This window comes from Mesoplodon bidens (assembly GCF_964165515.1).
Source record: "Mesoplodon bidens genome assembly, chromosome: 14".
NCBI lineage: Eukaryota > Metazoa > Chordata > Mammalia > Artiodactyla > Ziphiidae > Mesoplodon > Mesoplodon bidens.
Window position 1 is genome coordinate 67,745,425 of NC_138170.1, and position 125,470 is coordinate 67,870,894.

At 48.8% G+C, this 125,470-nt stretch overlaps 10 protein-coding genes across 19 annotated transcripts; 7 read left to right on the top strand and 3 right to left on the bottom strand.

Annotated features, from left to right (window-relative positions):
* Nucleotides 1-1,626: 1,626 nt before the first annotated feature.
* Nucleotides 1,627-21,212, top strand: PPM1G (protein phosphatase, Mg2+/Mn2+ dependent 1G). The gene is made up of 10 exons (XM_081254758.1): nt 1,627-1,935; nt 15,875-15,944; nt 16,417-16,502; nt 16,853-16,985; nt 17,667-18,082; nt 18,665-18,802; nt 19,130-19,364; nt 19,752-19,881; nt 20,178-20,280; nt 20,599-21,212. The coding sequence occupies exons 1-10, from the start codon at nt 1,816-1,818 to the stop codon at nt 20,803-20,805; spliced, it is 1,638 nt and encodes a 545-aa protein (XP_081110884.1). The 5' UTR covers nt 1,627-1,815; the 3' UTR covers nt 20,806-21,212.
* A 712-nt stretch (nt 21,213-21,924) lies between these two features.
* ZNF513 (zinc finger protein 513) lies at nt 21,925-25,351 on the top strand. Its single transcript, XM_081254979.1, has 4 exons — nt 21,925-22,100; nt 22,351-22,506; nt 23,498-24,085; nt 24,176-25,351. Exons 1-4 carry the CDS (start codon nt 22,046-22,048, stop codon nt 25,000-25,002), a joined length of 1,626 nt encoding a protein of 541 aa, XP_081111105.1. The 5' UTR covers nt 21,925-22,045; the 3' UTR covers nt 25,003-25,351.
* Nucleotides 25,352-25,456: 105 nt separating this feature from the next.
* On the bottom strand, nt 25,457-31,243 carry SNX17 (sorting nexin 17). Of its 2 annotated transcripts, XM_081254980.1 has the most exons (15): nt 31,052-31,243; nt 30,484-30,558; nt 29,341-29,458; nt 28,755-28,819; nt 28,367-28,477; nt 28,165-28,255; nt 27,911-27,998; nt 27,593-27,662; nt 27,207-27,299; nt 26,907-27,110; nt 26,643-26,768; nt 26,402-26,479; nt 26,175-26,249; nt 26,042-26,083; nt 25,457-25,949 (listed from the first exon to the last, which is right to left on the bottom strand). In XM_081254980.1, the coding sequence occupies exons 1-15, from the start codon at nt 31,112-31,114 to the stop codon at nt 25,836-25,838; spliced, it is 1,413 nt and encodes a 470-aa protein (XP_081111106.1). In that variant the 5' UTR covers nt 31,115-31,243; the 3' UTR covers nt 25,457-25,835. The 2 variants fall into 2 exon arrangements, with proteins under 2 accessions (XP_081111106.1, XP_081111107.1); XM_081254981.1 differs by lacking the exon at nt 30,484-30,558.
* A 160-nt stretch (nt 31,244-31,403) lies between these two features.
* Nucleotides 31,404-37,207, top strand: EIF2B4 (eukaryotic translation initiation factor 2B subunit delta). Of its 6 annotated transcripts, none has more exons than XM_081254975.1 (13): nt 31,404-31,536; nt 31,915-31,958; nt 32,283-32,418; nt 32,616-32,822; nt 33,083-33,165; nt 33,352-33,443; nt 33,680-33,794; nt 33,994-34,070; nt 34,765-34,867; nt 35,107-35,234; nt 35,373-35,550; nt 35,948-36,128; nt 36,616-37,205. In XM_081254975.1, the coding sequence occupies exons 1-13, from the start codon at nt 31,503-31,505 to the stop codon at nt 36,813-36,815; spliced, it is 1,578 nt and encodes a 525-aa protein (XP_081111101.1). In that variant the 5' UTR covers nt 31,404-31,502; the 3' UTR covers nt 36,816-37,205. The 6 variants fall into 6 exon arrangements, with proteins under 6 accessions (XP_081111101.1, XP_081111102.1, XP_081111103.1 ...); XM_081254976.1 differs by having other exon boundaries at nt 32,619-32,822; XM_081254977.1 differs by having other exon boundaries at nt 31,493-31,564.
* Nucleotides 37,208-41,031: 3,824 nt separating this feature from the next.
* Nucleotides 41,032-62,359, top strand: GTF3C2 (general transcription factor IIIC subunit 2). The gene is made up of 19 exons (XM_081254759.1): nt 41,032-41,311; nt 48,876-49,146; nt 49,310-49,631; nt 50,224-50,509; nt 52,338-52,432; nt 53,233-53,310; nt 53,457-53,555; nt 54,632-54,859; nt 55,034-55,145; nt 55,362-55,470; nt 56,778-56,803; nt 56,988-57,117; nt 59,297-59,441; nt 59,549-59,710; nt 59,894-59,981; nt 60,641-60,769; nt 61,064-61,216; nt 61,367-61,474; nt 61,792-62,359. Exons 2-19 carry the CDS (start codon nt 48,900-48,902, stop codon nt 62,008-62,010), a joined length of 2,736 nt encoding a protein of 911 aa, XP_081110885.1. The 5' UTR covers nt 41,032-41,311; nt 48,876-48,899; the 3' UTR covers nt 62,011-62,359.
* Nucleotides 62,360-65,368: 3,009 nt separating this feature from the next.
* MPV17 (mitochondrial inner membrane protein MPV17) lies at nt 65,369-75,810 on the top strand. Of its 4 annotated transcripts, none has more exons than XM_081253534.1 (8): nt 65,369-65,453; nt 65,879-65,953; nt 72,639-72,754; nt 72,973-73,065; nt 73,160-73,255; nt 73,504-73,536; nt 73,795-73,847; nt 74,838-75,810. In XM_081253534.1, exons 2-8 carry the CDS (start codon nt 65,884-65,886, stop codon nt 74,905-74,907), a joined length of 531 nt encoding a protein of 176 aa, XP_081109660.1. In that variant the 5' UTR covers nt 65,369-65,453; nt 65,879-65,883; the 3' UTR covers nt 74,908-75,810. The 4 variants fall into 4 exon arrangements, with proteins under 4 accessions (XP_081109660.1, XP_081109663.1, XP_081109661.1 ...); XM_081253535.1 differs by having other exon boundaries at nt 65,420-65,500; XM_081253536.1 differs by lacking the exon at nt 65,369-65,453 and adding an exon at nt 65,584-65,602.
* A 106-nt stretch (nt 75,811-75,916) lies between these two features.
* UCN (urocortin) lies at nt 75,917-77,516 on the top strand. The gene is made up of 2 exons (XM_081253538.1): nt 75,917-76,706; nt 76,968-77,516. Exon 2 carries the CDS (start codon nt 76,981-76,983, stop codon nt 77,359-77,361), a length of 381 nt encoding a protein of 126 aa, XP_081109664.1. The 5' UTR covers nt 75,917-76,706; nt 76,968-76,980; the 3' UTR covers nt 77,362-77,516.
* TRIM54 (tripartite motif containing 54) lies at nt 77,454-94,057 on the bottom strand (the record flags this gene model as incomplete). Its single annotated transcript, XM_081253904.1, has 10 exons — nt 77,454-77,862; nt 77,982-78,040; nt 78,242-78,447; nt 78,586-78,710; nt 78,827-78,849; nt 79,109-79,342; nt 80,018-80,113; nt 81,876-82,047; nt 82,579-82,751; nt 93,890-94,057. The coding sequence occupies 10 exons, from the start codon at nt 94,055-94,057 to the stop codon at nt 77,454-77,456; spliced, it is 1,665 nt and encodes a 554-aa protein (XP_081110030.1).
* A 2,502-nt stretch (nt 94,058-96,559) lies between these two features.
* DNAJC5G (DnaJ heat shock protein family (Hsp40) member C5 gamma) lies at nt 96,560-98,301 on the bottom strand (the record flags this gene model as incomplete). The annotated part of the gene is made up of 4 exons (XM_081253905.1): nt 96,560-96,615; nt 97,330-97,474; nt 97,671-97,884; nt 98,189-98,301. The coding sequence occupies 4 exons, from the start codon at nt 98,299-98,301 to the stop codon at nt 96,560-96,562; spliced, it is 528 nt and encodes a 175-aa protein (XP_081110031.1).
* Nucleotides 98,302-109,598: 11,297 nt separating this feature from the next.
* On the top strand, nt 109,599-117,555 carry SLC30A3 (solute carrier family 30 member 3). Its single transcript, XM_081254309.1, has 8 exons — nt 109,599-109,805; nt 113,258-113,439; nt 114,002-114,148; nt 114,247-114,400; nt 114,985-115,183; nt 115,419-115,524; nt 115,762-115,896; nt 116,780-117,555. The coding sequence occupies exons 1-8, from the start codon at nt 109,711-109,713 to the stop codon at nt 116,926-116,928; spliced, it is 1,167 nt and encodes a 388-aa protein (XP_081110435.1). The 5' UTR covers nt 109,599-109,710; the 3' UTR covers nt 116,929-117,555.
* The last annotated feature ends 7,915 nt before the right edge of the window (nt 117,556-125,470 follow it).

Here is a 125,470-nt window from a genome sequence, read left to right on the forward strand (position 1 = left end):
TATTTAAATACTATTAAGCACAGATAAGAATTGTGCTGGGGGCTTCCCTGGTGGCGCAGTGGTTGAGAGTCCGCCTGCCGATGCAGGGGACATGGGTTCGTGCCCCGGTCCGGGAAGATCCCACATGCCGCGGAGCGGCTGGGCCCGTGAGCCATGGCCGCTGAGCCTGCACGTCCAGAACCTGTGCTCCGCAACGGGAGAGGCCACAACAGTGAGAGGCCCGCGTACCGCAAAAAAAAAAAAAAAAAAGAATTGTGCTAGGGATGCTGGGGTATACAACAGTAAGTTTGACAGAGTTTCTGACTTCCTAAAGGCTTATAGTCTGTCAGGAAAGACACACAAGTGGGGACCCAAACCTTGTAGGGATATTAGAAGACTTCCGGAAGGTATTAATGATGAGGGTGGGTGGGTGAGGAGGTATGTTCCATGCGTGAAAGCATAGGAAGAGAAAGCATGGAGGAACCCAAAGACATATTGCTGAAGCACTGGGTAGTGGAAATGGAGAGGAATGGGAGAGACATGGAAGAAGCTTTTCAAGCATGAAGGGTCTGGTAAACTATGTTAAGGAATTTGGACTATCTGAAGAGTAGGAGGAAGCCATGCTCTTTGTATTTTAAAAGAATTAATCTGCTTATCCTTTGAGAATTTTCCCTTTCTCTTCCACCTCCTGAATCCAATGTTACTAAATCCTGTCCATTTCTTATCGTCTAATTTGTTCCTTTATCTCTATTCCCATTGCCACCCACCTTAGTCCCTGCCCTTCTCGTCCCATGCTTAGATTAAGAGCCCTTTAACCAGTTAGTTTCCAGACTCTCCCTCCAATCTACACTGTACACGAAGACTAGACCAACAATCCCCAAGTGCTACACCAGGACAGCAGTGAAGTCCAAGTCACCCATTTTGGCGCTTGCGACCATCTCTATCCTATCTAATATTACCACTTAAAATCAATTTCCAACGAGGCCAGATAGTTTCCTCAAAAACCCTCACCAAAGCAGTTTACTTTCATTCTTCACCCCTGCAAGCCTGTAACATTATTCCCTTCTCCCCCTGGTATAACGCACGCCTGGGGCATCCTGAGGACCTCAAGTAACAGCTCTTCCACTCTCCTTTGATTTCTTCTCGACCAGTATAGACTGGGTCACAGATCGAGGTCTTCATTTTCTCTTGTCAGACTCTCTCACATCCTACTCGCATAGGCCTCACAACGCCTGGCCAGGGTACTTCTTGCGCTCAGAACACTAGTCAACTTTAATTGAACCGTACGGGGCGGGGTTTGAGGGAGTCTGAGGGCGCGGTGGAGAGTGAGCTGACACGCTGGAGGATGAACCGGAAGTGCCAGGTCCCGCACAAAAGACCTTCAGACAAAACGCGAGAGGCCGGCGTAGGGGAGCGGAGGCGGGGGACAGTGGGACACAGTTCGGGAGAGATACTGGCGAGGAACAACCTCCCGGTCTGCCCCAAGGAGGCCGCGGCCGTTGGTGGGCGTGGCCGCGCCAATCTCGCGGGAGGGCGGTTGGGCGGGCCGTTGTCCCCGCGGGCGGGGCGAGTTGCTAAGGAAATGACTGCCCGCAGCGCCGCGCCGCGCCGCGCCGGCCGGGCGGGGTCTGAAGCAGCGCCGTTTCCGCTTCCGCTCCCTCTCTGCTCCGGTCCCGTTACCGCCTCCTGGGCCGCCTCGCGCCTTTCACCGGCACCTTGCGTCGGCCGCGCAGCCGGGCCCACTCCTGCCACGCGCGCACCCGAGGCTCCGGCTCCGGCGCCGGCGCGGGTCGCGCTCCGTTCGCCTGCTCCTGAGGCCGCCGGTTAGCCGCCGCCATGGGTGCCTACCTCTCCCAGCCCAACACGGTGAAGTGCTCCGGGGACGGGGTCGGCGCCTCGCGGCTGCCGCTGCCCTACGGCTTCTCCGCCATGCAAGGCTGGCGCGTGTCCATGGAGGTGAGGCGGGAGGGGCCCATAGGCTGACGGCTGTAGGGCGGGAACCTGACGGAGAAAGGGAGCCGGGGGAATGGGGTCATCCCCGGGGAAGGGTCCGAATCGAGAGCCTGTGACCGCAGCGGCAAATTGGGGGGCGACAGCGAGAGCGGGGCCGGGGCCGAGAGGGAGCTGCCGGTGCTAGGAGACCGTGTGACGGTGGCCAGCTTGGCGGCGAGGGCTCGGCCATGTGGGGAGAGGCACCTTCCGCCCACTGACCGACCTCCCAGTGCCTTCGCGCCATCCTCTCGTGACAAACCAGCCCTCCAGGCTCGTAAACGGCGTGAGGTTTAATGTGGGAGTAAAGATGAAGAGAGGGACTATTTATCCATTGACTTTTGCTAGAGAGAGGCGGATAGATGTGAACGACTGTACTTAAAAAAAAAAATGTGATGTGTGAGGCGTCTTTGGACGAGGAGTTTGACAGGAAAGGAAGCCAGGCAAGTAGTCCGCTTCAAAATCTTAATACCTAGATGCCTGGCCCTGGGCACCACATGTTAATTTCAGAGGTTTGACTTGACCTCCAAGAATTGTCACTCGTTTGTATTCTTTCAGGGCCTTTCTTGGCCTTTGGAAGCCTTGAACTGTGTCAGTCACTATAATTTCTTTTAAAATTATGCCTGATGTTTTTTTGCCACTCGGAATTTCTCTAAAACTTAGTAATTGTCATTTTGCCTGTGCTTGTTGTAGCTTATAGTTTCCTTGATTTTCAATCATTTCATCAACTTTTTTTTTCTTAACCTACAGAGAACTGATTTTTTTTATAGAAAAATTTACTATCGATAAAAGGGAAAAATGGAAAAATTCTGGATAAAAAGGAGTAGTGTTGGGCAAATGGGTGTGAAACTAAACTACAAAGGAGAACAGAGAAAACTATGGTAGGAGGGAAAGGAAGAAAGACATGTGTAAGACGTGTTTTTGTGAAGAGTTTTGTGAGGTCTAGGCAGAGGAGCCAGGGAAATGCTCTAATTATGTCTGGGATCGAAGGTTTATCCACTACTAGGTGGGCTTCAGGTAACAGCCAAAAGTCTCCCTTGGGAATTTCTTCAAATCCCTCACTCCTCCCTGTGGTTAGCTCTGGAATGACAGTATAAACTTAAATGGTTTGTTCTCAGACTCAGATTTTATACCCACGGCAGACTTTATCATATGCTTAAAATCTCAGGAATGGAGAGGATCCTATATAGTTCATCTCACCACATTTTACAGCTCAAAAACCGACGCCCAGAGAGATTAGGTTGCTTGTGCCTTGGTGGAAAGAATCTGTAGGATGAAAATTGTTCAAGACCTTGTACTCACTGTTCTCATCTGTGTCAACCTGAAATAAAGCATTTATATTTCTCTATGGTGCACAGTATTGAGTTTACTGGGTGCTTGGTAAATGTAATTGTCTGGCTGGTAGAAATATCTGGATGTAGCTTCATTGTCAGTCTGAGGTTTGGGTTAGTTGGTAATTTGGAGGTTCCAGTTCTATGCCATTTTCTGTTAATATTGTAAGATTTGAGGTGACTATCTCATGTCACAGTAAGGCTTTTCCTTTGGGTTTCTCATTCCATATTTTCCACTTTCCTCTCTGCTGTGGTTGTTCCACTTCTTTGTTACTCTTTCTAGTTTCCTTTATGAATTGAGTTGCTTGGATAATCAATTTTCCAAGTCTTTTGCCCAGTGATTCTGTACTGTTTGCTTCTTCTCTGCAGGGCATTTCCCTTTATTTTTGGTTTCTCTTCTGGTAATTAGAACATAACTTTTCATCAGGGGCTGTTTGGTTTGTAGAGATCTTGCTAGACTATTCCTTAGATCCTAATCTTCCTCCTGAGAGATAACCACTTAGGGTTTTAAAATCTTATTATGAGGTTTCTGAATTTCCCTTTGTTTGAATAGTTAAGTATACCCCATCAAATCTTCTTGAAGTCCTGTTTGGGATCCTGTTCTGCTGCATTGATACTTTTGCTTCTGGCTTTGTTTCCTTTCTCCCTGAAGTATAACATAGTTTCTTTGCTATGGCAAGAAAAGAACTGACTTCTAGCCTCTTGAGTGAATCTTACCTTTTCAGAAAGTGTACTCCTGTCCCTCTTAACCTTTAGGGCTGAATTTCACCAGTTTATTAATTCTATTGACCTTATTTGCCTGGTCCTAATGATTTAGTTGAGGTAAGTTTATCACACCCATACACATTATAAAGGTTACTGAAATCCTGACTGGTGTATAGTCAGCCTTAGAGAGTACTGTTTTATCCCTTCTCTTGAGGCAAGAATGGCAACTATCAATAGCTGGCATTTTATACTTTCTGCCTCTCTCCAGCCCCTCTTCCTGTGGAACCAGGGTGTTTTGAGGAGGGGTAATCAAAATACCACAGTTGATGTTCCCTTCCCTTCTTCCTTCTCCATGGTTTGGAGGGACCCTCAAGCTGGTTGAGGTATGTATTTTGGGGGTTAACAGGTAGGTTGTGGAAGGGTGCCTGAGAAATATATATGGAAAGGCTCTGAGTTTCTGATGTCTAATGAGAAGTCCAATCTGAAAACAGTTTTAGTTGATGTAGTCTCAAAGAGACTAGACTACTTTTAGTTTTTGGTTATGAGGTTCTCTGGAAGTGACAAAATTGCTTCCTGTGGGGAATTAGGATATATATATATATAGACATATCTCTCTATATATATCTATATATATATATCTTATATTTGTCCCTTTTAAAGACAGCATCAATACCTAGAGTATAAATTTGAGTAGGCTAGCTGTTTATTGCCATATAGAAGCTGACTTATTAGTGGTCACAGAGGGTCATCTAGAATTGAATGTAGATAATGTTGAGCAGAAAGTTCTTAAAGATACATGCATGACAGTTTCAATCATTATATTAATAGGGGAAATATAAAATGAGATACCACAAGCATGCTGTGGGGTTCCACTTGAGAGAGGGCATCTGAGGCAGAAGAGCATTTATTGTTTGTACCTCAGATTAGTGTCTCATCTGTAGCTTAAAGCACTTTTTACTTACTGAACCAGATCAGAATTCCTTTGTCTAGGATACAGTTAAGCAACTTTCATAAAAGGGCATTCTTTTTGATCAGCATGCAGTTCCTATTCTTTACAATTCAAAATTAGCATGAAATGATATCAAATGTATGTCCATTAATATGGAGAAATTGTTTTCTACTATACTATTCCTTTATAAGTTTTCAAGCAACTGTAAGTTAAAGTCAGAACTCATTTCTCCAGATTTCAAGAATATTTTACATTATTTCTGTTGCCCAATCCCCTAGCAGTTAATACTGCTTCTGAACCCCTGACCCTCTATTGGGTTACCATCTTGGAATTATGCTTTGAGAGGTAAGGGCTTGAATTTGAGTGTAGAAATTTGACAGATCTGATCAGTAGTTCTTACCACCGTCAGCTGCCATTAAAATTGTGCTGTGTGTGGAAGCACACATCTTTAGAACTGAAAGCATCACTGATCTTTAATGACACGCTGTAAACTGAGTACCAGTTCCAGTGGGGTTGCTTTCTGTTTCCCTCTAAGGCTAGCTCAGAGACGGAGTGTGTCAACTTTTAATCATGCATAGTACTCGAAAATGTATATACAGGTCCCTTTTTAAACAACTGTGTCGAGATATAATTCAGGTACCATATCCATTTAAAGTCTACATTTCAATAGTTAATATACTCACAGAGTTGTGCAGCCATCACCACTATTAATTTTAGAACATTTTCATCACCCGAAAAAGAAATCTTGTAGCCATTATTAGTCGCTCCCTATCCCCCCTCCTCTAACCCCTGGCAACCACTAATTTACATTATGTCTTATGGATTTGTTTATTCTGAACATTTCATATAAATATGTCACCTTTTATGTCTGGTTGCTTTTTACTAAACAATATATATATATTTTTTTAAATTTTATTTATTTATTTATTAATTTTTGGCTGCGTTGGGTCTTCGTTGCTGCGTGCCGGCTTTCTCTAGTTGCGGTGAGCTGGGGCTACTCTTCATTGCAGTGCACAGGCTTCTCATTGCAGTGGCTTCTCTTGTTGCGGAGCACGGACTCTAGGCACGCGGGCTTCAGTAGTTGTGGCGTGCAGGCTCAATAGTTGTGGCTCGCAGGCTCTAGAGCACAGGCTCAGTAGTTGTGGCACATGGGCTTAGTTGCTCCGTGGCATGTGGGATCTTCCTGGACCAGGGCTCGAACCCATGTCCCCTGCATTGACAGGTGGATTCTTAACCACTGCACCGCCAGGGAAGCCCCTAAACAACATTTTTAAGGGTCATCCAGGTTGTATCATGAATCAATCAGTACGTCATTCCTTTTTATGGCTGAATAATCTTCCATTGTATGCACATTTTGTTTATTCATCCATCAGTTGATGGTGGTTTGGATTTCCACGTTTTGGCTATTATGAATAATGGTGCTATGAATATTCATGTTCAAATTTTTGTGTGGAAATAAGTTTTATTTCTCTCAAGTATATTCCTAGGAGTAGAATTGCTGGGTCATATAGTAACTGCACGTTTAACATTTTGAGGAACTGCCTAACTATTTTCCAAAGTGGTTGCGCCTTTTTACATTTCTACCAGCAGTATATGAGGGTGTCAGTTTCTTTACCTCCTCCCTACACCTGTTATCTTTTTTTTTTTCCTCCAATTGTAGCCATTCTGGTGGGTGTGAAATGGTGTTTCATTGTGGTTTTCTTGTATTTCCGTGATGGCTAATGATGTTTGAGCATTTTTCCTTGTGTTTATTGGCCGTTTCTGTACTCTTGGAGAAATGGCTGTTCAGATCCTTTGTCCTTTTTTTTTTTGGCCATGCCGAGCAGCAACTGGGCATGGGGGATCTTAGTTCCCCAACCAGGGATCGAACCTGTGCTCCCCTGCAGTAGAAGTGCAGACTCTTAACCACTGGACTGCCAGGGAAGCCCCTGTTGGTGTCCTTTGAAGCACAAAAGTTATTAATTTTGATGAAGTCCAGTTTATCTGTTAAGAATTTTATAGTTTTGGCTCTTACATTTAGGTCTGTGATCCATTTTGAGTTAATTTTTGTGTATGGCGTAAAGAAGGGGTCCAAGTTCAAACTTTTACATCTGGATATGTGTTTGTTCCAGTGTCGTTTGTTTTTGTTTTTTTAGGTATTTATTTATTTATTTGGCTGCATCGGGTCTTAGTTGCGGCACGCAGGATCTTCGTTGCAGCATGCGGGCTTCTCTTTAGTTGTGGCGCATGGGCTCTAGAGCGCGAGGGCGTTGCAGCTCAGGGCTTAGTTGCCCCGTGGCATGTGGGATCTTAGTTCCCTAACCAGGGATCGAACCTGCATCCCCTTCATTGGAAGGCAGATTCGTAACCACTGAACCACCAGGGAAGTCCCCATCATTTGTTAAGAAGCGTATTCTTTTCCCTATCTGAATTATCTTGGCATCATTGTTTAAGGTCAATTGACCATAAATATGAGGGTTTATTTCTGGACTCTTAATTCCATTCCATTGATCTATGTACCACACTGTCTTGGTTACTATAGCTTTGTGGTTTTGAAGTTGGGAAGTACGAGTCTTCCAGCTTTGTTCCTTTTCTTGTTTCCTCTTTTCTGGGTCCCTTGTATTTCCATATGAACTTTAGGATCAGCTTGTCAGTTTCAGTACAAAAGGCGTCTGGGATTTTGATAGGAATTGTTCTGAATTTGTAGATATATTGATGAGTATTACTATCTTAATGATATTAAGTCTATAGTTTTCTTGTGATGTCTGTCTCGTTTTGGTATCAGGATAATACTGGCTTCATAGAATGAGTTGGTAAGTGTCACCCCGTCTTCTGTATTTTGGAAGAGTTTGTGAAGAATTGCTATTAATTAGTCTTTAAATATTTGGTAGAACTCACCAGTGATGCCATCTGAGACTGGGCTTTTCTTTGTAGGAAGTTTGTTTGTTTGGTAAAATACACATAACATAAAATCTACCATCTTAACCATTTAAAACGTACAGTTCAGTAGCACTAAGTAAATTCACATTGTTGTGCGACCAGTCTCCGGAATTCTTTTCATCTTGCAAAACTGAAACTCTATACCTATTAAACCACTCCCCATTCCCCCTTCCCCCAGCCCCTGACAACCACTGTTCTACTTTCTGTCTCTATGAATTTGACTACTCTGGGTACCTCATATAAAGACAGATTTGTCTTTATGACTGGCTTATTTCACATAGCATAATGTCCTCAACGTTCATCCATGTTATAGCATGTGTCAGAATTTCCTTTCTTTTTAAGGCTTAATGATGTTCCTTTGTATGTATATATCACATTTTGTTTATCCATTCATCTGTTGATGAACACATGGGTTTTTCTACTTTTTGGCTCTTGTGAACAAAGCTGCTATGAACATGGGTGTGTAAATATCTCTTTGAGACCCTAATGGGAAGCTTAAGATCAAGGTGTCTGGAGAGGGCCCACTTCTTGGTTCATAGTGGCTGTGTTTTAGCTGTGTCCTCACAAGGCAGAGGACCTCTCTGGGGTCTTTTATAAGGGCACTGATTTCATTCATGAGGGCTCATCTGTCATGACTTAATTACCCCCAAAGGCCCTACCTCCAAATACCATCACTTTGGCCATGAAGTTTCAACATAGGAATGTTCGGGAGACACAAAACATTCAGTCTATAGCACAGTGGTAATACATGCATATAATTTTAAAAGTCAGACAGTAATACATGACTTTTTAAAACTAAAAATGTAGTTCCCTTTCCAACCACCTTCAAAAGTTTTATCTTGAATTGCAAAGATTTAGATAAATTTAAGTATCATAAACCTAAGTGGTTGATCAAGTGACACAGGAGCCTTTGTGGATGTATTTGTAACCTTAGGAAATTGACATCAGGAAAGATAACCAGGTCTTTATTAATAGCAGATCCACTGGTGTCTAGAAGGTCAGAAGGGGCTGTGTGATATATAATTTAGTAAAGCAAGACCTAAGAGCCTTCATTCAGGTGATCTGTGTATTCTGCATCATTTCTTTCTTACCATCTCAGTGGTTATTGTGTTATGATACAACTTTAGGTTTTGGGTAGTAAATGAAGGAGGAGATATCCCTAAGATATTTGTTCTGAGGCAGCTGGGAACTCACCATCATAAGCAAACATCCTGCTGTGTTACAGAACATACTGTTAGGCCCCAGCGCTGTAAAGAAATTTAAGACAGTCTGTTTTCATGCTGTTTTGGACCTAGGACTCCCTTTTCCCCTATGGAATGTTGGATAACAATACAAGATAGCATATGCTGGATGCCACATTATTGGTAGAAGCAATAAATATTGAAAGAGCTCGGGTGGGGAATGATCACAGAGTATTGGTGTGATGAAGAAAGATCTCTTGGAGGTGGTGAGACTAACTGGACCTTTAGGAAAGAGTATAAATGGTAACAAATGGGGAGGAGGAAAGTGGGAGAAGAAAAGTATTAGAAGAAAGGATAGGAGGAAAGACTGAAGCAGGGCATGCTTACTACTTTGCTGGGGTAGGGTATTCACTATCAAGAGTGTCAGGAGTAGTTTCTTTTGGGGAATGGTATGAGTTAAAGAGGTTAGGTTATGGAGATGGATAGGAATGATTACTGAGTGCCTTAAATTGCCAGTAACTTGTATGGAATTAATCTAATGCAGTAGAGTCCATTGAAGGGCCTAGCAATAAAATGTTATATTAGGGAGATTAATCGGGCAGCTGGATGTATGTAGGCTGGATTACAGGGGGCAGAGACTAGAGACAGGAGAGGAGTTAAAATACCATTAAGAATAAAGTAATCCAGGATCACAATTATGAGGGAAAAGTCAGCAGGACTCAGTAATGGTTGGTGGAAGACAGCCAGGAAGTCAAGGAGGACTGATATTAGGTGTTGCTAGGAGAGTTAAGATTCCATTGACAGAAATAAGACATGTAGGGGAAGCTCTGATTTTTGGGGGGACTGCTAAGTTCCTGTTTACATATATTAAGCTTGAGGTGGAGAAGGGATATCCTGTAGAAACAGGCAATTGGAGGTATAGAACTACAGTTCTTCACAGAACCCAAGAGAACTTTCGAGAAAGCTGACATGGTTTGTACTATTTAATTACATACAGCCGTTGGGGAGAATGAAGCCTGCAAAATGGCTATTTGGATCGCTGTTACAGTGATTGCCTGCTTCTTGAAGTATGATCTTGAAGGAGAAGGGTTTGAGTTTAAGAGGAAATGTTAATCTAGAAAGAGAGGAGAGGGACTTCCCTGGTGGCGCAGTGGTTAAGAACCCGCCTGCCAATGCAGGGGACACAGGTTCAAACCCTGAGCCGGGAAGATCCCACATGCCGCGGAGCAGCTAAGCCCATGTGCCACAACTACTGATCCTGCACTCTAGAGCTCGTGAGCCACAACTACTGAGCCCATGTGCCACAGCTCCTGAAGCCTGCACACATAGAGCCAGTGCTCCGCAGCAAGAGAAGCCACCGCAGTGAGCAGCCCACTTGACACAACTGGAGAAAGCCTGCGCACAGCAACGAGGACCTAACGTAGCCAAAAATAAATAAATAAATTTATTTTAAAACGATAGAGGAGAAATATTGCTTCTGAGGCAGAAGTGAAGGAGATGTTAGATACAGCTATGGAGAAATTTTGAGTTAGAATAGGGAAGATGAGGTAGATCTTGAAATAAGACCTTGATCTAAGTAAAGTAAGAGGTTAGCTCATCTGCTATGAGTGAAAGGAAAATAACATTGAGACCTTGGATAATGTGGGAAAGGTTTGTGCCTGACTGTGGTTAATATATTTAAGAGTCAATGCAGAATAGAGAAAAAAGTGCTAAATGGAAGTAGTCACCACAATCAACATGATTTCATGACATTTTATGACTGGCAATACTTAGTGGCTCTGATTCACGTGTGAAGAAAGCATTTGCTCGGGTTATACAAGGTTGGATGAGTTTTTCTAGATTGCTAAGAGACAGAGTTGAAATATGCAGTACTTAGTTCTGACTCAGAAAAGGACAGAGACAGACAAAGGTAAAGGTATGGAAGCTATGATTGAAGATATAAGGGGGAAATTGAAGTGCTTAGAGAAGGTAGAGCAGTTCCAAGTGATATAGATCCAACACCTCACCAAGAAGTTGAGGAGAAGGTAATGTGGAGTGATTCTAGGAACTGAGACCTCAAGGCATAAGATGAGTCTTTATTGTGGGCATTCCTCTTTGAGAAAAAGGATAGAGAAGACAAATGTGATAGAGAAAACTAAATTTCAGAGCAGAATATATATACTTATATATTACGTTCCAGTATACAAAGAATTTTTACATGTTTTACATCATCATCATGATAGTCCTGTGATGATATGAGTAATGTAGATATTCTTATTCCATACTATAGAGGGTAAAATTGAGGCACACCAATAGATAGCTGACCAGAGATCACACAGTATATGGTAGCTTGGCAGCTTAAGGACAACCATAGGTTTCTTTTGTTGTGGTCATTATTCAGAATGGAACGATATGGCTAACTGTATAAAAATAAAAATCTTGAAGAGTAGGATATAATTATTACTCAGATTTCACCCTCCACTAAGTTTGATGTGTGATCTTACAGACTTCTAACATATACATAGATACTTTATTTTTTGCTTTTTATCACAATATATTGTGAACTCATTTCTAAATGAATACATATTCATCATTTCTAACAGCTGCATATATTCCATTGGAGGGATGTACTGTTTGTCATCTAATCTATTCATGGAAATTTAGATGGTTATAATTGTTTTTTATTGTAAATAATGCTGTAATGAACATTCTTCATATCTTTGTTTCCTTGTGTCAGTAGCCCCATAAAATAAACTTTTAGAAGTCAAATTACTAGATCAAAAGACATGCACATTGTGGTACATATTACCAAATTGCCCTCCAGGAAAATGAGTAATTTATATTCCTGTTTGATCAGAGTACATGAGAATGTGTTTTCATCTTCACTCTTATTATTACTGGATACTATTAATCTTTTTCATCATTCTAATTTGCACAAAATGATAATTCCTTGTTTTTTTAATGTTCATTTCTTTGATTACTATTGAGGTTAAATATTTTTTCCTGTGTTCACTGTTGCTAGATCTGCTTCAAAGCCACATGATCTTGTGAGGAACAGATGAGAAGTCAAAAAGATTTTTTAAAATAGAGGTGTGGGTTCAAAAGAGATAGTACACCAACCTAAACATCCATCAACAGATGAATGGATAAAGAAGATGTGACACATATATACAATGGAATATTACTCAGCCATAAAAAGAAACGAAATTGAGTTATTGGTAGTGAGGTGGATGGACCTAGAGTCTGTCTTACAGAGTGAAGTAAGTCAGAAAGAGAAAAACAAATACCGTGTGCTAACGCATATATATGGAATCTAAAACAAAACAAAACAAAACAAAAAAACGGTACTGATGAACCTAGTTACAGGGCAGGAATAAAGAGGTGGACATAGAGAATGGACTTGGGAACATGGGGTGGGAGGGGGAAGCTGGGGCGAAGTGAGAGTGTCATCGACATATATACACGACCGAATGTAGAACAGGTGGCTGGTGGGAAGGAGCAGCATAGCACAGGGGGATTGGCTCGGTGCTTTGTGATGACCTAGAGGGGTGGGGATAGGGAGGGTGGGAGGGAGATGCAAGAGAGAGAGGATATGGGGACATGTGTATGCATATGGCTGATTCACTTTGTTGTGCAAAAGAAACTAACACAGTATTGTGAAGCAATTATACTCCAATAAAGATCTATTTTTAAAAAAAAGATGATACAGCTGTGATTTAGAGTACGTTGCAGGACAGAGAAAGACCAGTTGATTCTCTTGTCCACTGGGAAGCAGTGGACAGGAAGAGTGCTCCTCTCTCGTCTACCAAAAGAGTGAAATTAGTTGGACCAGCCTCTCAAATTTTAGCATATATTGAGTCTTTTTAAAAAGACATTTCATTTACTTTTGAAAAAGCTAAACATTCCCATGGTTAAGTCTTGCTCCCATCAGTCTGTCTGCACCCTCATGCCCTCCCACAGTTTACTTTTATTAGTTTTCTGAGTGTCCTTGTAGTATTAAAGTATGAGAAGACAAATGTCTATTCCTATGCTCCCTCCTATACAGAAAGCAGCGTACTAAATATATCATTATGCACTTTGTTTTATTTAACAAAATATCTTGGAGATCTTCCATGGATTTTTTTTGTTTGTGTTTTTTTTTTTTTAAGGAAAGCAATATTTGTGGATCTCCAGTATTCACTAAAATAAGTTTAATGTAATGTTACTTATATGTATACAAACATAGAACTGGACATAAATTACATGCCAACAAACCAAACTACAAAATCAACAGAATTAAAATCAACATAAATGTGACAAAACTGTTTTGCTGAAACTAATCAGACACTCACAGCATGACCAAGGTAGTGACAGCTGAGGTACAGTTTCTTATGGGTTTAGCATACCTGTGCTATACTGTGTCCCATGCCGATTCTCTCACTGCCTTTGTCAACCGATCCCTTCTCACTTCTTCTTTATTTCACAGCACTACCATCTTTCTATGTGAATAACGCCATCATTCTATATGATTTACCTATTTATTGTGTTTGTTGTCTATATCCCTCACTAGAATATAAGTGTTTTATGAAGTGTGGGTCTTTATTTTGTTCACTGATATATCCTGAGCACCCAGAACACATAGATCCTGGGGGTGAGGCTAAGAGGCAGTTGTGTCAGTGACCATAGATAGGCCATCAGAGGCCTTCTGTGGACGCCCATTAGCTTCTGGGGCACTTTCTCCTGGAGACAATCAGAGGGAAATACAAGAAAGAGTAGCTCCTTTTCAGTGCTCTCCTTCCCTACTTTAAAACCCTAAGTTTTTTTGGGGGGGGTTGTTTTTTTTTTAAGTGAGTTTTTTGTTGTTGTTGTTGTTGTTTTTTTGGCTGTGTTGGGTCTTCGTTTCTGTGCGAGGGCTTTCTCTAGTTGCAACGAGCGGGGGCCACTCTTCATCGCGGTGCACGGGCCTCTCACTGTCGCGGCCTCTCTTGTTGCGGAGCACAGGCTCCAGACGCGCAGGCTCAGTAGTTGTGGCTCACGGGCCCAGTTGCTCCGTGGCATTTGGGATCCTCCCAGACCAGGGCTCAAACCCGTGTCCCCTGCATTGGCAGGCAGACTCTCAACCACTGCGCCACCACGGAAGCCCCTTTTTTTAAATTTATTTTTGGCTGAGTTGGGTCTTCTTTGCTGCACGTGGGCTCTCTATAGTTGCGGTGCACGGGCTTCTCATTGTGGTGGCTTCCCTTGTTGCAGAGCACGGTCTCTAGGTGTGTGGGCTTCAGTAGTTGCGGCACACAATCTCAGTAGTTGTGGTGCACGGGCTTAGTTGCTCTGCGGCATGTGGAATCTTCCCGGCCCAGGGATCAAACCCGTGTCCCCTGCCTTGGCAGGCAGATTCTCAGCTACTGCACTACCAGGGAAGCCCCCTAAGTTTTATATTCTAGACTTGTATAATGAAGGAATAGTCTTACTTTAGTGACAACAGAACTACTACACTCAGGTCTCCTGACTATCAATATAATTAGAAATTTTAAAATACTAATACCTGAAAGACAAAGGAGAACTATTAACTTTACTAACTAATCAAAGTAAATAGCTAGGGGCTTCCCTGGTGGCGCAGTGGTTGAGAGTCCGCCTGCTGATGCAGGGGACACGGGTTCGTGCCCCGGTCCGGAAGATCCCACATGCCGCGGAGCCGCTGGGCCCGTGAGCCATGGCCGCTGAGCCTGTGCGTCCGGAGCCTGTGCTCCGCAACGGGAGAGGCCACAACAGTGAGAGGCCCGCGTACCGCAAAAAAAAAAAAAAAAAGTAAATAGCTATTTAAATCCTTTTTGTCTGTAGAGAATACCTGAAAGGAAGGTTGGGTTGTTTTCCAAGATGGGGCAGGGTAAGCGGCGGTACCCTTTTATCTAGGTCTGACAGTCTTGCCTGAACTTTGGCTTAGCCAGTAATATTAGTTTGGGTGGCAGTTTTATTAATAGAAGAATTTGATCAAGCCCAGCCTCCCAAATAAAATGTTCGTGTAGCAGGACCATTGCAAATTTCTCTTCAGGTGTGCTGTGCCTTCAGAGTTAAATGGTATCTCAGTTCCAGCTGGGGATAGGAGATGGGACGGCTGATTTAATGGGGCATTGTAAATTCCAGTTAACAAGTACTACACACAGTGTAGTTTAATAACTATTTGTTGAAAATAATAGTTATTCTTTTGTAAATATATCCTCTGCGTAGCCTTGGGGGTAACTTCTTAAGTGAGTTAAACTTTAAGAGAAAAGGGGAGTAATTTGTTTAGATGGTGGTTTTTGGGGGGTGGGGAGTAGTAAGTGTATATAGCTTTACCAATTTCTAGTGCTTTCACTCAGGCTGTCTTAGGATTCTCCTAGAAACTTTTTAGGTCAGTAATGCCCTCAAGTCGCTTTTTGCTATCTTCCCTAACATTTTCTTCCTTTAAGTTCACTGATTCATAGAATGGGCCTGGAAGTGACTTTAAAGATCCTTTATTCTGGTTCTTCCCATAGTTGCCACAAATCCAAAAGGGTCAGGTCTAGAGTTCCAACAGCCAAACATTCTGCCATCTGTACTGAGATCTCCTAGGCTGAGGCTGCTAGACTGCAGAGGTAGTGACCTGATTCATCTCTTTCCCTTCTTCCCTCCCTCCTTCCTTTCCTTTTTCCCCCTCCCTTCCTTCCTCCCTCCTGTGTACTGTTCTTATTTATCATCCCATCTTCCTTTCTTATTTCTAGGCCATGTAGGTCAGCCAGGGAAGGGTTAGTGAGGTTAAGGTGTGAAGGCAATCCTTAATGACCTGAGGTGCACAAGGAAGAATACCCTTTGACCGTAAGAAATGCTGATTATGCTCTTTTTCCTAGGATGCTCACAACTGTATTCCTGAGCTGGACAGTGAGACAGCTATGTTTTCTGTCTACGATGGACATGGAGGTAACTTTTAGCAGATCATATGGTAACATTCTAGGACCCCACTTCCAGGTCCTTCGTTCTTTTACTTTCCAGGGTTCTGGTCCTCAGATAAGATTTCCTGCCTAGTGCTGTTTTTCTCTATTCTGCCATTCTTCCTTCCCAGGAGGATAGTGTATTGGTTCTTAATCTCACCAGGCCTTGTTTTAATCCAAGAAGCCTCTTCCTACATTAGCATTTATCTCTTTTTCACTGAAAACTAAGTATACAGGCGAGAAAAGACATGGGATATATTAATATAGCCCTGACAGAGGTGATGGTGAAATCCATTTTCTTGGTCAGAACTTCCCAAAACATTGTCTTTTAAATAGGTTTCAGTTGTGCTAAGATAGTCATCTCCTCAATCCTTGGGATTCACTTTAGAATGGTGTGCTGATATTATATCACTTTCTGTGTGTGTGAAGCTATGCTCTGGGTGACTTTACCTTTGTTCTAGGGGAGGAAGTTGCCTTGTACTGTGCCAAATATCTTCCTGATATCATCAAAGATCAGAAGGCCTACAAAGAAGGCAAGCTACAGAAGGTCTGTCTTCCCACACTGTTCATTCTCCATTTCTGCAGACTTTCCCTTTTTTTCCAGTCCTTGGCTTTTCCTTTTTCATTGCCACCCAACTTCTTCTTACTGTTTTTAAAGAATTTTTTAAAGAATTCTGTACCTAAAATGAGCTTATTCCCACTTGATCCTTTTAGAGCTACCTTATTGATTCCTAAGTCTCTAAACTGTTTTTTATTTGTCTGTGAGTATCTCACAGCTTGGTGGATCACACTCTAATTTGCATCTCATCCTCGTGCCCAGGCTTGTGTATAGGCAGTTCATTTTGTACCCGCGTACTTCTTCCTACATTTGCCTCATACTAGTTTGATTATATTCAGGCTTTGGAAGATGCCTTCCTGGCTATCGATGCCAAACTGACCACTGAGGAAGTCATTAAGGAGCTGGCGCAGATTGCAGGGCGACCCACTGAGGATGAGGATGAAAAAGAAAAAGTAGCTGATGAAGATGATGGTGAGTGTGGCATCTTTTGCTTGAGAGGAAATCGGCATATTAAAGAACTGTTCTTTAATACATATTAGTTGTGTGTCAATTCTGAAAGATGGCTTCCTAGGGACCTGGGAAATGCTTATGTTAAAGAATCTCCTGTACTACAGGTGGTTATGAAAAGGAGAGAGAGGATTAACCTTTGTTGAGTTCATAGTGTTGTAGTTGTAAGCATTTTTATATACATCATCTTTTGTCATTGCGATTGGGTCTTTCTGGTTCATTTTAATGTTTATGTGATCTTTTTTTTAAGACTGGAGCTGCCTTTAGCCATAACAGCCAGTCATTAAGCCTGAGCCCTAGGCCTGGACTAGTAGCATTGTGGACTTTCTGGGTCCTCAGCCAGATTAGGGTTTCCAACTTACCAATAAAAAATGAGAGGTGATAGGGAACACATAGAGTAACTAGTATTCCTTTGACTAAGAAGGGAGTGCAAGACAAAGACCAAAGGAAGTCTCTGGAGGCTGATGTTACTTGAGGAAAAGGGAGCAAAGGGCTATTCTTCTGAGATTTGATAAGTGAGAAGAGCCTTAGGAGTGGGAGGTGGTGGGGAAGTTGGAACTCAGGTTGCAAGGGCTGTGGAGGTAGTAAGGGACTGATTCCCTGAGGAGTCTGGCATGGGGTGCTGATTTAGCCTCTCCCCTGCAGTGGACAATGAGGAGGCTGCACTGCTGCATGAAGAGGCTACCATGACTATTGAAGAGCTGCTGACACGCTACGGGCAGAACTGTCACAAGGGTGCTCCCCACAGCAAATCTGGAGCTGGGACAGGCGAGGAACCAGGGTCCCAGGGCCTCAATGGGGAGGCAGGACCTGGGGACCCATCTAGGGAAACTTCTTCAGAGGAAAATGGCCCCACAGCCAAGGCTCACACGGGCCTTTCCTCCAACTCGGAATGTGGGACTGAGGCAGGCCAAGGTGGGGAGCCTGGCACTCCCACTGGTGAGGCTGGGCCTTCTTGCTCTTCAGCCTCCGACAAGCTGCCTCGAGTTGCTAAGTCCAAGTTCTTTGAGGACAGTGAGGATGAGTCAGATGAGGCGGAGGAGGAGGAGGAAGACAGCGAGGTAAGGGCCCAGTGGGGGCAGGTAGACGTTGAAGTTGTAGAGAGGGCCTGGTTGGTCGCCGTGCATAGCTTTCTACTCTTTTCTGTCTCCTATTTTGACATCATCCCCCAACTACAGTCTAAGCTTTTTAAAAATTCATTATCTCCACCAACATGGGTACCATTAGCCCTCTTAACCTCTTTGTTGACATTATAACAAACAGATCTAGTTCTGGCCTTTCAGACTCTGTCTCCTAGAGAGAGAACAAGAAGTTGGTGGTTGTTACTTTGGATATTTGGGTGTTTCTTTTTCTGGGCAACTTATTTTCTGGTCATGTTGCCTGGAAGGTGCTTTTGGCTAGCAGCTCTGGCCTTCCCCGAGGTTTCCTGCTAGTGACCGCTGAACCTAGTTCAGGATATTAGTTATATCCATCCTAGTCCTCTCTCCCGTCCTCCACATTTTTCCATCATGATCATATATTTGCATCTTTCAGTGTTTAAGGATCTATGTTCAGTCAGGGCCTCTTGGTTCTGAGCGTGAGTTGAGGGGAGGGGGCAAGGAGGTCATCTCAGTCTCAGTAGCCTGGGATTGTCCCTCTGGCAGGAATGCAGTGAGGAAGAAGATGGCTACAGCAGTGAAGAGGCAGAGAATGAGGAAGACGAGGATGACACTGAGGAGGCTGAAGAGGATGAGGAAGAAGAAGAGGAGATGATGGTGCCTGGGATGGAAGGCAAAGAGGAGGTGTGTGGGGAAAGGAGGGCAATGAGTCTGGAAAGCCAAGAGGCCAAGTGTGAATTCTCTGATTTTGATTTTGGGAGAAGGGTCCCCTTCCTATCTTAGCACTGAAGTCATGGTCATGGAGGGATTTACTCTGCAAGGGGAATTAGGCCTTTCGGGTAGAATTATCTCAGAAAAGGGGGAGAGCATGCTCTATCTGGAAAGATTAAAGCTATGCTCCTCCTGTCTGTTAAAGTGCTCTTGGTGGTCCTAGTGAGATGAGAAGACATAGGGGAATGATTAGAGCTGGTGTCCAGAAGCTCCCATGATGGTCCCTTTCTTCCTTTTAAGCCTGGCTCTGACAGTGGTACAACAGCGGTGGTGGCTCTGATACGAGGGAAGCAGTTGATTGTAGCCAATGCAGGAGACTCCCGCTGTGTGGTGTCTGAGGCTGGCAAAGCTTTAGACATGTCCTATGACCACAAACCGGAGGATGAAGTGGAGCTAGCACGCATCAAGAATGCTGGTGGCAAGGTCACCATGGATGGGCGAGTCAATGGTGGCCTCAACCTCTCCAGAGCCATTGGTAAGGGCCAAGAAACTACGGGAAAAACTTCTGGGGTCTTGTTCTCTGTTCCAGACTACCTATAGCAAACTTTTATCTTCATGGCCTTTTTTATCTTTCCAAGTATTTTTGTATCTACTACCTATGTCCCTTAATCATCTCTATGAAATAGGTAAAATAGGTATCATTTCTAGATGATGGAAAAACAGGTTAGTGACTGACCTAAGGTTCAGTAACCCAAAGATAGGGCTGAAACCAGAAAAACTAGAACTCACTTCTCCATTCCACTAGATTATGGAACTTTGTAAAGAAGGGAAATAAATGGCAGGGTTTGACTGGCCTCAAACACAAATCTGTGCGATAGTGCTCAAACTACTTACTCATCATCCATGCATTCCTTTACTTCAGGAGACCACTTCTACAAGAGAAACAAGAACTTGCCACCTGAGGAACAGATGATTTCGGCCCTTCCTGACATCAAGGTGCTGACTCTCACTGACGATCACGAATTCATGGTCATTGCCTGTGATGGCATCTGGTAAGCACTGGCGAACACCCTAAAATTCCCTTTTTTCCCCTGCAGCATTACTTCTCTTCTAGGGCTCTGAGCTGCTTTATCTTCCTTTTAATGGCTGTAGTCAGCCCCTTTTCTCAGGCTGCTCTAGAATTAGAGCCTAGATAGGCAGCAGCTTGGTGTCAAGACCCCCAAGCCTAAGGCAAAGTTGAGAAAAATCTCTGTGGGTGTTTACGTTGGCCTGAGCCATCTGTGACCTCTATCCTCTACCCTGCCTTGCTGGGACTAAAGAAGATTCTTACTGTTGTTTTTGACCCCAGGAATGTGATGAGCAGCCAGGAAGTTATAGACTTTATTCAATCGAAGATCAGCCAGCGTGATGAAAATGGGGAGCTTCGGTTATTGTCATCTATCGTGGAAGAGGTAAGTCCCAGGGTAGAGGAGAGAGGGTGTCTGGTCTGTGTATCCAAGGTTTTCTCTTTTGGCCTGAGTTAAGACCAGAGCCTGGGAGTATCACTAATTACTGACAGATACTAAACTCTGACTAGAAAGTTTCACTTTCCCTCATTTCCCTGACTTATCCTTATGCCTCATGCACTAGCAAGTGGCCTGTTTTGGGACCCCTGTTGCCCGTTCCCCCCGCTCCTGCCACCCTGTCTCAGCAAGGCCAGCCCTTTGAGACTTTAGGTTCCCAGAAAGGTTTTCAAACCCTGAGGCTGAGCTACCCCATCCCTTTTGTAGCTGCTGGATCAGTGCCTGGCACCAGACACTTCTGGGGACGGTACAGGATGTGACAACATGACCTGCATCATCATTTGCTTCAAGCCCCGAAACACAGCAGCACTTCAGCCAGAGAGTGGCAAGCGGAAACTGGAGGAGGTGCTCTCTACTGAGGAGGCTGAAGAAAATGGCAACAGTGACAACAAGAAGAAGGCCAAGCGGGACTAGCGGTTGTCCAGACCCCTGCCCACCTAGACTGTTTTCTGAGCCCTCCAGACTGAGACTGAGTTTTGTCTTTTTCTTTAGCCTTAGCAGTGGTTATGAGGTGTGCAGGGGGAGCTGGGTGGCTTTGCTCAGCCCATTCCAAAGAGGGCTCTCCCTCCACACAGCAGCCTGGGAGCCTCTGCTGTCCTCCCCAGCCGCCTCCTTGCTCCTTGGGGCTCATCACCGGTTCTGTGCCTGTGCTCTGTTGTGTTGGAGGGAAGGACTGGTGGTTCTGGTTTTTACTCTGTGAACTTTATTTAAGGACATTCTTTTTTATTGGCGGCTCCATGGCCCCCAGCCGCTTGTACCCGCTCTCTGTTGTACACTTTCAGTCAACACTTTTTCAGACTAAAGGCCAAAACCTAATCGTGCCCATGGTGTCCTTTTTTCTCTGCTGCCATCCTGTTCACACCACCCACCCAGGATGCCCTGGCTCCATAGTTGGCCCCCACCAGTAGCATCGACCTAGCCCTTCCCTGTGTGTGGGTGGTGTGGTGTGGTGTGTGTGTGTGGTGTGGTGCGGTGCGTGGGTGTGTGTGTTGTGTGCGGTGTGTGTGTGGTGTGTGTGCGCGCACGGGCGCGCACCTGCCCACCTACCTGCCTGCCTGTGATGTGTGAGACTCAGGGAGAGGGGGGTCGGTTATGGTAACTCCCTGAGCCGCTGGCAGCCTGGCCTGGCGTCGCGGCTCATCCTCACCCCCTCCTAGGGTGGGGAACGATTTCCCTGTTCCTCCAGGGAGGGGTCAGGACCGGCCAGGCGACCCTTAAGACTAAAGCCAGGGTCACGGTTTGACCTGCCCTCCTTGCCGGCCAGTTTTCATCTGATCCCTGATTGGCTCGCCCGCTTGCTTCCGTCACAATCACTTCCTGGTCACGCTGTGGACGCTTTCGGGGCTTCTGCTTTCCACGGACTACGCGTCCCGTGTGGCTCTGCGACAGCGGAAGCGGAAGCGAGTACGGAGGTACCAGCTGGTCTCCGTAGGGCGGGGGTAGGGGGCTCCATGAATGGACGCGGCGGCGGCGGCGGCGGCGGCGGGAGCGGCCTGAGCTGGGCGCCGGGGCCAGGGCCGGGGGCTGCCCGGGGCCCGCGCCGCTGCATGGGGGCGGCCCGCGGGCCCTGAGAGGAAGGGCGGGCGGGCCGAATTGGGAGGGGCGGGGCCGGGCGGCCGCAGGCCGGAGGCGCGTCGGGCTGGAGCCGGTCACGATGCCCCGAAGGAAGCAAAGCCACCCGCAGCCCGTGAAATGCGAGGGGGTCAAAGGTCAGGGGTCAGGGGCTGCGAGCGGGGAGGAGCGGGGGTGGGGTCAGTGGTGTGGGTTCAGGTCTGGGTGGAGGGGGACTCTTGAGGGATGGGGTGGGCGATCTGGACTCCTAGCTTCCCATCGAGATACTAACGGAACCCGAGAGGGTCTACGAGTGCGGGAAGTACGGTCTGCGAGGGCTGGCTCCCCGGGTGCGAATGATGGGCCCGGTTCCTGAGGGAGGATCTACAAGCCTCTTCCCCTCTTCAGTGGATACCGAAGACTCCCTCGACGAAGGACCCGGGGCCCTGGTATTGGAGAGTGATTTGCTACTAGGCCAGGATCTGGAGTTTGAGGAAGAAGAGGAAGAGGAGGAAGGTGACGGCAACAGCGACCAGCTCATGGGCTTCGAGAGAGACTCTGAAGGTGGGTTTGGGGGACTTAAGGAAGTGACCGCTGGAACCCCAGCCTTTAGGAGGCGGGTTAGAGTATAGTGCCAGTGAGCAAAAACACCGTTTCCTGCCACTGGGGCTGGTTCAGTTTAGATTTGAGCTAGATTTCTTCATTTGCCTGATGGTCCATCACTTTGTTGAGGTCAAGTTCTGGGGCCTGGTTCAAAGGTGGTATGAATAGGACGGTAGAGAAATCATACGGAACAACTGGTTAAAAGTAAATGCCCTTTTAATAACTTCATCCCGCTCCCTAGCCCATTCCTTAGATGAGTTTATTTTTAAGAGGTTCTGGGAAGCAACCTCATTCAAGTTAGTACTTACATCTAATCTCCCTTTCACCTGCAGCATACACTCCTCCTGTATGGAGGTATTAGTCTTTGCCCTGAAATACCCTTCCACATTCCTCTTCCCTGTGATCTTAGCATCACCCCATCCTAGTTTGCTGTACTACCTATCCACTAATGCCACTTCTGAAGGATGATTTTGAAAGTCATTGAGAGAATCCACGTAAAAGAGAACCCATCCTTTAGGCTTAGAAGTGGTATTACATGCGTTACTTTGTTTCCTCTTCCCTCCAAATTTTGCCTCTTGAGATAGTATGGAGGTGATTGTAAAATAAAAACTAAGAGTCCTTACTGATAGAGGCACTAGAAAAAAGTATCAGGGCTCTGCCTTGTGTATTTTTACTTTCTTATCCCAAGAATCAGTTAATTATTTATTGATTCATTTCAGTATGTGCTCCACCGTGAGCCCTTGGTCTTTTTCCATTCACTGGTCCTATGTACAACTCTGTCATCACTAGGTTAGTCCAGACTTGGTGGTAGATGATTTGTGTTCAATTTTTAGGATCATTGAATTGAAGAAAAGGGTGGAGCCCAGCAAGTGGGGAGACCGCAAGTGAGAAAGGGAGTTTGGAGTCTGTTCCTAGCCTGTGTTGATGTCTCTTCTCATGTCTGTCTCACCAGGAGACTCTCTGGGGGCCAGGCCTGGGCTTCCCTATGGGCTGAGCGACGACGAGTCTGGGGGCGGCCGGGCACTAAGTGCGGAGAGTGAAGTTGAGGAGCCAGCCAGGGGTCCAGGGGAGGCCAGGGGTGAGAGGCCAGGCCCAGCCTGCCAGCTGTGTGGGGGGCCCACAGGTGAGGGGCCGTGTTGTGGGGCAGGAGGGCCGGGTGGGGGGCCCCCGCTGCCCCCACGGCTACTATACTCATGCCGCCTCTGCGCCTTCGTGTCCCACTACTCGAGCCACCTGAAGCGGCACATGCAGACACACAGCGGGGAGAAGCCGTTCCGCTGTGGCCGCTGCCCCTACGCCTCAGCCCAGCTCGTCAACCTGACGCGACATACTCGCACCCACACTGGCGAGAAGCCCTACCGCTGTCCCCACTGCCCCTTTGCCTGCAGCAGCCTGGGCAACCTGAGGCGGCATCAGCGCACCCATGCGGGGCCCCCCACTCCTCCCTGCCCGACCTGTGGCTTCCGCTGCTGTGCTCCACGTCCTGCCCGGCCTCCCAGTCCCACAGAGCAGGAGGGGGCAGTGCCCCGGCGACCTGAAGGTAAAAAGCCAGGGACCAAAGAACCTGGGACGTGGGTGGGTGGCCTTAGGGGTACTTGGATTCATAGCCCAGGTCTCACTGTCTCCACAGATGCCCTGCTGCTTCCAGATTTGAGCCTCCATGTGCCACCAGGTGGTGCCAGTTTCCTGCCGGACTGTGGGCAGCTGAGGGGAGAAGGGGAAGGCCTATGTGGGACTGGATCAGAACCACTGCCAGAGCTGCTGTTCCCTTGGACCTGCCGGAACTGTGGACAAGAGCTGGAAGAGGGGGAGGGTAGTCGGCTGGGAGCCGCCATGTGTGGGCGCTGCATGCGAGGAGAGACTGGAAGTGGCGCCAGTGGTGGACCCCAGGGCCCCAGTGACAAAGGCTTTGCCTGTAGCCTCTGCCCCTTTGCCACTCACTATCCCAACCACTTGGCTCGGCACATGAAGACGCACAGTGGTGAGAAGCCCTTCCGCTGTGCCCGCTGTCCTTACGCCTCTGCTCATCTGGATAACCTGAAACGGCACCAGCGCGTCCACACAGGAGAGAAGCCCTACAAGTGCCCCCTCTGCCCCTATGCCTGTGGCAACCTGGCTAACCTCAAGCGTCACGGTCGAATCCACTCTGGGGACAAACCTTTCCGGTGTAGTCTTTGCAACTACAGCTGCAACCAGAGCATGAACCTCAAACGCCACATGCTGCGGCACACAGGCGAGAAGCCCTTCCGCTGTGCCACCTGCGCCTATACCACGGGCCACTGGGACAACTACAAACGCCACCAGAAGGTGCACGGCCATGGTGGGGCAGGAGGGCCGGGCCTCTCTGCCTCTGAGGGCTGGGCGCCACCTCACAGTCCCCCCTCTGTTTTGAGCTCTCGGGGCCCAACAGCCCTGGGTGCCACTGGTAGCCGAGCTCTCCACACAGACTCACCCTGAACTAGGTCCTTCTCCCCTAGGGCTCTATGAATTAGCCCTGACCCTCCTGTATGTTTTATACAGATGGACCAGAAGCCACCTTTACCTTCCTCCCCCGCTGGCCAGGGGCTCCACACAGACTAACCTAGGCACTATACGGACCAGTCCAAACCCCATGGGCGGGAGGCCCATATGGACCAGGGGGGCCTTGCCTTGACTGATGCGACTTCATAAGCTCAGTGAGAAGGGCCCTGTATCCACCTCCACTGCTCCCAGGGGCGGTGGATGAACTGGCTGGGGGACTGTCCAGCCTCGCACCTGTTTATTTAACTTATTTCAGTGCTTTATAATAAAGGAAACACTAACAAAGCCACGTCTATGCTGAGTTGGCGGTGGCAAGCACGGCTTGGCCTCGCCCGTAGCACAGCAGTCCGTGCTGTGATGGGGGGAGCAGGGGCAGTGAGGGAACCAGAGGTAGGCAGCAGTCAGGCTGAGTTTAATGACGGGGAGCTGGGCCAGACCATACACAGACCTCTGCCCATCCCCTTGGCTCATGGCCCCGAGAAGCCAGAAGCAGCCTGGGGGGGAGTTGTGGTTCCTCCCCAGGCAGGTAGCCATGGTCCCGTGGACTTTGTGCAAAATACTAAATGCTAATTTGGCATTGAAGGCCAGCTCTGAGCGATCCTTTGTATAGCCAGCCCTGGGGAGGGGAAGGGAAGGCAGGTTAGGAGGCCCCTGGCCGAGGAGAAAAGGGGACAATACGAAGAAAAATACCCCAGTTTGGGGGATACAGGCACAGGGCAAGTTTCTGAACACTCCTCCAGGGTAGAGGGCAGACATCCGAGCTCTGGAGATCACAGATCCTCATCTCCAATGCCCTCAAAGGCGAAATTGCCGTGGACATCACTGGCACTGGCATCTGTACTGGGAGTGCCAATCCCCCGCAAGCTCACGGCACTCAGCTTGCTCTGTAATAAAGGCAGGGTTGGGGTCAGAGGGCTCAAGCCTCCCTAAGGTCCCCTACAAATACCAACCTCACCAACCCTCGTGGGAAACTCACTGAGAGTTTGACCATGGACTCCCGGCTGGCATCAGGTGACTCCTGGGGAGGAGGAGGCAGAGGCATCAGAGACCTCACTGGGGAGGTGACACAAGGCCTGGGGGCTGGGGACTGACCAGGGAGTAGTACTTACAAGCAGCGGTGGGGACTTCACTGCTTGCTGGCTGTCTGAGCGTCTCAGGGTGCCCCCCACCCGCCGGCGTAGCATCTGGGGATGGAGACATGAGGTGCTGATAAGGGCTGATCACTCCCTTTGGAATCCCAATCCCTTCCCCTCCCTCTCAGGAGAGGCATCACACCTAGGACAAACGGCAAGGAGAGCACAACCACTCGGCTGCTTGGTCTGTGCTTGCTGCTTACCTTCCTGATACTGCCGCCGGATTTCTTCACCATCAGTTCATCTACCATGGACTGCAAGCAGATGCTCATCATGATAGCCTGAGGGCAAGGAGAGAGCTCAGCCTGACTGGGTGGTCATCCTGAGCCCAGCACCCCTAAGACAAGGGCTCCCACTCACATGGAGTCCTGGAAGCCCTAGACTTGGGTATCTAAGAGAGACGGTGCAATGGGCTCCAGAGGAGGCCTGAGGGTGGGCTCACACCTGGGGGCTGGTGATGGTGACCCACTGTAGCCGGTCCTTGCTCATGAGGTATTCAAAAGCCAGTTCCAGGCGCACCTCACCCCGGCCGCGACCTGGGCTGCTTGTGCCTCCACTGGGCAGTGGCACCTGGGAGAGGAAGGGCAAGAATTAGGCTGAGCTCATTCTGACCGATGTGCCTCTCCCTGACCCACTCCAGCCCACTCCCGAAGCTCAAGGCTTGCCGGGCCTCCATCCCAAAGGGCTCCCCCTCCTACCCCAACTCACAGAGGAGGTGACCCGCCAGCACCGCATGCGGGTGACCCGGAAGGAGCCTTCACGGAGCTGCTGGCCAGGCAGGCGGAGCTGGAGGCTGAGCTCACTGTTGCCTGCGCTCACCACCACTGGACAGTCCTTCTCCGGGAAGTCAGCCACACAGGCATCAAAGCGCAAGTAGCCATAGTGCCGCAGCGTCTGGGCCAGCCGCAGGAACTGAAACCCAGTCAGCACGCGGGACGGGTCAGGAGGGGAAGTGGGACAGCCCAGAGGAGGCAACCCCTTGGAGGCAGACAGGGAGGCAGGGCTCACCTCCTTCTTGGAGACCTTCTCTTGCAGTGATTTGAGCTGCCGGTGCTGCTCCTTGGTGACTAGGATCCACCCACGCTCAATGTCTGATACTGTCTACAGCGGAGACAAGGGGTGGGGTGTTCGGGGCTCCCATTCAGAGACCCAGGGTGTCCAGTTACCTCTGTCCAGCCTGACCCCTAGCCCCACATTTGAGCAAGCTCTTCACAGTTGAGTCCTTGACCATATCAGCTTACAAAGCAGGGAGAGTAGAGGTTGTGCCGGATGCCCTGAGAGTATTCTAGAAACTTCCCCATGAACTGGCAGCAAAGATACGAAAGGAGTTTTCTTGGCAGAGGGACACCAGAGCCATTTTCAGGGGAAGGGTTCTGAGGCAGCTCCAAGCTCACCTGAGCATAAAGCAGGTTCAGGCCAACCCGGTTCTCCATGACATCGTCATCATAGGCAGAGTCCCAATAACTGTGAGGCCAAGGGGTGGAAAGGGGTAATGGGGCTAAGCTGGGGGAAGGCAAGAGGCAGAATGGAAAAGGGGCAAAACCGGAGCAATCTGGAACTATGTATGGGGCTAATGGTGATACAGTTGGAGGAAGCTTGGGAGGCCTGGTAGAAACACCCAGCACTACCTCCTTGTCCAGATTATTCTGTCTCAATACGTGGCCCCATAATCCAGTCCAGCACCCTCTCCCTCCTCCAAGCCCAGCCCTGACCTCTTCCTTAGCATAATCTTATACTCTTGACTCCGAAGACTGGCAACAGACACATAAGGCAGCTCAAATTCTTGCAACTTCCGTACAACTATGGGTTTAAAAAAAAAAAAAAAAAGAAAAGAAAAAGAAAATGTAATGAAACTCAGGAGAGGGAATTCAAGAGAGAAGCCCTGGGGAAATGCCACATTCTTGGGGGAGACAGGCAAATTCACTAGCGGAAACAGAGGGAAGCTGTAAAGTCCAGACAAACTCACACGAAAAGGCCCCATCCTCTTTTTCTCGAACAAGAAAGAGACTAAAGTATCCGATCAAGTCATCTGGAAGATCCAGCTTTGCAGCCACAGCCTAGGAATAGGGAAGGAAATACCGCTCATCATGCTGGATGGTTCCAATCACCCCAAGCCTGGGAACCTGGGGTGCAGGGGGAGGAGGGGCAGTGCAGAACAAGGGCCTCACCTCCAGGACATCCTCAGTCTGATCTGAAGTTAGCACATTGACCAGAACTTTCTGCCCGTTGCTAAGTAGCACTTCCAAGGAGACCTCTTCTGTTGGGACCTGCTGTGTCTCCTGGTTGTGAGCATACACGGGAATGGGAGGCGCCTTGTTAACAACATGCCCAGCATCCAGCTCTGACCCTTCCCAACTATGCTGTATTGTAGGTCCCTCTGGTGACTCTGTTCTCAGCTGTTTAATTATAGACTGGGTTTCCTTGATTTCACTGGTACAGCAGAAGCCCCATTCCATACGGAAAGGTGCCAGGATGGCTCCTCTGTACCCACCTCATTAAAATGATGTGGCCCTGAAGGAAGGTGCTTCCCTTAAAACTTGGCATCCAAAGCCTTACCTGTTGTGCCCGACGCAGGAAACTATTGAAGGTCTCACTGCTCCCAAGCAAGGGGTCTTGCCGAACTGTGGGGACAAGAGAATGATGTTCTAATAACTTATGATTCCCTCTTGGATCCCCCCAGTTCTCTTTTTGGCAGGCCCCCCAGGTCCCCTTTCCTGGGCTGATGGTGGCTTGTCACATCTCCCAACTGGCCTCACCTCACTCACTGTTTGCATAAATTCTTCACCTGCCCCACCCTTGGCTACCATCTAGTTGAGTCCAGTCTATAGAACTAGGGAAAAATAATGTTCATCTAAAGCACGTCAGATACAAATTAAGTTCTCCCCGCCGATCGAAACTGCTTTAAGACTAGTTAGTGCTATATTAGTATTTCTCATAGACGTCAGTGCCCAAATTGCTTTGCTGGCACCTAGATACCAGAGCATCCTTGCATGCTATTTACTTTTGCTAATTAAATAATAGATAAAACAATAGCCTTCCCAGATCCTCAGATTCCTTCAGGACCTTCTACAAAATCAGCTGTTTTGAGTCTCTGTCCACAGTCCTCAACAGAGTCAGCCTAAAGTTCCCTCCAACCACTCACCAGCTTGCATGTACTTCTCTAACTGCTCTCTCCTCTGTTCTACCTCAGCGGGTGTCAGAGAGAAAAGCTTCTTTGGGGGAAATGCAGGAAGCACATTGGCCCCATATTCCTTCCGAAGCTATTGGGAGAAAGAGATACAACTCTTCACATAAACATAGCAAATGAGAAGAGGCAATCCACATTCATAATGTTCTCTTGGGCTCCCCTTCCCTTTCCTTAGTCCCTGCTCCCCTGTCTACCCTGGTCATCCAGGAAATCATTCCTTTGGCAGGGGCAGCATCCCAAGGGAGCCGTTCCTGTCCTAGATATATGTTCTTTCCAATCTTACAGTGTACAAGTCGGTCCCTCCACAGTGTGGGAAGGGTTTGTATAGGGCCAGGGCCTAGGGAGACCCTTGCTTATCTAGCGAAGCTGTGTTCATTGAACCCTCACAGGAAGCAAAGGGCTGTGTAAGGAAAGTTTATGTGCACAGTTAAGTAATAGCTAAATATATTCACGCAGTATTTTAGGACTTAAAGGGACTTTGCAGATCAATGACTCCATTTTTCAGCTGCGGAAGCTAAGGCCCAAAGAAATCAGGTAACTTGCTCAGGGTTGCACAACTAGTTATCAGTAAAACCAGGACTCTGTACCGAGTTAAATACAGAGCTCAGAATCTGGTGAGGAGAACAGAGAAACGTTACATCACAGACACATAAGGATAACTGGAACAGCTACACCCGCTCAGGTGAGTCAAGGAACACAGACAGAAACTGGTGAATGGTTTGTATCAATATGAGCAGGGAAAAGAATTTCAAGTTGCAGCTCAGATAGATGACAGAAGGAAAGTGCTTTGGCAGCTTAGGGGGAAGGGTTTTCTCCATGCACAGGCACAGGCAGTGTACAGGCTGTGTAAGATGGGGACAGAGAAGAAAGGAGGGAGTATGTAGGTATAGGGAGGAGCAGTTACTGGCAGACATTAAGCTTCCTGGGAGTTACCCGGAAATGTAAGACGCTAAGATAAAGCACCAAATCCTTCCCTGTGGCAGTGATTATAGGGGAACTACAGCCTACGGGAAAGCGACGAGGAGGGAAATGGAGACACTGATGCCCAGGCGTAGAAAAGGGCTTGAAGCTGCCTCAAGGCAGGGGTGCTGGTCCCACCTGCTCGTGCAGCCCCAGGAGTTGGCTGTAGCGCACCCGACAGTGCAGGACTCCATTCACGTGAATGTTATAGGCCTGAGGACACAAAAGCAGGCAAGCAGTTTAGGGTCGCGGTCTTGTTTAGGGTCGCTCGCCTCGCTCGCCATTTTGGCGGGGCTTGAGAACCCTGGCCGGAAGTTGCCTGCCACAGCTCCGCCTGAGCAACGCGCCGAGATCTTCCAAAGGTGGCCAGTCGATTTTCCCCAGAGCCAGGTCCCAAAGCAGAAGGACCAGTCGGGGGAAACCCGGGCGCTCAGGCTGCAGTCTTCCTCCCCAAGAGGTCAGGGACGCCCACCAGAGTAGCCGCGGCCCAGCCGGGGGAGGCGATGCGGCCGAACAAAGGACCTACAGGAGCTGGGGAGACCTTTGGATGAATCTGAGACGTAATATAAGCTCCCAGCGAGGCCGTCGGGACTCGGCGGCCTGTGACCAGGCCCGAAAGGTGACGGCCGGACTTCGGAGGCCGCTCGGAGAGGTCTCCGGCCCGTTATCCCCGCCCCTGCCCGGCCGGGCTCCGGCCGCTCCTCACCACGTAGGCGGAGCCGCCGCTGTCCCCGCTGCGGGACTCGGTTTCAGGAATGGAAAAGTGCATGTTCCCTGCGGCAGGGCCCGGCCGGGTCCGGACTGTGAGGGCCACAGCGGCTTTGCACGCTCGCCTCCGCTCCTCAGCGCGTCCCCGCCGCCTCGCTCGCCATTTTGGTGGGGGGGGGACTTGCGATCAGAGGTGGGAAGGGCTGGGGAAGTCCGCTCTGGGGCGCAGCGCCCCCTGCATCCTGGGAACTGTAGTCTAAAGGGCAAGAGCCGACAGCCGGGATTGGGAGCCCAAAGCTGAGACGGCCCTTATCGCGACCCGTAGCCAGGGGCAGAGAGCCCCAGAGCACTTCGGGGCTTGTAGTCCGGTTGGGGCTGCGCGCCGAGGCTGTCGGCCCAGGGGGCGCTGTAGTCCCTGTGACCCAGGCGGGCGGAGCCTAGGACGGAGGATGATGGCTGCCGTGGCCGTGGCTGTTCGCGAGGGTGAGTGAAGGGCCGGGCGCACAAACAGGTACGCTAGCGGACGGGCCTCGGACGGCTGCTGATGGGCCCTGAGTACCTCTGGGCCCTGTCGTTCGGTTCCCGCGCCATGCCGGACTCTGGTCCGCACTGCCTCGGGCGCACTCCGTGCCGCGTACCGGCTTGTTCCTCCGGGAGGTGTGCGTGCTCCCGCCTTCCCCCGCCCCCCTTCCCTTTGATCCTGCCGCGCACTGCGTCCCCCACGCCGATCCCCGGCTCACCTCCCGCCTGGTGGCGGGCCCGTGGTCATGCAGACCCAGCAGCCAGCAGCGCCGAGTACGTGTCCCCGCAAACCCTCCTGGAGCCTCTCTGGTTCACTTTGTGCCCTGTTTTCTGATGCAGACTCGGGATCTGCGATGAAGGCGGAGCTTGTTCCTCGGCCTGGGGTAAGTGCGGATGCCCTCCCTAGCCGCCTGTCAGGCGGTACGCAGGAGGCCGTGTCAACTTCGTTCCGACCCAATCTTCATCCCCGTTTCACTTTATTTCTTGGTAAAGCCAAGAGATTTTACAGAGCTTTTTTTATCCCTAATGGTAATGTGACTGTGACCTGCAGGAGAAAGTTCGACCCCTGTGGGCTCTAAGCTCGTAACAGGTACCTGCTGAGACTTAGGAAGGATTAGGGATCCTGTGGGAGACTAGTAAGTATCCAGTAGTGTTTATTCATTTTTGGAATTGTTGGGGAAGATTAGTGTTCTATGTCTGTGTCTTAGGCAGGGGGGAGGGAGATGACCCAAGAAGAAAAGCTGCAGCTTCGGAAGGAAAAGAAACAGCAGAAGAAGAAACGGAAGGAGGAAAAGGGGGCAGAACCAGAAACTGGCTCTGCTGTGTCTGCAGCCCAATGCCAAGGTGCGGGGGCTTTTTTAAAGGGCCGGGGTGTGGAGCTGGTAAAGGGATGTGGTGGGAGAGAAGGGGCGGGGAGACAGGACAAAGTTGGTTTGAACAAGTGAAAAGTGAAAAAGTTTAGATAAACAGGAAAAGAAGCTTTGGTTGGGGCATAGCTATTACCTACCTAGGGCTTGGGCACCTCTTCCTTCTATCTTTAGCAGGCCCAACCAAAGACCTGCCTGGACTGGACAGTCAGTTGGGCAGTGCCAAGGACAAAGTTCCAGCAGGTCGGAGTAAGGCTGAACTTCGAGCTGAAAGGCGGGCCAAGCAGGAGGCTGAGCGGGCCCTGAAGCAGGCAAGAAAAGGGGACCAAGGAGGGCCACCTTCTCAGGCCTGCCCCAGCACAGCTGGAGAAACCCCCTCAGGTATCTTCAAGGCCTCTGTTGATTCAAATGCCTATGTTAGCTCAGGCTTCCCCACAGTAAAACAGCTCCCAATTTTCACCTTGGTTCCCAGAGGTCACAATTCTCTCCTTAACCTCATCCTACCCCTGTTTCTTTTTCTACTCTTTTCTCCTGTTTTTTTCCATCTCTCTCTCAAATCTTTCTTGATGTCCCTTATGCCCTGAAAGCAGATTTCTCATTATCACCTACAGTGTCTTGAAAACACGATTGTTATCTTCTAGGAGTGAAGCGTCTACCGGAGCATAGTCAGGTGGATGACCCCACGCTTCTGAGGAGGCTTGTTAAAAAACCAGAACGACAGCAGGTAGGAAGTGGGTTTGGTGTGTGGCCAGAAAGAGCCTAGGGAGATGGAATAGAGGGAGAAAAGGTGCACGGGGCGAAGGGAGACCCTGGAAAAGGGTGGGTATTGGGCTCACCATCTTCTTCCTTCCCAGCATTACCCCACAGTTTTAAACTCTGGGTTCTTGGTCCTGTTCCCTGTTTTGTCAAGGTTCCTACACGAAAGGATTATGGATCCAAAGTCAGTCTCTTCTCCCACCTACCCCAGTACAGCAGACAAAACTCTCTGACCCAGTTTATGAGGTAGGAGCTTATGAAATTGTCAATAACTTTTAAGCATGAGGAGTTTTAGTAATTCTGTTTTGAAAGTGACTGGAAACTTGAGGTTGGATCTGTGGAAAGAAGCATGAACATAAGGCAGAACTCTAGAGGAAATGGGGGTGTCTGTGCGAGTGAAGGAGGTTCCTTTTCATCAGGGGCAGGTGGGCGGTAGGTGCTCAAGTTCCCTTGCAAAGTGTGTGACACCACCATCCCATCAGCATCCCATCCTCTGTGATCCACCCAGCCATGGTGCGACTTGGCCTGCAGTACTCCCAGGGCCTGGTCAGTGGCTCCAATGCCCGGTGCATTGCTTTGCTTCGTGCCTTGCAGCAGGTATGTCCCATTTTGTTACCTCTTATGATCCAGCCTCACCTTCGCCAACACTACCCCAGCTTCTCTCACCCAGAGTAATCTCGGGGGGGAAGAGGGAATGACTCCACCCTCAGAAGACTTTCCTCAGAGAAGCTTACCCTATCCCCCTTTCAGAGACTTGTTAGGGCGCATTTTGCTGATCAACCTGTGTACCCTACAGGTGATTCAGGATTACACCACACCTCCCAATGAAGAGCTGTCAAGGGACCTAGTGAATAAACTAAAGCCCTACTTCAGGTAAGGATGACCACTGCACATCCACTCCCACCCCACCTTGCTCAGTCTTTTCCTTGGACCCTTTTTTTTTTCCCAAAGTGTAAAGGTTTTTTTTTTTTATTGTTATGTGTAACACAGACAAAGTTATTTAAGTCAATAAATTTTTAAGGAATTTCACACGTTCTGATTCTTTCCACTGCCAATCACCTTAGTTCCTCTAAACTCATGATCTTCAAGATAAAATAGCCCTTTCAAGAAGAAGTTATCATGTGAGTCAGCCACAATTCTTTTAGTTAGGCTTCTTTGATCTCCAGTGAAATATGGACACACTTCAAAATTCCCCTCCTGTAATCTTTGGGATCCAATTTCCTCAAGCGATTTACTTGAGGACCATGTTTAGGGTCAGGAGATGGATCTGCCTGGTTCTGAATTTGACACCCTAGAAAAATAGTATTAGTTACTATTGAAGACTGTCAAACTGAACAGTATGAGAAACTATAGAAATACTGTATCAGTAGAAATACCAGGTCTAACATGCACAAAGCCAAGAAAACCAACGATGCCAGATACTGAATTTATATTGCACTTGGACCCCTTTTCTTGCTCGTCTACCTCTATTTTCATTTTTCTGTCTTCTCTTTAAAAAAATGTTTTTAAGTGTGAAAGCTTTGTGAGCTGTGAAGAGTTGCACAGATGCAAGGTGTTGTTTTCATAGCTTCCTGACTCAGTGCCGTCCCCTGTCAGCGAGCATGTACAACGCCATCAAGTTCCTTAACAAGGAGATCACGGGTGTGAGCAGCTCCAAGCGGGAAGAGGAGGTGATGAGTATGAGGAATGAGCAAGGCATGCACCTGGGGGATAGAGCTGGAAACATGTTCGGGGCTCCCAGAAGGGGCAACTCTCTGGTCTGCCTGGTCAAGGGTTAAGGAGGTGGTGGGTCTGTCTGACCTGGGCCCCCTTTAGGCTTGTCATTATATGCATATTCAAGCATCCAGCATGATAATCAAAGGGAAAGTTGTGTCCAATTCTTGTTCCATAAGTATCTTGCTCCATTTAGGCCAAGTCAGAACTTCGAGCAGCCATCAATCTATACGTGAAAGAGAAGATTGTGCTTGCAGCTGAGGCAATCTCACGCTTTGCTTATGAGAAGATCAGTAATGGAGATGTGATCCTGGTATATGGATGGTATGGGCCAGACCCTATGACTGAGAAAAACGGGGAGTGAAATGATTTGAAGAAGGAACTGCCCCTTTGCCCTTTTGGAATGAGCTGACTATCAGTCAGTGACATTTATAACTGAATCCTCCTCTCCATTCACTCCAGCTCATCTCTGGTATCACGAATTCTTCAGGAGGCTTGGGCTAAGGGCCGGCGGTTTCGGGTGGTAGTGGTGGACAGCCGGCCACGGCTGGAGGGAAAGCACACGCTACGTTTTCTGGTCCGTGCTGGGGTCCCTGCCTCCTACCTGCTGATTCCTGCAGCTTCCTATGTGCTCCCAGAGGTGAGGGCAGAGGAAAAGGACTCCAAAGTTGGAGTAAAAGGGTATAGTAGTATAGACATAGTCTCGCCTTTCCAACGTTGTGATTGTCTAGAAATACTAGAATTATACAGCTGTGTTTATATTTAGTAGAAGCAGCATCCACAGTATGTTATATAGCATGTCTAGCTATTGTAAGAATCTTATATAAAACTAGTAGCCGCTGAGAGGGAACAGGACAAAAGAGTTTAGTTTTCCTGTGGGTGGTGCAGTGAGTCAATGGTCAGGTGTTTTCCAAGAGCCTTTATTAAGATTTGTTACCCATTGCCTTAATATTGCTGCCCTGGGTAAGAGTTGGGAACCTTATTCTGCATTGGTCACACATGACATTTTTTTTCCTCCTCTCTACTCTCCAAAATAGGTTTCTAAGGTGCTGTTGGGAGCTCATGCACTCCTGGCCAACGGGTCTGTGATGTCACGGGTAGGGACAGCACAGCTGGCCCTGGTGGCACGGGCCCATAATGTGCCAGTGCTGGTCTGCTGTGAAACATACAAGTTTTGTGAGCGTGTGCAGACTGATGCCTTTGTCTCTAATGAGCTAGGTAAGGAGGCCCAGGAGGGCAGGAGAGAAGGTTCCAGGGACCTGAGAAGATTTGGGAGGGAGAGGGGAGGTTGAAGTACAACTTATTTTTTATTTTTATTTTTTTATAAATTTATTTTATTTATTTATTTTTGGCTGCGTTGGGCGTGCGTTGCTGTGTGCGAGCTTTCTCTAGTTGCAGCGAGTGGGGGTTACTTTTCATTGTGGTGCGCGGGCTTCTCACTGCAGACACGGGCTCTAGGTGTGCGGACTTCAGTAGTTGTGGCTCACAGGCTCTAGAGCGCAGACGCAGTAGTTGTGGCTTGGTTGCTCCACAGCACGTGGGATCTTCCCGGACAAGGGCTCGAACCTGTGTCCCCTGCATTGGCAGGTGGATTCTTTTTTGGGGGGGCGGGGGGGGGGAAGGTGGATTCTTAACCACCGTGCCACAAGGGAAGCCCACAGCTTATTTTTTAAAAGTACGTAAAAGGGTACACCTCCCATTGCAGATGACCCTGACGATCTGCTGTGTGAGCGAGGAGAACATGTGGCCCTGGCTGACTGGCAGAACCACTCGTCCCTACGGTTGTTGAATCTGGTCTATGATGTGACCCCCCCAGAACTGGTGGATCTGGTGATCACGGAGCTGGGCATGATCCCTTGCAGTTCTGTACCTGTTGTGCTGCGAGTCAAGAGTAGTGACCAGTGAGTGGGGGAACACAGGGTCAATAAATGACATACTCCCTACACTTAGCAACTCTGCTGCCTTTTATCTCTTTTAGCATCGCCACCGCTTAGGTTAGGAGTCCAGACTCTCCAGCCCCTCTTAGCACCTGCTACCAACCTCCATGCCAGTGCTTTGGGGCCAAAGTGAAGGTCAGTATGGAGACCAGAAACTATCCAAGTCATCAACCATTTATTGAGCATCTATGTGCCAGACACTGAGCTAGATATGAGGAAAAGTATAATAAGGACAAATAAGAGTCCTATCCTTAGTATTTTAGTATTATTATTACATTAATATTTAAGTTAAACTAACATATTGATATTTATATTAAATAGTTACACAATATATTAATATTTTGTATCCTTAGTATTGAGTATTTACTGTGTGTCATAAACTGTTGTAGTCCCTTTCTTATCCATTTAGGAAGATTAATACCACTCAATGAAGTGCGATTTTATAGATGAGATAACTGGGGCACAGAGAGGTTAAGTTAGTTGCCCAAGGTAACACTAACTAAACCAGCATGTGATCTCTGGCATTCTGGATCTAGAGACTGTGCCCGTAATTTTTATGCTATCTGCCATTAAGGAGTACTCATCATGATGGAGGAAGACAGATGATAGCTACAGTATGAGATACATTCTACTAGTAGTATGAACAGAGTTCATTGGAAGCAACCCAGGATGTTGCCAGGAGATCTAGTGAGGTTGGAGAAGACTTCACAGGTAACATCTGACCTAGTCCTTGAAGGATAAGAAGTTTCCCAGTTGGAAAAGAATGAGAATGCAGATCAACAGAGGAAATAACTTAGACTACAGAATAGGCCTTAAAATGACTGGCCAATTCCAAAGTGTCAAGTAGTGTGGTAAAGCTAGAACCTCGGCTTATGTGGACAATTAGTGATACAGCTGCTAACTTAGGTTGGATTGGGTCCAGATTGTGAGAGTCTAACCATTGTGGTAAGCCTAAAAAAAATGTTAGAGTCATCCGTTTTGTGTGTGTGTGTGTATGTTTTACTGAAAAATTTCAAGCAGCATAGAGGTACAGTGAACTATACAAAGAATCCCCATCACCAAGTGTAGTAATTATCAAGATTCACCACATACGCTTTCTTTTTGTTTCCCTTTTTTTCCTTGCTGAAGTTGTATTAGAGCAAATCCCAGTCATTATATCATTTTACTCCTCCAAACGTCAGTATGTCTCTAAAAAATATGGAAGCTTACCATGTCATTACACTTATTAAACTCTTCCTTGGGCTTCCCTGGTGGTGCAGTGGTTGAGAGTCCGCCTGCCGATGCAGGGGACACGGGTTCGTGCCCCGGTCTGGGAAAATCCCACATGCCTCTTGGAGCGGCTGGGCCCGTGAGCCATGGCCGCTGAGCCTGCGTGTCCGGAGCCTGTGCTGCGCAACGGGAGAGGCCACAGCGGTGAGAGGCCCGCGTACCGCAAAAAAAAAAAACAAAACTCTTCCTTATTGTCCAATCCATAATCAAATTTCCTTGATTGTCTCAAAAGCAGCTTTTTATACTGTTGAATCAGGATCCAAACAAATCCATATATTACGTGTCGTTATTTTGTCTTAAATTTTTTGTAATCAAAAGCAGTCTCTCCAACCCCTCTTCTTTTCTCATGACATACTCGTGCCAGGAACCTGGTTGAGTATGCTTCATACTGCCTTGCCGTCAGGTTGGTCGGTCCATTTTTAGTGATGAATGGGTCCAGGTGTTTTAAAGTTTCCCAACAAACTTTCATTTAGTGGTTTCATCCACTTTTATTGTTGCCTGAATTATTTCATTAGAGGATGCAACATGGTAAATTTTTTTTTTCCTAATTACATCATTCCATATGTACTAGCTGATAATCTTCTATAAGGAACTCCCTGGGGCTTCCCTGGTGGCGCAGTGGTTGAGAGTCCTCCTGCCGATGCAGGGGACACAGGTTTGTACCCCGGTCCGGGAAGATGCCACATGCCGCGGAGCGGCTAGGCCTGTGAGCCATGGCCGCTGAGCCTGCGTGTCTGGAGCCTGTGCTCCACAACGGGAGAGGCCACAACAGTGAGAGGCCTGTATACTGCAAAAAAGAAAAAAAAAAGAACTCCCTGTTGTCAGTTACTATTCTGAATACAATTCATCCTGGAAAGGCAAGATACATGTTTAATTCTTTCCTTTTAATTGCCAGTTTTCAGGATTGATCACTGCTTACTTCCAGTGGCATACAATAAGTTGTTGAATTTTTGGCTTTCTCTCTATAAAGATCATGATGAATTCATTTTTTTTTACATATTGAGCATACCACTCAATCATCAAAATTAAGCAGAGGTTCAACAGGGTCAGCTCTGTGCTTTAGAAAGGTAGCTGGTAGAGATTAGAGGCAGAGAACCAGATCAATTAAAAAAAAAAAGATTACCTAGGGCTTCCCTGGTGGCGCAGTGGTTGAGAGTCCGCCTGCCGATGTAGGGGACACGGGTTCATGCCCCAGTCCGGGAGGATCCCACATGCTGCGGAGCGGCTGGGCCTGTGAGCCATGGCCGCTGAGCCTGCGTGTCCGGAGCCTGTGCTCCGCAATGGGAGAGGCCACAGCAGTGAGAGGCCCACGTGCCCCCCCCCAAAAAAAAATTGCCTATCAATCAAAATCACAAATGCACCTAAACTTTGGTCCAGCAATTCTGTTTCTAGGAACTTATGCTAGCCATATAGTTGCACATTTGAAGTAGCTTAGATACAGAGTTATTTATAGCAGCATTGTTTATAATAGCAAAAGACTGGAAACCACCTGGATATCCATTAATAATAAGGGCTAATTATACTACATTCATATAATTACATACTAAGCAGTCATAACAAAGAATAAGGAAGGTTTTTATATAGAGAAATGGAATAGTCTCCAAGGTACACTCAAAAGAAGTAAGGTGCAGGACAGTGTGTGTAGTTGCTGTTTGAATTAAAAAGGGGAAAGATTCCCTGGCTGGGGATCTAGATCCCACATGCGCAGCGCGGCCAAAAGGTTTTAAAAAAAGGTGTGCGTGGGGGAGATATATATGTATTTGCATGAAAATATCTTGGACCTGTAACAAGAAAACTGCCTGGGTGGATGTGGTCTGGGAGGCTGGAGACAGGTGAAAGGTACTCTTCACTTTATACCCTATGTATCTTGAATTTTCAGCCATATGAATGTCTTTTCCCCAAAATAAATACAATTATTAGTATAAAAAAGATTTTGCTTTAGTTGAAGTCAAAGATAGTCTAATGTGAGGCAACAGAAATGGAGAAGAGTCAGATTTGTTCATTACAGAAATAAATGCTTGAAAAAAAATCTTAATAGAAAAATAAATGCTTGAAGTTGTCAAGTTGAGAGCTGTCCATCGGACAAGCATTGTAGATACCCCGTATTAGAGGAACTGAAGCCTCGACTGCACCCGATTTTGCACTCAGAAAGGAGTCAGTCCTAAGCCACAGCGCAGCCTTAGCTTGTCTTTAGGCCACTTAGGGCAAATGGGATGGGAGTCCCCTTGCTCCAGATTTTAAATCTTAGCTAGCTTCTCCCATGCTTTTCTTAAATGTTTTGTGTAACCAAGGGATTTAATAGATGAGATTATCCGGGAAGAGAAAGATTGGTTTACCCCACCCTTTCCTGTTTGTTTATACATCCTGAACTCCACTATTCGGTGTGTGGAGACCTGTGAGATTTACACAGCTTTAAATGCCTCAGGAAAAGGCAGAAGTTTGTTACATTCTTTCTCCACCAGCATCCTACCTCCCAGGGAGGGAGTGGGGCAAGGCCTACGACCAAGGGGAGGGTCCAAGCCCGAGGATCACTTGAGTAGAGCGTCCCCATGCCAGGCTTTTCTACTGCTCTTCCCTTTCACGGTGTTTCTGTCTCGGGTCCATCCTTGACTTCACTAGTGGCTGGATCTGCTGGGGGCTGCCCTGAGGGGGAAGCCGGAGTCGTCCCCCGAGGCAAGGATTCCTTTGTCTCCCAGTCTTCGGCTCGACGGCGGGGCTGCAGGTCAATACTCCCACGCCAGCCCGGCCCTGCCAGCCACAGGCCGGTAGTCTCGACAGAAAGCCAGGATTCCGCGCTCGGGAGCGACACTCAGGCCTGGGTACTCGCACTCTCGAGGCTCGAGTAGAAGCCGTGTGGGAACCGGCGGGGGCGCGACGACTGTCCGCGCAGGCGTCAGTCTTCCCTTCAGGACACTGCAATTCCCATAAGGCCATGCAGCGGCGTCCCCTGCGCCGCTAAGGCCCGGGAGCTGCGCCCGCTGCGACAGGGCTCGGGGACGCTGGCCGCACTGCATTATGGAATACATAGTCTAATAGAAAACGTCCTGGGGCACAAACTCCCAACCAAGCCCACGTGTTTACCTTGTGCACTGGGGGGACGTCAATGAAGAGTAGCTACCAGATTTCGTCATAGAACGGCGACCAGACAGGCGGCGCCATCTTCGAACTTGGGCTTCCGGAAGGACTTTGGTGAGGGTGAGTGTACCACAGCGGGATGTGCGGGGCCCCAAGATTACTACCCCCCCACCCCACTTCTTTTTCGGTAGCACTAAGATATTGGGAACCAACTCCGGCTCCGCTTTTCCGCCTCTGCACAGCATCGCGACCTTCAGCCCCTGAACTCCGGAAACCGTCGTGGTCCCCACCTCCCTAACCCACGATGGCAACCGTGCATCCCCCATCTCTGCTCTCCTCGGGTCTCGCCTTCTTTCCCCACGCGGTGTCCGTAACACCTCATCCTGTGTCCCGGCCGCAGCGCTGCCTACATTGCAACCCTCGGACTCTGCGAACCTACCGTAGTCCTCAGCCTTACGAAACTCAGGGCTCGCTTCCCGAACAGGCTAGTGGTGAAAGCTACCCCTCGCCCAGGACTGAGAAAGGGCAGGCGGTCACCCCTAGAGAGGTAGCGGGTCGGTCTTCTCATTCTGCTGTGTTCTAGCCTCTTCCTCGGTGAGGCTCTTCTAACCCTGGGTGTTGTGCCCCGCGCGCTGCAACCTCATTGGCGCAGCCGGGGGCCAGTTATGTTTCCCAATCTAGTCCTTTTATCCCGCAGCAACTTGGCTTTCTGTTGGGGAAGGCAGAGGTGGTGACTTCAGCTTCACCCGTGGTAACTCACTTTGTTAGAGGGGTGCAGGGTATGGCCAAGGCTTATAGCCCCAGGGGCATATTGTTACACAAATCTGTCATTCCTGTGCCTTCGTCTCTTTTGGCCACCCTTTCTTATCAACTGTAGTATTGTTTTCTTAGTAATTTTCTCTAAATTGATTTAATTTTAAGATTTAAGTGCTTTAGTCTTGATCTAAACAATGTAGATGAAACCATGGGTTTCATGAACTAGTTATAGTTTTCTTTTTATATATACAAGTTAAAATAAAAACACAATTAGTCAAATAAAATCGTTCATTTTTGTATCTCAGAAATCATCTTGCATACCACCAGTTGTACCATAGGAACACTTTGGGAAACAATGTATTAGACCAAACAGTGTATGTAAAGTAACTCCATACTTGAGGAGCAGTGTTATCTAATCACTTTACACATCTGGGGAGATCAGGCTGGCAGCATTGGAGCAGCATGGGAACCAGACAAGTTGGGGTGCCAATGCAAAATTTTATAAACTCTGGTACACATTTACTAAACATCTTTTACTTGTGTCCAGAATTTGCATTGTGTAGTCAAAAATGGAAATTAACCACCAATGCCACGCCTTCTATGAGAAGTGAATCCTTATAGAGATTTTTGTACCTCGAGAAGTTAGTTGTTCAATCAACAGAGGTTAATTATTGCGCTTACCATGTACCAGGTTCTAGATACAATAGTGAGTCAGATAGACAAGATCTCTATCTCATGAAACTTTTAAGGAAGATAGATATGGAATAAGTAAATACCTGTATCTCTTATGATAAGAAAATTCCAGATGGACTAAAGAGCTACATGTAAAATCCAAAACTAGAAAAATTATTAGAAGAAAATAAAAGAAGATATTTTATATTCTGATATTATATCAGTGGGGTAGGAAATGCCTTTTTAAGACACAAACAGGGGAATTCCCTGGTGGTCCAGTGGTTAGGACTCTACACTTCCACGGCAGGGGGCACGGGTTCGATCCCTGGTCAGGGAACTAAGATCCCCGCATCATGCAACATGGCCAAAAAAAAAAAAAGACACAAACAGAAGCCATAAAGGAGAAGACTGAGAAATTTAACTCATAAAATTTAACTTCAGTTTAGCAAGAAACATAAGCAAAGTTTTTTTAACAGGGAGATACAGAGAGAAAATATTTGCAACATAAATAACTGCACAGATCAATAAGGAATGATCGATTTGTCCTGTAGAAATAAGGGCAAATTATGTGTATCGGCAATTCATAAAAGACATAGATGTCCAACATATAAAGAGAAGTTGCTAATCTCAATTATTATCAGGACAATGCAAACAAATACAGTAGGGAAGAATTCTTTCACCCATCAGACTGGCAAAAATCAAAGACTGACAAGGGATGGTAAAATGGGTATACCCATTTTTACAGTTAGTAAGAGTATAAATTGATTTTCACCTTGGTGACCTGTTTGGCAGTATCTATTAAATTTTGAAATGTGTCTACCCTTTAACCCAGTACAGTAATTCCACTTCAGATGATTATTCTAGAAAAATAATTTCTCATTAATGAAGAGATCTATACTAGAATACTCACTGCAATATTATTTGTAATAGTATTATAATCCAATTGTCCATTAAATGGGAAATACCCAAATAAACTATAATCCTATGGAACACCATATAGTAACTAAGAAGAATGAAAAAGATGTATGTGGAAAAATGATATGGAAAAATCTTTAAGACATGTAGAAATTCTCTTAACTGATTCCATTTAACTAGCTCCCTCTGTTAACTGACATTCTCCATTTCCTGTGTAAAGCATACTTTACTGACGCCCATGGCACGCTGAATTCTCGAAGCCTGTAGACTTTTTTCCTATAGGCCCGGTCACTCTAACTAGTTGAACTGAATGCTTGCCAAGAGTCATTGTATTGGTTCGAACATTTTTAATATCAGTTGATTTGTCACTATGTTTATATAGTTGTGACATATATTTAAATTTTAAGGACATTTGAGTATGTAAGAGTTACTGTTTCTATTAAAAGTAAGTTGAAACATGGCAGATATACAGGTGTTTTATTGTTATTCTTTATATTCTACACTTATTTATAAGTATTTTTTATCAACTAAAGATTTTATAAAAACAATTCTCAAAAAGAAAAGAAAGCAAACTAAACTGAATACTTTGGAGAGACAAAAGTGGTGAGTTTGCAAACAAGCAAAAAAGCTACCAAATAGGTGTAAGACAACTGTAAAAGACAGGAAATTTTGTAAACATCTGGAAGGTTACTGGACTTGAATTGCTTCTCAAGAAAAGAGAATGTTTCAAGAAACAAGTGGTCAGGAGCCTTGGTGCTGCTGAGAGGTCAAGTTAAACGAGACTGAGAAGAGTTTATTAGACTAATTGACACAACAGTTATTGATCACTTTAGCTTCAGTGATCAGCTGAGGGCAGTCTCCTAGTTAGGATGCAGCAGGGTGATTAAAACATCAAGGGCAGACAGCTCTTAAAGTTCGACTGTGAGGGGCAGGAGGATATCAGTTGGAGAACTGTGGGTTGAAGGATAGTTGTATTTGTGTTAAGTTGAAAATTAAAAAATAGTTAAATGTTTATTTTTTAACTTTTATATTATTTATTTATTTGGGGGAGGCATGTATTTTATTTATTTTGGCGGGAGGGAGGTGGCGCACCATACAGCATGCGGGATCTTAGTTCCTCCACTAGGGATTGAACCCGTGCCCCCTGCGGTGGAAGCGCAGAGCGCTAACCACTGGACCACTAGGGAATTCCCGTTAAATTCTGTTTAGAAGGAGCCAATGGAAAGGAAAAGGATAAATATCTTCAGTTTCTTTGGGTGGGGCAGGAGGGGGCATGGGGCTAGAACACAAGTGGCAAGTTTGGCTTTAGAAAGTGGATGAGGGGCTCAGAGGCAGGGAGTGTTAGGTTATCTGACAAGAAATTGAAGTTTGGTTTTTGATTGTTTCAGAAATCTGAGGCTAAGTCATCTGCTGAGGACTAGGGTATCAGACATTGGAGGAGAGAGGGTATGGGAGCTGATTAGAGAGAACGTGTGATTGCTAGTGCTCAACTAGCTTACATGCTCCCATGGAGATGATGGGTGATTGGTTCATCCAGGCTTGAATTTTGCTGGGCCGATGGAACAAAAAGACAAAAAGAAAGGAAGTTTGTAATATCAACAAGAGTCTGATTAAAATAAAGGAGTCTAAACTAGATGGTATGTGGCTGACAGGGAGAAATTGGAGAGATCAGTGGATTAATTAATATGGTTAAAGAATAGATATAGTGATAGTAGTTGAGCAATCTAGCTGTAATGATGGGAGGCTGTGATCAGATATTGGGTGTCTTAGTGATTTTAGAGGTTAAAAGGTTTTATATGCTGACAAGGTTCAGGTGTGACAGTGGAGTGACTAGCAGTGGTTTAGCTGAATGTATGAGCTTGGAAGGAACAAGGTTTTTACAAGATGGGGAGGACTGTTGGTCAAGAATTGACACTGGAGAGGAATTGAGAAAACACGGATCCTACTTTCTACCCTGGGGTAAGTGGGATGTGAGAGAATGAGCACCCTCCGAGAGCCTGGAAAGCTAGAAACTTCATTTCCTGGAATTTTTCCATCCAAGATTCTGAATATGATTTAGGCCTTGCCAGTCAAATGTGCTCTTGAAGAACTCAGATTTGGACTTGAGTTTCGAGAGGAGGCAGGCCAGAAGGCATGCATTTTGCTGTTGCAGATTGTGGCAGTGATACGGTTCTGGATCTGGGAGCCAGAGAAGAGTCTTCCTCAGTTGGTCACTTTCTGATTATTGCAGAGGCAGCTTATTTATGGAGCCATCAGCTATGGCAGGGGCTTCTTGATCCAGCTTCTGGCTCCCCACCATGGCAGAGGAGAAGCCATGTGGTTCTTGAACCAGCAGCTGTAAACAGCTTCTCAATTTGACAAGTACTTGTTCCTGAATGTTTTTTCCCCAACGCTTCCAGTGATCCTCTCTGCAGGTCGTTTTCAAACTTGCGTATGCATCAGAATCACCTGAAAGGCTTGCTGTGACATGAAGTGCTAGCCCCAGCCCAGAGTTTCTGATTCACTAGGTCTGGGGTAGGCCTGGAAGTTTGCACTTAACTGACTTCCAGGTGATGTACCAGTTCTGGGACCACCCTTTGAGAACCACTGATGTGAACCATTTCATACCCTGTAATAAACCCCTTTTACTTATCTTGTTTCTGTCACCCTTGTGGTGGTGGTGTTTTTTTTCTTTTCTCTTCATGTGTGTGTGTTTCCATTATTTTTAATGATCTTTTATTATGTGGTCTTTTTAAAAATTCCTTCCGTTTCTTAGCCCTATTGGGTATTTTGGAAGCAATATAGTATACTGTTTTTGGTTCTATCAAACATCTAAATGGTATTAGTAGGGAGTTCCCTGGTGGCCTAGTTGTTAGGATTCCAGGTTTTCGCTGCCGTGGCTGGGGTTCAATCCCTTGTCCAAGAACTGAGGTACTGTAAGCCACACGGTGCAACCCCCCCACAAAAAATGGTATTAGTAAACCTATATTTTTCAATTTGTCAGCCTTAGAAGCAAAATTAAGAACTTCTTCTTTTGCCCCAATCTACTACAATCAGAATATTGGTATTTTTACATTGTGGGGCATTGAAATTTTAAATTTATAGTCTGTTTTAGACCTGTAGTTACCACAGTTAATGATGTGTCACTCGGTTAAATCCTTACTGCCAGCCTTTTAATAACACAGCTTCTCCATTAGAAAGTTCTTTATATTGATTTATCTTTCATTGGCTAAATTAGGTCTTCAAGTGGATTTTTTTAGAAACTTGCATATTTAGAATGTCATCCCATTACCTTTACATGAATGACAGTTAAGTAAAGAATTCTCTTGATCCTTTTAATGTTTCTTTATCTTCTGGCATCAAATGTTTCTGAGAACTCTGAGGCTGACCTGATTTTTTTTTTTCTCTTTGTAGGAGAAATTTAGTATCTTCCCTTGTATTTCTTGGTCTTGATGAGTATTTATTGATTTTTGTCTCCCTTTTGCACCATAAGCCCTTTTGATCTATAGACTGAGATCTCCCTTTATGTTAGGAAAGTATGCATTTTTAGTTTTCATTTCAGGAAATTTTCTTTTGTTAGGTCTTTGAACATTTTTTTTTTCTGCTCCCATTTTTCTTCTTTCTTCTTCAGGAACATCAATTATTCATATGTTGGCTTCCCACTTTCTCTTTTCATCCATATCATCTTCTCACTAATCACTTTTATCTCTTTACAACCTGTGTGGTTTTTTTCAAACATGTCTTTCATATCACTGATTGTCTTTTCAGTAGTACATATAGTTTCAGCATTTTGCTTCTCTGGTTTTCATTTCTTTGATTTTATTCTTTTACTCAGTTTCTTTCCTTATGACTGCCAGCTCATTTTTTTTTTTTTTTTTGCCTTGCCATTGTTTTATCTCTTCTTTGGTCTCTTACATCTTGGATTCCACAGTCTCTCTGGCTTTTTTGAAAGAATAGAAGCTTTTGTTGGAAAATTTCTTGTTTTCTGGAGACTTTCTTTGAAAGGATACTTTTCACCTTTTTCATTTGTGTCCTTTTTATTCTTTCCATAGTAACTATGCATAGGTCCCATTGGATCCTTTTTGCTTATTACTAATTTTGAATGGAGTAGTTCTCTCAGGGTTTGCTGTTTACCAGAGAACAATGTAGGTGGATTCTCATTGACCTCTATTTACCTTGATAGTGTTATATTATACTCCTAGCATATGATGTTATAATGTATTCTTAGCACTTGAGTTATAGAGTTGGCTATTGTTATAGTTTATAATGATAGACTGTAGCTTCCTCAAGAGAGACAGTTGGAAACTTTAATTTGTATGATATTTCTTGTGGTATTTGTATTAGCACACTTTTCCACTGAGGCTGATGAGTTCTTTATCCTTAAGACATATATAGACCTATGGAGGGGTTCCTCCTGGGATCTGAGCTATTTCTTCCCTTTTGTTACAGACAAGTAGGTTATTCTGGCCAAAAACCAGGCCCTTGCAGAGTTCTGTGTTGCTCAGGTTTTTGGTTTGGTAGTCAGTGTATTGTTTATCTCTGTCAGTTTACTTTGGTCCATGGTTGCACAGCTGGTTTCCTGGGTTTGAAGAAAATGAAGATTCATGACCATTTTTTAGTCTATTCTTCAGTGTGGAAATGGTCTCTTAATGTAGTAGGATGTTCCTTAATTGTCTCATAGGCTACCACCTCCCCCATCCAGCTGAAAGATTGCTAGCAGGACACTAGAGAATTACTTATTCTTAAATAAATCTGTACCTTGACTAATATTCACAAACATGGATGTCAGATCTAGTCATCCTGTCCTCCTTCAATTTGATGTAAACTTTATAGTATCTGGCAGCTATTCTTTATAGTCTATTCTAGAAACTTGTGGCCCTTTCCTACATTCATAACAGGTGATTTTCTCTCTCTCTCTTTTTTTTTTGAAGGGGAGGAGATGATTCATTTCATTGGGTTTCAGGGAGAGGAGTTAAATAATTGTTCACTCACTTTAAATCATCTAAATAAAGCACTTAGTACAATACTTGGCACACAGTAAGCATTTAATAAATGGTAGCTTTATTCTTGTATGTTTGTTTATTGTCAGCTCCACTAACATGTGAGTTCCGTGAGGTCAGGGACCTTGTCTGTCTTGCTTATTGTCATGTTACCAGTTCCTAGAATAGTGCCTGGCATATAGAAGATGCTTAGTGATTATTGCTGAATGAATGAATGATCAGAGAGCTTGGGTTTCTGGTTGGTGGGGAAGGTGGGGGGAGGTTGGAGAAATGGTTGTGAGAAGTGAAAGACAGGAAAGAAAAATCTGAGCCAGTGCAAATAGCTTTTACCTTCTACTCACTTGTATGTCTTTTATATGCAGGCCCAGCCATTTTAGGGGGTGCTGATGGATCCCTACGGGGTCGGCTGTGTTGCTCTGGAGGAGGCCGGCCCCGTGGGGAACATGACTGTGGTAGACTCTCCTGGACAAGAGGTGCTAAACCAGCTTGATGTCAAGACCTCTTCAGAAACAACCAGTGTGGAGGCTTCCATAGAGACGTCATTACTTACCCCTTTGCCTGGATTTGAGGATTCTCTTGATGAGAGGAGGCTCCCTCCAGAACAGGAAACCCTCTCCAGACTGGAACAGCAAGGTATGTCCCTTGACCTTTCAGCTTTTTATCTCCCCATGCTCAGCTTAAGATGAACGAGAGCAGGTTGAGCTCATAGGACCTTACAAACCTGGGTATGATGTAATCTGTTCCAAAGAGGCTTGAGCTCTGGTCCCATCTCACAGACCCATATTCTTCTCTACAGATCTTTCTTCAGAGATGTCAAAGGTCCCAAAGCCTAGGGCCTCAAAGCCTGGCCCGAAGAGAGGTGGTAGGACACGGAAAGGCCCCAAAAGGCCCCAGCAGCCTAATTCTCCATCAGCCCCTCGGGTTCCTGGTCTCTTAGATCAATCCAACCCTCTGTCCACCCCCATGCCTAAGAAACGAGGTCGAAAGTCCAAGGCAGATCTGCTACTGCTGAAGTTGTCAAAAGGCCTAGATCAGCCAGAGTCTCCACATCCAAAGAGGCCCCCTGAGGACTTTGAGACCCCTCCTGGGGAACGACCCCGCCGAAGGGCTGCCCAAGTGTAAGGATTTCGGGGCACAGCTTGGTGGAGGGGGGCTGGGTGAAGGGATGAGGGTGGGGCAGATGCTGGAGAGATGAGTGGACTGGTGAGGTATCAGGTAAGCAGGGGTGGGGTCTGGGTTCTGGGGACTTGAGCAGTCTTCTAGCTCTTACCACAGCAGTTTTATCTGTGGTTAAATTTGTCTATCTGGGAGGTTCCTTTCTGTACCTCATATCCTATCGCCTTGTTCACAGTGTCCTCCAAGTCTTCATTGCTATTTTACTGCCCAGTATGTGTCAGTATATATGTGCCCCTCCATTCTTTCCCTTTGCCCTCAATGATCTTTGACTGTGGTAGAGTGAAAAGTGCTTTGGACTTGGAGTCAGAAGACCTGGGTTCAGATTCCACATACGTGATCTGAATCATCTCAGCCAAGTCACTTAACTTTCCTGGATTTCTGTTTCTACATCTATCAAAGGGGAAGGGAAATTAATGGCCACTTCACATGGTCACTGGGAGGATCTAGTGAGATAAGAATCAGCCAAGTGTCGGGCAAAGTGGGCTCTCGGTTAAGTGTCTGTGCGTATTGCTCTGACTGTGCCCTATCCTACAGGGCACTTCTGTATCTTCAGGAACTGGCTGAAGAGCTCTCAACAGCCCTGCCTGCTCCAGTGTCCTGTCCTGAGAGCCCCAAGGTGAGCAGCCCCACCAAACCCAAGAAGAGCCAGCAGCAGGCAGCCTGTCATTATGGAGAAGAAGAGGATGACACCGCACGGGATGAAGACTTCGTTCTCCAGGTTGAGGCTGAAGATGGAGAAGAAAGTGAGGCCCCAAGCGAGAGCTCGTCTGACCCCGAGCCTACAGTGCCCCGAAGCACCGCACGAGGATCCACTTCAGGGGTAACCTGAATAGACAAAGTGAATGGGGATAGCAGGATTATTAGGGGATCAGCAGGATGCCTAGAAGGAAAGCTTAGGCCTAGTAACTAGGATGGCCAAAACAGGTAAAAGGACAAAAGAGCAACTTCAAACACAGTTGAAATTGTAGGGGCTGCGGGTGTAACTAAACAAGATTATGCGTTCATATGTTGAGCATCTATTCTATGCTAGGAAACACAAGCATGAATAAGACAAGGTCCTGCTTTACAAAGCTCATGGTGTAATAAGTGCTGCATCAGGAGGGAACAACATGCTTTAGGCGTATAGAGGAAGGATGATTAACTGCTTGGACTTCATGGAGAAACGATACTTGAGCTAGGTCTTGAAAGGAATAGACGTTTGCCAGCGAGGAATGTTTTCCCAGAAATTGGTCGTGGCTGCAGCATAGGGCCTGGGGTAACGTGGTGGGGAAGATTACACTAGAGAGGATGAAAGGGCGAAAACTGATAGGAGCCAACAAAGTGTGTGTGTGTGTGTGTGTGTGTGTGTGTGTGTGTGTGTGTGTGTGTGTGTAATTATGGTAAAGTAGATAAAACAAAATTTATCATTTTAAAATGTATAATTCATTGGCATTCAGTGCATTCACAATGTAGTGTAACCATCACCACTATCCATTTCCAAAACTTTTGTCATCCCAAACAGAAACTCTATACAACAGAGGTTTTTAGATAGAAAAATAACATGATCAGTTAAGAAAATAGATTAATTTGCAGTTGACAATAAAGAAGACAGCTTCAGTTCTCCAGAGTTAGTAAGGGCCTAAATTAAGCAGTGAAGGAAAAGAAGATGGGGAGGCAGATAAAGGAGATATATAAGAGAATTAATAGCAGTTGGGAGTTGGAGTAAGAGTTTCCAGCTTTGATGGTGCTCTCATACACTGAACCTGGGCACACAGAAAGAGTGGGGGACTCAGGACGGGGGAAGGTGGGCAGGCGAGGTGATGAGTTTACTTTCTGACATGTCGAGTTGGAGGTGCTGGTAGATCAAGGGCCATCCTTCTGGAGACGTCTCTTTGCCAGTCAGATATATGGGACCCGTGCCTGCCTTCTCCCAGATGCAACATTTAAGGGAGCACCAAAACCCCCAGTAATCAAGATAAATATCTCGATGCAACATTTTAAAAATCAAAATTAATGCAACAAATCTATGGTGAAGAAAATATCAAAAATTTAAATAAAGATAGGAACCGTATACTTGATATTCCCTTTTGCCTCAGGCTCTAATATGGCTCAGCACCACACTGAGTCTAGAATTTGTAGAAAAGTTGAGACTGAGTAAAGTTTACATTTACTAAGATGCAGACTTGATAATCAGTCATTAAAATGGTGGTCAAAGCCATGAGACATAGGATGAAATTACCAGGAGTACGTGTATTGAGGGCTGAGGAGACAGAGGGACTCTGGGAAATACCGTCACTGACCAAATGGATCAGAGGAGGGAGAGCCTGGAAAGGACTATTAGAGACATGGGAGGAATAAGGAGAGACTACCCCATAGGGCAGGAGTTTCAAGAAGCAAAAGGAGTCCTCTGAATCAAGTGCCATGGAGACACGCCAAGGAAGATGAACAGAAAACAGAGAGCAGGTTTTGCGGTTTTGATGGAGGAATAAGAGCAGAAGATGAAGAAGTCATTGTAATGGTTGAGATACAAATCTTTTAAGATGCTGATAGGTAAAAGGTTGGAGAGGAAGTAATGCCAAGAAAAGTAAAAGTTGGGAAAGTGGTCCTCTGGGGACTTTCTCCAGCTTATAAGATTCTCTCCCTTACACTTTCTTCAATTTGATCCTCAGAAGCAGAAGCCACACTGCCGGGGAGTGGCTCCCAATGGCTTACCAAATCACATCATGGCTCCTGTTTGGAAGTGCCTTCATCTCACCAAGGACCTGTGAGACTTGGGGGACGGGGGCTGAGGATGAAAGGGTGGTGGAGGAGAGCAAAGGACGATCTAGCAGTGGGGCTGTGGGAAGGGCGGAAGGCACTCGCAGGGTAGAGCACCGTGAAGACATTCATAACTAAAAGGCACTGCTCCAAAGGCAAGAGCTCCTTTTTTAAAAATGTTATTGTACTTTGTTTTTTGTTTGCCTTGGGTCTTCGTTGCTGCGCAGGCTTTCTCTAGTTGTGGCGAGTGGGGGCTACTCTTCGTTGCGGTGCGCGGGCTTCTCATTGCGGTGGCTCCTCTTGTTGTGGAGCACAGGCTCTAGGCATGTGGGCTTCAGTAGTTGTGGCATGCGGGCTCATTAGTTGTGGCTCGCGGGCTCTAGAGCTTAGGCTCAGTAGTTGTGGCACGTGGGCTTTGTTGCTTCGCGGCATGGGGATCTTCCCGGGCCCGGGATCGAACCCATCCCCTGCATTGACAGGTGGATTCTTAACCACTGCGCCACCAAGGAAGTCCAAGGCAAGAGCCCTTGAGCTGTGCTGTCCAATATGGTAGCCACTAGCTGCATGAAGCCATTTAAATTTCATTTTCAATTAACTACATATAATTAAAAGTCCAGTTTCTCAGTTGCACTAGCCACATTTCAAGTGCCCAGTAGCTACTTGCAGCTGGCGGCTAGTGTGTTACACAGCACAGATAATAGATTGCTCCCATCATTGGGAGCTGCTGTTGGGCGGCACTGCTTCTATTGGGCAGCGCTGCTCTAGAATTTCTCTCTTCCTTCATTCATGATGCTTCTGTTTCTCCAGCCGAGAACAGAAGCATTCATACTGGGAGTTTGCGGAATGGATTCCTTTAGCCTGGAAGTGGCAATTGTTATCTGAACTGTAAGTTGAAGAAACATCTTTGAAATCTGGGAGGGGGTGACACCACTGGAGACAGAAGGGTAACAGCGGACTCTAGATTTATAATGGGAAACCCAGGATGGATGAAACCCTTCCAAACTTAGGCTGTTCCCTTTGCCCTCCCCCAGTGAGGCAGCTCGCTACCTGCCCCAGGAGGAGAAGTCGCCACTGTTTTCTGTACAACGTGAAGGACTTCCTGAAGATGGCACACTCTACCGAATAAACAGGTGACGATTGCACCTCTTTTTCTGATGCTGGGAGACAGAAAAATGAAAAATGGATGTTGAAAGGGATGATAGATTGGCCCTGTTCTTCCCTTAATGCTGGTCCAATTGGTCCCAAGGGTAGGAGTGCTGGCTAGATCTGGTCAGCTCCCTCAAATTTGCAGTGCTTATCGCTGCTGGCCAGACTGAGGGAGCCTAGGGAGGTTGAGGGTAAAACCAGTTTTCAAGGTCACATCTACTCAGATAGACCTAGACTGACTGGCCCTAGAGAGAACACTGTAGTAAACCAGAATGCACAACCTGTCATCTTTGAAGGTAAGCCTAGGACTAGACAGACTTTGGGAAGGAAAGGAGGAAGACACAAATGGTGGCTAGGACTGGTTTCACTTGTAGACTGTGACTGATGTTCTGGTGCTTGCTTAAGTCAGTTCACAGGAGCTCCCATTCTGTTTGCATTACTTTTTTCTTTTTTAAGAACAGTTTTAGGTTCACAACAAAATTGAGAGGGTTTTTCCCATATACTCCCTGCCCCCCACATGCACAGCCTCCCCCATTATCAACATCCCTCACCAGAGGGGCACGTTTGTTACAGTTGATGCACCTACACTGACACATCATAATAGCTCAAAGTCCATAGTTTACCTTTGGGTGCACTCTTAGTGTTGTACATTCTGTTTGGGTTCGGACAAATGTATAATGACATGTATCCACCAATATGGTATCATCCAGAGTATTTTCACTGCCCTAAAGGTACTCAGTTCTGCCTATTCATCCTCCACCTCCCCCACCTCTGGTTATCACTGATCATTTTACTATCTCCATAGTTTTACCTTTTCCAGAATATCTTATAGTTGGAATCATACAGTATATAGCCTTTTCAGATGGGCTTCTTTCACTTAGTAATGTGCATTTAAGGTTCCTTCATGTCTTTTCATGGCTTGATGGCTCATTTCTTTTTAGTGTGAAATAATATTCCATTGTCTGGGTGTGTATTACAGTTTATTTATCCATTCACCTACTGAAGTCCTTACTACCTTTTATTAACTCCTTTTTTCATCCCATCTTTGACTTTTCTCTAGATTTAGCTCTATCACAGCACATCCAGAGCGCTGGGATGTGTCCTTCTTTACGGGGGGACCGCTCTGGGCTCTGGACTGGTGCCCAGTGCCAGAGGGGGCATCAGCCTCGCAGTATGTGGCTCTTTTCTCCAGCCCTGACATGAATGAGACACACCCACTGAGCCAGCTTTATTCGGGCCCTGGGCTGCTCCAGCTCTGGGACCTTGGGACCTTGCAGCAAGAAAGCTGGTGAGGTGGGGCTGGGACACTGCCATTGGAGGGTGGTTGAGGAGGAGAGAAGGATGGGGCTGGGCAGGGGAAGGGGGCAAGGCTCGGATTGTGTTGAGACAAGAGGAGCGCAGGCTCTGGCAGCTCCAGGCCCCTCCTTCCCACCCACTCTGCCCACATGCTTTCTCTCCTCAGTCCTGGCAACAGAGCCCACTTTGTCTATGGGATTGCTTGTGACCACGGCTGCATCTGGGACCTCAAGTTCTGCCCCAGTGGAGCGTGGGAACTTCCAGGCACCCCTCGGAAGGTACCTCCCAGTTGACTGTGGGATGGCCCTAGGACTCGGAGCCAGGACCAAGGGGCCCTGGGTCTTCCCACAGTTGGAGGGAGGGAGGTTAGAGAGTGGTGGGTGGAGTTTTTCCAGCAGCTCCATATCACATTTTCAGGGACCTGAACCTAAAAAGTTTTCTGAGAGGTGCCTGAAGGCAGCAAGCCTCAGTGCAGATCTGGTCTCACCCTCTAGGCTCCTCTCTTGCCCCGGTTGGGTCTCCTGGCTCTTGCCTGCTCAGACGGGAAGGTGCTGCTGTTCAGTCTGCCCCATCCCGAGGCCCTGCTGGCTCAGCAGCCCCTAGGTGAGTAGCAGAGCAAGGAGAATGGGGCTGCTGGAGTTGTGGCCAGAGCTTAGCAGGGCCTGTCTGTCTCCCCTGAAACGCCTCCAGGCCCAGTCTCTCCAGTACAAAGCCTTACCGAGTCACTCCTCCCATTCCGACTTCACACGTGTTGTTCTTGACCTCTCTCTTTGGCAGCCTGCACGCAGTCCTCTCTTCTGCAGTCTTGTAACTGCCCTCTTTCAGCACATTACCTTTTATCTCCCCGCCCCGCCCCGTCCTTGCTCTCCTGTGCTCTCAGGTCTTCCCCCTCTTGCTACCACAGTTAATTGGCTGTGTAAAGAGCGGCTGAAGGCGGAGGCTTGCACCCGGGGCTTGTCTCCCCCACCGTATTCCTCTTCCTCCCCAGATCCTGTCCTCCACCTCTCCTGCCCTCACCACCACACATACACGTAAACACACTCTTTGTTGTGAAGAGAGGGAGAGAATATAGAGTTCTCCCTCTATATTCACCTTTGTGAAGGTGAACACGAAGAGGAAGGGGCAGGAAATGCAGCTCCTATTTGGTTGAATTTATTTGTTTTTCAACAGCACTGAGTAAGTAAAGAAGAGGGCACCTAGGTTTGAACCCTGAGAAATCCCCTGTTCGGTGGTCTGGTGGTGGGAGTGGGCTGAGGAAGGAGTGGGAGGTGAGGAAGTGAAGACAGAAATGTATAGACAATTCTTTCGGAAGTTTGGCTGTGAAGGGGATCATATAAATGAGGGCGGTGGCTGGCGGTGGAAAAGGGGTAAAGGGGTACTTTCCTGGTAGTCCAGTGGTTAAGACTCCGTGCTTCCAATGCAGGGGCGTGGGCTCAATCCCTGGTCAGGGAACTGAGATCCCACATGCCGCGTAGTGCGGCCAAAAAAAAAAAAAAGAATAATGGGTAAAGGAAGGCTTTGGTTTGTTCGTTTGATTTAGATAGAAGACAAGAGTGCATGTTTACATGTGCGTATGAGAGTGACCCAATAGGGAGAGAGAAAGTGGACAGGGCAGGAGAAGGGGAGGGTAGCCACATGAGCCACGCTCTGGAAAAGGAGGGGATGAGAAGAGAGCCGAGTGGAGGGGTTAGCCATTCTGATAGGAGGAAGGGCACTATCATATAGAACAGGAGGAAAGGAGAATCTGGGGGCAGATAGAGGCAGGTTCATACATTTGATGGTGGAGAGAGAAGAGTGTGAGGGAAGGGCATGGTTGAAAGGGCCGGGGGTGCTGGTCTAAGAGCAAGGCCTAATTAGGACCTCAGTCCTCTGGATGCAGAGTGTCAGTCACTGCTCTTCTTCCCTCACAGATGCAGTGAAGCCTGCCATCTATAAGGTGAGTGAGGAACCTGCTACCTTAGCCAAGGCTCCATCTTCTTGAGCCTCCCTTACTGATTCCACAGCGAGTCTCCTTCCACCTGAAAAATCCCCCACCTCCTGCTGGATTAAACAAGGATTGGAGCCTTTGTTCCAAACAGTAGTTATCCCTAACCCTAGCCTTGTCTCTCCTGTCCCTGCAGGTCCAATGTGTGGCAACCCTGCAGGTGGGGTCTATGCAAGCATCAGACCCCTCTGAGTGTGGTCAGTGCCTTAGCCTGGCTTGGATACCCACCCGGCCCCACCACCACCTGGCTGCTGGATATTATAATGGTGAAAAGCAAAGCAGAACATAAGGAGTTACCGCTCTTTAAACTTTTATATATGCTTGTTTTTCTGTTGTTTCCTTTTTGATTCAGTGTTCAACATTATATACTTATAACTATTCATGAGTGTAAAAAAATACAAAGAAGAGAAAAAAAGTCACTAGAATTTTCCTACTCAGAAAGAAATAATTGAGTAGATAAACATCATTTCATGCTGCTCTCTATGCATGTACAAAGATAAAAAGATTAGATGGAGAGATAAAGAATTCTGTAAAAATGGGATCATACTCTAGATACTATTTTAAATGAAAAGGTATTAAGTTTAAGTATACTTTAACTTTATGGAAGGAAAAGGCAAGTGAAACTGAAAAATGCGCTAAGCTCCCAATAAATGTTCCTTCACCACAGAGAGATTAGTTCCATAAAGATACTTTTAAGATTAAAAAGGAAAAAAGTAAAAAATTATAAATAACATTAAGTAATTGGCGTTATTAGGTTGTTACTGTTTTTAAATGACAGTTTCACTTTTAGACATACCAGTAGACTTTCTGCTAGGGTGATAAGGAAATTAGCACTCTTACACTGCTTCCTGTCATCCTTCTCACAATCTCCTAATTGTGTTTCTTTCGGTGGTCTTGTTCTTACACTGTCAAGGTATGTGATACTCAGTGCTGTTTTGCTATCTTAATTCCCAGAGTTACTTAATCTTAACTCTATATTGAAAATGATTGCCTGTCTCCACCAGTCCTTTCATCTCGGTCTCCCCCTCCATTGCTGAATTACTTGTATTGCTTAGCTGTAATTCACTGTCAAGTTTTTTCAAAAAGGCTCATAGATGCTACATTTCCTGAGTTTATGTATAAAAGGGGTTTTAGCTTCACATGCTTCCCCCAACTTTTTTTTTTAATTAATTAATTTATTTATTTATTGGCTGCATTGGGTCTTCATTGCTGTGCACGGGCTTTCTCTAGTTGCGGCGAGCGGGGGCTACTCTGTTGCGGTGGCTTCTCTTATTGTGGAGCAAGGGCTCTAGGCATGTAGGCTCAGTAGTTGTGGCTCACGGGCTCTAGAGCGCAGGCTCAGTAGTTGTGGCGCATGGGCTTTGTTGCTCCGCGGCATGTGGGATCTTCCCAGACCAGGGCTCGAACCCGTGTCCCCTGCATTGGCAGGCAGATTCTTTTTCTTTTTCTTTTTTTTTTTTCTTTTTTGCGGTACGCGGGCCTCTCACTGTTGTGGCCTCTCCCATTGCGGAGCACAGGCTCCAGACGCACAGGCTCAGCGGTCATGGCTCACGGGCCTAGCTGCTCCGCGGCATGTGGGATCTTCCCGGACCGGGGCACGAACCCGTGTCCCCTGCATCGGCAGGCAGACTCTCAACCACTGCGCCACCAGGGAAGCCCGGCAGGCAGATTCTTAACCACTGCGCCACCAGGGAAGTCCTGGTTCCCCCCACTTTTGTTTATTAAATTCTTATTCTTTAATTTGTCTTTCACTTTTATCAAAGTTATACTTTTGATTACTTTGTCCTCTGCCAGCCTGGTCAGGGGTCAGCTTGTTTTGGATCAGCTGAGTTAGTTTCTATTTGTCCATTTGTTTTCTATTCCTCTACATTTTGTTGCTTTTGGCTCCTTGCCTGTTCTCTTTGCCTTAGAACAGAGTTGGCAAACGTTTCTCTTAAGGTTCAGATAGTGAGTATTTTATGCTTTGTGGGTTGTTTGGCCATTGTTGGAACTATCCAACTCTGCCATTATAAAGTGAAAGCAGACCTTAGGTAAGCAAATGGGTGTGGTTGTGTTCCAGTCAAACTTATTTACCAAAGTAGGCAGCAAGCTGTATTTGGCCCATCGGCTGTAGTTTGGCAACCCTTGTCCTGGAAGGTTTATGCTTTTGTTTTAAATCCCTTTATCTTTGTTTAGTAGGGAGTAGAGGACACTGGGTTCATTCAACCTGTCTTTCAACTGCAGATCTCAGACTAAGCTGTTACTTTATGTTGATGAGAATTGGAACTAAAAGTATCAGGTTGAGTCTTTAAACCGTGGAGGTAGCTAATCATGATCTCTGTAGCCTTTCATAAGGCATCAGGTCTGAGAGTAGAAGACATAGATCCTAGGAGCTAGAGAAAGGAATTAGAACAAGAAGGGAGAACCTGGCTCTAATACTACCTATGCATTCTGTCCCCACCTCAGGCATGGTGGTTTTCTGGAACCTTCCCACGAACTCGCCTCTGCAGCGGATACGGCTCTCTGATGGCTCCTTGAAGCTCTACCCCTTCCAGTGTTTCCTAGCCCACGACCAGGCTGTGCGTACCCTTCAATGGTGCAAAGCTAACAGGTATAGAATAGGAGAGTTGTGGAGGTGGGAGGTGAAGACTGGGACAGGTGGACTCTTCCAGGCTTGTTCAGATTTGATCCTCTCCCTCTTCTCCCGTCTTTCCACAGTCATTTCCTAGTCTCTGCAGGGAGCGACCGGAAAATCAAATTCTGGGACCTTCGACGACCTTATGAACCAATAAACTCTATCAAGCGCTTCTTGAGTACAGAGCTGGCCTGGCTGCTCCCTTACAATGGTGTCACTGTGGCTCAGGACAACTGCTATGCCTCGTACGGCAGGATGGAGAGAGGAGGAGCTCTGGGGACAGGCCCTAAGGGTTGGGGAGCACTGTGCCAGATGGTTGTGGGGAGAGGAGGGTTGAGGGTTGTTTCCCTGAGAGAGTTTGAATTATGGGGGAAGAAATGAGTCTACTCTTAGTAAAAGGACGGTTTTCTTTTCTCTTTCTCTTACAGTTATGGACTCTGTGGAATTCATTATATTGATGCTGGTTACCTTGGTTTCAAAGCCTACTTCACTGCTCCTCGAAAAGGCACTGTCTGGGTGAGCCCCTCTCTTCCAAACCTTCATCACACAGGAAAACGTTCCTTTACTCACCTAGTGGTGGTCAGAAGGAGGCAGTAGTGGTTTTTTTGGTTGGTTGGTTTGTTTTGTTTTGTTTTAATATTTTTTAATTTGTTTAATTCTTTTTGGCTGCGTAGGGTCTTAGTCGCGACACACAGGATCTTCACTGAGGCACGCGGGATCTTTTTCGTTGCGACGTGTGGGCTTCTCTCTAGTTGTGGCTTGCGGGTTTTCTCTTCCCTAGTTGTGCGCAGGCTCCAGGGCACATGGGCTCTGTAGTTTGTGGCACATGAGCTCTAGTTGAGGTGCGCGAGCTCAGTAGTTGTGGCGCACATTGGCTTAGTTGCCCTGCGCCATGTGGGATCTTAGTTCCCTGACCAGAGATCGAACCCGCGTTCCCTGCATTGGAAGGCGGATTCTTTACCACTGGACCACTGGGGAAGTCCCAGAGGCATTAGTTTTGGATAAAAGGAGAAGATAGGTGTGTGGTAATTGTATCTTCAGGGATATGGGTTATGATAAACTCATATTTGTTTGTGCGAATGTCTCTCCCCCCTCAGATTGTGAAGTTGTTACCAGTTCACAGAACTGAATAAATATGAGTGAATGAATGAATGAAAAATCTCTCTTCCTATTAGAGTCTTTCAGGATCCGACTGGCTTGGGACAATAGCTGCAGGAGATATATCTGGGGAGCTCATTGCAGCTATATTGCCTGATATGGCACTGAACCCAATAAACGTCAAACGACCTGTAGAGCGAAGATTCGTACGTATATGAATATTTAATAGCAGCACCATCTGTTGGGTCCTAATCCACATGACCTCTCAAATTAGTGCTACCAATTAGCAGCAGAGTACAAATTAGTACTAGGTCTCCCAGCCCTGATATTCTCCCTGGAAGCCTTAGAATAAGGGTGTACATAATCTCCCCTACCCTCGTGCGTCTGCACATATGTTTAAATATACTACTTACAGTCTTTCCTGCTCCAAACCAATTTTCTCTTTTACTTTTATTCAGTCTTCAGTATTATAGAACCTAATCTAACATTCTTCTTTCTAGCCTATATATAAAGCAGATCTGATGCCATATCAAGACAGTCCTGAAGGTCAGGACCACTCTTCTGCTTCATCCGGGGCCCCCAACCCTCCCAAGGCTCGAACTTACGCTGAAACCGTCAACCATCACTACTTGCTCTTTCAAGACACAGATTTGGTAAATTGAGGCCAGGAGAATGGGTGTGGCATTAGAAAAAGTAAAAAACTTGAATCCTTGTATAGTAGGGAATCCTAAGGAGTTCCAGCAGAAAGATGCAAAACTAAGAAGCTGCTCGCTTTCTCTCTCCTATTACACCCTCCTCCCCAGAGTTCATTCCACGGCCTGCCCCACAGAGAACCAATGCTGCGCATGCAGGAGGGAGAGGGGCAAACGCGGCTCTGCCTGGACCGGCTGCAGCTGGAAGCTATTCACAAGGTAGGAACCTTATCTCTCATCTTTGCCATCCTTCATCTCATTTCCTCCCAACTCCGGGCCTGTGAGCAATGAAATGGGAGATGAAAAGGTAATGGAGACGGTGAAGGGGGGGAAACAGCTCCGGCACTCTCATCCTCAGAGCATGATAGACATACCTCATTCATCGTCTTCTCATTCCTACCTCTCACCCCATCGTGGTCCTCCTATCCTTTCAGATTGTGGCTCTTTTTTTTTTTTTTTTTTTTTGCTCTTACAGCTAAGACTCACCCTAAAGCAACAACTGTGAGCATCTCTTTTGTTTTCTATTCTCTTCACAGGTACGTTTCAGCCCAAACCTGGACTCCTACGGATGGCTGGTCTCGGGGGGGCAGTCAGGGCTGGTTCGGATCCATTTTGTCCGTGCACTCACCTGTCCACTGGGCCACCGTATGCAGCTTGAAAGCCGAGCCCACTTCAATGCTATGTTCCAGCCGGCCTCCCCCACTAAAGGGCCTGGCTTCCCTCCAACCAGCCATCGCCTTCTGCCTGGTCCCTAGTCGTGGTCCCCACAGAACACTCAGGATGAAGTCTGCCGAGAACAATTGGCCCCGTGCACACAGCCATAGGAACTGGGGCTTTCCTGGACAGTGATGCTGCCAGGCCTGGACCTTTAGACCTGCCTCCCCAGGACTCTTTAGATCCCTCTCTTTCCACAGACTTCTTCTGTCATCACAGCCCCCCGCGGGCAAGGGGGTTCTCCCTCCACAAACTCTCAAGTCTCCTCAGCATAAAACTATGACTCACGAGCAACACTCAGGCCTGACCTAGGCTTGGGAGTCAAATTGCTCATATTGAGCATATTGTGAAGTGGGTAAAACTAAGTAAAGGTACTGGGTGTTTTTGAGACCACCTGTGAGTGGGTGTTTGGAGAACTGCAAAGGGTATCGGCATGAAGGCTCCTGTCTGACTATATTCCAGGATCCAGTATTACTGCCTTCCTAACTTCCTCTTTAGAGTACCCAACACACAGGCCCACAAGGGGGTGATGGTAATTCATTGCACTGAAGCTGCTTATAGTACTTTCTTAACTGAGGAACACACCACAGACACCCTGCCAACAGAACAGTGGCTCAGATCTTACTTGCTCCTGCTTATGAAATGTTCCCAATCACTGGTCATCTGACCCTTCTTGAGCACTCCTAGACAGTCATTTTTAAAAAATCTTCCTTTATATTAAGTCAAACAGTATACCTCTATAAATTTTACCATGGGTGTTAGGAAATCTAGTCACTCTTGCCTATGATTGCCCTTTTAAGTATTTAAAAATAGCTATCATGTGTTTCCCAAGTCTTTTCTTCTCTAGATTAAATATCTTCAGTTACTTTAACCATTCTTTTACACGTCATGATTTTTGATCCTTCATTATACTGTCACATTGTTGACTTATTAAACATATTTAGCTACTTTATTTCAACCCTATAGGAGGTATTTCAAACCCAAGCACAGTGCTGTATTATATATAGCTCATCTTGTTAGAATCCTCATGTGGGATGTTGCAGACTCACAGTGACTGCAATATTGCCTCTTAAGCAAGGATAGACCCCACAAGGAGAAATAAGCAAACCATAGTCTTGGAATGTATAAGAGTACAACCTGAGGTTTGGGGCAGGGAGTAGTCAGATGACTTCAGGAAATAGAGGAAAACACATAGCCAGCTCCTATTTAAGGGAGTGGAGATTAGTTCAGTGCCTACCTGGAAAAGAACACTTTGACACTATAGCCTGATTGGCCAAATATGTGGGAACAGCTTTCTGCCTCTTCAGTGTAGGGAGTTTAGCATTATGTGAGAAAATCTCCTTTAAGAGGAAAGGAATCAAGTAGTTCAGTTCCTCCCCTGTACAGAAGAGGAAACATTTGGAGGCAACCCAGACTATTAGCAGCTGAGAGACCACAACTCACGTCAATGCAAAGCAGCCAAGTATGCACCATCCTATTGTGCCAGCTCAGGTTATGCCAGTTTTCTTTTTGAGAGGACTGGTAGGGAAGTGCTTTCCATTGCAGAGGAGCTTTGTTCATTCTACACAACAGCCCTTTGACACTGCCTCAGGAAATCCCACTTTCAGTGGTAGAAAAGATGGGGCCTGGGGACCCATGTCATTGAGGCTGTAGGTTGGTGTTGGCAGCCCTGCTCCTGCTGCTGGGTCTCTGCCCTAATCTCATCCTCCAAAAGAAAAGCAGGAAAATGCTTTCAGCCCTTGCTCTCTTTCTCTGCCATAAGCCCTTTTTGCCCCAGGCCACTCCCCTTCCAAACTTTCCTCCTGATATATACTTTATACTGTCCATAGGTTCCCGTACTTTTCTTCCTTTGTGCCTTTGCTCACACTATTCCCTCCTCCTGGAGTGTCCTTTTCCACCATCTCCACCTAAGTCCTCTTCATTGTTCAAGGCCCCCGGCTCAAATTCCACCTCCACCAAGGGGCTTCCCAGATTTCTCCAGTAAAAATTATTCTCCCATGTGCTCCCAAGAGAAAAGGAAGGAAAAGAGGTTAAATGAGAGTTTATTAGGCACTTGATCTATTTCAAGTACTTTAGCATATGTTACTTAATTTAACCCTATGAGGTTGGTATTGCCCCATTTTACTTGACAAAGATAAGATTCTGAGAGGTTAAGCAGTCTGAATAAGGTCACATAACTACTGAGTGGTGGTAGACAGTCTGACTTCAGAATACAACTTTCCAACTTAGCACATTTGGTCTCCTACTACTAGTGTAAATTCACTCCTCTAGCTTGGTGTTTTGCATATAGAAAGCTTTAGTTAAATGTTTGTGACATCGAATTCTCTTGCCTCCTTACTGTGTTTCTCCAGTTATCTGTTACAGGATTCTCCCTGCCTTAATCATATAGGAATTGAGTTAATTGGGGCTGGAGCTAGCCAGGTAAAGACCCTGAAAGAGTCAGATATGGTTGCCTCCTGAAGTGTGAGCTCCCTAGGGATGATTAAACAAAGGCTGTCAGCCTTGTGAATGTTTCCACTACCCTAGAAAGGATGTTGCAGTATATTCACAAAATTTTAGAATGTTAGAGCTGGAAAGGGATTAGGAAATCACCTCATCTATTGGTTTCCTAACAGTTTTAGTTGTGGGCCCTTGTTTAAATGTGGCTTTTTCTAGAAGTATACATGTATTTTTTAAAAGCTTAGGTGAAGAAGAACCTGTGATACCCCTTCCCCAAACATCTATAAAGCCCTAAAACTGAGGAGCCCAGTTTGAAAAACAAAGAATCCAACCCCCTAATTTCACAGATGAGGAACTTCAAGTCTACTGATGACCAAGGCTGCAAACCCGCTAGTTATGAAACCAGTATCTAAACGAGAGGTTCTGTAATCTGAATGATTGCCATGGAGCAGTCATCTTTACGCAGCATTTCTAAAGGCTACTGTGCACAAAGTATTGAACTAGTTGCTATGAGGACGACAAATACGAACAAGACCCAGTTCCACCCATTCAGGAGCTCACAGTTGAGGCTAGTGAAGAACTTACTTTTTTTTTTTTAAAGTAACACACACGCACACATTTAACTATGGCTAATAGTTTCCAAACTTTGATTCCTGAGACCGAGAATGACGTCTGGACCTTGGCCAGTTCCGGGACGCGGGAACAGTGAGAGTCTATCCAGGTTAAGAGGCCCGTGCAGCGGGGAGAGAAGGGGCAGAAGCAGACAGAGGTCGGGCCCAGGTGGGCAGGCGGGCCCCGCACCAAGACTCAGCGCAGACCCAGCTGAGCCCTTCTCCACGGTACTAGTGGCTGAATGCACTCCCATTCCGGCCCTGGAGGTAGGGGAAAGCCGAGCGCTCAGCCGAGCGGAAGGGACGGGATTTGGGGCGGAAGTCCCTCCGCCGCTCAGGTCACGTGGGGGGGGGGGCTGAGCTCGCGCGCTGGTTAGTAGCGAGAGTTCCGCGGTCACCGGCTCACAGCGCAGCGATCACGTAGCGGCAGCAGTGTGTGTGATCGTTCCAGGCCCAGGGAGTCAGAGGCCGTTTTTCTGAGGTGGAGTTGGGCTCAGGAAGGATGCGGGCTGGTTCCAACTGAGAGTCTGAATCTGGGGACCGACCAGGCTCTGGGTGAAAGCCAGAGCAAACCTGTCCTCTTGTGTGTCTCGGTCGGGACAGAGGCCCCCAGATAGACCTGCTTCAGGGCTGGGGGTGGGGTGGCGGGTGGCGGCCACCGGTATTCCATAGCCGCCCACAGCCTTCCTCTCTTCCCCGATTGCCTAAGGCGATCCCTGTGACAGGAAGCTGTCCAGGAAGCCTCTGCCCATTTAGAAGCGGGAGGGGGAGAGGGAGTGGGCGCAAGGGAAGGACAAAAGTCTCTTTAAGTGTGGAGAGGGGCAGTGGGGGTGACCCCCCTCTCCTCTCGCCTTGACAGAAAGCATGGCACTTTGGCGGGCATACCAGCGGGCTCTGACTGCTCACCCGTGGAAAGTACAGGTCCTGACAGCTGGTAAGTGTCCCAGTGGGACCTAGTGGTACCAGCGCAGGCTGATCTGGGAGGCAGAAGCTCGCTGCACCCCCGCCCTCATTTTTTGCTTTTATTCAGACCCCTTGAAGGATTGGCTCTCACCCCAGTCTGTTTTGGAGGGAGGGTCCCCAAGTCTGTTCTTAAGGAAAGGGGTATGCATAGATGACCTGGCTATAAAGTAGGATCTGAAAGTCCTCACAAACCTGAGGAGTCATCCCCTTAGGAAAAGAAGGCATTGCCCCGAGGAGGCCTTAACTTAGAAAATGAACAATAGCAAAGGCTCCTTTAACATTTCACAGTGTGCAAAACACTTTCAGCACACATTATCTAATAGGGTCCCCACAAAGGTGGGGACACAAAGTGGGCTAAGATTACTTGGGTCCACATTAGATCACACACCTAATAAGTGCTGGAATCAGACTCTTACCCCAGTTTATTTTTCTTAGTATTGTTCTTATTGTGAAATATATCTTAATACACAAAAAAATGATTACGATAATGTATGTACCACTGAAATAAAAGTAAACTGAATACTCCTGTATCAGTACCCAGCTTTGAGACCCCTTGAATGCCTGTCCCTAATTCATACACCCTAAGAAATAACCACTTTCCTGAATTTTGTTTATATCATTCTTTTGCTTTTCTTATAGTTTACTATCTATGGATGTATCCTCAAACGATATACTAATCAAGGATTTATTTTTACTCTAAATCCAGTGATTGAGTAGTGACCTCACAAAGGTAACCCAGTGACTTACCTGTATTTGTTATCTCATTTTGCAGATTAGCTAATATGAGAGGAGATGGCACAGAGATAAATTTTATAGGGGGAAGGATTGGAAGGCCTGTGACTATTGGGGCAGTGCGAAGGTGACCGGTTAATATAAGGTCTTGCCTATGCTTAGAGGAAGGGAACAGGATTCTAATGAGGACCATGGGCTTCTGAGAGGAAGACTGTTAAAAAGGGGTGGGGGGGGGATGCTACTGAAAGCCAGGATACAACAGAAGTCCTGTTACTGGAATAGCCCCACATCAGCACTAGGAACTTCATTGAGTGACTGGCCAAGGAGTCTTTTGCTCCTCCCTGGGCCCCTCTCCAGCCTCCTGTGCCCAGCTATCCCCCATCCTGTCCTCAGAGTGTCCGTCAGCCTGCATGACTCACCTGGCTGTGTGTGTGGTGACTCATGCTGTACTGGGTGGCTGTGATGGGAACTGACACGCTGGGCCCTTTGCCCAGCCTCAGATTCCCTCAGGGACCCTAACTGCTGGAAGGAAGTTTCCCCCTCTCCCCTTCGTGGCCATCAGGAATAGGGAGGGAAGGAGAGTCCTTGTGTTTCCTTACCCAAGGGATCTGCAGCTGACGAAGGCAGGAGCTAGAGCTCCAAGGGGTCCAAGTGCAGGTACGTAGCTGAACTGGGGTGATGGTCTGTCAGTGCTAGAGCCCTGTGGCTCCACACCCCGAGTCTTCCTGAGGCTGTACCAGTATCTCAGCCCTGAAGCAACCTCTAGGTAGCACTTTTCTCAGACTTTCCCAGACCTTTCAGACTTTTCCTTCCCTGCTGCTCAGTGTACTCGAATGAAACTACAAATAAAGGGGGGAAGTGGATTTAGCTCACTGAGCTGTCTTTAGATCCCAGCACAGTAGTTCCTAAGGTCCCATGGCATAGCTCATCACAATGGAAAACAGAATAGAGATTTCAGACTTGGAGTTAGAAGACCAAGGCTTGAATCTCAGAGCCATAGCACTTAGGAGCTGTGTGAATCAGGACAAGAAAATAAACCTCTTTGAGCCTCAGTTTCCTCGTTTAGAATTTGAGTTTAGTTATATGACCTCACAGAGTCAGTGTAGGGGTTATCTCTGAAAAGGCTTTAGAAATCAGAAAATGCTCAAGAAACTTAAAGGCTCCAGGGGTTGGCCCTTTATATGAGTGTTGGCAACCCAAGAACAACAAGCTCTTATTTTTATAGTGGTGTTTGGGTTGGGTTTGTTCCACTTGCCGTAAATTTGGAACATGGATAACCATCTAGCCTCGGTTCTCCAAAAAGTAGAGTCTGAAGCTTCTTTGCAGGTACTTTGTTAGGAAGTAATCCCATGGTGGGGAGAGGGGGAAGAGGGACAGCCAATAGAAGAATGCGTTATCAAATGGACACTGCTTAGGGCACATGGCTGCTCAGTCCCTTAAAACTGACTGAGAAGCTCTTTGAAATGCCTCTTAGGACTTTATGGGTCAATAGTCTTTTCTGGAGAAAAGGAGAAACCTTTACCCACCGGCTCCATCCCACGTTGGTCAAAGGTTTGCCATATGGGATGTTGATGTCCGTGCTCTGTGCTCTACCAGGTTGCACAGGCATCATCCCCAGGTAAAGCATCAGTAGCTCAGACCCAGGTAAGGCATAGGCCTGAGACAAGGACCCATCAGCTGAACTGCAGTGGTGGCTGGAGTAAGAGATAAGTGAATCAAAAAGATCTGATATGGTTCAAAAGAAGCGTCTGGTACACCCATTGTGGGCCAAGCCAGAGTCAGGAACAGGGCACCCTGGGCAAAGGTCTGCTGTGTGTTCTGCAGAGTCTGAGTCAGCCTTCTCCCATCCGTTCTTGAGGGCCCTTCCAGTCTCCAGGGGGCCCAGTTCTATCCATCTTAGGCCACTCTGGTCCTGCTGTGGAAGCAGCTGAACTTCTGCAGACACTGGTTTCCCTGCAGTCTGAATGTGAGAGCTCAACAGGCATTAGAGACCATCCAGTCCAGCCCCTGATACTACAGAGAAGGAAACTGAGGCACGAGGGAGGAGTGATATGCATGAGGTTTCATGGTCAGTGGTGGAGCTGGCATTAGAACCTGGGGCACTTCCCAATGCACTGCCCTGCGACTGAGACACCTGCGACCTCAGAATGCTGAGCATAGTTCCAGCTGGTCTGGGCTTCGGTACCTGACAAGCTGCAGAGCCCTCCATTTTGTCTTACTTTCTAGCAGTGGCAAGGGTTCAGGCCAGGAGTGGGGAGAGCCCTCCGACAGATCCCAGAGGAGGCGCTCCCCTGTCACTGCTGGGCGTCAGCTCCCTCCACGCTCTGCCAGACCAAGCCCCTACCCCAGGCAGCTATTTAATTATTGGAAACTTCTGGAGAGGAATGAGACAGCGCCCTGGCCCCCTGCCAGCAGCTACACCTGCCGACCCAGGCCTCCCATAGTCAAGGACAGTTTCCTGCTCCTCATTCCAACTTCTTGCCCCTCAGTTTTCTCATCTTCCATTAATACTTTGGTTTCTTGCATCTAAGACTCGACACACAAAAGCCAGGAGAGGAACAAAATAGGGGAAGTAGAGAACTTACCCCCACCCATGCCTAGGATGAGGGCACGGAAGTTGGGGCTTTTCCACTAGCGGGCAGAAGGTGATCCCAAATAGATCTGTGCTCAGATGCAGGCGCTCCCCAACCCCTACCCCCCGCCCCACTCTGCTGAATCTGGTGACGAGTGACGGCATGAGAACTGGCACCTACCCAGGGGCATGATGTCACACCCACGCCAGCGTCTGCCCGCTGGGCTCTGCGCCCAGCCTGGCATTGGGGCATCACTGCCCAGCAGCCCCTTGTCCTGCCCCATCGGGGCTCAGGCATTATGTCTCGGCAGGCCTCTAGTCCCAACGCCCTGGAAACAAGTCCAAGGAAAGGGGAGCCAGAGCACTGGAGGGTCCAGGCCAACCAAATACGTCCAAGAGGACTCCCAGAGCCTAGGGTGGTTGGGGTCTGTTTGGGCTCTGGGTTGGGGAAGGTGGGATGAGGAATCTGGATGTCAGCCCTTCCTGCTCAAACAATCACTCTGACCAAAAAAGGCCTTGCTCTGTGCTTAGACCAAAGCCTTAGAGCTCCCTGGAGCTGCTGCAGGCCCACAGGGCCTGATGATCTGTGTTCCTCCAGAGGAGGAACTGGGCACGGTTCTGTCTGAAATGGACAGAACTGGCAGGGCTACAGGCTACACACCCCCTACCCACTCCTGCTGCTTGGTTGTCTCTCAGGCCTGATGGGCATGGTTTGGGGGCCTGGAATCCATCTTTCTCAAAGGCTGCAGGCTTCCAGGACTGTGGGACTACATGTCAGGGACTTTGGTTTTCACTCCTGCTCTGCCTTTAGCTTGTTGTGTGACTGTTGGTAAGCCATGAAGAGTGAAAACACCCCTCTCTTTGTGACCGTTTCCTTCCCAAGAATATTGCTGCTTGCCCTCCCCACAAGGTGACAGGGAACAGAGGTGGTCACATTCTGGGGAGTAAAAGACAGAGAGGAAGTGCGTTAGTCCAGGAAGTGTCTTTGATGTTCGGGCCTTTGGGCCTTGTTTGGGCAGGAACCCCCGTGAGTAGCAGCCCCAGGAGCCTCTTGGTGCCCACTGGCCCCTGAGCCCAGGTCTCAGCCTCTGCTGGGGATTCCCTGGCCTCCTGTACCCCCTTGAGAGAAGGCCTGCTTTCAGGCTCCACTCCTTACCAAGTCACCTCATCTCTCAAAGACATTCAATGGAGGTGTGACCTCTACCTTGCAGACCTTTTGTGAGGATTAAATGTATGAGAGCCCTTTTGTACAGTGTAAACATCTTGCCAATTGTCGAACTGTTAGTCCCTTCATTTAAGCAGTGACTGTCTTTCTGTTCCCCCTTCCCCAGGCCTCGTCAGGGTCACTCTTCCCTTAGGCACGGCCACAGCAGCTCCCTCCCCTCCCTGGGCACAGCAGCTGGTGACCCCAAGTTGTCAGGGAGAGGGGATAGGGTGTTAGTGCCAGTTGCGGAGGGGAGCTAGCCTTCTCCCCACTGCTCCTCACACCTTGAGCCTGGGTGCATCCTTTGGGCTCCACTTGGCGTCCTCTGTGCCCTTGCCAGGGCAGTCTTGTTGTCTGGGTGGTACCTCGGACGTTTCTCCCAGTTGATTTTCTGAGCACCTGCCAGGCTCGGTATGGCGGGGGGGTCAGAGAACAAAGACGTCTGGGATTCTGTCCTCGCCCTCTGGGAGGCTGTGTCTAGCCACGTTCTGGGAAGGGCCTCCACCACTTTGGGGGTTTCAGGGAGAGGAGAGGCAGGGCTCCCTTGGTGGGTGTGCTGGGGGTCCCAGCAGCCTAGGTCACCTGTGGGTGCCCCAGGCCGACCCCAGCTCTCAGCCTTACTCAGCTGCCTCTGACGAGGCTGCACAGAGGCAGGGCTGTGCAGGGGTGCGGGCGAAGAGCAATGAGTGTGCAGCCAGCACGGACGTCAGAGCCAGCTCCGGGCCAAGATGAGGATGTGTTTGCCCAGTGCTAATTGAGGGCACAGGGACAGTGGTGGCTATGGGGCTGGAGGGGACTCTCATTACTCACCGTGATGGACAGGCAAGCTGAAGGTCATATGGTCACTCCCAAGTGGCCCTAGTAGAAGTGTGTGTTTGCTAGAAACCATCACACCACCATCACTGACGGGGGCTCTGTAAACAGGGATGGTTTCTTTTTTTTTTGACTGCGTTGGGTCTTCGTTGCTGCACGCGGGCTTTCTCTAGTTGCGGCGAGCAGGGGCTACTCTTCGGTGTGCGGGCTTCTCATCGCAGTGGCTTCTCTTGTTGTGGAGCACGGGCTCTAGGCACATGGGCTTCAGTAGCTGTGGCTCGCAGGCTCTAGAGCGCAGGCTCAGTAGTTGTGGCGCATGGGCTTAGTTGCTCCGCGGCATGTGGGATCTTCCTGGACCAGGGCTTGAACCCGTGTCCCCTGCATTAGTAGGCGGATTCTTAACCACTGTGCCACCAGGGAAGCCCAAACAGTGATGGTTTCTGTCTTGGTTTCTGGGTGTGGGTGTCCTACTAGTGCTGCTTGGAGCTGAGTGTCTGTGCAAGTGAGGGAGGGGAAGCAGGTGCAAAGACCTGGGGAGAAATAGCCTTAATACCTGTTGGCAGCTCAGTCTGAGGCTGTGAATGGGAAGTCTGGGTGTACCTGACTGCTGGGAGGTGACAGGATCCTTCCTTGCAGGGACTCTGACCAGCTCAGCCTGTCATCCTCCTGCCTGGGACCATTTGAACACTTATGTTTTAGAGTTATTCTTGCTGTTCTCCACAAACAGAGACCCCAAAACCAAGGTGAAGGACATTGGCCAGGGCCTTGCCTTCGGCTCGGGGGAAAAACAACTCCAGGATTCCTTAGCGTTCTGCACATGATCTATTCATAGTTAGGCGTCCTGGAAAGAACACTGTCTAGGAAATCAAGCCACCTGGTTCTTGGCCTTGGCTCTACCACTTACTGGTTATGTGAGGTCCCGGACCTTCGTTTCCATCCATAACTCTAGAGTAAGGGGTTTGCACGAAAACCTCTGGAAGGCCTTTCCAATTCCGACAGTCAGTGCATCTCAGCCCCTGGCACCTCAGATTCTCCTTCCCCTACCTGCGGTTTCTGAGTCCAACTTTCCTTCACTGCTCAGTGCAGTGTTCTTGGGCCCTGGCCTGCTCAAGGCTGCTCATCCCAGTTTCTAACAGGACACATATGAAATATCACCATCCCTGGGGAGGTGTTACCATCCTTGAAGCAGCAGGAAAGGACTGGCCATTTGCCCCAGAATGAAACCCCTGGCCTCAGAGTGCCAGAGCCTCATTCAGTGAGCAGACTTACCCCCCTCCTTGGGATGGCCGCTTGTCCCTGGGAGATGTCCTGACAACACCTGTGTACCCTGCACAGGGTCTCTGATGGGCCTGGGTGATGTTATCTCACAGCAGCTGGTGGAGAGGCGAGGTCTGCAGGCACACAAGACTGGCCGGACCCTGACCATGGTCTCCCTGGGCTGTGGCTTTGTGGTAAGTTCTGCCCACAGCAGGGCAGCCGGTGGATTGGACAGTGGTTTCAGTTCCCTGTCATCCTTTAGTTTCCCTTGGACCCTCTCACATCTAAGCCAGCCTTGAGTGTCTGCTCCCCCTGGGGTTTGGTTTCTAATGTTTGGGGGCGGAGCTTTGTGATGTAAAGGCCTCATGCTCCCCTCTGCACCCCTGCTCCCCTCTTTGGGGGTTACTTTCAGGGCCCTGTAGTAGGAGGCTGGTACAAGGTTTTGGACCGGCTCATCCCTGGCACCACCAAGGTAGATGCACTAAAGAAGATGCTGTTGGATCAGGTGAGCACAAGGAAAAGGGAGTTGGGGAGGGTGAGCTGTGTCGAGGGAGGGCAGGGGTTTAGGTGCTCACAGTGCTTTAATTTCTCTTCCCTAGGGGGGGTTTGCCCCATGTTTTCTGGGCTGTTTCCTCTCACTGGTAGGGACACTCAATGGACTGTCAGCCCAGGACAATTGGGCCAAACTCCAGCAGGTAAGCTGGGCAGGTGTGGGGATGATTTCTGGATGGCAGGCTGGCAGGCCCAGGGGAATGAGGCAGGCTTCATGGGGACGGGAAGGGTGGAGGTGCAGGCAGAGCCCCAGCTCTGAAGGAGAGGAGCTGAGGGGCAGTGGTGCAGGGATGTCTTCTCTGAACAGAAGTCTCTATGTGATACTCAGATCGGGAGGTCTGAGCTGCCTGGAAATGCAAATGTTCACTTGTTCCTTCTCTTGTCTCCTCAGGATTATCCTGATGCTCTCATCACCAACTACTATGTAAGAGCTGACACCTCAGCTGCCTCTTCTTCTTTCTTGAGTCCAGAAGTGCCAGGGACTGGGGGTCCTCCTGACACAGAAATCCCTCAGTTGGGATTACTCTGTCATTCCCACATGGGCACCATGCTCAGGGAAGCACTCACCCAGTTGTGCAACGTATCCTTGTCTGTAGAAGCCGGAGTCAGACCAGGCAAGGCGGGGAGTCTGGGGTCAGGTGATGGAGGCAGCCCACCAACCTTTACCTTCTCTCTGTTGTAGCTCTGGCCTGCTGTGCAGTTAGCCAACTTCTACCTGGTCCCTCTTCATTACAGGTATGACAGATCCCCACCCCACCTTTCAAGGAAGATGCACATTATGAACGGTTAGAGACAAAGTGATTCTCATTTTAACCTTGAACTACCTTAGACCCCCCAGAACACTCTGCCCTGGTCAGAGCTCCTCAGACTCCTGAGCATTTTATTACAGAACATCCCAGAGTGTCTGCCTGCTGACTTCTTTCATCTTCCTAGGGAGGATCTTGCTCCGCGGTCCTTGTCTCCATCCCACCTGGGCTCTCTACCTTTGATGGCATGTCTGCAGGGTCAGGACTACAGCCTAGGTTAGGCAGAAAGGTAGACCAAAGAGACAAGTAGGAATGTGGTCAGGTTAGTCCACTGCAGAATATTATTTTATCCTAGGTAATAAAGGTAGTTGCTGAAATCTCAGTAAAAAAAAATATAGTGGAACCAAGATGAGTGGTTAAAATTATTGGAGGTGTGGGGGCTTTGGGAACAGGGAAAAACATGAAACTCTTCAGAGGGGACAGGCTCAAAATGGACATGAGTAGCATAGCTAAAAGGAGTATAGACTTATGAACTAAATGAAACTTTAGGGTCCTTGCAGTGCTCTTTGAAACTAGAGCAAGGTATATTTAAAATAAAGAGAAGGAGGTGCTACTTTATATGGCAGGCAGCACATTTTTCAGAAGATGAGATCTCAGCTGTACAAGATGGACAGATGTGTATTTAGAAGGAGCCTGGACAGGAGTACAAATAATGGAGCCATGCGTGGCGAGATGGTGGCTAAGAGGGGGTTAACTTTGGGGCTTTTGTCCAGGCGACAGAGCTCTGGGCTGGCACCAGAACCCGAGCTGGTTTTCCTCTCGGCTGAGCCACACATCCCTCCGTGGGGGCTGAAGGAAGGAGAGCTAAATCTGGGCATTCTTGGAAATAATCCCTCTTATCCCACTGTACTTTCCCATCTCTCCCCGCTTGCTTGTCCTTGTTCTGCTGCTGCTTCACGGTGCCATCCCTGTTCCTTAGGTTGGCTGTCGTCCAGTGTGTTGCCGTTATCTGGAACTCCTACCTGTCCTGGAAGGCACATCGGCTCTAAGTCTGCCTCACTCCATCATTCCAAGCTTGCAGTGATGCAGCTTGACCCTGGAAGGGTCAAACCGCCTCCTCAAAGTGGGCACATTGGTTTTCACAGGCTTTGGTGGCTGGTCAGAACTTAATGGGGTTAGCACTCTGAAGTGGCCTGTTTCACTCTAAAATGTAACCTGACTCCTACTGAAATCACTAAAACCTTTATAATGGCCTTATACCCACCACATAGTGGGCACTCCATAAATACTTGTGGAACCATATGATTTTGTCACCTTCAGTTGACACTCATATCCCGGCAAGTACCACTCATCCCCACTCTTCATAGACACACCTGTTTTTCTAACCCTTCCCAGCCCTAGTCTAGCTCCAATTTTGGGGGAGCCCCTCAAGCTCTTTATATGGTGCCTCCATAAATATATTTCTAAATAGGTAATCTGGAACTTGCAGAGGCAATGAGTAAGACCCAGCAGAAACCAACTGGGGATTCCCGTTTTCTAGAGTTTGGAAAGAACCTGGAGACGACTTAAGCCCAACCTTTTACAGATGAGGACACTGAGGTCCACAGAAGTGAGGTGACCTGTCCACACCATGAGTTACGGGCAGAGTAGAAACTTGAACCCGTGTGCTATAGTTTGAATGTTTGTATACTCCCCAATTTATATGATGAAAACCTAATGCCCAAGGTGATGGTATTAGGAGGTGGGGCCTTTGGGAAGTGATTAGGCCATGAGGGCAGAGGGCTCATGGGATCAGTACACTTACAAAAGAGGCCATGTGATGAGACAGCGAGAGCTGCCACCTGTGAACCAGAAAGCAGGTCCTCACCAGACACCAAACCTACTGGCACCATGATCTTGGACTTCCCAGCCTCCAGAACTGTGAGAAATAAATGTTTGTTGTTTATAAGCCACCCAGTTTATGGTATTTTTGTTATAGCAGCTCAAACACTTAAGACACCAAGTTTCCTTACTTCCTACCCAGTGATCTTAACCTGGAGGTCAAAGATAAAGTAATACTGCTGCTGTGATTCCCAGGAGAAAAATTAACTTGGCTAAACTCCTGCTTTGGGGCAAACCTATAAGCAGATGGACCAGCCTTTTGTTGTCTGAAAGCACCCTGACCAGAGGCCCTCTTTTTTATGGTGCCTCAGTCAGACAGCCCTAGAATTTAGATCCTGGGGCTAAAATGACATCAAAACCCCTGGCAGCTCAAGCTGCCTCAGACGCCTCTTGGGTGGGTACCATGATGGTAGCTGAGTGCCAGCAGTGCTGTCCTGATTGCCTCTGTTTACAGAACTGATAGCTGGGGCAAGGGACTGGGTCTGAGCAGGACAGCATTCTCCAGAGGCCTCTGGCCCCTTCTAGAGGCCGAGGGCAAGGTCAGCACCATGGACAGCCCCACGATCCAGTCTTCCTTTCATGTGCCAGAGAAGACTGCAGATCTGGACTAGTCTGGTCTGGGGACAGGTCCCCTGGTCACTGCTGGCTGTTCTAAACAGGTGAAGGACTCTCATGGCTGGAGCAGTCTTTACTCCCCAACAGGCTTCTCCCTCTCTTGAGCCAGGTGTCAATTCCAGAGACGCGCCCCACGGGGTCTCGCAGCCCCAAGGGTCGGACTCGAAGCTGCGGCCGTCATTGCTCTACAATCAGTGCATGTTCCTTGCTGACGTCAGCCGGAGCTGTCCTGGCGCTATATAAGGCTGGCAGCAGTCCCGGGACAGACCCCGTGTTCCCCAAGGAACAGCCCGCCTCGAGGGACAGAGACAGGAGCTCTTCCCTGCAGGGTACAGACGCTCTCCGGCAAACTGTGAGTGGCTCTCAGCGTCCGCCCAGACTCCCTCAGCACCGGGACTGCGCTCAGCTCACCCACCGCGACCCGCCAAGAGGGAGGGAGGGAGAAAAGGGTGGCACAGGACTGGGCAGCGGCTGGGGCTGGAGGGAAGGCTGTGGGCACCGGGCAGCAGTCGCAGGGGCCCGACAGGGGCGCTGGAAGTGCGCGGGAAGGAGAGTGGCTCCCCCTGCGACTGCCCCTGGCGCACCTCACCCTGCGCTACGCCTGTGTGTCCAGGGCCGGTGGTACCATGAGGCCGGCGGGACGCGCGGCGCTGCTGGCGGCGCTGCTGCTCCTGGCACAGCTGCGCCCGGGGAGCAGCCAGTGGAGCCCGGAGGCGGCGGCGGCCGGGGTCCAGGACCCAAGTCTGCGCTGGAGCCCCGGGACACGGAACCAGGGCGGCGGGGCCCGCGCGCTCCTCTTGCTGCTGGCGGAGCGCTTCCCGCGCCGCGCGGGGCAGGGCCGATGGGGATCCGCGATCACAGGCGAGCGGCCGCGACGGGACGACCCTCCGCTGTCCATTGACCTCACCTTCCACCTGCTACGGACCCTGTTGGAGCTGGCGCGGACGCAGAGCCAGAGGGAGCGCGCCGAGCAGAACCGCATCATATTCGACTCGGTGGGCAAGTGATCGGCGGGGTCTGGGGCCCCGAAAATCTCGACCCCCATCCCCCACCCCCGGGCTGAGACGTGCGCGACAGGAACTGACCCAGTCCCGCGGGGCTAGAGCGGCCTAGGGACACCCTGAGCACTCTCCGCGTTACTAGTTTTTAATAAAAGTGCCGAAGAGCCGTTGGCCTCTGCTGCGGGGCGCGGGGAACCACAGCAGGGTGTAAACCCGTGGGAAAGTGGGGCTCCCAGGTCGGCGAGAGGGGACCAGATGCTGCGGGAGGGCTCCGCGAGAACGGCTTTCAGCCAGGGTCCTGCGGTCCCCATCGTCCCCAAGTCTCCCAGGAACTCAAGCCCCGGTGCCACCGCACCACCCACGACCCTCTTGGCACTGGGCTTGCGAATCCGTGCCTGATATCGAGGAGGTGCCCAACAGGGGTTCATTCCACTTCCGCCCCCGAAATGGTCCCAGATTAGGAGAAGGTTGGGATGGATGGTGATGCGATCGTCGCCGAAGCCGAGGCTGAGAGAGTGAGCAGTGAAAGGAGCTGCGGGTCGGGACGCAGTAGCCCTTTATTGAGCCCCTCCCCCGCGGCGGCGCTCCGAGCTGGGTGGCGGGTGGTCCCTGCTCAGGCCCTTCACCACCCGAGCGCCAGGCCGCGGGTGCGCAGCCTCCCCAACAGGGGCGAGTCAATGCAGGCCTGTCCCCGGGAAAGAAAGCTCGGTGGGTGGGCGCTCCAAAGAGACAAGGCAACTCCAAAGCCCAGCTCACTCCCTTTCCCCAGCCAGGAGGGTTTCTCCTCCACTCCCCACCCCCACCCCCAACGCGGACTCCCAAACCCCCAGAGGAATGGATGGTGGGAAAGAAAGTTGTACTTCAGCACGCGCGCTAGGGGGCGCACCACTCCTGGTTGAGGTTGGGAGTAGGGGCCCCAAGCGATCCCTGATGCAGCAGAGAGGGAGATCGCCGGGGGAGGGGCGGTGCCAGGCAGACCCCGCCAATGCCCACACTCACCTTCCGGCCCCTCCAGCCGCTCTTCCTCTGCCCCTGCGCTGCCCTCTTCCCCGTCCAACGCTACCTCCTCATCCTCTTCCTCCCCAGAAGCGCCTGGGCGGAAGGAAGGCTGGGTGAGCTGGAGTCCCCGATTCTCTGGCCGTCTTGCACCCATCCCCCGACCCCCAACCTGGAGGGTCTGGACGCCTAGTCCTAGCGGCCCGCCGCCCCCTCCCATCCTCGCTCCCTCACCTGGCTGGAAGTCGATGGTCCTCAGCATTTCGGCTACATGCTCCACGCTCACGGTGAATTGCTCCATGCTTTCATAGCCGGGCTCCGGCCGTCCAGCCAGCTCCACCTTTGACATTGTCCCGACCCTGCGGCAACCGCAGCGGCAGCGGCTCATTTGGAAACACCCAGCACCCTCACCCCCTCCCGGTGGCAGCGGAGCCCCCGCGGCCCCTTCCTTTCCCTTCCCACTCCACCTACTCACTTATTGATCAGCTCCTTGGCCTGCTGCAGGGAAGAAAAGAGGGTGAGAGTAAGCATTGTGCCAACCTCTGGCAAAGTCCCATTTCTGATGCCCAACACAGTCCTGCGGGGTCGGTGGGGATGCGCGTCCCAATTCGTTAAGGAAATAATGGACTCAGAGGGGGTGATTTGCCCAAGGCCGTGGGGCAAGTAGGTGCCAGAGATAAGACTTGAACCCGGTCTGCCTGTGCCGAGGCCCCCACTGCAGCCGCTAGGCAGCCTGACACCATCCCCCTAAGCCCACCTGCAGATAGAGCGCCATCTGCGGTTCCTCCATGGACTGGATGGCGGACTCCACCAGCTTAGAGGAGGCCTCCAGGTGGTCTCCGTACTGGCGGATGAGGCCCCTGACGCGCTGCAGCTTCTCCTCCTGCTTCCGGGCCAGCGCCTGCAGCAGCTCACCCTTACGCTCCTCCAGAACTGCGCACAGGGCCTCAAACCTCTGATTTAGCAACTGCTTCTGCCTCCGGCTGTTGTCCTGAAAGACCGGAAGCAAGGATGAGACCTCATAACTGGGAGAGCACGGGGCTACTTGTCCCACTCCCGACTTAATGGAAGTCACAGTCAGCCAAGAAGAAAAGTGACCTGTCGATTACACCACAAATTAGTGGCAGAGACAGAACTCCAGCCAAGGGCTGCTGATTCCCAGATCTTTTCAGTAATAATAATGATATATATTTTGTTAAGGTTTAATTGACATATAACATTATATTAGCTTCAGGTGTACAGCATGATGATTCAATATTTGTATATATTGTGAAATGATCACAATATGTCTAGTTAACATCCAGCACCATACACAGATTACAAATTTTTTTTTCCTGTGATGAGAACTTTTAAGATCTACTCTCTCAGCAGATAACACTATATTTTAAAGAAGCTTCATGAGTGCTCTCTATATTACTTGTATTATCTCATTTAATTCTCAAAAAGATCCGATGAGGTAGCTAACATATCATTCTCTCATCAATATTTTATATAGTTAAAAACAAGAAAAACTGAACACAGAGAAGTTAAGTTACTGGACCAAAGTCACAGAGCTAGTCAGGGACAGAGCTGGGATTCAAACCAGCAGCCTGGTAAGCACATCCCACTACTTGTGATCCACCTCCAGGAGTCCAGAAACTTTCCCTCCCTCCCATCCCAGGCTCACCTCAATGGTCTGGCACACCTCCTCCATCTGCGTGATCACTGCTTGCACACGGTCATTGCCTGCCACCAGCATCGAGATGCCATCACTGAGCTCAGTCTGCCACACACACAGGCCAGCACTTAGGGCTGGAGGACCTAGTCAAGAGCTGTGCCCCTCCCACCCTGGCCAGGCTGCCCAGGAAAGGACTGCCCCTCCACTCCACCATCAGGGCATCTTCAGGGCAGCTCTGACAGAGATCTAGAGAGTTTAGAGCCATTCAAGAAGTGTGGAAGCACACTCTATGGATTCTGGAAGGAGGTGCAGAGAGGAAGTCCTCCACCACCAAATGAGAAAGGAAGAGACATTCACCAAATATCCACCAGATGCCAGGCACTGGCCTAGATGCCTTATCTGTAGATTCACGTCTTCCATCAATTTTGAAAAATTCTTCACGATTATCCATTAGGATAATATTGCCTCTTTTCCATTCTCTTTATTCTCTCGTTCTGTGACTCTGATTAGATATATGTTAAACCTTCTCATTCTCAACCTCCTCATCTCCCAGTGCTGTATTCTAAGTTGTTTTTTTCAGTCCCCTCTTCCCCACCTTTTTTTTTTTAATTAAAAAAAATTTTTTTTGGCCATGCCCCGTGGCTTGTGGGATCTTAGTTCCCTGACCAGGGATTGAACGGGGGCCCTCAACAGTGAAAGTGTGGAGTCCTAACCACTGGACCGCCAGGGAATTACCCAGTCCTCTCTTCCTGAGAGAAATCTGTCATTTAATTCATCCTTTGAATGTTTTATTTCAACAATTATACTTTCATTTCTAAAAGCTCTATTTGGTTCTTTGTCAAATCTGCTTTTTTGATAGTCTATTCTTGCTTTTTAAAAATATTTATTTATTTATTTTTGGCTGCATCGGGCCTTAGTTGCGGCATGCAGGATCTTTGTTGCAGCACACGGGCTCTTCATTGTGGCGTGCAGGCTTAGGTGCCCCACAGCATGTAGGATCCTAGTTCCCTGACCAAGGATCAAACCCTGGTCTCTGCATTGGACGGCAGATTCTTAACCACTGGACCGGCAGGGAAGTCCCTATTGCTTATTTTAAAATTCCATTTTAAAGCATTTTATGCAAAGTGACTTTTCATTCTTCAGTAATTCCAGTATCTGAATTTCTTTGTGTATCTTCAATCATGAGCTAATCTTTTGTTGTTCTTAATCTAAGAAAAACCCAAGGCCTAAATTGAGGGTTTTTCCTCCAGGCAGAATTTGCATTCGCTTTTGTCAAAAGCCAGGTGGCACAAGTGACCACTTTAGGGATTCCTGGGATTCCAGTTTAACCTGGGATCCTCGGGGGTCCTCACTGCAGGCCCCCCACCTTTTAGGAGTTTGGAGGTATAATCTCATCTCTCTAGTTCAGTAATAATTTGCCCTGTGGGAAATCCTGCCTTTTCCGTGCTTATCACTCAGGGTTCTGTTCTCATCCCACTTCCCCTCCTCCTCTCCCCACCTCAGCAGCACTTGGAGCTTTCCTTTACTTCCTACGTGTCTACCAATTTAATTTTTGAATTATGTTTTATGTAGAATCTAGACGTGTGACAGTGAGATGGCCTTGAGAGTCCACCATACTGCATCCATTTCTCATTTTATCCTTACAGCTCTCAGGGGTAAGCATTTTCATCCCCATTTTACAAGTGAGGAACGTGAGGGCCAGAGAGGTCAAGTGACTTACCCAAGGTCACACACTGAGTCACGCATAGACTTGGGACCTCAGCCCTGATCTGCCTGCCTTTGAAACCAAGTGGACTAAGAGGCTATAGTTTGAGACCCTGTCCTATGTCCCCACCCCCACACGCCTGCTCCCTCTGCTGCTTGATACCTTCTGGCGTTTGTAAATCGTGGGCAGTGGGGCCACCTCACAGTCCTTGTGGGCGCCGAAGACCTTGCAGAGAGAGCAAGTGGGCACTTCACAGCTCAGGCAGTAGATATTGATCTTCTCATCTTCATGCTCCTCGCACATGAGGTGCTGCTCAGCCTTGGAATGCAGCGGCCTGGAGGGGAGCGGGCAGGGTGGCAGGAGGGTCAGGGGCCAGGCTGGGTGGGGGGCAAGAGTGTGAGGCTCCATGAACACCTTCTCTTCAGCCTCCACCACCCAGCGTCACCTTCTCTGCCCCTGCAGCTGGTGCTGTGGCTGGGCAGGCAAGTGACTTCCACGGGGCTCTTCCTTTGAGGAATAGAGCTACGGCGTAGCGGAGACCTAGATCCAAGAGTAGTTTCTATTCCAGGGCAGGGAAGTCCCGTGGGGCGGGACGTCATGGAGGGTTGGCAAGGACCTTGCTGGTGGACGGCCAGCCCCTCCCCAGGTGAAGAGGGGGAAGCACTAACCAGGAATCAGAGGCTGCCTGAGCTGGGTGACCTGACGAGCTGGGGGCAAGTCCCTCCTCTTCTCAGGTCCAGTCCTCTCATCACTAAACTGAAGAGGCAGGTTGATCGTTTCAGCTCCTCTCTTCTGGCCCTGATGGGTTCCCTGCCTGTGTCCCAGGCCCTGCACTTTAGAGAAACAAGAGACCCTAACAGCTCACCGGGAGGACTCCTGCTTGTAAATGTCGATAATGTTCTCCACTAGCAGGTTCCGCTGCAGGCCGTAGACACCATGTCGGTCCAGGACAACCTCATGCCTGCAAGACGGGCAGCGGAAACGGCCTCCTGAAGACACAGTGGTGGAGCCCCGGGATTGCCACAGAGGGTTTGAGGCCTGTGGGGACAGGGAGCGTGAGAGAAAGGCACAGTGAGTCATGGGGGAACTGGGAGGAGGCAGGGGGGATGTCATGGGGACTGGGGAGTAGGAGAGTGGTGAAGAGGAAGCATCGGCTCTTTTCTATGGCTGGGTGCTCCTCTGAGAGCAGCTCCCGGTGGGTGGCCATGGAGACTTTCCCACCTTTGCCTTGTTACTCAGCCCACCTCCTTGAGTGTCCCTGCATCCAGAGCCTAGCTTGATCAAGCCTAGTTAGGGCAAGCTCTCCTCAAAGGGGCCCAGCTTGGAGCTGTGGGGAGACATTGACCTCAGCAGGAAGGCCAAAGTAGGAAATGGACTCTAAGTGTTGCAGTCCTCCAGCCTGGGGCTCTCACGGGCCACATCGGGGGGATATTCTCTGCAGCCAAGGTCAGGGGCACGGAGACAAGTGCTGAACAATGAGGCAGACATATCGAGCCGGGTAATTCGGGAAAATCACTCCAGGGACTGGGAATCAGTAGTCCTGGGTTCTTGTGCTGCCCCGACACTGCCCTACTATGCATATTTGGGCAAGCATTCAACCTCTGTACAATTAAGGACAAGATTGGATTATTCATCCTACCATAAACATTGAGTGTGTCAGGTAATTGCTAGGCTCTGGGGATAAAACATGAACAGGTACGTCACATTACCCTCAGGGAGAGCAAACCGACAGCCACATCCAATGGGCTGCGTGTTATGACAGGAGGAAGCTCAGAAGAAGGGTTTACCTGAGCTGCTCACCACCTCCTCCCACTTACACCTCTTAGGGGACTTTCTCCATTCCATCCTAAAAGGGAGAGCCCTGTCGTGGCCCAGACCACCGATCCTTGGCTCAGAATTGAGGAGGTGATCACCTGACCCAACAGGACCAATCAAATTTTCCCTCTAGGAACTTGGAATCGAGTCACAGAGGCTGAGGTGACTAGACCATGTGCAGCTTTTGAACTGAAAAAAGACTTGTGAAGTTGGGCTAAAAGCTGACATTGTGGCCACCCCAAAATCTGTGCAAGTGGACAGTGTGAGGGGTCAGACACTGTGAACAGAGAAGGCTGGTCTGCAAGGAAGAGAAACAGTCAATCTGGGGAGAGCAGCAGAGATGAAAGACTTGTAAATACTGCTTATTGTTGCTTGATATTCACCCCTTCTTCTTCAATAATAGAGCCCCTGAGTTGTTAGCAAGACACATGGAATAAAGACCATGTGACCAAGCCTCCCTTCCAGATGAGTATGACCAGGTGACTGCATTGTGGCCAATGGTATATAAATAGAAATGTTTTGTGCAATTTCTAGGAAGTATCTTTAATGGGAAGGGCAGGCCCTACTCCTCCTCTTCTCTCCTTCCTGCTGGCTGGAATGAAGGTGGACTGGCAGGACTTCCCTGGTGGCGCAGGGGTTAAGAATCCGCCTGCCAAGGCAGGGGACACAGGTTCCATCCCTGGTCCGGAAGATCCCACATGCCACGGAGCAGCTAAGCTCGTGTGCCACAACGACTGAGCCTGCGCTCTAGAGCCTGTGAGCCACAACTACTGAGCGCGTGTGCCAAAACTACTGAAGCCCACGTGCCTAGAGCCTGTGCTCCGCAGCAAGAGAAGCCACCGCAATGAGAAGCCCGCGCACTGCAAGGAAGAGTAGCCCCCACTCGCCGCAACTAGAGAAAGCCCGTGTGAAGCAACGAAGACTCAACGCAGCCAAAAATAAATTTATTTTAAAAAAAGGTGAGTTCCTTTCCACAACATTGTTAATCAACTATACTCCAATATATTGTAAAATAAAAAGTTTTTTAAAATGTGAGTTCCTTTAAATAGAAATACTCAAGCATAGCATAGGTGGTACACAGCTTTGGCAAACATCAGGAAGGTGAAACGAGAATGAAGCTTGGGATGTTTGCTCTAACCCTTTTCTGACTCCCTCCCCTTATCAAAACTTGTGTGTCTTGTGTCCCAAACCTTTTGCAAATGCTAGGTGGCTACCTTGAGAAAGTCACCTGTACTGGATATGTAGATAAAATTGTTACCCATTCTTGGCAACATCTCTGTATTTTAACAGAGGGCATTTAATGCAGGATGATGTAGGGAAAGTAACACTGATCTGAAGATATGGTTTGGGATTTGCCATTTATGACCTTGGGAAAATAATTTCTCTTAGGGCTCAAATGTCCTCAGATCTAAAAAGAGGATTTGTACTTAGCACTAGCTCCTTTCAAAGGCTGATGTTTTCTGAGCAATGAGCCTTAATGGATATATTTATGGTAAGAATACTGACCAGTGTGGGGGAAGGGAGTTGTTGGTTTTCATAACAACCTTCTCCTCTCACACCTTGCAGGCCACCATATCCCACTCTGTTTAACCTTTTGGCTCCTGTGATCCGGTATCTCACTTGCTTTTGCCAGTCCCTAGCTGTCCCTGGATCGCCCTCTTCCCGCCTGATGTCAGCACTTCCTGAAACCCCATCTCCTCTGAAACAGCCCTAGTGTATTTAGATGGATTTATACATTCTACAATTTGTATTATCTGTGAGGTTTAAATTTTACATAATACACCTGTATTATTTTTGTAACCAGAATGAACAGTAAAATTGCTTTTTCAGATAGTTAACATGCTGGTTATTTAATAGTAAAGATTAAATGAGTTATAGAGGAATTATAATGCAACTATCTTTAACAGTTCTTAACATGGGGAGAGACCCATGAAAAAAGCAGGGTATAAGTCTATAGAGACAGTAGGATCCCAATTTTGAAATGGGTGATGGGATTTACAGGATTTTAGAATTTCTTCTTTGTAGTCATCTACATTTACCAAATATCTTTGTATAGACCATGAAATTACTTTATAAAATACATAAAATAAAAATTAAACATTTTGACAATCATTTCCATTGAGTGATAGAATTGTGGGTGATTCCTTTTTTTTTTTTTAATATAATTTCCAAATTTTGTACAAGGACTTTGGGTTTGGGGGAAGAAAAAAAACCCTTTACTTTTAAAAAGTGCAATGCTCAATCCTGCCGTGAATGAAAGGGGGCGCTAGAGTGCCAGACGAGTTAACAAGTGAAAACGCTATTTAGGAGAAAGGAACTATGTTAGTTCGAGGGAGGAGGTGTTTAAGAAGATACCATCTAAAGACAGGGTAGACAGGAAGCAGGAGATGGTCGTTAGGAAGGAGTTTCAGGAGATCAGAGATACTATAGGAGTTTAGGTTACAGACAGAGGAGTCCTGAGACGGGCAGGGGTTGCGGGGTGGGGGAGGAGCTAGAAAGGTAGGTTTACCAAGAAGGGCTTTTTTTTTTTTCTTTGTTTTTTGGCTGCGTTGTGTCTTCGTTGCTGCACGCGGGCTTTCTCTAGTTATGGCGAGCAGGGGCTACTCTCTGTTGCGGTGGCTTCTCGTTGCGGAGCACGGGCTGTTGGCACGTGGGCTTCAGCAGTTGTGGCACGTGGGCTCAGTAGTTGTGGCTCGCGGGCTCTAGAGCGCAGGCTCAGTAGCTGTGGCTCCCGGACCAGGGCTCTCACCCGTGTCCCCTGCATTGGCAGGCGGGTTCTTAACCACTGCGCCACCAGGGAAGCCCCCAAGAAGGGCTTTTTAAAAATAATTGTGGGGCTTCCCTGGTGGCGCAGTGGTTGAGAGTCCGCCTGCCGATGCAGGGGACACGGGTTCGTGCCCCGGTCGGGGAAGATCCCACATGCCGTGGAGCGGCTGGGCCCGTGAGCCATGGCTGCTGAGTCTGCGCGTCCGGAGCCTGTGCTCCACAGCGGGAGAGGCCACAACGGTGAGAGGCCCGTCTACTGCAAAAAAAAATAATAATAATAATAATTGTGGTAAAAACATGGAGGGCTTTGAATCCAAGGGTAAAGATCTGAACTTAACTTTATAGGCAAGGTTTCTAAACTGCAAGAGAAAATTAGAATATTAATCTAACAGGTGATTTGGATACATGGGAGAGGAGACTATGGCTTTTGCTTCTGATCTAAAGGCACAGATCAGAAGCAAGAGCCATAGTCAGTGCAGGTCACAGGCTTGGCCTCAGGTAGTGGCAGTAATCCTGCAAAGACTAGGGATGCCAGAGGTGGAATCTAGCCAATCACTTGGCTGTGGGTGGGCTGTGGGGGAAAGGAGGGAGTAAGACAATTCAGGCATTTCAAGACTGGATGCTTGGGAAGACACCGGAAGCTGTGTGCTGTATACATTTTGTATGACAAAATGTATAATTTTGTCAATTATACCTCAACAGAGCTGGGGAATAAATGCTGGAGAACTTAACCTGGGGGCCACAGCCCCCAAAAGATCCATGACTACAACTTAAGGGGTCTGTGAACCTCGATGAGAAAACAATTACATCTTCATTTTCACTGACGTGCCTAGCAGAACTTGAGCGCTTTCTTCAATTATGAAGGTAGGCGACAAACCACGTAGGTTTAGAAGTACCTGTGACTTTGTCACCAACAGAAATCACGGGTATTTTCATATCACATTACAGTTGTTGATCAAATCTCCAAAAACAATTTATGCTTATCACTACTTCTAAACTATAGTAGTTGTTAGGCCCACTGTTCCTTCTCTCTCTCTTCTTTTTTTTGTTTTTTTTTGGCTGCACCATGAGGCATGTGGGATCTTAGTTCCCTGACCAGGGATCGAACCCGTGCCCCGTGCAGTGGAAGCGCAGAGTCCTAACCACTGGCCCGCCAGGGAATTCCCCCATCTCATTATTTAATGTGTTAATCGAGAAGCACATATATTACTCTATCAAAAAACATGTTCTGGGCTTCCCTGGTGGCGCAGTGGTTGAGAGTCCGCCTGCCGATGCAGGGGACACGGGTTCGTGCCCCTATCCCGGAAGATCCCACATGCCGCGCAGCGGCTGGGCCCGCGAGCCATGGCCGTGGAGCCTGTGTGTCCGGAGCCTGTGCTCCGCAACGGGAGAGGCCACAGCAGTGAGAGGCCCGCGTACAGCAAAAAAAAAAAAAAAAAACATGTTCTAATTATTTTGGTAATTATATTCCAGCGTTTCTCAAGCTTTTTTTCACTCCTGCCTCTTCTAAGAGCGTTTTAAGACATTTCCCCCCAATTGCTATCCCCCGCAATTAAATTTTAACACCACAAATCTTAAAAATGTCAAACTCATAGAAGCAGAGACTAGAAAGTCAGTGGCCAGAGGCTCGTGGTGGGGAAATGGGTAGCTGTTGGTCAAAGGGCACAAACTTTCAGTTATAAAATGAAGTTCCCGGGAGCTGATGTACAGCATGGTGACTGTAGTTAATGACACTATATTGTGTACTTGGCATCTGCTGAGAGAGTCTAGACCCCTCACACACAAAAATGGAAACTGTGAGGTGATGGATGTGTTAACTACCTTGATTGTGGTAATCATTTTACAATGTATAGATATATCACATTATCATGTTGTATACCTTAAATATATATAATTTTGTCAATTATACCTCAACAGAGCTGGGGAATAAAGTTTTACGTAAGAGCAGAAAATAAATAAAACGTAAAATTGCAATAAATTTTTTTAATACCACAGATATAATTGGAGCAATATCACCCCCACTGAGACTGCATGCTGTATTCTAATGCAATTGGTTTTCTTTATAATCATATATGTTATAATTTATGCACTTAAAAACCCTGTTCTTAAAAAAAACACACATACATTGTCCTTAGGATCCATAGGCTTCACAAACCAAAAAGGGATCTATAGCACAAAAAGAGATGACTTCCTGCCCTGATCGTGAGTCCCCAGATGGTCTCACCACAAATAGGAACTTTACACTCTGAGGTGCCCATGGCAACTTCCTTAACACGTCTCTATAGCTGACAGTCCCCACCTTGGGCTAAAGATCTCTCAGCTGACCGATATCCAGTTAGCATAAGCTATCTTCTGCGTCTGCTTATCTTTCTCTTTCAAGACTAAGAAATAACTTTGCTTAAATCTTACATTTACACAAGGGAGCCAGCCCCATAAAGTAAAATTTCACGGGCCAATGATGTGATGTGTAGAGAAAATTCCATCACTCTAGGAAACAAACACCTAGATTTACGTCCCTACTCTGTCCCTTTGTTTGTGTGACTGTAACCTGTTTCCTGTGTTCTCCCCTGTAAAATGGAAATAACATTGATTCTAACTCAAATGGAATCACACATGTGAAGGTACTCTATAAATTATAAAGCACTGTACAAATGGTTATTAAAAATCCTAATCTAGACCTTAAAAATATATGACCACATAGAACCACAGGACATGAAATAACTGTTCTTTCTTCACCGTGAAGGATAAAATGGAGTGGAATAAATACATGGAATTCTAGGCCATGATCAGGGGTTTTGTGTGGCATAAGAGCTATATGGTGCCTTCTATTTCTTTTGTAATGGTCCATGGCATCCAATAGAAATGTTCCATCTAGAAAGATGCTCTGTGAATGCAGTTTCTCTATCAAATCTATTCTTATCTCAGAATGTTTCCCCACTTTCCTGGCTATCCAGAGTGATGCTGATTGGGGATACTGGCCCAGGATGGAAGGGGGGTTGTTGGAGGCTACCTCCCCTAAACTATTGGCCTGGCCGATGATGAATAGTGGACCATGCAGATCCTCTGGGCCAGACCCTCAGAATACACTGGAGAAACTAGGAAAATGGTGGCAGAAGACCAGACATTTGGTCTGGTGACCTTGGCCCTCTTCCTCTGAGCTTTAGAAGAATACAGGTGTTGGTGGCAAAAGCTGAGCTGTGGGTGGAGAAGGGGTTTTGGGTGGTGAGCTAGCCCGACAGAACCTAGCAATGAGTGTGGCACAGGGGTTTGTGAATGGAGGCTGGCTGAAAGGAGGGCTGGTAAGCAGAAGAGTGAACCAAGGTAGGATGCTAGTAACAATGCAAAGTCCTGAAAAAATGGAAATCCATAATGATATTTCTTGAATTTGTGAAATCAGATTGTTAGAATTACAAGGATGTTAAAGATCAGTTTAAAACCTCCGTTTCATCCACACATGTGTAAACAGGCTTGAAGAGGTGAAATAGCCTGCTTTATATCACATGACAAATTAAGGAAGAAGCTGGTGGGACTTGAGCCCAGGAATGCTGAGTCTCTATGATTTTGTTTCCCACTCAACCCAGTTTCTTCCCTAAAGGAAGATCCTAAGCCTGCTACAAGGTTAACACAATTCACAAAATTTCAGTGAACCAATTTCTCAAAAAGGAGACCTGCCCAAGGCTGGGCTGGGGAGGGGATGTCTTGGTGCCCTCAGTAGCAGGTGGAAGTGGCCGAGGAGACAGGCTGTGTAGGGTTTTCACCAGCTGGCCTGTACTTGATGACAGCAGGTCCTAACAATTAGCTGGTAAAGAAGTGGAATTCAGGCTGAAGTAAAAGAGGTCATCTCCTTCCCAGACTGCCCTTTATGAGAGAAGGAGGCCCCTTTCTTGCTATTCCCATCTCTGTAAATCTCTCCCTACATGGACACCATCCAGAAAAGCTGTTTCTGATCAACCTTCTTACAAGCCCTTCTGGTTGCCTGTTAAATTACAACAGGGTGCAGCTCATAAACAAGTGCCCACAGTGAAGTGGGGGCAGGTATAAAAATAAACCGAAGGCTGTTTTAAAGTAGTTTAGGAGTGAATAGAGTTTACAAATTCAGAAACACATGGGAAGATGTTTGTGTCAAATTCCCACACCGACAGCTTTCCTCTAGTCAAAATGCTTGGTAGCTGAGTGGGTGCAAGTGCGGGGAAAGAGAGAGAGAGAGAAATTAGAGGGGGTTAATGTGGTGTTTTGGTGTTTTATTCTGTTTAAATTCAGAGAGAGAGAGAGAGAGAGGGAGGGAGAGAGCTGTATCACAGCTCTGAAGAAAACTAGTTAAATTGTGATGGCAACCAAGTAGAAATATGTATGAGACAAGCACTTGAAAGTAATATGCAAACATGAAAATAGTTGTGTTGGAGGAGGTGGGATTATGGATGACTTCCTCCCAAACCCTTAATATGGTTCAACATTTTCAATGAAAAAAAATTTTTTTTTCTTTTTTGGCTGTGTTGTGTGGCATGTGGGATCTTAGCTCCCCGACCAGGGATTGAACCTGGGCCCTCAGCAGTGACAGCTTGGAGTCCTAACCACTGGACTGCCAGGGAATTACCTCAATGAAATATTTTAACTTTTAAAATTTTGCTTCCTGGCTCTTTTGTTAACCTGATGTTATAAGATCATAATCTCTCCAAATTCTTGTTTGTTGCCCATCACAGCAGTTTTGAGGACAGCAGAACACTGAGCATCATCTAAATGTTTCAGAGTGCAGATTAAACAGACTGTGGCCCAGCTACAACAATGGACAACTATACAGCCATGAAAAAGGAAGGTGCGTTAACTTTTTTTTTTTGCTGTGCCGAAAGGCCTGTGGGATCTTAGTTCCCTGACCAGGGGTCAAACCCGTGCCCCCTGCAGTGGAAGTGCAAAGCCTTAACCACTGGACCGCCGGGGAAGTCCCCAAAACGAAGGTGCATATCAGAATGTGTGGATATGAAACAATGGCCAAGAGAGTGAACAAAGGCAGGTATAGGATGAATTTAGTTTAAACGTGTGTGTATACACACACACACATACACACAGAAACGAGTACCGGACCATGGAAAATTTCTGGAAGGATACCCAAGAAAGTTGGTAATGGCTACCTCCATCTGGAGAAGGGAATTACATAGGGCCTGAGGTGAAGATTTACTTTTCATGATATAAATTCCTATAGCGTTTGAAAAAAAAGTGTGTGGGGGGTGTATAATATACTGGTATCACTTTTCTAAGTCCTATTAACTTTCTAGGCAATGTTCTAAGGGTGTTCTTCCTAAGTAGTTTTAAGAGAGAGAAACCACAAGTCCTATTCTTGTCCCCATACTTAGAAAACAGACAATCTGATTATGCCTAGAGTTGTCAAAATGTGGAGGCAATGTGTGAAGAAACTAAATATGCTCATCTTTCAGAGGGAGGTCTACTGAGATGTGTATACATAGTGCAGCTGAAGAACTGGGTCAGCCTCCCACCAGGCCACCCCAAATAAAGCAGCAAGGAAATGAGCTGTTCAACTTCTCTCCTTGGAGGGCCCAGGGGTGCCCGGCACTTTAAAGGATACACAGTAGTCCAGATGCACAGAACCATCCCAAAGCTCTGGGAATCATGTTCTCTCCCAAATATTCTGTACCAAACAATTCCCAGGTCTTTCAGGGCCCAGATCAGTATCCCAGAGCTTCAAGGAACCAAAACAGTGTGTCTAGATACAGAGGATGGACTGGAACATCTTCTAGCCTCCATATGTAGGACCGTCCCTGGGTCCTCTACCCAGTGACACTGCGTGCCATGCACTTTAATATTCTGACCAGTTTTTTTACAGAACACGTTACCTTCACTTTCAAAACTTTGTTTTGCTTTCACATATTTCAGGCTCTAATGAAACGACGTTTCACTACAAATTCATGAGAAGGGATGGCAAAATCTTGTTGTCATTCCCTCCTAGGCATCTCAGCCTGAAGGATGTTCAGTGTTACTAAGACCGAGGGAAAACCCAAGACAGTGGGCGAGGCATAGCCTCTGGTACATGACTTAGTGCCCGGGATAAGCAGATCCCAGAGAGGGAAAATCACTGGCTCTGAGGTTCTCTGGAGCCAAATAATGGCAGGTTTGGACACGAAGAGGAACAGGAGATGGGAACAAGCCTTGATGGGAAGATGGCAGGAGAGACCATGGAGTTCAGTGAAGATGGAAGACAGCAAAGGGTGGGTCACAGGGCACAGCTGTGGAATGACCTGAATTAGCCAGCCCATTATTTTCCCCCAAACATGCTGCCCCTAAAGAACTTAAAAGGGAAACATTTTCTTGGTTAAGTTGAAAATCACTGTGTTCAACACATTTCCTCATAATTTCTGATACAGATGAAGAATATGTGTTCATGATGTTCCTTATTGCTGCCATGCCTACTAAGCCAGCCAACTCTGGTCTATTCTGAGTTTTTACTTCATTTGCAAGGGTGTGTGTGTGTGTGTGTGTGTGTGTGTGTGTATACATGCCTTTATCCCTCACTCTCCCTGATCCTTTTTCATTTTATAGGTTACTAGAACCTACACCAGGGCACGGGGCAAGAAAGAAAACCCATTTATATAAACCATTCTGATATGTGCTTTTATTTTTGAAACCAGGAGCTAAAATGATATCTGTGAATTTGATTAACTATGCTTTGCTCCATGACCACACATAAGCCAAGACTGGTTACATTTTGGGGAAGTAAAATTTATTCTCTGCCTTTTCCCTGCTTAAGTGACCTCAATCCATTTTAACCAGCAGGTCCCTTTACTGACCAGTCTGAGGTGGGACACAGGTGTGAACTTCAGCTGAGAGGATTCCTAGTCTCCTGCCCACTGTCTAACTCTGCCCCCCCAAAGATGGATGCATTCAGCTTTGCTTTAAATATGAATAGTTTCACTGTCATCATGGACCTTTCTCACAGAGTTGGGTTTTTTTTGTTTTTTGGGTTTTTTTTTTTTTGCTGTACGCGGGCCTCTCACTGTTGTGGTCTCTCCCGTTGCGGAGCACAGGCTCCGGACGCGCAGGCTCAGCAGCCATGGCTCATGGGCCCAGCCGCTCCGCGGCATGTGGGATCCTCCCGGACCGGGGCACGAACCCGTGTCCCCTGCCCCGGCAGGCGGACTCCCAACCACTGCGCCACCAGGGAAGCCCCCGAGTTTATTTTTTAATGTTTCATTATCTCACTGCTATTTTCTCCAGATTTTCCATATTGTTCTCGAAATCTCAAACTCCAAACTGGAATGCAGAGTCTAGCACAGACTGTCACACAGCCTGGTGGAGGATCACTTCCCTCCCAGTTTCTAAGGGGGTCTCCTTTCCTCTGTAGATACCAGCATCCCAGCGGCTGTCCATGCACAGGCTGTACTCGCCAGCCTGCAGAGCAGCTGCTGACTCATGCTTAGGGATTTGCTAGGACCCCTGGCTCTTCTTCTGCTCTTCAGCCAGGACAGCCACCACCCACCTCACGGAACCCTCCTCCCATCACCTTCTGGGATCTCAGCGCTGACCTGAAGAGAAGTCTCCCACGAGTCTGCACTGCTTTACCCGGCCCTGCCCCTGCCCCGGCCCACCTGGAAGACGTCATTGGCACACTTGCGGCACAGGTTGTGCTGGCAGGGCAGGATCACCACCGGTTTGGAGAACATCTCCAGGCAGATGGGGCATATGAGCTGCTTCTCCAGGCTGTCCATGCTGTGCGCGTCCCCTAGCAGCGGCTTGAAACCCACTGTGAAGTTCATCCCCTCAGCAGTCGTGCCTACCCTGGCCTTGACCCTGGTTCTGGCCTTCCCTCACTGCCTCCGGACCCTTCCTCGTTTACTTCAGACAGTCTGCGGATTCTCGTGTTCCCTTCTGTTGCGCACTCCCGAAATAGCTCTGCTATCTCTTCTGTCCCGTCCTCTAACAACTTGCCTTGTCTTAGAGAGCTGTTTTCAGACACGTCTGTGTCTCTCTTGAGTCTCTGCTCTGTACCCCAGCCAGGCACACGTAGCTTTTTCTATCCCTCCCTCCCTGAATGGCTCTGTCCCTGGGAATTTCTCCTTTTGTTTCCCAAACCACTCTTGTCCACTCTATGGGCGGCACTGTTTGTCTCTCACTGCCCAGAGAGGAGACTATTTTTTAATGTGGGGGTGGGGAACAAGGGGCATCTGTGTGTGACATTCCAGCTCCCAATTTAGCTCATGTAAGGCGAGCCACAGCTGTCACCGAGTGACCCTGACTCACTCAGGAACGGTGACTCCCTTGACCAAGAGCCAGCTTCACCGCTTATGGTGGAAGGTAGGACAGCAAAGGGGCTCTTACTCAAGGGGCTCCTGTGAGTCCCTGACCCCCATGCTCTGGCCTGGGCCCCTCTTTCAGGGCAGTGACACAGAATCTGAACCGGCCTGTATGAGAGGTACCATCCATGGCTCAGGGTGGAAGGAAAGATCCTGCCAGACCTACAGTCAGTGAAAGTTTCTGCCTCCGAGGCTTAGCCAGTGACCTTGGCCCTCTTCCTCTGAACCCTGTGATTCACAATAAGGGCACCAGAGATGAGACAGAGGCTCTGGTTCAACACTTCTGGACCCATTTTTGGTTTTGCCCAGACCTCTCTTATATCCGCCTAGGAAAAGCAGCCCAGGAGGCTGGAGCTGGCAGGTGTGCCAGGCCCTGGGACTACCTCATGAGCAAGCCCCTGAGAAAGTGTGGGATTCTGGTCCAGGAACACATCACTGGAGCCACTCCAAGGACTTTAAATTTGTTAGGAAATTGAGAGTAGCTGAGCTGGTCAGAAAGGACCTGAATGCCAGGGACTTATTTCGGGCACCAGGGGAATCAGTCTACAGGGAAATTTTAGAGCACCGACAAAGTCATCATCACAAGGCTCTGGGAAGCCTCTGCCCCAGCTCCACAGTTGTCCTGGACTCCTGCTCTCCAAGGCAGGCTGGTCTCAGATGTGCACACTGGTCCTCTTATCTTTTTCTCCTACTTCTTCTCTATCCCAGGCACAATGTGTCTTTTTGGGGCCCAACATATGCACTGGGATTGGACAAAAGCTCTTTTATTCACGGACATCCCTTAGCCCCTCTCCCAGTCAGAAGAGAGAAGTTTGAGGAGTTACTAGACTCTGACCCTGCGTAGACGAGAAATGGTGTGATGAGGATACGAAACAGACAGTGCGACGAGGCACACGTGGGGAAAGGGTCTGTAAAAGTGCAGTCTTCACCCTATCACACGTTCCATGCCCCAGTTTTAAGAACAAAACATATAGTGATCAGCTTGCATAAGATGTGGTCAAAAGGACGGAGGCAGGCAGGCACTGAGGTGTGAACTTCAGTCAACCCACAGGTGCCCTGCTAATGGGTGCTATGCTGGCAGCCGCAGTCCAGGGAGAATCCAAGGGTGGGATAACTACCCCTAAGCCTCAAAAGCATTGATACTTTTCCTGAGTTGTCTCATGGTGGTATGGAATGAGGCTGGCAATGCCAAAGGCATGGGCACCGAAGAAGATGAGACCAGCCCCCAGAAAGGTGTACTCGCTTAGGAATGTGGCTGACACTAAGAGTTCTTGGTACACAGAACTGCAACAAAGAAGGGTTAGCTGGTATGGCAGCTCCAGGACAGGATCCATCCAGCTTGGTTATCAGGATCCTGATGGAGATATCGCAAGTGGCTGACCCTACCAGCTGACATTGGCTCAAATCCCAAGGAAAGCACAGGAAAAAGAATGCTCAGGAAAAGACTGTCATCACTGCCTAAGACCTCACAAGGGTAGGGATATGAGGGCTGCTCTCTAACAGATTAAAGTTGGGACTGCAGCTAAAAAGAAGAATAGCTGGGTGACCCTGTATGGCCAAGGTCAGTTATACCATCAAGGACAAAGATGGCATCCTCACTGGGATGGATGCCATCGATGCTTCTGAAGATGGGAGTCTTACAAGTAGAGGGGAAAATCAGAGTCAATGTCAGGACAGGGCTACTTGCTCTTCTCTTCACCGAGTCCAGCGGACTGGGCAGCAGAAGGCACCCACACTGGGTCAGCACCTAAGGGCAGAAGAAGATGGCATCTTATTAACCAGAAGGAATGATCACCCAGAATTTAAAGCCAGCCCCCTATAGGTAAGGATACAAATACCTGTAGAGTCCATACTATAAAGATATAAACTTTCCACTAATGACTCATCTGAAGTTAGTGTCTAACCTTTTCTTACCCTTTAATTATTGCGGCATTTCAGTTTTCATACCTCACTCTTCTTCATCTTTTAATAATTATCATCACTAGAATTATCTTCCCCTCTTCTAAAATGTTCTCTGTGTCCTGTAATGGAATTTGAAAAACACGTATGTAAACATTTAGTAACAAGTTTTTAGTCCACTAGTGAAAAAATGGTTACCTTGCAGTTATGCATTCACATCACTAGGTGGCACTGGTGTGAACGTCAGTCAACCCACACTTGAGGGGATCATCTCAGGCACTTTACCTTTCTTTTGAGTAAATGCAAAGAACTGCATCCTCTAACTTGTCTTCGACTACTGCCTTTTCTAGGCACAGTCCCCCACCCCATTCTTTTTTTTTTTTTTTTTTTTTGCTGTACGCGGGCCTCTCACTGTTGTGGCCTCTCCCGTTGCGGAGCACAGGCTCCGGATGCGCAGGCTCAGCGGCCATGGCTCACGGGCCCAGCCGCTCCGCGGCATGTGGGATCCTCCCAGACCGGGGCACGAACCCGTGTCCCCTGCATCGGCAGGCGGACTCTCAACCACTGCGCCACCAGGGAAGCTCCCCCACCCCATTCTTTTCCTTAACTCCCACCCCATTCGTTAAGTTTAACAGTCATAGGAGGCCAACATCACATTCAAACTGTCAGTGTGTGGCATAAACAAACTCAGAAACCAAGTGTATCCCCTTCTCTTTCTTCACTTTGCCCCAATACTGACTTGAGACTCCCATAGTTGGGAGTTCACAGTTTCACCCCCAACCGTCTCCTGCATCCCTATTCCAGCTCTTATCCCAGTCCCTGCCTGTGGTTCTCACCTGAACTTGGAGGCTGATTCTGGACATTCAGCTCATATTTTGTCTTAGCTGCTTCCTCGGGTGGTGGCTTAAGTGTTCCACAGCAAAAGCAGCAGCAGCAGCAGCAATAGCAACAGGTAAGCGGAGCACACAGGAGGACAAGCATCTAAAAGGTGGGAAAGAATGGCTTCAATCCGGAAGTTCTTGTGTATTTCCATTCAAGCTCCCCTCCCTCAATCCTTCCAGCACCTGCTATATGAGACAACAGAAGCATTTGTCCTAGGAGAGGAGAATTAGCTGTCCTAAGAGAGGAGGGTTGCCCCTCCTTCCTTATTCTTAAGATACTAGGAAGAATTGTGTACCTTGAACCAACAACTATTCAGCGTAAAATAGTATGTGACGCCTTCTTCGCCAAAGTGGTCGTATATATATATTCCCAATGAGCCATGCCGGTCGTAAATTTGCCGCTTCTTAGGGTCACTCAGTACGGAGTGGGCTGTGTTGATCTCCTTGAATATTTCTGCTGCTTGAGGGTCCCCTGGATTCTTGTCTGGGTGATACTTCAAGGCCAGTCTCCTACCCAAGCAATACCCAAAGGAGGGTGGGGAGAGGATGGGAATGGCTGGGGAGGGAGGGTTAGGATGAATGACAGGGATAGGTCTCTAGATGGGGACGAAAGAATGCATGAGATGTGGTACAAAGGAGGGAGGCAAGCGGCCCAAGTCTACGTTCCTCCCCGTGTCACACTGAAGACGATGATGGCCCCACCTGGCCCCAAAGGGAAGGCTTGGGGATTTAAAAATGGGTCAGAAAGCAAGGTAGACGGAAAAGGGTTCAAGGGGGACAACTGCAGGATTTAATAAGGGGCTGATGTCTGAACCTGTAGGCCTTTTTGACGTCTTCAGGTGAAGCACCCTTCTTAAGCCCCAGCACTGCATAGAGGGTTGATCCAGTTTTGGACAACCGGCGAGCTGCTTCGTCCACGTGAGCCATGATCTGGGTCAGAGGAGAAGCAGCATTTGTGAGAACTTCCACAGGTGAGGCCACAGAGAAGTGAAGTTCCAGTGACAGGAAGCTCATCGCCTTCAGGGGCTAGGCAGGTAAGTGGCTACAATGGGACAAGTCTAAGACAACAGTGACTGGCATCTGTGACTAGCAGGAGAGTGCCGGTGACAAGACCTTCAAATTTTAAAGAGGAAACATCTTCTCCTCACATTTCCCAGTGTCCTTCAGATACACAGACCTCCAGACACCCCACATTCTACAGAGGTGAAGCCAAGGGAGGTCTAAACCCTGCATCAAGATCGATTTTGTCCAGAGCTACTGGTACCTTAAGTAAACAGCCCCGAGCCTGTCCAAGCTCATTACTGGGTTTGAAAGACCAGCAGGGCCCCAGCCCCTGAACAGCTTGGGTGGGGAATCATGGAGATCCCCAATTCGCAAGGGAGAAACAAGTCAGACCAAACCCTGCGCTGCCTAAGAGAAGTCAGGCGTCCAAAAGCCAGACCAGAAGGCAGTGCTTGCACCTAGGCCAGAGACTTTCTTCCTCCTAACCTCCCCTTTCAAACCCTCCCACCTCTGTCCCTCAGGGAGAACAGAGGGGTGACTCAAGGGATAAAGGAGGAGCTGTGGGGCAGATCAGAGAGGTAGCAGCGAGCAGGACCCCAGAGGGCCGGGGGAGCGCTTGGGAGGCTGTGGCTTGGGAGAACCAAGGCGACAAAGCTCAGAGGGAACGCTCTGGTTCCCCAGGTCCCCTCTGGCTGTGTGGACCCCCTACCCGGCCTGGCGTCTACCTCGGAGTCGCCCTCTTCAGCTGCGGAGGCCTCACGCAACCTCCATCAAGGTGTGAAACTTCACACAGAAACGGGCCAGCCGCCGACTGCGCCTGCGCACTGCGTCAACACTAGGGGTCCGTTTTTGGCGCTGCAGGTAGGTCTGGGAGGGACTTATTTCTCTCGCGGGAGTCTGAGCGTAGGGATCTGCCTGGCACAGCGGCCAAGGGCTGCGGTGTGTCGGTTCCAGCCCCACCCGCGGGTGCATCCTGCAGGGCCAGTCCCTTCTCGGGTGGGAGGGGACTCATTCGATCAGGGACGTGGCTCATCGACTCACCTAAGGAAAGATAACGGGGCTTGCAGACCGTGGCTGTATGAGAGGCATGTTTGCTACAAACCTTTCTCAAGAGGTATATTACCTTCTCAGTCTTCTTTTACGGAATTTAGGGGTCTCCACTTGGTCCTTTTTTTCCCTTCTGCCGGGAAGCTCCTACACATGCTTTAAGACCTACATCAAATGTCAGTATTCCTAGGAAACTTTCCTTCATTCCCTCAATTGTTCTCACCTTCCTCTGTAAAAGCATTTATCCTATCATATTGTAATTTAGATGGCATGTTCCTTTAAATTGATGTCTTGAACATTCCAAAAGTCATTACTGTTCTTCAGAAACTTCCTTTAAATACTATTACATCACGAGGATGTACCATAATGTAATTATATAATCCAGATTGGATAATTGTTTATAATCATTTGATAGTATAATGACCTTATTATGAAAATTCTTATCTTTAAATCTACAAATAAATCTTTTTTTTTCTTTAGAGTAGATTCCTGGAAGTGGAATTATTGGGTCAAAGCGAATTTTTTTGAGGCTTTTGATCCATATTGCTAACTTTCTTTCCAGAAAGTTACCAAAAGTACCAATTTACCTCCCTAATTTACATGCTACTTGCAGGGCATAAGAGCACCTATTTCTACTCGACTCCTGTGATCTCCTACAGGTTTGCATCCCTTATAATTTACCACTTCATGATGTTGGTTTTCGTAACAAAGGAGCACCCAATGCCTCCTATAACGTGGAATTGAAAGAACTTTATTGTTTCAATCCTATCTCTCTGTTACCTGTCTTGTGACTTATTATCTCTTCCTTTTACTACTGTTACCTGTGTACATTTACCTTCCCTTCTAGGTTTTAAGTTGTAAATACTGCACCCCAAAGATGTGAGCCATCTGAGCAAACTAAAGAGTCCATGTGCAACAGGCACAACGACCACTGAATTAGTTTATTTCTGTAGATTCGTGATCAATGTAGGGGTGGGGATGAAAATCTTTGGTATCCCTCACTGAGTTCATAGGTTCTGGGTTAGATGAGTTTAGAGGTTAGTCGCCTAAAGTGAAGGAGATAAAGCTAACAATTTTTTGATGGTTTGTACTATGCCAGATTTCTCTAACTAACCTCCAGCCTTTCGTCACCATCATGGAAGGACAGAACCAGAACAGCCCAAGTCATTTCTTTACCAGCACTGGGAAGAGAACAGAAGGCACTGGAAGTGCAGTGCATTTACAGGGAACGTCTCACCTCAGTCTACAGGCCCATTGTGGTCCAGCCCCTGCCTCTCACTCCAGCTCTACGGAGTATCACTGTCTTGCGTGCTCTGGTCTCTGCTGCACTGCTTTTCTGTCAGTTCTTTGAAGACACCGTGTTCCCTCCCACTCCTCTGCCTGGAGGGCTCCCCCCCAGGCTACGTGCATAGCTGACTTCTCATGCTTTGTGGCTCTCAGCTTCGTGCCTCCTCGGGGAGTCCTTCTAAATTGAGTTCCACTTCTCTCTCCCCATCTCGTTAACACCCTCACCCTGATGTGTGAATATATATTTATCTCACGTTGATTTGTTTAAGGTCTGCCTTCACCGGTAGACAGTGAACTCCAGGAGGGCAGGGACCTTGTATGTTTGCTCACCATTGTATCCCCAGCACCTAGAACCATGCCTGGCTTATGATAAGTGAATTAATGATTTGCTGAATGAACTATAGCAGAGGGAGCCCTCTGCTGGTCCAGTGGAGGCCCAGAGTTTGGGCCATAGCAAGAATTGCCTGGGACAGAAGCACTTAGCTGGGGAATTGGACAGGACTGCAGAGCCCACTCTTCCTCATATGATCCGAGACAAGAAGAGACATGACGGGTAAAGAGACAGAAGGCACTAGGAGAGATAGTAATGGCGATTCTGGGCCCCTTGTTTCTTGTTTGTCTTACTTTTCCTCCGGTTCCTAACACAGTATCTGGAATATCGTAGGTACTCAGTAAATGTTGGTTAAGTTGAATGAACAAGCACGCTTTTGTGTACCTTTTCTGAAGCACTTTTACCTCATTGTCTCCTTTGATCCTCACAACAACCCTGGGAGGTGGTATGAGCCCATCCCTGCTTTACGGAAATGAGCCCAAGAAAGACAGCAAATTAGGCTCTGAGAAGAGTTAGTAAACAGCTTTCACATCTTGCCAGAGGCTCCAGAATGTTATTACTTCTTATCACTGCCCTCTGACATTCTAATTAATTCTAATCATAGTGGCTCTTGAAATAGCCATTATCTTTAAGCCTTCTGCGCCTCTGCTCTGAATGAGATGACACTGCAGCCAGCAGCTGCAGAGATGGGAATAGAGCAAGCAGGTCAGCTGGCATCCTCTGGCCAGGGGCCTCCACTTGGCCTTTTAGAAGCAGACCCTTTTTGACTCCATTTTCCATGCACAGGGTCTCTTCTAACATCCAGCACAGAACTAGGAAGAACATACAAGCCAGGAGTCAGAAGCCCTAGATCTTTGTTTTGGCTCTGCCTCTAACAGGCTGTGTGATCTTGGACAAGTCACTTCATCTCTGAGTCTCTTCCCTCTTCTGTAAAATCCTGTACTGTTTCACAGGGTTGAGGTCAAGACTAAATTAAATTTGGTTGTAAAAAAAAAATGGAAAAAAAATTTAAAAACCATGCTAAAGAATGATGACAGACTCCAACCTTTTCTGGAATCATTTGCCCTCCCATCAGACGTTGAGTCAGTGATCTTAGAAGTTTACTGTGTCACAGAGCCATTTGGTCTCTCCTGGAGAAAACCAAGAAGCATCCCTTATTTATCCACAAACAACTAAAGTTTTAGTCATATAGCTGGAATATACACATACAGACGGCAGACATTGGCATATTTATACCCAAAATATCACGCTCTCCAACATATGCAGTGGGAGAGAGAGATCATAATTTGTCACACCCAACCCCCAGGTTCTAGAATCATACAGATTTTGAGCTGGAAGGGACCTCAGAAACTTAACTCTCATACAATGCCTTCCTTTTGTAATTGAGAAAAGTGTGGCCTAGAGAAAGGGATTAACCTGCCCAAGGTCAACCTGTGAGGTCCAGACCTGTCTTGTGACTCCAAGTTCAGTGCCTATACTGTGTCTGCTCCTTATACACACCAGCTCCCTTTCCACTTTAAAATCTAAGTGTAGAAACAGACCAAATCCGTAGTTGATATTCACCTCCTTTCATGGTGATGTCAGGTAATATCCTGCTTTCCCTCCCCCCAGCTGAAGGCATACATACTACATGTGACTAAAAATACCTCTGGCCCCGTTTGTTTGCCTGTCCTCCCCAGGGCAGATGTCTCGTGGTGGGAGGTAGAGGGCTTCCAGTTAGAGAAGCTGCTTTATACCCCTGTCCTCTCTGCCCTGTAACCCCAGACTCTGCAGGCCTAAGGGTAGGCTAACAGGGCACACCTGCCTTACCTGTAAAATGGAGATAATAGTCTCTGCCTCTTAAGGTTGTTAAGAGGATTAAATATTTAATCTGAACAGTGCTTGGCATGTGGTAAGTGCTATGTCATTGTCATCATCATCATCATCATTCTTTCTATCCTGTCTCCTCCCAATTTTGTAAAGAGGGAAATTGCTTTCATTCTGTCTCTGGGAGGAAGGGGGTAAATCAGGGTCCTCCCTCTAAGAAGATTTGGAAATTGTTATTGGAATCCTTCCATCCCCTTTCTACATTCTTTTCTCAGCCCCTTAGAACCCTATTTTTTCATTCCTCTACCCAGTGCCCTCTGCCCTCCAAAACATCCATAGTGTTCCCCAAGCAGTCAAAACTCCAAAATTACCTCTCACTTCCTCTCCTTTAAACATTTCTAATAAAAATGATTACCTCCATAAAATTTTCTCATCCCTACGGGTTAGGTGGAAAGCAATCTAATTAAAACCCTATAATTCAGCTTATAGTGCGAACAACTATTAATACTTCACCCTCTTAATTCTTAACCAACACAAAAGGAATAACTGGCAGAATTTCAGGCAGTATGACTGAATGAAGTGAAAAATATCAGGCTGTGTTTTGGGAAGAGACTTTGGGCCTTAAATCTCTCCTCTCCTTTCTGTTCAGCTCCACCAACTTCATGTCTTTTCAATTCTGGGGCTCTGCCTTATTCTGTGTCTCCTCCTACATCTCTGATAAGTTTCCTGTCCCTTGCTGGCTCCTCTCGCTTCTTTCATTTCCTCATTGTGGATATTCTATATGGTTTGGTCTTTAAGCTCCTGCTTCTGCTCTCTCCTCTCTACTTCAGAGATGCAGTCTATGGGCATGGCTTCAGCTGGCACTATGCTTTAGCTCAGGTTAGTGTCATCCACATGCCCATCTCCCATTGCCTCAAAACCATACTCTGAAATCTGAGCTTACGACCTTGCCCCCAGACTGGTTGTTCCTCTTGCTTTTTCTATTTACATTAATGTTATGACTCTTTCCAAGATAATGCTGCTCAAAACCCAAACATCAGTGGGCTATGGACCATTATTTCCCCCAAATTCGGGCCAAAAAATCTTACTAATTTCTTTTTTCAAAATTGCTCTTTCATTGTCCCCTTCTTTTCAGCTCCCACAGCTTTGAAGCACCTCAGTTAAAGGATTTCCATGTCACACTGACTGTTGTCCTAGCCTTCTCACTGTTCTCCCTACTGCCAGTCTCATCCTGGATACTGGTTACCAGATCAATGTTCCTAGAGCAAAGCAATGTTTCCATCATTACCAGTCCTTTGCTCATAGCCTATGAGGTGCAAAACAACCCTTAAAATATGGCAGTGAAATCTACAATCTGATACCGTGTTATCCCTCCAGGTGCATTGTCTGCTATTGCCCTGAAGTAAACCTTCCATAACCATCAGTCTTTTTTTCCTCCTAAATATTCCTGTTCTTTCTCACCTCTATACCATTGCCCTCACTACAGTTCCCCTCATGAACTGTCCTTTTAATTAATCAGTTCGCTTACTCAACAAATATCTATTAATTGTTGCTCTATGCCTAGTACCTTGGATACAGTGATAATCGGCTCTCATAGATTATAGCTTAGTGTGGAAGACAGACATTCATTTATACCTTCAACAAATATTTATTAGGTGCTATCCTCTGCCAGATTCTGTTCTAGGTACTGGGGATATAGCAGCATACAGAACAGACAAAAACTTCTGCCATCATGTGGCTTAAATTCTGGTGAGAGGAGATAGACAGTAAACAAGATAAGTAAAATATTCAGTATGTTAGGTGGTAATAGTTGCTATGGAGAAACATAAAGCAGGGATGGAGATGGAAAAAATTTGAGGGAAGACTGCATTTTTTAAAAGGATAAGCAGAGAGGGCCTGTAAAAGTGATATATATATATATGTGTGTATATTTTGTAATATTTATTTATTTATTTTTGGCTGCATCGGGTCTTAGTTGCGCCCATTGCGGTGCGCGGGCTTCTCTCTCTAGTTGTGGTTCACAGGCTCTCTAGTTGTGGCCCGTGTGCTCAGTAGTTGTGGAGCATGGGCTTAGTTGCCCTGTGGCATGTGGGATCTTAGTTCCCTGACCAGGGATCAAACCCTTGTCCCCTGCATTGGAAGGCAGATTCTTAACCACTGGAGCACCAGGGAAGTCCCTGTAAAAGTGATATTTGATTCAAGACCTGAAGCAGATGCTCAGGTGAGTTGTGAAGACATCTGGCAGAGTGTATTATACGTAAAGAGATGAGTAAATGCAAAGGCCCTGGGGTGGAACACACCGGGTATGTCATAGGACCCATTGCACAAAGGCCAGAGTGGCTGGGGAGCGAGGTGGGAGTAGTATGAAATGAGATCAGAGGGGCTTAGATTGCATAGGGCTTTGCAGGCCAGTGGAAGGCCTTTGGCTGATACTGAGACAGAGACTGATGAAATCTGGCCTAGTTGCCTAGCCCGGACTGAGGATAGAAAGGAAGACCACCTACGAGGCTACTGCAGTAATCAAGAAGGCAGACGATGGTGGTTTAGACAAGGATGGGAGCAGGATTTGTTGACAGATTGGATGTGGGGTAAAAATAGAGAAGTCAAGGATGACTCTAAGGCTTCCGGTCTGAGCAAGTGGAAAGATGGAGTTCGCATGTTCTGACCTGGGAGGACTGCTGGAAGAGAAGGTTTGGGATAAGGGTGGCGATCAGGAGCTCAGTTTTTGATGAAGCTTGAGATGCCTATTAGACATTAAAGAGGAGAGGTCAAGCTGACATTTGGGTATATGAGTTCAGAGTTCAAGTGAGAGATCTGGGAATCATCATATAAGCTGCCATTTATTTTTTAAGTTTTTTTTTAATAGAAACGTTCAAACACATATAGAAACAGAATAGTACAATGATCCTCCATGTACCCATCACCCAGCTTCAACAATCATTGCTTCCTGCTGTTTCTAGGTAGTATTTAAAGCCTTGAGACTGGATGATATCTCCATGGGACTAAGTGTAGGAAGGTAAGAGAAGAGGGTGACCAAGTCCTGGAATATTCCAGCATTTAAAGGTTGGGAAGATGAGGAGGAACCAGCAAAGGAGACTGAAAATAAGTAGTCAATGAAATAGGAGGAAAACTAGATTATGGTGTCCTGGAAGCCAAGTGAAAAAAGAAATAATCTCCAAATAACAATTTAATTACAGTAGGATAAGTGCTAAGGCAGAAAAAGAAGTGTGCGATGAGAATGCATAACATGCACTAGGCTGATTTGGGGGGGTCAGGAAGGCTTCTTTGAGGATGTGACATTTAAGCTGCAGCCTTCCCTCATCTTCCGTATCTCCAACTAAAATCCTGCTTCCTCCATCCTGCTTCCACTCTGACAATCAGCTCCTCCTTTCTGGGATGGCTTTATCGAGGACTATGTATCAGGCACTATGGTGTGCTGGGGACACAGTGTTGAGAAAGACAATAGCTGTCTTCAGAGAGCTTGTACTCTAGTGAAGAGACTGACAAGTAAACGATTTTGTTAAAACGTGGTGAGTGCTAACGTCACCGAGGCACAGTGGGCCTTGAGATCACCAGGGAAGGGCACATAACCCACCCAGGGGTGGGAGGGGTCAGGAAAGGCTTTCTAGGGGTAACACCTCTGTGCATACCCTTCAGCTTGGCTTGGCCCTTTCAAGTGTTAACCCTTGCCCACAGCCTTGGATTCCAAATCTTGCCTGAGATCCCTGGCCCAGCCTAAATCCTGACCTCAGCACTGGGCTTTGCTCTCCTTCTCTCTCAATATGAACTGTTCCAGCCTGGGTCTCCCTGAAGCCTCCTTCTGAGCTGCTCTGTTGCCCTCTGCTCTGGAAGCTGGCACTGACCTGTCCTCTCGGGAACATGCAGGCCTTCCTGCCTCCACAACTAAGAGTAGACTAAGGACTCACCTTAGGGAAAATTGGTATCTGAGGAAGGCGTAAGAGCATGTGGGTAAATCAGTAACCAAAATCTGCAGAACAGAAATCTCTTGCAGTCAAGTTAAAGCCAGGATGGGAGAGAACACGTCTATCTTGTTCACCAGGAATCCACAGCTAGGATAGCAGGGCGCATGGCAGGAATAAGTGTTCAGTAAATATTGAATGAAGACTAGAGTTCCATACAGGGCACCAGCCCTCAGCTGTCCTTCTAACTCCTGCACAGTTTTCCTAGCTCCTGTCCAGGTGCAGAATGCCTTCCTCAGACCTGGAATTCAAGAGGACCCTTTGCAAAGATTTTCATAGGGCCACTTGATGGTTCTTTGAGAAACAGGTGCAAGCTGTCTGTTTCACTGCCAGGCTTGCATAAATTTCCAAGCAAAAGAAACTGTTGGTATTCTCCCTGCCGTTGCACTCGACTTCTGGAGGCAGCACGGTTTCCAAGGCCAGGGAGGCGAGGCGAAGGGCAGCCCTGTCATCCGTCTGCTCCGACGCCCCTTTCCCGTCCTGCCTTCTCGCTCCCCGCCGGGTGGCAGTGGCGGGGCGGGCACGTGCCGGCGTCTGCGCCCCCTCCCGGGCACCCGGGGCTGCTGTCCCTGCGCCACGGGCTGCCCAGGAAAGGAAATCCCGAAGGAAGCCATTGTTATTACCACGTCCCCCTGCTGTTGTCATCGGCCGAGGCGTGCCTAGAAGCCCGCCCCCCACACCCCGTCCTGCATAGGGTCCCGCGGTTTCTGCCCATTTTCGAGCTCGCCCGCCCGCCCCGCGCCACTTTGGGCGAGGCTACCGCATCTGAGCCCTGGCGTGAGCAGTGGCCCTCACGTCCCAGCTCCAAGGCTCTCAGAATTGGCAATGCCCCAGGCCCAGTGCGGACGGAGCTTCGAAAACCGACGGCGCCAGGCGGGACGTGCCCGGGGGGGGGCCCTGGCATAGGTGAGCGGGACATGAATTCCACCCCAGCTCTGACACGAACCAACAAGATGACCTTGCTGGTGGCTTCCCCTCTCGCCTTGCTATAACCCACGGAGGGAGCTGAGGCCCCATGCCTCTAGGGGAGATTGGGGGACGAAAGCCACCCCCACCCTCGCTCCCTTGCCCCGCGTGGACTATGGGCTGGGCCTTGCGGGAAGAGTGTGGAGAACAGGCTGGCGCGGGCCCCGTGCAGGGCGTGGGTGGAGGCGGCGCCGAGGGCGCGCGCAGACCCTTTCGTTCTTCCGTGCCGCAGCGCTCCCGGCGCAGTACGATCTCTTAGCACACGCCGCCCGCAAACCTTGGCACAAGCCGCACTCTCCCCGCCGGAACAGTCAGCCCGCCGCCCAGCTTGCCTAATCCGTTCAAGCCTCACCTCCTCCGCGAAGCTCTCCCAGGTTAACCCCATCACTTCCAACCACTCTAGCTGGCACGTCCTCCATTTTTTTTGTTTGTTTGTTTTTAGAAGTACGCACGGAGTCTCATTGTCTGAAAAAAACAATGTTGGGGTTAGATGACTGTCACCAGAGCCCTAAATTCATTGTGACGGGTATTCTGAAGCCCAGGGTATTCTGAAGGGTGCGTTTGATGGGTTTCTTGCCGGGGCTGGCTAGCGACTCTCACCCTCCACCTTCCCCATCCATGCTCACTCTTTCCCCTCCTCCTACGGACCCTTCTCTTCACAGAGTGTCACAGCTTGGAGTGCACAATCCAGTAACCACCCCTTTTCATTGTACACTGGTGGCAGGTGTGAGGGGCACAGAACGTTGAGCATTTGAAGCTTCGACTCCAGGCTCAGCCACAGACTTTGCTGTAAGTCACTCCTTCCCCTGGGCTTTAGTTTAAATGAGGCAAGATGAAGTAATGCCCGGGAAGGTGCTACAGGTTTGGAGGTAAGGACAAGCTGACCGCAGCCTCCCTCCATGAACCTGGGGCTGTGACCCCAGAGAAGTGGAGCGCTCTTCCTTTCGGCTGCCCCAGCCTCTAAGTGACAAAACTGCGGCTGTGCGCTCTCTCCAGTCGCCTTGTGGCGTCCTGAACCGGGGAGGGAGAGAGGATGGGGTTCCAGTCCCAGTCCTTTATTCACTGGTCGTATGACCCCGGACACTTCTTCCTCTGGGACTGTTACTCGTCCAAAAAATAGGGATAATAATGGATTGAAGGAGAGCTGGAAGCTTTTTGTCGCCCCATGTCTCTATAAAAATAAATAATAATGAGCGGTACAGTGCTTGGCAGCAGACTTTGCTCGCGAATTCCGACCCCACATCCGCCACCGAGGGGTTTCTGGCCGGAGTCCCTGGAGTTCTCCCGGATTTGTCACACTGCTTACCCCACATTCTCTTTCTGGTTCTCTCCTCCACACCTGTTTCTGCCTTCGTGTGGGGAGGCTGGGGCCACGAGGTGACGGGTGGTGGGGAGAGGGGGTGGGATGCCCTGGCGCGGACCTGCACGGGGCGGTGTCCCTTGGGCGAAGATTGGTTGGAAGGTCCCTAGGCTTGAGGAGCTCGGCTGGGAACTGGTAGGCAGGGCTCGGGTAGGGGCGGGGCTGGTCTGCCTAGGGGTGGGCTATGGAGATTAGGCGTTCTCTAGAACGCGGCGGGGGCGCAGAGAGCTCCCACCGCCCTACCTGGCTCCGGCACCGGGAAGTAGGGCCATACCTACGGGGACGGGGCTCCTGGGGCGGGGCTTAGGCGTGGGGGGAGAGGCGGGGGAGCCTGGAGGCGGGGCTTGGGGAGCTCGCCCCACGCGGGGCGGGGCTCCAGCAGCCGCGGGATCTGCAGTTCGGACTGCCGGCGCCACAGTCGCCGCAGTTCCCTCCACTGTGGTGGCCCCGAGGCCCTGCGGGGAGTCTGGGGGTCGACAGGCCGCTCGGACTTGGCGCGGGGTTAGCCACGCCTCTCCCTACCTCGGTGCGGCCTAGACGGTCGGGGCCGCGGGGAAATGGAGACCTCTCCCGCCACGGGGGGCTCTGAGACCACTCGCCTGGTGAGCCCCCGAGACCGCGGCGGCGCTGGTGGCGGCCTGCGTTTGAAGAGGTAGGATTGACCTGGGTCGGCCCTCGGCTGGGGGGGCGCCACCCTTCCGCCTTCCGTCCACTTCGTTGTCTCTCTCGGCCGGCCGGCCCAGCGCACCGCGACCCCCTCGGCTTCGTGGCGCTGCGTTCTGTCCCCTTCGGCTGCACAGAGAGCCCCGGCCCACCCAGCCAGCCCCGACCCCCCCCCCCCCCCGCTCAACAGCCCCATATGCCTCCTCCTGGCTACCTTCTTTCTCCCGGTCCCGGGAAACTGCTCCTCGGCCCGCCCCCCAAGCTTCCCGTCCCCTCCGCCGCCCCCGCCGCGTCTGACCCCCGCGAGCGACTGCCCCTCCGTCTGGCCGGAGTCCGCGCCAGGTGCCCCGATGTACGCATTGCTCCGGGGTCGTAGGAGCCCCTCGCCGCCCAGGCCCCCGGCCCTACCCTCCGCGCTCCCGGGCTCGGGGCGCCCCCTCCAGAGTGGCCAACTGTGGGCACCCGGGCCGACGATGGGCCCGGGCTCCGCAGCGGGTCTTCCGGGCTCCTGTGGGGCGGGCGGCCGCTGGGAAGCGAGGGGGCGGTAAGGAAGGAGCAGGTGCGGTCTGGGCGGCGGGGGTATTCCCGGCTACGCACAGACGGGGCCGGGGGCGGCGAGGTGTGAAATGAGGCGCTCGGAGCGGTCGGGACAGCGGGCCGGGGGCGGCCGGAGAACCGCCTCCGCGTCCCGCCGGCCTCCCGCGCCCGGCGCCCGCCTTGTCGCTCCGAGCGGCCGCGCCAGGCCCTCCCTGGCCACCTCCGCTGGCCATTTTGTCTGTTTGCCCACCGTTCGTTTATCTCGGGAATTTGACAGGGGGAGTCTCCGGCTTTTTCTCTTTCCTCATCTCCCTATCTTTCCTTTTCCCTCCCAACCCCTCTCCCTTTGTCTCGGGTGTGGTGCCTCTGTGGGTTTCTCGCTCTTTCCCTGGATGGGGGCCGTAAACCCCGGTGGATGGGGGAATGGATGAACAGAAGGGAGGGAAGACTTCCGTCGGAATCTCTCCCGCGGAGGACTGCAGACGGGGGCAGCTGTGGCCCTGGCATCTCTTCATGTACCTTTCGACTCTGCTTCAGGCCAGTCTCCCTTCTACCCCGCTCAATATTATTTGTTGTTTGTCGGGGGTTTCAGAGGGCCAGGGAGAGCAAGTTGTCTTTCCTTCTCTGCACACAGCAGGTGTGTCTGCACACCAACAATGAGGCTTCTTTAGTGCCCAGTTAATGCAAAACAAAAGGGAGCAGCCTGTTGATGGGTGACTACCTTGACGCCTGGCCGCGCTGTGTCTTACAGGGCCAGGAAAGGCATCTTGCCCACTGCCTCAAAGCCACTCACCCTCTGTTTGCTCTTCAGACCCGCATCTCTGACTCCCAGCTTATTCTCATTCTCATATGACCATTAGTCACCAAATCCTGCAGTATTTTCTGGAAGAGGCTCTTCCCTACCTGCCTGCCTCTCTCAAAGATTCTGCTCAGGGAGCCTCTGGCCTTGTCGGTTCTGGACCCCTCCATCTCCTCTCTTCTCTTCCTCCCAGACTAGTACATCGTCAAGGTCATCCATCTCACAGATCGGGGAAAGATTAAATCAATCAGTGTATCTCCCTTTATGTTACTTTGAGCCCATCACTTTCCTCCTCAGCCCTTCCCCTGGTTCCTCACACTTAAGCTCCAAGCTGCATATCTTGTCATTGTCATTCCATGTGTCTGGAGCTCCTTTCTCTACCTAGGTCTTCTCTTAAACATCTCCTCCTCTGTGAGGGTCTCCTCATCCCCTTTAGAGTTGGTCACTCCTTCCCCTGTGCTCCAAAGTCCTTTGTTCATAACCCTCCTGGCCCCGGCTTCTCCTTGCATAGTCAGTCATTTTCGACACTTCTGTCTCTCCCACTAGACTGAGCTTCGGTACGTGTACGCTGCTTGGTTCTCTCATTGAAGAATAAGGGTGGATTTCAAAGCCACCCTCATCTCCCATCTCCTCTGGAAACGCACCTGGAATCATACACACCCAGATTCTAAGTCTCGGAAGGGGATTCCAAGAAGTTAATCTACCTGCCAGGACTTGAATTTTCCCTAGAAGCACCAAATGTGCCCCCATCTCCCTCACAGCTGAATTCGCCCATTGGGCAGAGCTGTCCTCATCCAGAAGGCCCCAGGCACCCTTCCCCACTTTACTGCTGTGATCACATTTCTATCTGGAGCCTTCATTTTCTCTCAACGGTATTCTTGTGACACCTCCATGAGTATTTCTAGAACTGTACTTTTCTATTTAGGTCCTTTATGCTGTGGAAGGTTCTGTTCTCCCTGGGGTTCAGGTTGGGTAGTCATGGGGGTGAGAATTAAGCCAGAACGGACTGAAAACGCAGTTAGCCTGAGCTCGGCCTCTGGCATCCCCAGGTGAGGCCTCCAGCCCCATTCATTTGTCCTGGGAGGCTTACTGCACTGTGCAGTTAAAGTGGCCTCTGCTGGGTGCTTATGGTCACACTGAGGTCCAGCTAACATGTGGCAGACTCCAAACCCAGCACTCCTACTGCTCCCAATCCCAGCCCCACCAGTCTGTGTTCTCTCCTCCCCATGACAACCCAGCTCTGGAATCTGGCCATTAGTTCTCTGTGCCAGGAACTTCAGACTTTTTGGGTCCCAGCATTCTACTCTCCTCTTAAAGGGCCACGTCTAGCTGAATGTCTTAGAGAGGGAAGGTGAAGGACCTGGGAGTGGAGGCACCAGGGGGTAGGTCCAGCAGGGAGGCACTAAGGCCAGGACCATGTGCTGAGCCTCACCCCACACTTCCACACCACTTCCCCTTCATACTGCCTTCGCCGGGCACGTGCGCCTCCTCTTTATCAAAATCCTTCCCATCCTTCCAGGCACTTCTCAGCTGCCTCCTTCAGTTGTTTCCCTGATTTCCTCATTAGAGTCGGTATGTCCCTCTGAGCCCTGATAGCGCTTTAACTGCTCTAAGGCAATAGCTACCTTTTGCTACATCTCATAGCATTTAGGTACACATTTGTCTTGTTCACCAGAGGCCCCCAGAGATCAGAAAGGATATCCTGCTCATCTTGTATTCTTCGTGGTGCCTATCATAATGAATTGATCTGGTTGGAGTTTAATCTCAGCTCGACCACTAACTAGCTGTGTGGCCTCCATAAGTCCTCTCCCCCTTTGAACCTCATACTTCTAATTCTTTAATAAGTGGTAGACTAGACGTCTCTAAGGTGCTTTCCATGTGTGCTCTGAGATTCTATGGCTCTGTACCTGAAAGGAAAAGGGAGGCTGGAATCTGAGTTGTCCATTTAGCCCCATCTCTCCTGTGGCCCTCTGTCCACAAGGCCTCGGGAAAGGATAGAGAGGTGGGACATCTGATGAAGCCAGTCTGGGGGATCCAGGACTGGGAGTGAGAAGCAGGTTAGCCCTTGAACCAGGCCCCAGCTTGAACTGGGCTGCCTGCCTCAGTCTCTTCACAGAGCCCTCCGAGCCCCTTCCCGAGGAGCCCAAAGCCATGGAGACGTCCTTCCACCACTGCCACAGGGACCCTCTGCCACAGCCAGGTCTCACCCCTGAGAGGCTGCAGGCACAGAGGCAGCTGTGTGCCGCCTGTGCCGTGTGCTGCGTCTTCATGGCCGGGGAAGTAGTCGGTAAGTCGGAAAGCAGTTCCTCCAACACCGTCCTCCGGACGCCTGCCTAAGCCACTTCCCACCCGGAGTCCCAGGAATGTTCCTGGGTGGAGATGCAGAGAAGATGGGGATGGCTGGGACGGGGGAGGTGGGTGCCCAGGACTCAGGAAGTGGGAGAGGGCGAGGGACAGCGCCAAGGGAATTCAGGGCGGGCTCATCAGTATGAACTGGTCTTGTAAAAGCCCTGTTTTCTTCTGATTAAAATATGTTATTGTGGGGAATTCCCTAGTGGTCTAGTGGTTAGGACTCCACGCTTTCACTGCTGAGGGCGCAGGTTCAATCCCTGGTCGGGGAACTAAGATCCCACAAGCTGCGCGGCATGGTCAAAAAAATGTTATTGTAGAAAAACTAGAAAATGTGAATGAGTGAAAAGAAAAAACAAACCCACGTGTAATCCCATTACCAGAGAAAAATTGCTGTTCACATTCTGGTATGTGTCCCCCCTGTCTCTTTTCCATGCCTCTACACACACTGCATGATATTTTCTAAATGGACCAGACCATATATCGCTTTACCCTTACAGGTGGGTATTTGGCGCACAGCCTGGCCATTATGACTGATGCAGCCCACCTGTTGGCAGATGTGGGTAGCATGATGGGCAGCCTCTTCTCCCTCTGGCTCTCTACCCGTCCAGCCACCCGCACCATGACCTTTGGCTGGCACCGCTCAGGTAAGGCCCCTGCATGGTCTGATGACCTCCCCCAATCTTGCCAGAAGGTACCTCTCAGGGTCCTGGGCAGCTCTCTGATAGCTTGTCTTCCCCTGCAGAGACTCTGGGGGCTTTGGCCTCTGTGGTCTCCCTCTGGATGGTCACTGGCATCCTCCTGTACCTGGCCTTCATCCGCCTGCTGCACAGCGACTACCACATCGAGGGGGGTGCCATGCTGCTGACCGCCAGCATCGCAGTCTGTGCCAATCTGCTGTACGTTCCAGTATGGAGCAGGCACCGTGTGGGATTCAGGGCGAGGGCTCCTCCTCCAGGCTGGGAGAGCAGGCTCTCCTCTCCCAGACAGACTCGCAGCACGCACGTGCTGTTCTCATCTCTCTGCTCTAGGGATGCCCGAGAAGGGGCTGGGGTAGAGACCTAAAATTCAGAGTCAAAAGACCTTTGTTAAAGGCCTGCTGTGTACTGGCCACCCTGCTGGGGGCTGTCATCAGCATTGTCTCATTTAAAGCTCCCAACCACCCCATGAGGTAGGTAGTATCACTCCTGGTATACAGTTAATCAGATAGATCCCAAGAGGTGACCAGGGGACTTGCCCAGGGCACATAGCTACTTTAGTAGCAGGGTCAGGATCTGAATCCACGTCTCTGGCACCACATATTCTTGCGCCCAGGCTGCATTACTTGTCTCTCTTGGACCGTATTGTCTTTTTCCTGGGACTGGGAAAATAGGGAGAAAGTAGATGGAGAGAGGGCTCCTGGGGAGGTGAGAGGAGGAGCCGTGGAAGTGGGCAGAGGAGCCTGGGAGGCCACCTGGGCTGAGCAGCTCTGCTTCCCCCTCAGAATGGCCTTTGTGCTGCACCAGGCCGGGCCCCACCACAGCCACGGGTCCAGGGGGGCAGAGTATGCACCGCTGGAGGAGGGGCCTGGGGAGCCCCTGCCCCTGGGGAACACCAGCGTCCGGGCGGCCTTTGTGCACGTGCTGGGGGACCTTCTGCAGAGCCTTGGGGTGCTGGCTGCCTCCATCCTCATCTACTTCAAGGTACCATCTGCCCCAGCCTTCCTCCCCCAATTCCACCTCCCAGCCCCTCCTTCCCTGGACCCCCTCCCACCCCACTCCATCTCCCAGCCCCCCAGGACTCCTGGCCCAGGGTTATAGTCCCTTTCACCCCAGCAGGGTTCTCAGGGGCCTCTCAGGTCCTGTTTGTCCAGGATGCCCCTAGGTCTTCCTCTGAAAGGTCCCTGATTCCCAGGCTTAGGGCTTTCTTTCTCTACAGCCTCAGTACAAGGCAGCTGACCCCATCAGCACCTTTCTCTTCTCCATCTGTGCCCTTGGATCCACCGCTCCCACCCTCCGAGATGTTCTCCGCGTCCTCATGGAAGGTGAGTCAGACGCCACTGCTCCCCACCCCCAGGGGCCCTCTCTGACCTCACCCCAGGACTAGGCGCCTCTGTTTTCCTGGAGAGTGTGGGGAGAAGGCCTATTGGTGGAAGGAGGATTCAGGGATGGGGTAAACTGCGGGGATCAACAGGGTGAGTGGTACAGGATGGGGGAGGTGGGGTCCTGGCCTCTGGGCAGGAGTGGCCCTGGCAATAAGGCACGGTGGGTGCTGCTTGCAGGTACCCCCCGAAATGTGGGGTTTGAACCTGTGCGAGATACCCTGTTGTCAGTGCCAGGAGTTCGGGCAACCCACGAGCTGCACCTGTGGTCCCTTACGCTTACCTACCATGTTGCCTCCGCACACCTGGCCATTGGTGAGTCCACACTGACCCCAGTAAGCAGTTACTTTCCAGAAATATTTCTCCCTTCCCGTACCACCATCCAAACATGGGAAGATGGTCTGAAATTAACGGCGAATGTTTCCATATCTCTGTCTTTTGTATTCTCTCTCTCTCTCTCTCTCTCTCTCTCTCTCTCTCGGGGAGGTTTCACTCTCTCTGAAGTAGTGCTGGGAACCAGCAACCCTTTAAGAGGTCACTGGTACCTACAGGTCTCGTGATGGGGCACAGTTAGGTAAATTATGGCTCCTCCACTCAGTGGAGTATCATGTAACTTTTAAAAATTGATGATTATGAAGACTGTAGGGCAACTAGGAAAAATGTTTATGGTATAATGCTAAGAGAGAAAGCGGAATATAAAATTTTAGCTACATTATGGTTCAACTATTTAAAATATATATGGTGACTCACAAGCTGACAAAGAATTTTTGAGTTTCTTCCAGATGCAAGAAGCAATCAGAGACATGCAATTTGGATGCCAAAAATATTATACTTTGTAGGATATTGATGGTAACTCTAGAGGGACAATGAGAACAGAATATTTAACATCTGGAATGTCATGGAAAATCGGGTGGTATGGCTGCTGAAATACACAGCTGTATACTGATACTCAAAGAGCAGAAGAGAATAGAAAAATAACGGTCTAGTGTGTTAGCCTAGCTGATTAGGGATGAGTCTGTCCGACCTTTTTTACAGTTTTACACAGTTCATACAATATATAGAGAAAATAAAGCTTCCCATTCAATCTTGGCTTTCATGCCATGCAAACCCCTGGGTCCCCTTCACCCATCCTTATCTGGGCCCCTGGCTGGTTCCCAGTTCCCCTGGAAACCTGCTGCCTCTTATCACTCCCCCGCAGACTCCACGGCTGACTCTGAAGCCGTCCTGGCTGAAGCCACATCCCGGCTCCACTCCCGGTTTGGATTCTCCAGCTCTACCCTGCAGGTCGAGCAGTACCAGCCTGAGATGGCTCAGTGCCTGCGCTGCAGGGAGCCCCCCCAAGCCTGAGCCACGGCCGCACCCTCACCCCACTGCCAGGCCCAGGCTCAGCCCTGGACTCTCAGCAACTGCCTCCCTGCTCACGGAGAAGGGACGGAGCTGGGTCCGTACCCTTCCTCTCTGCCCGCTTCCACCTGCCAACCCCCCAGCCCCAGTGGGCAAGACCAAAGTGTGTGTGGGGAGTGGGGCCAGGGTCAGGCTGAACAGGGAAGTCAGGGCAGTCGGGGTGTGTAGAAGTCCTGTGGTCCCTGCTCCCCGTGCTCGGGGGAGCCCCCAGCCTCCTTTCCGTGCAGTTCATTTGTCTGTGTGGCAGCCTGGCTGGCTGGCTGGGGGATCTGCCTGTCTTTGTGCTGTTGGCGTGCCTAAGCCTGGGGGAGGTCAGCAGGGGCCCCCTCCCCACGTGGCTGTCTGTCTATGCAGGAGCCCCAAAGCCTGCACTTTGTCCGTGTGTTCTGGCCTTATGGTTTTGTGTCTGTGTGTGTCTTGGTGCTGTGGCCTGTGTGTCTCTGTGCCTGTGTGGCTGTGCTATGGTCTCTATGAGTCTGCACCATCCATGTGTCTGTTTGGGGGTCTGTCTGGCCATCCCTCTGTTGGTGCTGTGCCCTCGGCTCTCCCAGAGAGAGGGAGGACTCCGCCGCACCTCTGCCAATAAACTTGTATCTTATTGCACCTCTCAGCCCCTGTGCTGACTCCTCAGGAGGGGGACACAGAACCGGTCATCTAGGAACGGATAGAATCCCTCAGCCAGAGTGACCTTGCACAGCTCCCCTACCCGCTTCCCAGCCTCTCCATCCTCTCCACCCTCAAATATCCATTCTGATGTAGGCTGAAACCCACCAGTCCCTTTACTGCCTTCACCTACTTCGCAGTGTGCTCGAGCCTGGGTCCTTGGCTCAGGGAGATGCCCATTCGTTCTGGGCTTGGTTATAGGAAAAAGCTGGATGGCAAGGAGCTGAGGGATACTGGAGTCATTCTGAAAGGCTCCCGCAGGCCAGGGTGGCCTTGGGCTCGGTGGTTGGAAGCTGCAGCCATTTGGGAGAGAGGGGTTGGACCACGGTGCTGATTTGGCTTTGTTCTCAAGCTGTGTGAGGTGCTGGGGAGCAGCCCTCAGTCCCAATTGCCCCAGCCCTGCCTCACAGCAGCCAACCCCAAGTCCAGGTTTGAGCTGTGGACACCAAGGACCTCTTTTACAATTATCCTCCCTTTGCCTCATATACGTTGAATCATATATTTTGACAGATTTGACCTTACAGATTTCATTAAGGGGTTGTTCATTTTCTCTTAAAAAAATATCAAGCCCTTTGTGCTTTCGTTTTGGATATAGTGCAGGAGTCCACCGGCCTTCCCATCCTAGGTTGATATAACTCCAGCCTGAAGCAAAGACCCGGAGCATTTTCATTAGCTCGTGCATATTTCTGCAAGCCTTCTCCCCCACAGTGGAAATATCTTTATTATTAAATTGTGTTGATTTTTTTTTTTTTTTTTTTTTTGCAGTACGTGGGCCTCTCACTGTTGTGGCCTCTCCCGTTGCGGAGCACAGGCTCCGGACGCGCAGGCTCAGCGGCCATGGCTCACGGGCCCAGCCGCTCCGCGGCATGTGGGATCTTCCCGGACCGGGGCACGAACCCGTGTTCCCTGCATCGGCAGGCGGACTCTCAACCACTGCGCCACCAGGGAAGCCCAATTGTGTTGATTTTTTAAAATTATAAAGGCAATATATGTGCGCTTTAAAAACCTATCAAAGGAGGGAATTCCCTGGCTGTCCAGTGGTTAGGACTCTGTGCTTCCACTGCCAGGGGCATGGGTTCGATCCCACAAGCTGTGCAGTGTGGCCAAAAATAAAAATAAATAAATAAAAACCTATCAAAGGAAAGTGTATAAAGTAGAAAGTGAATGATTCCCCTATACTCTTACTCCCAGAGAGAACTGCTATTCACAGTCTCTCCGCTCATATTTTCTTTTATGTACAAAGATTTCTTTGTAATAACATAAGAGGATTACATTATAGGCGATAACATGTAACCTGCTTTTATGATTCAGCCATACATCCTGGGTGCGTCTTTCCACGTCAGTACACATAGATTTCATTACTTGTTTTAAGGTGTGGTCCTTGGACCCACTGAAAATAGGCCTCCCCATTCTGATCTTCAGCTGGGGGCCCCTCGACCAGGATGGGTGAGTCGCTGCTGGCCTGAGTCTAGCACGGGAGGCTGGGCGCAGGCGAAGGGCTAGCAGTCCCTCACGCTGGGCACCAAGGCTGCCCCAGCTGCTGTCCATGCTTTGCTAGTTCCTGCTACTTTCTCATTTTACGACTCATTGATTACAGGCCCCAAGTGACAGGATGGGGTGGGGAAGAGTGAGGAAATAGGGAGTGGGGAAAACGACTAGATTTTTACCCTATGAACAGCCTTAAGCTGCAGCCCTGCCCTATATGCACAAGGCTGGATCCCTTTGCAGGACAGGGAACCGAACATGCAGGGCAGGAAGAGACCTCACAAAGCATGCAGTCCACCTCTGTCTCATACCCCTGCAAAACGAAGAGGAAGCTGAGGCTCAGAGAGGGAAAAGGACTTCCCCAAGGTCACCCAGCAAGTGACAGGGGCAGGTGCAGAGCCTGGGCTCTCACTCCCACCCAGGCCCTGGGAGGCTCTTGCACAGTTGAGTTTCTCAGCAAAACTCTTCTCGGCTCCTTCCCAGCAACCTCCTGCTGCTGGCTAGCCCCTCCTGGGGCTCTGCGCTCAGGCTCCTTGGTTCTGCCTCGGCCTTCTGCTGATACTCTGGTCACTGGTAACCCCTCTGCATTCCAGCTTTCCTAATTATAAACAGAGGGGTTACATGACGTTGTGGGTACAAGTGTGCCCGGTATATAGAGGGCATGTAGGAAAGGGTTACCTTTTGGGTGGAATCTATGAGGGATTTCAGGGAAAAGGGTGACCCAGCACCCTGACAGCAGGGACAGGAATGACATTTATTGAGCTTACACTTGGTGCCAGGCGCTGTGAGGCAGACAATATTGTCTGTGCTTTACAGATGGAGAAACTGAGGCTTACCTGCCCCAGATCATGCAGCTAATAACCGTCAGAGCTGAGATCCAAATTCAGTTCTGGCTGCACTAAGTCCCCAGCCCTTTTCAACACCACCCTGCTTTTCCACCCCCTCCAGGCATTGCTGTCAGGGACGGGGAAGCACAGAAGAATCAGGAGCATTCTCCCCACTTCGTAGGGCATTCCCAAGGGGGTCCAGGAAATCCTTATCTGCAGGAGCTGCCTGCACGCCCCTATTATCTCCCTGACCCACCTCTCCACTTGCTTATCCAGAAGCCCCTTTCCTCTTGGTGTCCTTCCTTGATGGTAAAAATGAGTGGTGGAGGCAGAGGTGAGGAGAAAGGGCCGGGAGGGAGGCGTGGGGACAAGGGGAGGCCTGAGGAAGAGCAGAGCGGGGGAAGGGCCCATCCATCAGCCCAGCCCTGGCAGCTCTTTACACAGCTGGTTAACCAGGGGAGGAGAGGGGAGAGGGCCGCTCTCGAGGTGGAGATGTACCAGGAAAAAGGGAAAGCCAGAGGAAGATGAGGTGGACAGGAGGGAGGGCTCAGTGCTATTGCAGGAGCGCTTGAGAGAGACCAAGGAGTCAGACGGAAAAGCCAGAATGGGAGGCTGTGGATTGGAAGGCCTCGTGCTGCAGAGACAGGGCAGGTGCTGAAGGAGAAAATCTGGGCAGCTGGGCAGGCCCTGCCCTCCTCAGGGAGCTGCTCACCCAGGGGGCCGCTGGGCCAGCTGGCCATGGGTGGGGAGCCGTGCTTTCCTGTTTGAGGGGCGAGGGCTGAGGACCCAGCAGACCAGGGAAACAGCCTGTCTGTGGTCAAGAGCAAGCTCAGGGTGATAAAGCGGTGTTCTCCTCCATCCAGTGACTCTGCCGCCCCCTCGGGGACTTCCCTAAGCTGTGGGCCCATTCTGGCTGCCTTGAGCCATGCTGTCAGAGGGGGAGCAGCGCCCCCCTGAGGCCTGTGCCGTGGTAGCAGCCCAGGCAGCTGGAAGACTGGAGGGAATCACAGGACCCTGAGTCAGGCTGGGAAGACCCCTGCCCCTATTCCTGGCAGAGTCCCCCACCTCTGTGGAGAACTGCATTTAGGGAGTTTCTTTTATTTATTGATTGACTGACTGATTGATTGGCCTCGCTACTTGGCTTGTGGGATCTTAGTTCCCTTACCAGGGATTGAACCTGGGCCCCGGCAGTGAAAGTCCTCACCACTGGACTGGTAGGGAATTCCCTAGAGTTTCTTTTATACTTGAAGGACTCTTCCTCCCCAACTCTGAGTTCCCTGGGCCTCCCTGTCCCTGCTCTCAGCGCCCCGGCCATCCCATCAGCACCTGGTCACCACCTTCCAAAGGGTGCTGGGCAGTTCCCGGGTGCCTGTGGGGCAGAGCCTGAGGCTGCACGTGCAGCCACGATCACAAATGATCCCACAAAGTGGGCCCTGTTGCCAGGACTGATGAGAAAGTGGGTGGGGAGCACGGGGAGGAGGGCCCCAAGGTCGCCAGAGCCTGCGCTCTGCTCCTGCGCCCCATTCCCCACCCTCCCTCTGCTGCTCTCTGGCTATAACATCCTGAAGCCCCCAGAAGCAGCCCCAGGCCTGGGCGACGCTTACTCAGAGGGCAGCTCTCCTCCTGTCGGGGCTGACCCTCTGTACCCAGCACCAATGCAGAGGCCGTGGTAGCTACCCTGGGAAGGGCACGTCACAGCCCGCTCATGAGCTATTCCCAGCCTCTCCTCCTGAGCCAGAAATCCCACTCCCTCTGTTACCAAGCTGATACTGCTCACTGCACAACAGGCCAGTAAAATCAAGAGATGAGTTGTTGGGTCAAGGAATAGTGACTTTATTTGGAAAGCCAGCATACTGAGAAGATGGTGGACTGGTGTCCCAAAGAACCATCTTAACGGAGTCAGAATTCTGGCTTTCTTCTTTCTTTCTGTACTTACTTATTTGGCCGCACTGTGCGGCATGCAGGATATGGGATCTTAGTTCCCTGACAAGGGATCAAACCCCCTGTACTGGAAGGCGGATTCTTAACCACTGGATCACCAGGGAAGTCCCTCAGGCTTCTTTTATACTAAAAGGAGAGGAGATGTGGTTGTTTGCTGCAAACTTTTTGGTGCCTGAATGCTTTGCTCTTGCAGCTGTTTAGGTAGGTCTGGTCACAATGTTCCTACAAACCTCCAACAAGACAAATGTTATTCTCTGTTCTGCAACTTTTTATCTCTATATGAATGCAAAAGTGTTATACCTTTAAAGGTCAGAGCCCTGGGGCTATCCTGTATATTTCAGGCTGTAGGCAACATTCTTAACTTGTAGCAAAAGTAATAGCCTACAAAGGTTAAAAGTAAAAACAACAACAAACAAAACAAAACAAATTAAAAAAAGCTAGATCCAATGTGGAGTCAGATTTGTTCTTCCCTATTACATTTCTGTAAGATTTTACGGTCAATTCCTAAGTGGAAGCCTCATTACTGGAGAAAAGAAAAGTGCAGCCATCCATAGCCTCCCCCATCCTAGCCTAGAGCTATGATCCTAGGGAAGGCTGCAGCCTCCTGACACAGAATAGTTTCCATTCTTAAAACAAAATCTTCCCAGAATAGAACAGGAAAGCTCTGTGTAGGTGGGCCTCCAGGCACCCCTTTTGAGTTTTCCTATCCTGTTTGGTGCTGTGCCCATGGCACCTGGTGGCAGGGTTTACTGCCTGACTTTCTGTCTGACCCAAACAGTCTGAACATCCATTTCCATTCTCTCGTTCCCTTTGGCTCAACCAAGATAGATAGGCTATAAATTTTAAAAGGACTGTAGCCAAAAAGCCTAGGGAAAAACAAAAGGGAACCAAATCCAGGAAATAAAAAACAGCTAGAGCTTACCAAAATAAGCAGGTTTCAGACGTTACAACAGCAAACTTGCCTTTTCCCTGACCGTGGAGTCTGCCCAGAGATCACCTCCCAGCTCTGGTCCACCTCGCCCACCTGCTGCACCAGAGCAGGGTTCAGATCAGGACCCAGTCACACAAGACTTCTGGGAGGCACAGCAAGTGGGTGAGGTTGCCCTGCAGATTGCCTATGCCCCGAGGGAAGGTACTGCTTTCCTCATGTTTGCCTCCCCAGCACCAAGCTCGCAGCCTGGCACTTAGTAGACTCTCAGTAACGACTGCTGGTGAAGGAATGAATGGATGGAAAGATGGGGAAGGAACGGGTGTGGGGTGAATACAAGCCCATAAGGAGGTGCCATCTTAGTCCCCAGGCCCCCAGCCATGGGCCAGCAAGCCAGTGCCTTACGGGCTAACTCCCCAGGGCAAACCTGCACCACCCTTTAGTGGTAGCTAATCAGGAGTCTGTCAAGGAGGAAGTAACTGATATTTCTAGGGAGGGTCCTCCAAGGTGGGTGAGGTGCCATGGCCCTGCCTGGGCATTGCCTGCCTAACCCTACCACAAACTCACGATGTCTAGCTTCACCTTTGAGCCCTGCTTGGTGATCCTTTTATTAATCTCCTGAGGATCCAGCACAGCTTTCCCAGCCTTTTCTAGACTTTCAGGTTCTAATCCCTACACCTCTTTTCTCCTTGGCAAACAACCCTCAGCTTCTAAGCCAATACCTCACTAAGCCCATGAACATGGTGTCCACCTTCCCACTCACAAAGCATCAGACTGAGTCTGTGCCTCAGACTGCATTCTCTGTGGCCTCCTGCAGGATCTGATCCTGTCCACACCTCTCCCCATATCTCACATATCTGAAATTCTGGGCCTCTTTGAGGGCTTTCTTCTGAAGTCTTCTCCAACCCTTTCTGAGGTTCAGGTTTTAGCTGACTGCCTTGGCTCCCATTCTCTCGGTGAATAATACAGAGGCACAAATTTAAAGAGCCTTCATTACCTTTACGTTGATGATTCGGTCAACAGATGCTTATTAAGCACCAACTCTGTGCTCAAGACTTTTCTAGGTGCTTGGGATACATCAGTGAATGACGTCTGTGTTCTCACGGCACTTAACAGTTATCATATAGATATCACATTTACCTCTGCTGCACTTGTCTCAATTCCCCAGCTTTGTTATCGACAAGACATTTCCATAGAGATGTCCCACAGCAGCTGAACAGTATCCTGCCCAAACAATTCATCCCTTCCCACCCCATCCCCGTTCTCCTCATCTCAAGAGCCCGCCCCACAGAGCCACCCTTCACTCTCCTATCCTTAGTGTTTTATAACATCCATTCTTGTCTCTTCTCTTCAGCCATCATCTGCTCTTAGTACAACACATCCTACCTGGCTTCCCTAATGGTGGAACGGCTGCTACCCCCAGCTCTTTTGGCACTCATTCTCGACCCCGCACCATCACCAGCAACGTCCCCCACAGTCTACAGGACATCGTCACAGAATTACACACGCCTACCGATGTTACACTGACAACTTCCAACTCTACCCTTTCAACTTAAAGCCCTAAGGTGCACTGACTTACCGGCCCACGGTTGCAGGTCGTTAGTGACAAGTGGCAGGAATAGGATGAAGGTGCTCAAGCTCCAAGTGGAACACCTATCTTGAGGGGATTTTCTTCTTCACTAGGATAGGCAGTGAAGAGTTGGGGGAAATGATTTTGCAAAGAAATAAGCAAATACATTAGGTCAGACCTCTTTTCACAGGGGAATATATTTAAAGAGTTCATTCAAGAGTAAGTAAAAAAGAATGTTAGTATTTGTAAAGTGCTACAACAGTGCTTGACACATAATTAGAGCCATGTTAACTTAAAAAAAAGTAGATCAAATCTCTTAATGAGGAGGGAGACAAGGAACTTTTTTTAACTTTATGTGGTTAACGATAATCACGTGGAACACATGAAGTTGTTTCTTAATGAATGTGGGACAGTCTCAGACAGGGGTGTTTTTTTTAAAGGTCTGTTTTCATTTCTTACAGATAGTCTATTTTTACTTCCCAGTGTCATAAGATCTCCTTTCTGGTTGTAGGGGAAAGAAGTTTATTCAACTTAGAGCTGTGTTACAATTAGGAGAGCCAGAGAAAGGGTCAGGGCAGGGACACCTCCCACCACTTAGCAGCTGAGTGGAACGTGTGTGCCACTTGGCGGCAAACGCCGCTTCCGCTGAGGACAAGCCTCCCTGAGTTCTGTGGGAATCTGTGTGTGACAGATTCCTAGTACTTGGGAAAATAATCTCTGATTTGTTCGAATAGCGTAAGAAGGGTAACTGAAGTCCTAGAAAGGAGTTGAAGCGTTCTAGAAATGATACTCTCCTTTCCAACCAACCAGGTCCTCCGGGTACCTGAGGGAGAACTCGTCAGGACCCGGGGTTTGAAAAGCCTGGGAAGGACTAACATTAGGGGGATTGGAGACAGCTCAGCGACCCAGACGAACAGATGATGTTATACCTAGTCCCACCCTTCTTCCAACAGTGCCTGTGGTTATAAACTCCTATTTCTGTTGGAATCTACACCCAAACCTCTTGGTCTGGCTCATCAGACTCTCAATCCTGACAATATGCCTAACGATATGGAGCAGAAATGTCCTGCT

Excerpts from the sequence above, each read along its gene's own strand:
- PPM1G (XM_081254758.1), top strand. The coding sequence starts at position 1,816 with ATGGGTGCCTACCTCTCCCAGCCCAACACGGTGAAGTGCTCCGGGGAC. Across the intron at positions 15,945-16,416 it reads TGTCTACGATGGACATGGAG|GGGAGGAAGTTGCCTTGTAC; the intron begins GTAACTTTTAGC and ends CCTTTGTTCTAG. Across the intron at positions 20,281-20,598 it reads TGTCATCTATCGTGGAAGAG|CTGCTGGATCAGTGCCTGGC; the intron begins GTAAGTCCCAGG and ends TCCCTTTTGTAG.
- ZNF513 (XM_081254979.1), top strand. The coding sequence starts at position 22,046 with ATGCCCCGAAGGAAGCAAAGCCACCCGCAGCCCGTGAAATGCGAGGGG. Across the intron at positions 22,101-22,350 it reads GAAATGCGAGGGGGTCAAAG|TGGATACCGAAGACTCCCTC; the intron begins GTCAGGGGTCAG and ends TCCCCTCTTCAG. Across the intron at positions 24,086-24,175 it reads AGTGCCCCGGCGACCTGAAG|ATGCCCTGCTGCTTCCAGAT; the intron begins GTAAAAAGCCAG and ends CTGTCTCCACAG.
- SNX17 (XM_081254980.1), bottom strand. The coding sequence starts at position 31,114 with ATGCACTTTTCCATTCCTGAAACCGAGTCCCGCAGCGGGGACAGCGGC. Across the intron at positions 28,478-28,754 it reads TCCTGCGTCGGGCACAACAG|GAGACACAGCAGGTCCCAAC; the intron begins GTAAGGCTTTGG and ends GCTCACAACCAG. Across the intron at positions 27,111-27,206 it reads AGAAGGTCTCCAAGAAGGAG|TTCCTGCGGCTGGCCCAGAC; the intron begins GTGAGCCCTGCC and ends ACTGGGTTTCAG.
- EIF2B4 (XM_081254973.1), top strand. The coding sequence starts at position 31,821 with ATGCAGACCCAGCAGCCAGCAGCGCCGAGTACGTGTCCCCGCAAACCC. Across the intron at positions 32,823-33,082 it reads AGCTGGAGAAACCCCCTCAG|GAGTGAAGCGTCTACCGGAG; the intron begins GTATCTTCAAGG and ends GTTATCTTCTAG. Across the intron at positions 34,868-35,106 it reads GCTCCAAGCGGGAAGAGGAG|GCCAAGTCAGAACTTCGAGC; the intron begins GTGATGAGTATG and ends TGCTCCATTTAG.
- GTF3C2 (XM_081254759.1), top strand. The coding sequence starts at position 48,900 with ATGGATCCCTACGGGGTCGGCTGTGTTGCTCTGGAGGAGGCCGGCCCC. Across the intron at positions 59,442-59,548 it reads CAATGGTGCAAAGCTAACAG|TCATTTCCTAGTCTCTGCAG; the intron begins GTATAGAATAGG and ends GTCTTTCCACAG. Across the intron at positions 59,711-59,893 it reads CAGGACAACTGCTATGCCTC|TTATGGACTCTGTGGAATTC; the intron begins GTACGGCAGGAT and ends TTTCTCTTACAG.
- MPV17 (XM_081253534.1), top strand. The coding sequence starts at position 65,884 with ATGGCACTTTGGCGGGCATACCAGCGGGCTCTGACTGCTCACCCGTGG. Across the intron at positions 65,954-72,638 it reads AGTACAGGTCCTGACAGCTG|GGTCTCTGATGGGCCTGGGT; the intron begins GTAAGTGTCCCA and ends TACCCTGCACAG. Across the intron at positions 73,256-73,503 it reads ATTGGGCCAAACTCCAGCAG|GATTATCCTGATGCTCTCAT; the intron begins GTAAGCTGGGCA and ends TTGTCTCCTCAG.
- UCN (XM_081253538.1), top strand. The coding sequence starts at position 76,981 with ATGAGGCCGGCGGGACGCGCGGCGCTGCTGGCGGCGCTGCTGCTCCTG.
- SLC30A3 (XM_081254309.1), top strand. The coding sequence starts at position 109,711 with ATGGAGACCTCTCCCGCCACGGGGGGCTCTGAGACCACTCGCCTGGTG. Across the intron at positions 109,806-113,257 it reads GGCGGCCTGCGTTTGAAGAG|TCTCTTCACAGAGCCCTCCG; the intron begins GTAGGATTGACC and ends TGCCTGCCTCAG. Across the intron at positions 115,525-115,761 it reads TCTCCGCGTCCTCATGGAAG|GTACCCCCCGAAATGTGGGG; the intron begins GTGAGTCAGACG and ends TGCTGCTTGCAG.